The 144,179-nt window shown below is 42.3% G+C and overlaps 3 protein-coding genes and 1 non-coding gene across 6 annotated transcripts; 2 read left to right on the top strand and 2 right to left on the bottom strand.

Moving 5' to 3' along the window:
• Window positions 1-2,540: 2,540 nt before the first annotated feature.
• On the bottom strand, window positions 2,541-29,874 carry ATG3 (autophagy related 3). The gene is made up of 12 exons (XM_060234623.1): window positions 29,412-29,874; window positions 26,531-26,572; window positions 23,488-23,537; window positions 18,175-18,245; window positions 16,901-17,008; window positions 15,889-15,938; window positions 12,473-12,551; window positions 10,795-10,829; window positions 10,418-10,573; window positions 8,486-8,613; window positions 4,164-4,232; window positions 2,541-2,822 (listed from the first exon to the last, which is right to left on the bottom strand). The coding sequence occupies exons 1-12, from the start codon at window positions 29,481-29,483 to the stop codon at window positions 2,741-2,743; spliced, it is 942 nt and encodes a 313-aa protein (XP_060090606.1). The 5' UTR covers window positions 29,484-29,874; the 3' UTR covers window positions 2,541-2,740.
• On the top strand, window positions 28,161-28,227 carry TRNAP-CGG (transfer RNA proline (anticodon CGG)). The gene has a single exon. It is a non-coding gene; the product is annotated as a tRNA-Pro (tRNA).
• Window positions 29,875-29,901: 27 nt separating the features above from the next.
• SLC35A5 (solute carrier family 35 member A5) lies at window positions 29,902-46,459 on the top strand. The gene is made up of 7 exons (XM_060234624.1): window positions 29,902-30,038; window positions 35,408-35,560; window positions 36,005-36,103; window positions 38,377-38,510; window positions 40,968-41,035; window positions 41,971-42,763; window positions 43,659-46,459. Exons 2-7 carry the CDS (start codon window positions 35,431-35,433, stop codon window positions 43,725-43,727), a joined length of 1,293 nt encoding a protein of 430 aa, XP_060090607.1. The 5' UTR covers window positions 29,902-30,038; window positions 35,408-35,430; the 3' UTR covers window positions 43,728-46,459.
• Window positions 46,460-54,365: 7,906 nt separating this feature from the next.
• On the bottom strand, window positions 54,366-81,545 carry CCDC80 (coiled-coil domain containing 80). 3 transcript variants are annotated; one of them, XR_009555199.1, is made up of 9 exons: window positions 80,883-81,545; window positions 78,445-80,311; window positions 68,176-68,332; window positions 64,655-64,791; window positions 63,071-63,219; window positions 57,371-57,474; window positions 55,601-55,681; window positions 54,707-55,334; window positions 54,366-54,674 (listed from the first exon to the last, which is right to left on the bottom strand). XR_009555199.1 is itself a non-coding variant. In XM_060234625.1 (8 exons), the coding sequence occupies exons 2-8, from the start codon at window positions 80,302-80,304 to the stop codon at window positions 54,988-54,990; spliced, it is 2,835 nt and encodes a 944-aa protein (XP_060090608.1). In that variant the 5' UTR covers window positions 80,305-80,311; window positions 80,883-81,545; the 3' UTR covers window positions 54,366-54,987. The 3 variants fall into 3 exon arrangements, 2 of the variants coding, with proteins under 2 accessions (XP_060090608.1, XP_060090609.1); XM_060234625.1 differs by having other exon boundaries at window positions 54,366-55,334; XM_060234626.1 differs by having other exon boundaries at window positions 54,366-55,334; window positions 80,879-81,545.
• Between the last annotated feature and the right edge of the window lie 62,634 nt (window positions 81,546-144,179).

The following is a 144,179-nucleotide window of genomic DNA, read 5'->3' on the forward strand; positions in this document are numbered from 1 at the left end:
GTGCTTCTGCTTACACAAGAGTTTGGCACAAGCAGAAATTTTGCCAGGGATCAAATCTACTATAACTACAATGTTTGACTTAGTGCAAGTGGCTACAATTGTCACCGCCTTGTGCTTCTGCTTACACAAGAGTTTAGTGCAAGCAGAAATTTTGCCAGGGATCAAATCTGCTATAACTACAATGATTTATCAGATATTATTTGCTAACTTTTGTGCAGTAGGACATTTTGATAATTGTAATCTTCAGCTATAGTACAACAGAATTGTTCAGAAGTTATTTTTACAAAGGTACCAGGATTGTACTCTATGCTACTATGTATGGTATGTATCATCCATTTAATATATGTATTAATCCTAGTCTTTCTATTTTCTACACCACAAAGGGCAGGATAGTGCAATTTTACTTATGCTGCCACACCTGGCTCGTCACTACCATTCTGAGAATAAAACACTAGTTTCTAAACCATGACAAATCTGTTAGTTGACAAATGTTAGGGTACAAGTTTGCCAGTTTCCATGGAGCAAAGATTCTAGATGACACCAGCAGCATCTTCAGCTATGGCTGTATCACAAAAACTTCCCTTTTATGACCTTTTCCTCCAATAGTAGAAATGGTGCTGATAAGAAGAAGAAGAAGAAGAAGATATTGGATTTATATCCCGCCCTCCACTCCGAAGAGTCTCAGAGCGGCTCACAATCTCCTTTACCTTCCTCCCCCACAACAAACACCCTGTGAGGTGGGTGGGGCTGGAGAGGGCTCTCACAGCAGCTGCCCTTTCAAGGACAACTTCTGCCAGAGCTATGGCTGACCCAAGGCCATTCCAGCAGGTGCAAGTGGAGGAGTGGGGAATCAAACCCGGTTCTCCCAGATAAGAGTCCGCACACTTAACCACTACACCAAACTGGCTCTCTCACCACAGAAGACAAAGAACTGATTATTTCCACTTATGGGCAAAATGTACTCTACTGACATGCACTGGCTGCTGGATGAAAAAGCAGTTGCTTCCTCTTCATTTCAGCTGTAAGGGTAGGGAGAAGGGGAGTTTCCTGGAATATTCTCAGCACCAAACATTCCTTCAGGTGATTTCATTTCCTAATTTAAAGATGACAATGTGGATTAAGCAGTAGGGGGGAAACACAGATATTTTTTACTGAAAAAGTAAACCACCACCACGTGAGCAATTTTACAGACCAGGTCCTGCTGTCTTTTGAAGGCAAGATTATCTTAGCAAAGATAAATTCAGCATTAGAAGAAAAGTAAGCACAAAGTCACTGTATGCAGTCATACTAGCTTCCCATATCCTGTTCAGTGCAGAACCAAAGCCATTTTCCCATTGTTGGAATGTGTTACATCTTGACACTGATATATTTTACCTATTGTGCAAACTGTTCATAGTGCCATAAGTTTTGAAAGTTTATTCAAGAAACAGGATTTAAAATCGATTGGGATAAAGCTCAACTGTTGCAGAAGGAAGTAAATACTTAGGGGTAAGTCTAAGCTAAGAAGGAAGGATCTCAGATACACAAAAATTGGAAGATCTAGAAAAACTGCAAGCCCCAACCAATGCCCATTCTTTAAGGGCAATACTGGGAATGTGAAACTTCTCCAAGGAGTTTATTGCGACATTTGCTGAGAAAACCTACCCTTTATGGGCTCTTTTGAAAACGGATCACTAGTGGGAATGAGATCCAGAACAGGCAGAGATAACTCATACAGTTGCAGCAGGATTTGGCTCAGGCTCCAACTTTAGCATATCCTCAAATAAGGGAGCCATTTATAGTACAACTGGCATTAACAGATGCAACTACTGAAGCCACCTTAATTCAGGATCAGAATGGGAAACAAGAGTGATAATCTAATGCTCATAGAGCTCCCAATGAAGGAGAGCAAAATTTCACATTTCCCTTTATGTCTTTTCAGGCTTTTGGGTTTCCAAGTCCTTAATGGCTTCCCTCTGGTTAGTTCTTATCTATATTATGCTTGACTTGCTGTGACTTGTGATTCATACTATTTATAAATACGTAATAAATTACTAAGTGCAGTATGTGCTAGACACATTTTCCCAGCTTGTTCCAAAAGGCATGATCAATACTGTCTCAGCAGTAACAAAGGTGCAATGGTGGGGAAAAGACAGGTAACTAGTACAGACATATCAACATGTACGTATGGTAAAGATCATACGTCTATGCAATCCTAAACTATGCAGATACAACCTACAAATTACTAGCATGTACTAAGAGATTGTATGACTTTTCCCCCACTATCGCACAGGTATATGAAATACTCATGTTTGACTGTAGATGCAGATAACTATTAATACTCAGAAGCAAGACTGCAGAGCTTCTGCCTAATAAGCATGCTTCACTTTCACTTTAAATTGCTCAGATGTAATTGGTCAAACCTTTAGTGATAAGGATTTAGTATCTGTTAGAAACTGTTTTACAGGCAGTTTTAAATTACAGTTAAACTAGCTTTCTGGTAGGGTAAATAAAAACACCTAACACCTCCATCTACCCACAGCACAGGAATGAAAAAGTAGTTTATTTTTTTACACATAAAGGTCTTTATTAAAAAGTAAGGCTGATAGTGGAATTTTATTTTGATGCATAAACTTGATAGAAGTGGTACATTACAGAAATTGTATACAATTGTGGATAAACAAGTCAGTCACATATGGGTTGTTCTTTTTTAAAAATTAGGATCAATAATTAGCATAAATGTTCTCTCTTTCGCTCCTAATTACATTGTAAAGTGTCTTGTATAGTCATACTCTATTGTTGGGATGACAGCTTGTACAAATTTCAAAAAAATTAGAAGGTACCTGAATATTAAATTAAGGAAAGCAAACTGGATAGTTTCACTACCGTAAGTACACAAGAAACCTAAGGAAAGCAGTTTTACAAGTGTCCTGAAATGTCATCCTTCATTTAGTGCCAATAATCTCTCAGGAAAAAACAGCTCAGTAAATAAGATCAGTCTAGTACAACATCAACTTCAAAATAATCAGACAAGTCTATGTAGAAAAAAAGTCAAGCGGATTTGGTGAAGACTCTTGATTTTTTTTTCCTGCCAGCCACTTCTATTCTATCAGTGTAGGCACAGAACTGCCCCCAGGAAGTTGCTTTCAGATACTTGCTAACAAGTACAAACTCATTACATTTCTAGAAGACAGTATTTTATACTACTACAGAGCTACACTGAGACCAAAATCAGTCATGCCACCTCTAATTCTACCAGGCCCATCTGACTGCAGAAATATCTACTGAAACTTGAACATGTAGGGGTCTTAGAAACAGTTTATATGTCCCAACTTGGATTCCTTCCAGCACTGCCGTGCTTCCATATACCTCTGGGTTTTCCACAGCAGCAAAGCTGAGGTGATTGCTTAACCGACAGCCTTTTGAAAACAAATAGGTATTGCTACAGCACTATGGTGTTTAACATTATAACAATCATAATGATGTACTAGATTCCTGTAAAAGGTAAAGGTAGTCCCCTGTGCAAGCACCAGTCATTTTCAACTCTGGGGTGATGCTGCTTTCACGTTTTCACCGCAGACTTTTTACAGGGTGGTTTCCCATTTCCTTCCCCAGTCATCTACACTTTCCCCCCAGCAAGCTGGGTACTCATTTTACCGACCTCATAAGGATGGAAGGCTGAGTCAACCTGGAGCCAGCTACCTGACCCCAGCTTCCGCCAGGATCAAACTCAGGTCGTGATCAGGAAGCTCAGACTGCAGTACTGCAGCTTTACCACTCTGCACCATGGGGCTTTCCTAGGAACTAGGTTCCTAGATTTCATTTTTTTAAAAAAGACTAATCCTTTATTACAGTTTGCACCTTTCCCCTTATAATGCCACAATCCAAAGGGCTAGAACTTTTTTTTTAAAGCTGAGAAACAGGAGATCACTGCAATAATGCTACTGTGATCTAGCAATACCTGTTTTTAAATAGGGCTTGGGCAGGGGAGGAAAAGTTTGGAAGTTCACCTTATTGCCATTGTATTGAATTGGCAGCCAAAAGAAATACTCTCTGAGGGTAGAAGAGCAAGGAAAGATGAACAGTGGAACACTTACTTTACACTTCACCAGGACAAGATTTCAAAAATCAGAAATCATTTAACTTTTCTAAAACCTACCCAACCAATTCAACAGAAAGGATACATATGGACTCCAAGTTCTCCCCCGCCTTCCGCCACAGTTTCAATTATTTTCTTCATCACTTCTGCATGCCTGAAAACAATATAAACATTCTTAAGAACATAAGAGAAGCCATGTTGAATCAGGCCAATGGCCCATCCAGTCCAACACTCTGTGTCACACAGTGGCCAAAAATATATATTTTATATATACATATATACACACATACACACACACTGTGGCTAATAGCCACTGATGGACCTCTGCTCCATATTTTTATCTAACCCCCTCTTGAAGGTGGCTATGCTTGTAGCCGCCACCACCTCCTGGGGCAGTGAATTCCACATGTTAATCACCCTTTGGGTGAAGAAGTATTCCTTCTACCCATTTTAACCTGACTGCTCAGCAATTTTATTGAATGCCTACGAGTTCTTGTATTGTGAGAAAAGGAGAAAAGTACTTCTTTCTCTACTTTCTCCATCCCATGCATAATCTTGTAAACCTCTATCATGTCACCCCTCAGTCGACATTTCTCAAAGCTCAAGAGCCCCAAGCATTTTAACCTTTCTTCATAGGAAAAGTGTTCCAAACCTTTAATCATTCTAGTTGCCCTTTTCTGCACTTTTTCCAATGCTATAATATCCTTTTTGAGGTGCGGTGTCCAGAATTGTACACTGTATTCCAAATGAGACCGCACCATCGATTTATACAGAGGCATTATGATACTGGCTGATTTGTTTTCAATTCCCTTCCTAATAATTTCCAGCATGGCGTTGGCCTTTATTGCAATCGCACATTGTCTTGACATTTTCAGTGAGTTATCTACCACGACCCCAAGATCTCTCTCTTGGTCAGTCTCTGCCAGTTCACACCCCATCAACTTGTATTTGTAGCTGGGATTCTTGGCCCCAATGTGCATTACTTTGTACTTGACCACATTGAACCTCATCTGCCACATTGACGCCCACTCACCCAGCCTCAACAGATCCCTTTGGAGTGCCTCACAATCCTCTTTGGTTTTCACCACCCTGAACAATTTAGTGTCATCTGCAAACTTTGCCACTTCACTGCTTACTCCCAGCTCCAAATCAATTATGAACAAGTTAAAGAGCATGGGACCCAGTACTGAGCCCTGCAGCACCCCACTGCTTATCGTCCTCCACTGTGAAGACTGCCCATTTATACTCACTCTCTGCTTCCTATTAATTAGCCAGTTTTTGATGCACAAGAGAACCTGTCCTTTTACTCCATAACTCTCGAGCTTACTAAGGAGCTTTTGATGAGGAACTTTATCAAAAGCTTTCTGGAAGTCAAGGTAAACAACATCTATTGGGTCTCCTTTGTCCACATGTTTGTTCACCCCCTCAAAGAAATGTAACAGGTTAGTGAGGCAAGATCTTCCCTTACAGAACCCATGCTGAGTCTTCCTCAATAACTCGTGTTCATCAATGTGACTACTCATTCTGTCCTTGATAATGGTTTCTACCAACTTTCCCGGTATTGAAGTCAGACTGACTGGCCTGTAATTTCCCGGATCTCTCTTCTTCCATAACTCAGTAAAACTAATTAATTTGCTTATAGCTCATATGCAAGAATTGGGTAAATACTAGATGGCTTTCCAGAAGCAGAAATAAGCAAGGAGTGTTTTTTATTTTATTTTTAAAAAAGGTTTGAACTGCTGCTACAACCAGCATTGGCTAATGTTTGGGTGATAGGAAAGAGATCTGCAATAGTACTTTCTATACTATATTTTATTGTCATTAGAAACAGGATTGCAAAAAAAGGAAAGAAATCAAAGAACATATGGCAGCAGAGGATGATTTCAAACTAGGATGTTGCTGAAGGGCACATGGCTCAACAAGTTTCTGAAGCCAGACAAGTCTGGATGGGAGACCTCTTGAGAATGCTGCATGTGATGCCCAGAGTTCCATGATGGAAAGGAGATGATACACTAATAAAATATATGCCATCTGCTGACTGAAGCCATCAGGTTATCCCCTGGGCCCACTCGTGTCTGCAGCTCAGTGAGAAGCAGAGCCAGAGTGTGCAAACATGACTGTTCTGTGAAGATGCCACTTTAATACTGTACAGCTCCACAGAGGCATCTAAACCAGACATCACTGCCCCGGTATATCAGCAATTAATATCCAGAAGCACTTACTCCCCCCTGCCCCCATTTACATCTAACACAGTGATCATTTTAAGCAATGTTTCAGGTGGATCCGTAACAGGAGAATGATGGCGCTGCATCAACAATATGCAACAAAAATGCTCTCTCCCAACATATTTTACATTAAACATGTGTGTCAGTCAACAAAGGTTCTAAAAATCGGAACTTTTTCAGGCAAGTTACATAAGAACCAAGGGACAGGCTAGGACTCACAGGGAACAGAAAATCTCTGCCACCTCCATTCCCTACAACCTCTGGTTCCCTTCTCTACCTCTGGTTCTTTTCCCTATGTTTCTGTTCAAACCTACCAGCCAGCTCCAGCTTGCCTCCCATCCTGCCTTCTCATGACTTTGGCTCCCCGCCTCCCCCCCGCCCTGTTTAGGCTTCCTCTCACCTCTCCCCTTTTCATGATGAGGAAGGGAAAAGTGATGGGGAGAGGTAGCAAGCCAAAGCAGGCTCCAGTTACCACTTATCACCTGCTCCTAGTGGCCACAGATTGATTAAGGATAGGTAAGGACCAGCTCCAGAAGTATGTCAAAGGTAAAGTTTACTTCCAATTTACATCTGGTTAAAAAATAATAAATGCAGTGTTTTCACAATGGTACTATTATTACACTACTGATCCCAGCTCAAGCTATTTGTCAGAATACAGGTATGTTAGAGACTGGATTTACCAGTGTACCCATCTAATGGCAGAACATTTATCTGGTAGATAAAGCACATTGTTACCAGGAAGGCAGTTTGCACAACAGAGAAGTGCTCTGCCACTACTAGAATAGATCATACGATCTAATCTTATGCTTTCAACAACACCCCTCCCAGCCCCAGACTTTTTAGAACAGACGTACAGGAATATTCCCATACAGCAAGCATCTTTGTATCTACTCTACTGCAAATCAGATAAAGAGAGACTTCAGTAAACCTTTTAACTTTATAGAGCCCCAGGAAGATTGTTACTTTCTTTAGAATACTGTATTGTATTTGTGAGTTGTAATAATTAAAGTCACTGAGAATCTTACAAAGTGCTGATGAGGGGAACTACTGGACATGGATATTTTCATGTATTTCTTCAGAAGTGTTGTTCTTACAGAGAACTGCAGGGATGCAGTGAAGTATGATTGAAAAATGCACACTTTCTCCATGAACAGCTACCAAACACACACAGTATTGTGCAATCTCAAAAACAGAAGAGTGATTTGTGGAGAGTCATTTTGCTGCTGCAGATAAACAGAAATTCTATGGAAACAGGAAGCAGCTATACAGGCCTGCTCCCTGCCTCTTATGCCCTTACGAGAGGCTTTCATTTTTATACCATAAGTAAACACCTTTCCTTCACACCTCTTGTGCACAGATCATAATATATTCAAAATGTTCCTCTTGCACTAGACATCAGCACTGATAGCTGCTGCAGCTCCAGGAGAAGAGGCATGGACAATTTTTGATGTCACACGTTAGGTGGGAGAGTATTATCTCATCCTAGCACTGGGTGCCTGGCTTCACAGCAAAACACAGAAGCTAACCCACAAAGTAGAGGCCAGCATACTCTCAGCCAATACTCTTCCTAAAAGCACGGAATCAGCTTGGAACCATTCAGGCTTGCAGACGGCAGATAAGCTGCTGGTTTCTCCACCATTCAGTTGTCCAGAAATTTGATACTCTAAAGCGATAGCATGTTACTTCACAGAAAAATTCAAAATTACTGACAGGACTTCAGAATGAAGACTGTCAGGATACCAACATGTGACAAACTGTGCAAACGGACAAATACTGTTGAGCAAGTTTTTTTAAAATAAAAAAAGGAATCTGTGTTCAATCTACTGCAGAAAGCAGGCAAACTATTCTTAACTTCCTGGATGCATCTGCCACCTCCTGGAGATCATGTGAAAACCAGAGAAAGAAAGAAAACCAGAGAAATCAGTTTGGGCTGGTTAGAACCCTGGAGTGCTTAATGTCACAGGGGTGTTTTGAACAATTATTCTGAAATTGCAGGAAACCCTGTCAGAAGGCCTAAAAGCAGCTTGAACTGGGGGAGGTTACAACCAGAAAGGTCTACGTAAACTGCAAGACAGAGAGTTCCCAAACACCAATAAAAGAACAACCTTTTCAGCTAGGCAGACCGAGCAAATATTTCTCATGTAGCAGGTAAATAAAGCATTTCCTAAGACTCAAGAAATACCTGCATGGATGAACTGAACACATTGGAGGTGGAGGAAGGTGGGGATGGTTTTCAATAGTCACAGTTTTTTTTACATGATCTTGACTAATATCTTCATACATGTGTTCTATAGTTAATGGCTGGCGTTGCTGAAAAGCAAAGAAGTAAAAAAGACAACATATGTAGCTGCACTCTTCTTCATTTAAAAGGAATCAGCAAAGCATCATTTGATTATATTCAAGTATGTGAATGTGCAATGCAACCCACATACATCATTTATTTTTCAGAGCAGACAGATAATTTTTGTTGTATAGAAAGATGCCACTCTAAGCCCAACTAGAAGGTAGAATTCAGGTCCCTTAAACAAAATGCAATGGCTAGGAGGCCACATTTAGGGCTGCATGGTACCTCCAATGCAAGTGCCACACAAGGCGAACATGGCTTAAGACAAAGAAGTCAGTATCCTAGCTTTTGTTAAAAAAAGAAGTTTCCAGCCCTTATGGTTATCAAGCATGTGGGCGACACCATAAAAATGTTAAGAGATGGGGTGGGTGGAAATGAACCCTGAGGAATACATTGATGCGCATGAACAGGCTCCCTCCCTGTGTTTTAGAAGCAGAATTATGCAATGTCTAATGTCAATGTCTTGGTGCTGTTTTTTCTTGGCTCTTGTTACCTTAGTACAGATTTTTTGAAATATAGCTTCTAGAAGATGCTGTCATGCATTTGTTTAAGTCTTGTGCAAATGAAGTCAGACAGCCCTAGGAGCAAAACCTGAAAGAATTTTGTAGTCTGGGGAATAACAAGAAAAAAAGCACTGGCACAGGGAAATATCTACTATTTAGAATATTTCTAGGCCACCTCTTCAGAGTCCTGCATGAGGTAACTTACAATTTTAAAAAATATTATAAGCAAGATTCAGGCGCAGCTTTGCCTCCAGGAACTTTTTTTCAACTACAAAACTATGAGTGAGAATTAATCTTATAACATTTAAAACAATCTTTATTTGCTGATTTATTGCCTCTTTGCTTACTGGAAGGGCAAGGAAACAGGCCATGTGCTTTAAAGAAATGCAGAAAACAAGTCTTTCTCTATTGTACTGTGTACTGGGCCTCATATATTACTCTAAAGCACACCTTGGGCAGAGAGGTTGAATCTATGCTTCCTAGATTAGAGGAAGTGAGAAAGCAGATACACAAGTACTATGCAGCATAGTTTGCCAGAGCCAGTCTGGTGTAGTAGTTAAGTGCGCGGACTCTTATCTGGGAGAACCGGGTTTGATTCCCCACGCCTCCACTTGCATCTGCTGGAATGGCCTTGGGTCAGCCATAGCTCTGGCAGAGGTTGTCCTTGAAAGGGCAGCTGCTGTGAGAGCCCTCTCAGTTCCACCCACCTCACAGGATGTCTGTTGTGGGGGGAGAAGATAAGGGAGACTGTAAGCTGCTCTGAGTCTCCGATTCAGGGAGAAGGGCGGGGTATAAATCTGCAATTATTATTTTTCATATCTACTTTTTAAGCCCTTCTAACATTTGAGCCACTCCCAAGTGTATGTGCTAACATGGACTAACTACACCCACAGTTCCCTAGCACCATACATGAGTTCACAACTAAAGCCTCATTGAGAAGCAGCAACATTGCATATGCAAAAGAACGCAGCTTACATAAAGAGGCCTGCAGATAAACATCAGAGATATTTTGTTAGTGCAGAATTAAGTTGCAGTTTCTGGAGTTAAATGATTATATTGCAAGGAACATCTGTTACTCATTAAGGGAAAAGGTCATCACAAAAGTGACTCAGGAACAGATTGCAGAAGGCTGGAGTACATTTGTTTCTACACGTTTGCATTACTTTTGCTGCAATCTTGTTTGGCCTCTTGACTGAGACACTTAAATGCAACCTATTGACAGTTCACTTAACTGATGGGATCTGAGCCATTTCAAAAGACAGTGTACCTCATCATAACCAAACAACCAAAGCCTTGGTGTCTGGTAGTATTTGTCATAAGTGATATAAAGGTCATATGTCCTGGTTTGTAGAATAGCTTCTTCCTCTCCGACATCAGCTTTAGTCTTGGTAGCTTCTACTATTTTCCTTGTATCCAATGTTGCCTGCTCAAGATTAAAGAATCAAGTTAGCAGCTGAAAAGAGTCAGATATTGCCTATTTCACCCTTCCAACTTAGTTCAGCATCCATAGGCATTAAGTGTTTCTATAAAATCAGATAACAGTACTTTAACTTAGTCCTTCAGACATTTTCTGCTTCAGAAACAATACTGAAATCAGAAGGAGGATTATTGTTAAGGTGGTGGGAAAGAACATGATATACTCACTTCATCAGCCTCTAACAGCCCACTCTCTTCATATTCTGGAGAGGAAAAAAAATTTTTTTAGCTGGGGTTTTTGTTAATGTTAATTTTCCCTTCCGTCAACAGTACTCTTGAGATTTGCTTTTGCATTTAAGTCATGGGCATAGCCTCCATGTTAAAAACTAGCTGTCTTCTGTTTTCTCTATAGACAGGGCTGTGGAAACATTGAAGCACTGTCTGGAGGCAGTTTTGGGATAAATGACAGCTTAAAAACTGAATATTAATCTTTACAAAATGGAGGTGCTACTAGTAAGCAAAAATCTTGACCCAGGAACTGAGATGTGTTCTGTTTTGGCTAGGATTGCACTACCCCTATATGAGCAAGTTCATAGCCTGGGGGTGTTGCTGCTGCAACTAGGCCTCCTGTTGGTTAAGCAGGTGGCAGTGGTGGCCAGGAGCACACTCCACCACCCGTGGCCTTTTCTGATCAAAGGAGATCTTGCCATTATAGTGCATGCCCTATTAACATCTAGATTACTTTACTCCAATGTGCCCAAAATGAAGCTGCCCTGGAAGAGTGTCTAGAAGCTACAACTGGAGCAGAATTGCTGAATGGATGGACTGTTATGACCATATCATTTCAGTATTGTTCCAACCCGACTGGCTCCCAATTTAATTCCAGGCCCAATGCAAAGAGCTTAGTACTGACCTTTAAAGCCCTATACAGCATGGGACCAGCATACCTTAAAGCACACCTACTCATATGAACATAACTAACCACTATTAGTTCTTTGGGGCCCTGCTTTGGGTGCCCACATCACCTGAGGATGGGTGGCTGCCTGAAAAAGGGCCTTCTTGGTCATAACACCAAAACTATGGAATTCCCTCCCCAAGAAGAGTAATCTGTCTCTCTCATCATTGTCTTTCATGAAGCAGGTGAAGACATTTCTGTTTTGTTTGACACTCTCTCAATGACTCTCATTCATGTTTGTGCTTTTGTTTAATTGCTGCTAGGCATATATATGCATTTTAAAGCTGATATTAACGTTTTTGACTGTTTGCCTCACTGGTGATGGAAGTGGGATGGAAAGGCAGCATAAAGTGTTTTAAATAAAATAAATAAATAATGCGGCAAAGTAGATGTAATTGGAGATAAAGATGCCATTTCCTCAAAGGAACTCAAATATGTTCAATCCTGTGAGACAGGTTAAGCAGAGAGAGTGTTATTAGTCTGTGGCCACCCAAAGAGAATCACACAAGCAGCTATTTGCATCTGATCCTCTACATTTAAGCCCAACACTCCACACACTACATGCATACTAGATATTAAAAGGCATTCCCCATCAGTCCTCCTGCCCTACATCCACCCATCATCTAGCCTTCTTTAAGTCCTTCACAGGTAGAGTTTTCTTCACTACCACTTTACCCAACTGAGCTCTTACAGCTATCAAGTTCTTCCAAAGAATGAGCCTAAATCTTTTCACATGTAGTTTCTTACCATTACTTGTCTTGTCCATAGAAGACAAGAATAACTGACCCTTCTCCTCCTTAATTTCCACATACATGAACAACTTCAGTGAAGTCTGAGACAGGATCCTGATATCCATGATGCACTGTATTCAACAAGAGCATGGTTTTCTAGCTACATATCCAACAGAAGTATATTCTAGTGAATTGTGCCTCATTCAAAACAAGCAATTACCTTCCATATCAGCTGCCTCTCCCTCATCATCATCATCATCTTCACAGGATCCTGAGCGTTCTGGTAATTTTATGCTATCCTTTGAACACAAAGAGGAGGGAAGAATCTTACTGTTAATATTTACAGAACTTCTCTGCCACATGTGAGGAATACTTATGTATGCAAAGTGCTACAGAACCTTAAGATTTCAGCAATGCCCCATAAGCTAGAAAGCCAGCCATTCACTATAATACCAAACCTAAGATACAAAAATGTACCCTGAACCTTCACCTTGCTCTAGGTTTCCATTTCTGAACTAACCATATGTCATTATCACAGCTTTGCACCTGTGAACTTTAAAAAAAGATTACTAAATGTATCAGTATGTTGAGATAAATCTTAACCAATAGGCATGCTGTGAATTTGCTGCTGTGGGTAACAGCAAGTCACTGTTACAAATACACTAGAAATATACTGTTTTTTTAAGGAAAGTGATAATTCCAACAGGCTGTGCATGCTGAGCTTTTTCTAGATTTACAGAGCAATCCTGGGGGAGGGGAGATTGGATAGGAAGCCAACTGACCCTACGCTGGCATAACTCCAATTTATACTGTAAATCAAATAACTCAAATTTATGTAAGGGGCCTTTATGCCAGCACATGACATGTACACATGTACAGAGCTGCGCTGTGCACTTCCACTAACACAGCTGTACATGACAATGCAAACTCCTGTGCCAGTGGAAATGCAGGTACATGGTGCCAGTCAGTCATCTCCCCAAAAGTTTTCAGCAGGGGAACACCTCTCAGGAGTGGCGCAAAACTGTGCCAGCAAAAATCATGCTGCAGCCCACTGGCAGCTATGGTAACTCCTAATTCACTCCAGCCCCAACTCAGCTGTGCCCATGCCCAAAGAAACCCAAACAGCTCGGGAAACTGACCAAGTGTGCACCCAATCAGCACATCCTCCCATGCTGGCTCCACCCCTCCCTGGCACCCAATGATGGCCCAGCCCACCCCACAAATGGTTCCAGGAGATCACCCCACAACTCCTGAGGTAGGGCACTTGGCACAGTGTACTATCTGACAGCTCCCTGCCATGCAGACTTAGAGCAAGCAGAGAGGCGCTTTAGTGATAAGAGCACACAGAAGGCCCTTAGCATTACAGGGTGAGCTCTTAGTGCTAACAACCAAATTCGTACTCTGTGACTGACTTCTATTTCAGAACCGTAACAGGTACCTCTGGAGGCTCAATACAAAAGGACAACCATGCACTGACAGGTAAGCAAAGGCAAGGTACCCAAACCTCCTCCCATTCCCCTCGTTTAAGGCTGGGTGCCACTCTAGCAACAGCACCTCCCAAACTCAAGCACTGGGTTTGTGCAATGGTGGCACAAGCCAAGGACTCCTAGTACCATGGCCCCTGATATCCCATTGGAAAAATGAGAACTGTGGGGAGAGGGGGATGTTTTCAACCCTGTTTTCCACTCTCTAGTAGAGGACAGGGCTTATCGGTGGTTTGGGAGGGGGTGTTGGGCAGCTGTTTTGCTTTGTGTAGTGGAGCAGCCTGCCAGGAGACCCTCTGACTCATTTCCATGCAGGATCAGAGGTTTGAGTAGCTGCAAGTGCTGCTGTGGATGGATCACTACCAGTCCCTGAGCACTTCAGCATGGGACAGGTAAATGTAATTCAAATGACACCATCATGTGCCTCAAGGGGAGGGGGGCTAAATGGCAAAGCCCCCACTCCCGGGGGGCCGCATTTGCAGAGCCTGTTAAGGTGACACATCCATAGCTTAATGTGGCATGTTTTGCTTTCCTACAGGTGCAGATTCAACAGGAAGACCTCTGTGTGTGACTAGACACGCCCCCCCACACACACACTGCTCAGTCTACTGTCCCAGCCCTCCTTTAGGAGTATAGCACTGTACCCAGCCAGCTCTTCCTAGTTCCACCTGCAGCTCCACCCCACTGAGATATATGCTGTGCCAAGGGATTCTCAGTCCTCCTCCCCATGGGCCCAAGGAGGCAGAAAATGGAGTCACCATGATTTGCAGTTCAATAAAGCATGTCTGCACAACTGCGTCTCTGTCTGTTTGGTCCTACCTGGATGATAGGAGCTCCACGCCTCTTCCTGCCTCACTCCTTTCCCACCCCATCCGTGACTCCTCCTGAGGAGGACTCCTTCTGCCCAATGACATGTCTAAGAGGGATGGCTCTTGAGTGCCTTGGGTGGCTGTGAATGAGTGTGCAGGTGCCACTGGCCATAGTCATCTGCCAAACATAGCAGGAGCCCAGCAGCATTTCCATGGCTGACCTAATACCAGGTTCCCCCCCTTACCTCACAGGCTTCCATGTAAAGGGGAGACGGGCAAGAGGATGGTTTAGGTGAACAAACCAGTTTGATGCAGTGGTTAGTGAGAGACTGGGATCCATGAGATCCAGATTCCAGTATCCAGTTGCACTTGTGCCAGTCTTACACCCTCAGCCTAACCTACCTCACAGGTTGTTGTCAGTATACAATGAGGAGAATGATGTAAGCCACTTGGGGTCCTCATGAGGGAGAAAGGTGGGCAATGAATAGAGTGAGTGAAGTTCATAACTGCATGTCTGATCTTGGTAAGGGGGGCTTCTGTCACCAGGGGAAGACATCTGGGAAGGTATCACTGAGGGGGGAAGGAGGTCACAAGATTCCCTAGAGTCAATGGCTGCAGAGGAACCTATACAACAGGCAGACTCGATGTCTTTGGAGGAGGATGGGGAGGGCACTGAATTTCAAATGGCTGTCCCTGGGCACAGATTGCTCTGGGAGAGGAACGCTGGTCATTCCAGTCCCAAACCACTTCTGCTCCATTGAGGAGGCAATTGGGGGATCTGAGGGTAGTGCTGCATACCCCCACATCTGAGCCCACCCTGGTCTCCCCCTCTCCTGTCCTGTCATTGGCAGGAGTGGCCAAGGGTGGTGTGGGGGTGCCCTCTGCAGCATGGCTGAGCTATTGGAAAGCAGCCTGAACCCCTTCCCCACTGTCAGGTGCATGGGATTGCTAATGGCAGTTGGTCCCTTTAAGGATATGGGTTATGTACTGCTAATAACGAGCAGAACTCTCGTGGCCTGACCCCTCCATCCCTGCCTATGAAGTGCACTGGACCCCTGCCACACGATCCCTGATTGGTTCTGGCTGCTCTGTCCATCACAGTGCCACCGCTTCAGCACAATGCCTCCAATGATTACAGCGGCACAGTTGCTACGGGAACTACCTCAGTTATGCTCAGAAAACTATGCAAACTAACCAGTTTTGTCTGCTGGCTGCTGTATAACTTATCCCCATAGGGAAAGACTAGTGGCACCACAGTTACACCATGGCCAGCTGCTGCATGAAGGCACAACAGAATTGCTCTGTCCGCCTGCTAGCATATTAGTTAAAAATTAAGATAATACCTTGCTTTCCAGTGTGATCTCCTTAACAGATTCCATCACTCCTGTAACACCTGTTAAGAAAACAGATACAGTCAGAACTAAGAAAAAAACCTACTTATAGGACTGTACAAACCACTGCTCATACTGCATCATCCCGCCCACTGATGGCAATTCAGAACATTGAACAGCTGCTTACTGAGGTCATTAAAGATTTAGATTCAATACAGAAAGCCCAAACTTGAAGATGATTTCTACACTTCATATACATTTTTGTATTATTTATCTTGTTTGTTACTGATTCAGTGGATGCCAAGATATTGTAGTGTGTGATTTTCTTTCTGTGCTAGATTCCAAGTAGGTCTATTATTTTCCTCTACACCCAATGGGATATTGGTAGAATCATGTGTGTTTTGTTAGTTTTAGAAATGTACCACAAGATGGCACTAGATAAAACAATACTTTAATTTGCTATTCTGAACATGGTAATTAAATTTTTGTATTTTATTCCTTTCTCCTGGCTCAGCTTGTCACAAATGCTGGGTGATGTCAACAGACTGCCATTTTAAAAGCAAAAGGTAATCCATTCTGAGAGATCAAAATTAAGGAAATGCACTTTTTGTGTTTGTTTAAAATTGTTTTAGACCCTTATTTGCTGATTTTTATTTTTATTATTCCCAATTATTGTTCATGACTGACAAGTTTTGGAGCCTCACCACTCACCGCTGAGGAGCTATGAATATCATGGGATCATTAACAGAAAAGAAGAAAGATCCCGCCATATCAAGTGTATAGCACCACAAAATGTTTTTAAAGTATTTTATTGGCTTTAAATTGTTTTATATAATTGATTGTTAGCCGCCCTGAGTCCGCTTGCAGAGAGGGCGGGATATAAATGTAAATAAATAAAAATAAATAAATAAATATATTGCATATACTTACACACTAAAGTGCTTTTACGAGAATGAAGGTGATTTGACAGGAATCACAGTCTGAACTTTTAAGTTTAACAAGCAAGAGAAAGGAACTAGAATACCTGCATTGTGAAATGTGTCTACCCATCCTCCATCACCATCATCTTCTTCTATAATAGCTTCCAGTTCATCAGAGTACTCCATCTGTTTACACCGTTTGTAGCATGGCACTACAAAAATCACAAAATCACAAAATCAACTGGAAAGAATTGCAACATTTTTGGAATCATGACTTTTTCAAAGTACAGTTTACAAGCTTGTATACAAAACTTTTCTTACAAGCTCATATTTAATCAAATAAACATTACTGTCTTGGTGAACTGAGACTTTTAATGCATTTCAATCTGTCACTGAAAAATACACATTTCAAGTAAATTTAGAAAGCTGTATATTGAAGCATCTAGGAACTGGTGGGAGCTGCATTTGCACAGCTCACATAGCATAAAGGACAAATATCTATGTGAATGTAGAAAAAAATTACATTTGATTCAGTGCCACAGAGGACTGGCTTCTCAATGAAGAAAAGAGAGCCAGTTTGGTGTCATGGTTAAGTGTGCGGACTCTTATCTGGGAGAACCAGTTTGATTCCCCACTCCTCTGCTTGCTGCTGCTGGAATGGCCTTGGGTCAGCCATAGCTCTGGCAGAGGTTGTCCTTGAAAGGGCAGCTGCTGTGAGAGCCCTCTCAGCCCTACCCACCTCACAGGGTGTCTGTTGTGGGGGAGGAAGCTAAAGAAGATTGCGAGCCACTCTGAGACTCAGATTTGGAGTGGAGGGCAAGATATAAATCCAATATCATCAGCACCAGCAGATGCACTGTAGAGTAAGTGGACATTGCTGGCATCACCAGGGAGGGAGGTATTGTAAAGACAAAGAACGCAGTGTTGTACAAGATAAGCTGGAGTACTATATAGAAAATTAAATTATGCAGTACAAAATGTAAGCCCATGCAATTTAAGACTAACAAATTTCTGTTTCTGACAAGGGACAGACCAGTGAGAAAAAAGAGTTAATACTCTTTAATAAAAAATGAAGTATGAGCTACCAGTATACTAATGCTGCAGAAGATGACTAGCTCCCAGATACAATTTTAGTGCAATTAGGGCAACACACATCTCGTAAGAGCTAACATTCTTATACTAGGTACAATGAGAACAAATCTAAAATAACGCTGTGAATACTGTGATACAATACTTTGTTATTTATCTATGCCAGGATCCAGGGATTCTCAATGTTCACACCATTACTCCAAAATAAAGTAACTTCTGGGGAGCAGACTTCTGAAAGAACATTGCTAGTACATGTTCAGTCACAACTACAAACCAGTGCCATACTTACCATTTTTAGTGACCAAAAACTGTTTGTCTGTTGGGAGATAAGCCTTAACCTTGGATTCTTCACCTGCAGCCCTTCAAGATACAAAATAAGACTGTAATAAACTACAGACAGCAAAAAAAATTAAATTACACCTCCTACAGTAATACTATGTTTCCAAATAAACAAGACACTAGAATTGCACTATTCTTAAACACGCTGTGCCAAAATAGTTAAAGATGGGCAGAAAATCATGGTGGCAGCAGGAAGGGGAAGAGCAAAGTAATCTTCATCTGGTGTGAAAGGGAAACCCTGGCTAACAAGAATGAAAAACTGGATTACTTTGTGCCATGTGAAATCTCTGATACAAGTGCAAATTGAGTGCCAGGAAAAACCCTGGTACAGAATCAGCCACTGTGAAGAAATGTATTTTTACTTTGGGAGTTTGAAATGAGCAAAACCTTCACTCTGAGTTTTAGAAGTTTTTTCCCCCTTCTGGGCAAAGAACAGGCAGAAAGTGATTTTTAGGTAAAATCATTGAGAGGGCAGTGGCGCTGCAGCTACAGAGGTTCCTAGATGACGCTTCCGTTCTTGACCCGTGCCAGTCTGGGTTCCGACCGGGCCATGGGACGGAGACAGTGCTGGTCACCTTGGTGGATGACCTCCAGCGGCATCTGGATCGGGGCGGCGCTGCGGTACTGATGTTATTAGACCTGTCGGCGGCATTTGACACAGTCGACCACCAGTTGCTAAAGCGCCGCCTCGCCGATATAGGGTTTGGGGGGTTGGCCCTACAATGGCTTTCCTCCTTCCTCTCTGATCGGGGACAAAGGGTGGCCATTGGGGGTGAGCGATCCCAGAGGCGCACACTTGATTGTGGGGTGCCTCAGGGAGCAGTTCTCTCCCCAATGTTGTTCAACATTTATATGCGCCCCCTTGCCCAGATTGTCCGGAGGTTCGGGCTGGGTTGCCATCAATATGCAGATGACACCCAGCTCTATCTACTAATGGATGGCCGGCCTGGCTCCGCCCCAGGGAACCTGGATCGGGCCTTACAGGCTGTGGCGACGTGGCTCAGATTGAGTGGGTTGAAGTTGAATCCAGCGAAGACAGAGGTCCTTTGTGTGGGTCGCGGCGCTCTGGGAGGGGAAATAGCTCTCCCAACTTTCGACGGCGCACCATTGGAACCAGCACGCCAGGTAAAAAGTCTGGGTGTTTTACTGGAGCCTTCATTATCAATGGAGGCCCAGATAGCAGCCACTGCCAAGTCAGCATTCTTCCATCTGAAGTGGGCAAGGCAGTTGGCCCCCTTCCTGGAACGCCGCGACCTCGCAACAGTGATCCATGCAACGGTCACCTCAAGATTGGACTACTGTAATGCCCTCTACTTGGGGCTACCTCTATGCCGGACCCGGAAGTTACAGCTGGTGCAGAACGCGTCGGCCAGGCTACTATTGGGGCTCTCGAAATGGGAGCACATACGGCCGGGGCTGCGCGGACTGCACTGGCTACCAATTATCTACCGAGTCCAGTACAAAGTGTTGGTTATCACCTTTAAAGCCCTATATGGCCGAGGACCAGCCTACCTAAGGGACCGTCTCTCCCCATATGAACCCCAGAGGGCACTGAGGTCAGTGGGTAAAAACAAAATGACCATCCCTGAGCCGAGAGAGGTCAAACTCCAAAACACCAGAGTACGGGCCTTTTCAGTTGCAGCACCTGCACTGTGGAACCAGCTTCCGGAGGAAGTGCGGGCCCTGCGGAACCTCGACCAGTTCCGCAGGGCCTGCAAGACCGTCCTTTTTAGACAAGCCTATAATAACACTGACTGCTGAGTTGCCTGGTACAAAGAACCGCCATCTATAAGATTATTTAAACTGGCAGAACCAGCGCCATAACAGTTTTATTGCTGCCAGATATATTTATATATATATATATAGTGTAACGTAAATTATGTATTTTAACTTAACTGACTGGTTTTTATATGCTTAATTTTAATTGTTAAATTCAAAGTTTTATTATTTATGTTAACGTGTAAGTTGTTGTTAGCCGCCCTGAGCCGCCTAGGCGGGGAGGGCGGGATAGAAATAAAAGTTATTATTATTATTATTATAAAGTGGAGGAAATCAGTTCAATTACTTTTCAAGCTTACCTCAGCCCACCTTCATACAAATGCTAATATGTCTATCTACAGACAACTGGAGGGGTCACCCCCCCAAAAAAGCAGGGAACAGAGATTTGGATGAGTTGAATACCAGAGTGATTTCAGAAAGGAAAATTCTAGAGACTTATAATCATAGAATCAGAGTTGGAAGGGAACTCCAGAGTCATCTAGTCTAACCCCCTGCACAATGCAGGAAACTTACAAATACCTCCCCCTAAATTCACAGGCTCTTCGTTGCTGTCAGATGGCCATCTAGCCTCTGTTTAAAAACCTCCAAGGAAGGAGAGCCCACCACCTCCCAAGGAAGCCTGTTCCACGGAGGAATCGCTCTAACTGTCAGGAAGTTCTTCCTATGTTGAGCAGGAAACTTTTGATTTAATTTCAACCCATTGGTTTGGTTCTACCTTCTGGGGCCACAGAAAACAATTCCACATCATCCTCTATACGACAGTCCTTCAAGTACTTGAAGATGGTGATCATATCACCTCTCAGCCGCCTCCTCTCCAGGCTAAACATCCCCAGCTCCTTCAACTTTTCCTCATAGGACTTGGTCTCCAGACCCCTCACCGTTTTCGTCACCCTCTCCTGGACCTGTTCCAGCTTGTCTATATCCTTCTTAAAATGTGTCCCCAAAACTGAACACAATACTCCAGGTGAGGTCTTACCAGAGCAGAGTAAAGCGATACCATCACATCACGTGATCTGGACACTATACTTCTGTTGATACAGCCCAAAATTGCATTTGCCTTTTTAGCCACCACATCACACTGTTGACTCACGTTCAGTGTATTATTCACTAAGACCCTTAGATCCTTTTTGCATATACTACTGCTAAGACAAGTCTCCCCAATCCTATAAACATGCACTGGATTTTTCCTACCCAAATTCAGAACTTTACATTTATCCCTGTTAAAATTCATTAAATTCATTTTATCCCTGTTAAAATTCACTTCTGGAAAAGCTTCTCTGATAGGGCCTGACCTGACCAATGGGTGGGGAAAAGAGAAGTGATTAAAGTCAGAGGAAAAAGGAGGAAGCCCTCTTTGGTGCTGAGTCCATCAGAGCAGACAGAACTCTTAACTGAGGCCTGGAGAAGGCAGCCATTGACCATGTGCTAGCCTGGAAGAGCTGGAGAAAGCTTGAAGAGATCTGTAACTTTCTAAGCTAGGGAGCTTGTCCTACATTTTAACGTCTGATAGGGCATGTATACAGAGACAGAGGCATTGCATTTTACCGATTTCTTTTGAATCCCTTGCTGTCTGTTGCTGCCCTGAAAGTATGCTTGTGAACATTTTCTTTTTAATAAATATTTTATAACTTCTGAGGCTGGTAGGGGTTCTCTGTACCACATAGACCTCCACCATCTTTTTTTTCAAATAAATAATAATTTTGAATCCAACAGTATTACATTTAAAAATCAAACAGAAAACCAATGGAAACATAAATAGATAGCTTGCTATATCTAATCTAATACAATCCTTCAAAGTCTGACCTTCATTGCATGTTACATAAAACTAACTGAAGTTTAACAATTGGTTGCATAATATGCATAAGCAACAGGTCAAAAATAAATTAACTTTCTATAATATTGATTCTGTGGAATGATGTCATTTTCAGAAAGAAAAGTAAGTAAGGGGTACCAAAGAGACACTACATGTCTTTCATATTGGTTGTAAGATATATCATATGAATTATAATCGATTTTGCATAATATGAACGTTTCTCACAACCTATGATACCAGGCTTCTAATGCGGGTGGGTGTTTATCTACCCAGTGTGAGGCTATGACTAGCTGTGCCGTGGCTATTAAAATATTAATTCTGATGTACTGGAACTTAACCTTTGGTATTGTCAGTTATGAAGTACAAAAATATCAGGTTCCAGTGCTAAGGTTTGTATGGGTAATTTTGCTTATTTGTGTATTTACCTGTTGCCAAAATGCATAAATATATCTGCATCGCCACCATCTTGGAAGACACTATTTTAAAAGGAACGTCGGGGAAGGGAGACAGTTGGCAAGTGGCTATTCCTCCAAGGATGCACAAGACAGTAAACTGTCCCTATGGTGACCAGATGCTGGGCAGTGGGAGACACAAAGGCAAGGCCTCAAAACTTGGAAGGGAAGCTGCGAGTTCTGGCCCTCCCAGTGGGTAATTCCTACAAAGGTCAGGTGGTGGCAGCAGGTTACTGGAGAGAGAGAGTAAAGCCTCTCCAAGTGTTGCAAAAACCTTGGAGAACAGGGTGGAATAGGGCCGGCAGGCTAGAGCAGAACTGTTCCACCACAGCCACTATTATAATTGTTAAAAAAAAATCAATAATTTTAAGCTAGGGAAATTAATGTCCAGTAGTGACATAAATGCCAGTATATCACAGAAGAGACCCTCTGCTGGTATTCTTAGTATTTGCTTTTGAATGTTCTTGCTACACTTACGAGATAAAATTATTAAAACTTCTATTACAAAGAAATATTCATTTTAGCAGTTTATAAGTGATTAATCACCTGGATCATGTCAGGTACCCATGATGATCTGCTGCAGCAAACACAAAAAGGAGTCTTGTGGCATCTTCAAGACTAACATGTATTAATGCATAGACTTTTGTGGACTTCATTAGATACTTGCAAGGATACTAGCAGGTCACTGATTATTTAGTTATGACAAAGACAATACAGCTCTAATGGCAACAGAGCCAATACAACCTCACAAGCACTATGGTAGGTATATCAAGAACACTTTCAGGTGCTCAAGGCACCCAGTTATAAGTCAAATGTCTTGCCTGCAAAACTGAATTGTAATGAATGCAGAACTTCTGACTAATTAGTTCAAAGCCCATTAAATGTAAGTATCTGTCAAGACAGAAAAGTACCAGCAGGTGACACACAACAAAAGGAAGAGGTTATATTACACTTCACACAATACACAAAATAAATACAGCAAGCTTTCTGCCTCAATGTCTACTCAAATGCCAGGAATCCAATGTTTAGTAAGGAAGGTGCTCCCCATCACACACAAGTAGTACAATGGTAAAAGCCAGGCATCCCTCTTACTTCAAAACTGGATGGAAGGGGATATACCCCCTTTATCCGCATTGTGAAATATGCACTTTCCTTAATGAAAGTATAGGATCACCAGCTGGGTGCTCCTCTGATGTGCAACTGGTAGAATCTTACTTACCATTGCCAAGTAGGACAGTGGTGAACTAAATGGTCTCCAGCCGCTACAAACTGTTAAATGCAAAAGAGCAGAATGTTGCCTAATATATGACTTATACGGAGCTGCATCAACCCACACAGATTTACCATCATGTATAATATGCCACCGAAGCTGACCAGTGCCAGCATAATTTACCCACTCTAATTTACAGGAAATATCTCTTGCAATTTTTTTTTTGCTGTGATTCTTTAAACTGCTTGCTCCTAGTTAGATTCAGATAATGGAATAATCTACAAACCAATGGGATCAGTTGTCCATAACTAACAAACATCCGAGGGATAAATCCACACGACTTACTTCAAGAGACAGCTATGAGTGTCAGTGGAACCATGCATTCAATAGTCACCACCCTATGCTGTCATTTCTAACCTTTTTTGTTTTTTAAAGAAGTGCTTTTTTCCTCTTGATTGCAGTGATACATATCTTGGTAATCACTTCCTCATTTCTACTCCAAATCTTTGGCATCAAGGGAAAAAAATAGCTAACAACAGTTAATTATCTGGCTCAAATATAGCCTTTATCATTGATCTTGCCATTTCTGTAGACTTCTCTGTCTTCGTCCTTCCATGCATATTGCATCCAATAGTGCTCACTGTTTCCTAAAGCTGCTAGCAATGGAGGGCAGGCAAAGGGACTCATCACTGTTGCTTAGCCAAGCAAGTAAACACTTCTTCACATCTGGTTGAGCACCCACCGCTTTCTAGTTTGTGTTAAGCAGTCAACACATACTTTAGCTTGTGTGATCTTCCACTGAGAGAGAACATAACCCAATTACCTTGACAATGAGAACATATTCCATCTTCTTCTGACCTAGCCATTTGTCCCAAGGGACAAGAATACTGTGAAATGCTGCCCTCCCATTTAAACACAGTTCTGTTGATTACTTTTACACTGCAATCCTAAAGAGAGCTACACCAGTCTAAGCCTATTCATTTTAATGGGCTTAGACAGGAGTAAGTCTCTTTAGGATTGTACTGTAAGTCACTTAACAGTTTTAATTAAAAAAATCTAGAACATGTCTTGGACTTTCTTTTGATAAGAATACACAAGATTTTTTCTCTGTCCCCCTAATGTAAATGTAACAATACTATTTTAATCGCATTTTTTGTCTTCCGTATGGTTCTATAGAAATCTCATCTTGGGTTTTGCACTGTACACTGAAAAAAATTACATATCCCAAAATTTGTAAAAAATTATTAAATGCCGGTATTTCATTGACAAAAAGCTTTTGCAAATGATATGCAGAAAGTAAATAAACCAGTTTCCCTTTAAAAAGAGAAAGGCAGAGGTTGGAAATTGAGCAACAAAAAGGATACAAGTAATTCCTCGAGTGGCAAAAGGAATACAGGGAATTTCTGCAGACCAGAACCAGCCCACCCAGGGCTTTAATCAGGCCTGTGGGGCTCTTCCCCCCATCTTTCCTCACCCTTTGAAACTCTGAGGCTGCCAAGGCTGCACAGACTATATTTGTCTGAATTTGTAAGAGATCAACTGACATGAAAAAATGAGTTCTGCTTTCCCCATTTTGTGACACGTTTATTTTTGACCAAGTAAATAACGTTTTCTCAAATTTGTTCTTCTATTTATGATTTCCCCATCTTCTCTGTGGATTGTAACTTTTTCACTGAGTCTTATACTAAAAGTTAACTTAATGTTAATTTCCCAAAACCCTTTCAAACAGGTCCTATTCCTGGAAGATCACACAAGATCACACTGCTTAACACAAACTGGAAAGCAATGCACATTCATGAACTATAGTTCCCCAGTTTTTTAAAGAGCAACAGGTACGGTAATTGAGAAACACCATACTGATCATAAGACCAAGAAGAAATGCTTGATATTTACATACTGACTTGGTACTAGATAATTCTAATGTGCGCTATTGGAGAGCATTTAACATGAGCAAACAAACCATTTTGTAGTATCTGCACATTTCCTTTTATAGATTTCTTTGCCCACAGTACAGCATAACTTTGTTTCACAGCCCAATTCTAGGCATATTTATAAAGAGGTTGATTCTACTTTGTTCAATAGGACTTCCTCTCATTTAAGCATTCATAGGATTGCAGGTAAAGCAGTGGTAAAAAAAGTGTTATTCAGTGCTTTCACCATTCTGAGCGGCTTGTCCAAGGAAACATTATTTTAGTCACTTATTTTAGCTAACAAAAGCAGAGGTGTCAAAAGTCCATCTCGTGGACCAGCAATCAAGCCCATGGGGCTCTTCCTCCCCCTCCTGTCCTCACTCTTTGAAGCTCCAAGGTGCCCAGTTCCTTCTTTGTCTTTGCAGACTGAAGCAGGAAGCAATTCTGTGCTTGAAAAGCTGCAAAGAAAATGCAGAATGGACAGAGACTTAATGGAAAGTCCATTCCGTGTTTTCTTCAAGCTTTGTGCTGCAATGTATTTTAATATGGCCAGTTAAAAGCTGTTCCTTGGAGTTTTGTGACCTTGCAAATAAGGGGTTGATGCTTTGATCCAGCATGTCTCTGCTGGATGGACCTTAGAAGTGGTGCCTAGTGAGTGCCATTGCCAATCTGAGTAGACCTGGTGGCCAAGGGAGGTCTTGCAATGCCCAGCCATGTCATGTTTTCCTAAGCCCAGAGCAGTTTATATTGTTGGTTTATATTTATAGTTTCTGTTGCGATTCTTGTGCTTTTTCTTGATGTTTTATTTTTAAAACTGCATTGCCAAATCCCACTATTCCCCCACCTTTCCATTTTAAGCATAAAAATAGTATTTTTAATTTTGTTTCTCTGTATTCTTTATAAAGTTTATATCTCCACTACCTGGCATTACATTTTATGATATGCATGGCCTGGCCCCACCAAGTCCTATTTATATCAGATCCGGCCCTCGTAACAAATGAGTCCAACACCCCTGAACAAAACTATTTTGTTCCAATCATACCTTGCAGTATGAGGAACTAATAAACTCTTCTAAAGGAACTTCATGTTTGTACTACTTTTGAATGATATACAGAAAAACACATGAGCAATTGAATACCTACCTCTTCAGGAGTGATCACTCCAGTTTCTTTAAACTTGGATTCCTACCATAAAGAAAACAAGTACATTAAGGTATCTACAAACATTTTAAAAACAAAAGTTCAATAAATGAAGATGTTATGATACCCCAAATCTATACTTTCTGGACAGATTCTCACTTGAAGCACTATGGGCCTTAACTTAGGCCTTCCCAACTTAAGCACTTGAAAGAACACATTTCCATACAGATCCATAAGAAGTTATCAAAAAGCCATACAACCAAAACATGCCTACCACACAAACAGTTTCACTCATTTTTCTGTGGAGTCAAAACCACAATCCATTTTATGCTTTGTCCATTTTATGCTTTCTATTGATTTTTATATTAGATCAGACCTAGCTGCAGGTTTTCAGAACCTTTAGGAAACTGCTTATCCTATGGTCTCAAGTCCCTTTCAGAATTCTTTCAAACACAGCACTTTGCAAACTTTGCCTCCCCACTGCTACCTAGACTTATGAACATTTAATTCAGTGGAAGGGGGAGAAGTCCTTACAGTGCTGGACAAGATAGTGATCTATTAAATAATAATTTTGAATATGCTACAAAATTATAAGAACATAAGAGAAGCCATGTTGGATCAGGCCAATGGCCCATCCAGTCCAACACTCTGTGTCACACAGTGGCCAAAATTTTTTTTTATACACACACACACACTGTGGCTAATAGCCACTGATGGACCTCTGCTCCATATTTTTATCTAAACCCCTCTTGAAGGTGGCCATGCTTGTGGCCGCCACCACCTCCTGTGGCAGTGAATTCCACATGTTAATCACCCTTTGGGTGAAGAAGTACTTCCCTTTATCCGTTTTAACCTGTCTGCTCAGCAATTTCATCGAACGCCCATGAGTTCTTGTAGTGTGAGAAAGGGAGAAAAGTACCTCTTTCTCTACTTTCTCCATCCCATGCATTATTTTGTAAACCTCTATGAGTTATAAGTTTCCTGCTTAAGCAGTTTTTAACACACTTCATCATTAGATGCTGGTACAGACATTTCACTCTGGTATGAAAAATGTATTTAAGATTAAGGAATGTATAGCATTTAAAACCAACCCCCCCCTCCCAAATGCTATTATCAAAGTGACTAAAGTTGTAACGCTAGATGCAGAAATCCCAGATTCAAATTCCCCTTCTGCAGTCAGCCAGGTACTATTATTTCAGAAGGCTGTTTTTGTAACTTATAGAGCCTTACATACATCATCCTGAATCCTTGGAGAAAGCAAAAGTTATTAATACAATTATTTTTTTCAAGGCTCCTGCATTCTAGCTAAAGCGTCTTGTTCCAATCATAGTGTGCAATAACAGGGAACTAACTGAAAAGTACTTCCAAATACTGCAGAAGTCCCAAATACTCTTTCAGAACTGGGGATTCTCTTTCAGTACCACAGAATGAAATCAATGCCAAATGCTGTTCTTGCTACATCATGACTGCAATGTTTGTCCAGTACAATTCATGACCCCTCTTGGTTTCCACACACATTTCAAATTCTTCAGTCACCTAAATCATACATAAGATTTGGCCCATAATTGAAAATAAAATTAGGAATGAAGCTAGTGGGAAAGTCAAAATTTATTTTCTCTTAACTTGGAGGGACGGTGGCTCAGTGGTAGAGCATCTGCTTCGGAAGCAGAAGGTCCCAGGTTCAATCCCTGGCATCTCCAAAAAAGGGTCCAGGCAAATAGGTGTGAAAAACCTCAGCTTGAGACCCTGGAGAGCCGCTGCCAGTCTGAGAAGACAATACTGACTTTGATGGACCAAGGGTCTGATTCAGTATAAGGCAGCTTCATATGTTTATGTTCACATTTTAATGACTGAACAAATTCTATTGTGTAGTTTTATGATGGAACCCACCCTGAGTCTGCTTGCAGGGAGGGTGAGATATAAATAAAATATATATAATATCACCAGTTTAAAGAACTGTCTAAAGCTACAACAGGAAATTCAGAATCAGATGATGTTTTAGATAAAGTGGAGAAAAGGAAGAAATTAGAAATACATGGGTCAAAGGTCACAGTCAGTGTTACTTTTGTTCTTCCTCATAAAAGCTATAAAGTTGGCTTAGTACCCTATTCCTTGAAGCCATAAACCTCAATCATTTTACTGGGTTTCAGACGTCTGTGTGTGATTTATAACGTTACTACTGAATGAATTTGTAATTTCTACATACCTGAATATATTATGCATTACAAAACATATATCTGAACGCTAACACCCCCCCCCCCCCCAAAATATAACCTATGTAGTTTTGAGCTGTACTGCCCATTAAATGTTTGAAAACATTGTTCATGCAATCTTGTTGAGATGCCTGGAGACAGAAGTAGGTATCAGGAGATGTGTACTGAAATTGTTCAAACCATTTAATCACATATAAATAACAATTAAAGAGCAACATTTTATTACTACATTCAAACATCAGAAAATCCAGTAACGTAATTTGTGCCTCAACATGGAGAGTTTCAGTTGATCATTCGGGGCCCTCGCCTGTGAGAGTAAAATGTTGACTGGGAGAATGCTGCAGGCCACTATGGATCCCCATCTGGGAGAAAACGGGGGCATACATGAAGTAAATAAGGAAGAAATTTATGGCCGCCTGGGGGGTCGTTGGTGCGTCGACGCCATGGAGCCCTTCGAAGCAGCGAGCCGGGAACGGGGGGAGGCTCTTTCGTCCAATGTGGTCCTATGGGGCGCGGGGACGCCTTTTCCTAACGGGTCACTGAGGGAGAAATTCAGGCTTGAAAGATGCCTCTCTTCACAGGCTATTCCAGCGGGGGGCCGACACGCTCCCTTCCTGCCCGGGCCGCCAGCTACTCACTCCATCCCTTGGGGCTTGTGGGCGGTGCCTCACCTTCAATACCGGCGTCAGGTACTCGGCCACTTCCAGCGCCTTCCCTTTCACAGTGTTGATGACGCTCTGCATCCTGCCTCGTCCGCAGGCAGGCAAACCAGCCGGGGAGCGCGCGCACCCCTGTCACCTGCGCGGAGCAACCAAACCCGAGCAAGCACCCAAACTGCTCCCTTCTCTCTTCCGGAAGATCACAACCACCACTTTTCCCTCCTCCTACTGTCGCCAATGGAGAGATCACATGTACGGGCTCCTTGACACGTGACCTTAGTAATCCTCCCTTCCCCCGGCCGCCGTCTTGTTCCCGGAGGTGGACGTTGCGCCTGCGCAGGGAAAAATGTGGGCGGAAGGGAAAACTGTCAGCGGCGGGTGGTCCACCCTTGTCGGTCAACCGTTTTATTCCTGTCAAAAAGGCGCCGGTGTCACGTGACTGAGAGGGAAGTGCGAAGGGAAGCCGTTGCCTGAGACAAACCCCCCCTCCGCGCATGCGCGGAGAGGTAACTGGCGAGACTGAGGCAGGTGGGGGAAAAAGAGATGCCCGGAGAGAGAAACTCAGCAGCTGTCAGGTAACCGTGTCCTTTCGGAAAACAACAAGCACTCCTTCTCAGTCTCTTGTTGTGCAATGATAGCGTAAGTTGCCTATGCCGGAGGAAGAATATTTCCAGTAGAGGGTGATGTGAACGCAATTGGGCGGGCTCTTTATTTTGTACCCTGAAGTCATAGGGATGACCCAGCTCAACTACAGCCTAAAAAATCAATCCTCAAAGAGTGGAGAATCTGGGATCCTTGTTTCACATCTTGACCATGAACAGGTCTTAGCTAAGCCACTCTACTCTCAGCCCAAAGCCGCCCACTAAAGTGACCATTTATTTGTATGTGTTCTTGTTTTGTCTGTGTTTATATTTTCTTTCTCTATACCGGATGTCTGTCAATCAAGGATTCATGCCCTATAATGAGAATGTGATTTCTAGTTATAAAACGTTATGCTGAATTTTTTTTAAAAAAAAAAGTGAGATCGCAAAACTCTAGTTTGTTTTTGCCTGACATAGCTAAATATCTGGAATTTTTCACATTTTAGCATGTCTTTAACAGCAATCTGAACCCCAGAAGTTTAACATGAAAAACGTTTACCATAGAAATAGAAAAAAAAGTGTATCTTGGTGCTGTTGTTAAAGGTCCAAGAGATGGCAGTTCAATGATCCCTGACTGCAACAATCTTAAATGTTAAATGGTTGTTGGCAGAACAGTGTAAATGAGGTACTTTAGATACTTGAAATGCGATTCATAAGTGTAAATTCTTATGGTCGTGGGTTGCACGAGGGAAAGGAAAATGTACTTGGTGCAGTTCTACTTGTGTATGCAGTAGCACAATAGCTGCAGCAACACGTAGCACGTTAATATAATTTTAACAAAATAACTACACACAGATGTGTAAATGATTAGTTTTTGTTTGAAGAACAAAGACAGCCCTGTGAAATTATTGAAAGCTACCCTTCTGCACTCTGAGGATTGATATTTTTAAGGTTGTAGTTGAGCTTCTCTCCCTTCCAGTATGGAAATAGGGCTAGCTGCCCTGTAGCAGGGCTCATGTGAATGGTTAAAGAGTTGTAATACTGTCACAGTAGAATTACAGCTAGCAAACAGATAATGCTAAAAGAGAAATCATGCCCATTGCTCCTTTCATTTTTTTTAAAAAAGTGTGCATAAACCCTAAATGACAGCATTACTGATCATGTGTTGGATATGAGATCAGCAGTCAGTAGCCACAGAGCATATCCCTCACAAGAGCTTCCCCAAATGCTTGTTAACTCTTTTACCATTGTACCAGAAATGTTTCAAGCAGTTCCTGTGAAAGAATTGCTGGCATTGTACCATTTTGTGCAACATTTGTTGGCTGAATCCATCCCATATTGTATTTTCTGTTTCTTCAGCCTGATGTGCAGGCTGTGCTGAATCGGTGCATCCAGATCCCAACAGATATCCCTTAAAGGCACACTCACAAGATCTGTCATTTTTTGAGCTTTGATATATTGCTATGAGTCTATCAGTTCATGAATCAGGTGGCCTGATGTATTTGACAACAGTTTAACGTTTCAGGCAAAATTAAAATGGTATATAAAACCATGAATTTGTTTCTGCATACATGTTTGGAAGTATTGAATGAAGTTTGCTTCCTGGACAAAATATAATTGTGTTCACTGTGAGTTTGTGTCTTATAGTGCAATCGTAGAGTTACACCTTTCTAAGTCCACTGAAGTCAGTGGGCTTAGAAGGGTGTAACTTTGCTTAGTATGGCAAATATCTCAAGAGAATTTGCCTTTTTGTATAAGAAAGTCAATGCTGGTTCCCCTTCCTTTGTTTAATAACTGAATTCATTTACTTACAAATGTTTAATTAGCACTTGGAGAAACAATTAATGGAAAAGCTGACCACTGTCCTTCCGTGCCTTGGTGATCTCTAGATTAGTCTGTTGTAATATTGTGCACACAGATCAAACCATGAGGATTGTTCAAAAACCTCAGCTGGTACTGGATGCTGTTGCCTAATTGGTGCTGGGTGTAACTCAACATAATCATATGGAAAGGAAAGGTCCCCTGTGCAACCACCAATCATTTCCGACTCTGGGGCGACGTTGCTTTCACAGCGTTTTCATGGCAGACTTTTTATGGGGTGGTTTGCCATTGCCTTCCCCAGTCTTTTACACTTTCCCCCCAGCAAGCTGGGTACTTATTTTACTGACCTTGGAAGGATGGAAGGCTGAGTCAACCTTGGGCCGGCTACCTGAATCCAGCTTCTGCTGGAATCGAATTCAGGTTGTGAGCAGAGAGTTCAGACCACAGTACTGCAGTACTGCTGCTTTACCACTCTGCGCCACGGGGCCACCTATAATCATATGACACAAGTGTAAAAACAATTATCTACAGTTGTGTTTCCATGTTTAATATAACATATTGCTTTTGACATAAAGTCCTAAATAAAATAGGTTTAGGCTTTCTCAAGGAAAACATCTTCCCATGTCAGTCTCCCTGAAGTTTTAGATTAGATTGTGAAACCTTGCTTCAGAATTGTATTTATTTAAAAGCCCCTAATGCTCTCATAAAGAGGAGCTTTGGAATTCCATTATAGCATTCCAGAAATAAGTAATGGTATCTCTGTTCTCTTGTACTTTTGAGATTTTATTGTTTGTTTGTGTTCTTTGTCTAACTCTGTTGCTTTTAATTCTTTGATTGGATGTTTTGTATTGATTATTGTGGTTTTGATGTGTTAATTATATTGTTTGCATGTTAAATGCCATCAGGTCGCTTCTGATCCAGCAACGCTATGAATTAATGACCTCCAAAATGTCCTATTGTTAACAGCTTTGCTTAAGTCTTGCAAAGAGAACTGTGACTTCCTTGATTGAGTCAATCCATCTCTTTTCTTGCTGCCTTCAACTTTTGCTAGCATTATTGTCTTTTCCAGTGACTCAGGCCCATAGCCAGAGAATTTTAGGTGGGGGGCCAAGAGATATAATTTTAGGTGGAGGGGCTGAGGGGCCCAAAATGACATCACAAACTTTTAAAGAATCAATTAAAAGATAAAAAGGTCCAGCGGAGGAGGTAGGGGATAGCTTTAGGGCTGTCCTCACCTTCCAAGAGGCCTAAAGGAAAGCTGGTGACCAACAGAAGGGAGCTGGTGACACCACTGCAGGATGAAAGCAGGACTCCCCCTCCTCTGGGAATGTGATTTTCTTCCCTTTTGTCCTCTCCCCCCCTCTGCCCTTGGGAGTTGAATAAACTTTTAAAGCCCCTCCCCCCTTTTAAAAAAGGGCTGGTTAGATGTCTTTGGGTAATGATGCCTTGTGAGGGTGGTTATCGCTGGTTGACATAGTAACTCCTCTCATCCTCTCCATGCAGCTGGGGGCTTGAAGAGCTGTTTGATGTGGCTTGCTGAGCTGCCTGCATGGACTGGCGGGAGGGACCCAAACAAAGAAAGACACTGCTCGGTCTTTGGGGCTCCCAGTGCAGCTACTTTGCCTCCAAATAGGGATGCTGAGCCATTAGGCATAGAGCTGCCCCAACACAAATTAGTTTTGTCCCTCTCCAAAGGAAGCAGAACCCAGCTGTGGAGGAGGAGGGTTGCGGCACCTGGCCTGTTTTGCCTCACGGATAGCCTCTTCCTTTTGCTGCTGCTGCTGCTCTGGAGCTGCTTGAAGGCCGTCCAGTAGAAGAGCCATTCAGATGGAGCGGGAGTTGAATGGAGTGGCCTTACCCCCCGGGCCCCACTGTAGTTACAGGCCTGCAGTGACTCTTATCTAATCATAATATTACCAAAACATTTCAGTTTAGTCATTTTTTCTTCTAGAGGAAGTTCGCTAGATTTGCCTTTTTGGTGGTCTACGGCATCTGTAAAATTCTCCTCCAACACCACATTTCAAATCAGTCAACTTTCCTCCTGTTAGCTTTCTTTGTCCAGCTTTCACACCTATACATTGTAATAGGGAGTACTATGGCATGCCTTACCTAGCTCTCAGTCTCCAGTGACACATCATTGCACTTAAGAATCTTTTCTGCCTCCTTCATGGCTGTCTTTCTCAGTCTCCTGATTTCCTGCTTGCAGTCTCCCTTTCGACTGATGATGAAGCCAGAGAACAGAAACTTTTGAACGATTTCAGTTTCTTCATTGTCAACCTTAAAGTTGTGTAATTCCCCAGTAGTCATTATTTTTGTATTTTTGATGTTCAGCTGTAATCCTGCTTTGGCACTTTTTGCTTTAACCTTCATCTGTAGTCATTTCAAGTATTCACTATTGTTTTAATCATTTTAGCTGATTATTTTTGTATACAGCTTTCATAGCATTGGATGAAAACTAGTACAGAAATTTTATGGGTTGCCATAGCTGATAACTAGAGAATTGCCAACATATACATTTTAGTTATAGAAATGATGGACTAAGTTCTTACTAAACACAAGACAGCATTTTAGTTGTTATTGCTCAGTGTGTATCTTTTGTCCCCCCCAAATCTTCATTGTCTGAGAAGTGGTGCCAGTAGTGGCTGTACTATTAATATTCTTTATATTCTTGTTGGGAGCCAGTGTAATACTTGAAACAGTGTAGTTGGACTTGAATCTGAGTGGTTCAGGTTCAAATCCCCACTCTACGATGGAAGCTTAATGGCATAACCTTGTGCCAGTCACACACAGTCAGCCTAACCCACCTCACAAGGTTGCTGTGAAGGTAAAATGGCAGAGCAGAGCACCATGTAAGCTGCTTTGGGACCCTGCAGGAGAGAAAGTGGGATGTAAATGAAGCAGCTAAATAAAATAATAATACTGCAAGAAAATTATATTTGAAGACTGCCACCACCTTCCTAGGCAGCTGATTCAACTGCTTAACTACTCTTATCCTACCTTTTCGTCTGTAATTGAAACCCGTTATCAAGAGTCCTGCCCTCTGCTGCCAACAGGAACAGCTTCCTGTCCTCCTTTAAGCAACAGTCTTCCAAATACTTAAAGAGAGCAATCATATTCCCCTTCAACCTATTCTTCTCCAGACTGAACATTCCCAAAGCCCCTCAGCCTGATTATCTTCGTCACCATCCTTTGCACCTGCTCCATTCTGTCCACATTGTTTCTGAAGTGAGGCCTCCAGAACTGCACACAGTACTCCAGGTGCGACCTGACCAATGCAGTGTACAGTGAGACTATGACATCTTGAGATGCCTCTGTTGCACCCAAGACCTCACTTGCCTTTTTTGCCACTGCATTGCACTGACTGCTCAGTCCACCCATACTTTTGTTCACACACACTGCTACCCATAAGAGCATCCCCCATCTGGTACACATGCTTCTAATTTTTGTTACTGAGATGTAGAACTTTGCACTTATCCTTATTGAACTCCATCTTATTCATATCCAGTTTCAGCATCCACCAACTTCATACAAACTATGTGGAGAAAGGCATAAAGTAATAAAAATGTACATTGTTGCCTGATAAGTTTTTCACTTTAGGGTTCAAAGGGCACTGACAACAAGACAACAGAATGGAGTCCAAATCCTACAATCAGCCTGCCTGGTGGTCCAAGTCAGCCATCTATACACTCCTGTTAGGAGGTGCCTTTGTTACTCTGGGATCAAGTCGTATTCTCCTGATGAAATACTCTGCCAATGAAGGTACATTTTGGTATTTGACTCTCTGTGGTTACTACTAATGTTTATCAGCTTACTATCTGCTTTTAAATTATCTGCCAGTATGTGGCATTAAGTGTTTTCAGTCTGTGTGTAGTTCTGATTTTTCTTCTGAGCGTAATGAGAGATGTCGAAAGAATAGGTGAATTTATAGGACCGAAAACCCGTACTCTGCTTGAGATCTCATTGGCCAGCTGAGTTTTTTACAGAAGCATAACCTATATTTTCGTGTACTGCTTCACAATCAGAAGCCTGCTTTTTAAATAAAAAGGGGGAGGGGCAGAGAGTTCTCGTGATCCAAATTCCACATCTGTATCTGTGCATGAACAACTTAGGTATATTATCTTTGTATATTGCAGTTTTTTTGCTTAGTCAGTGTGAATATCTACAATGCTTTATGTAAGGCCTCTGCTGATTTTATTTTTTCAGATAACAAGTATGATTATCTTCCTGCAACTGTGAATGTGTGCTCAGAGTTAGTGAAGCTGGTGCTCTGTCTGATAATGGCACTCTGGGTAACCAGGAAAGGTAAGTTGTTATATCTGTCACTCTTAAATAGTGGCAATTTGCTATTTTCAAAAATCTTTTGGACATATCTGTTGATTTGCATTGTGTGCATTCAGTACATCTGAACACTTAAGATAGATCATCTAAGAAAAGAAGGACCAGAAAGACTCTGCTTGGGTATGTGCTGAACTTCCCCTCTGTGCTTTTGCCTTTTTGTTTAAATTTGGCTACAGTAAGGCTTGCATTAGTAGAGCTCTTGAGAAAAATGTTTCCTGTCTCCCTGTTCTAGTCACTAGAATATATCAATAATTCCTTGGACTATAGTCCAGATCTCTTAATTCTTATAAAGAATCTTAAATAGATTCAGAGTGGCATTAAAATAGATTAAATGAGCATTTTTTGTTTTCTGTGAAACAAAAGGCTTACTACTCACTGTTTTATTAATCAAAATCTCAGAAAATTCACTTTTCCAGAGAGTGACCAGAATCTCAAGAGCTTCTAAGGGGGCTTCAGGCAAGTGTTTCTTGAATAACAGTCCCACATGAAACACTGAACAGGAAATTGGAAGGGTCATTTGTGATGTGACACCAGAATCTGATGTTCAAAGAAACCAGCCTATCAAACAGATTAATACTAATTATTGGAGTAGCTTAAAGTAGCTCATGCTATTGGTGAAAAATGTCAAATGTTCATAAATTATCTTTTTTTCAGATGCAGATGAGTTCAAGGGATGACAGGGAATATCTTAATCTCTTTTTTTTTCATTGACATTGTTTACGACTTACATTGTTTACAACATTGTTTATGTTGTAAACGGTACATTGTTTACGACATTGACATTGACATTGTTTACGACTTACCTATAATCAGGGCTGGCTCGCCCATTTAGGCAAACTAGGCAGTTGCCTAGGGTGCTGGGAGGGTGGGGGCATCAAATTGAGCTGCCCACCCCCTCTCAGTGCCCCAGGCAAGCACCTAGTTTGCCTTCCTTCTCTGCCCACCGGCCACTACCACCACCTACCACCATCACTGCTGCTGCCTGCCCCTCCATTCCCTTCCCTTCGCCTCCCCCTGCGCCTCCCCCCCTCCCTTCTCCACCCCATTTCGATTTCAATTTCAATGCCAGAACCAGCTCTAGCGCCACGTTCGGATATCTAAAGCCCTTCCTCGATCACTCACTCGGTGGGTAAAACCACACTGTGGGGCCGAGCTGCACTCACAGTCTGTCAGGACCAGTGTCCTGAAAGGGCAGCCTCACTGCCGCTTACTCCTCTCCCATCCAGGAAGTGGGGAGGGGAGGAGTCAGCGGCAGCGGGGCCACCCTTTCAAGACGCTGGTCTTGACAGACTGTGAGCACGGCCCCGTGGCATGGTTTTACCCACCGATCAAGTGATCAGGCAGTGGGGGGGGCTTTAGATAGTCAGAACACGGCGCTAGAGCTGGTTCTGGCATTGAAATCGACATGTGTTGGGGAAGGGAGGGAGAGGGAGGAGGTGGGGAGGGGAGGATGCGTGGGGGGTGCAGAGCTGCGAGAAGGAGGCACAGAGAGTGCTTTGGGGGGCGCCAGTCAGCGAGTCTGCCTACGGCACCATGGGGTGTTGGGCTGCCCCTGCCTATAATGCCGTGTGTGATGTACTTGTGCTTAGCTGTAATTATGTCCCACTGCAAGTAGCTTGGTGTACTCCATCAAGCAAGCTTCCAGGTCCAAGTCACACTTTTTCTCATGATAAAAGTATTTACATTGTGAGTTCATTGCGTCAGTTTTCATGTGATTAGACTTTTATGTGGAATAGCCTCCATCTGCTTAACTGCAACAGGGAATAATATTTGAAAACTAGCCTTTCTTCTCTAAAGTGAAAGCTTTCCACTTTTTTTGCACTGTGATAATTTCATGCTTCAAAAAAGGTAAAGTCACCATGTAATACTTTTAACATGTCAGAGAGAAAGTTTAAGTTGACCTAACTGTGATCCAAAGATTGCTTCTCTGATATAGCTCATGGAATATGGATTTTTGATGCATTCTCCCCCAACAGCAGTCCTTTGTGATCCCCAGAAACTGGATTTCGGATGTCATGAGATCAGTGCAGCTTTATAATCACATTGGGGGGTGGGTTTGCAATGGAGTTGGGCAAAGGAGTCTACTCACCCTATTCTGGTGAGGGTGGCAGATAGGAGCCAGCCATTTGTGTTTCTTTAAAACTTGTGACAGTGGTGGAAATTAGGGCACAGTACATATATGTTTGCAAGTCGAAGACATTTGATTTATTCCCTTTCCCAATCTTTCTCCTTTTTAGGAGGCTATTCTCATAGTGGATTTGGCTGCAGCTCATGGAGGCAATTCTGTAGCTACATTAAATGGTCAATACCTGCCTTTCTTTATTTTTTGGATAATCTTATTGTCTTTTATGTGCTCTCCTACCTCCAGCCAGTAAGTATCACTTCAGAAATACAGGATCTTTATTCAGAAGTCTTATGGTGATCATATGATCCAAAACTTATGGTGTCTTACAGGGCTTTTTTGGTAGAAGAAGCCCAGCAGGAACTCATTTGCATATTAGGCCACATCCCCTACATTACCATTGTTTCACATAGCGCTTTTTTGTAGAAAAAGCACAGCAGGAAATCACTTGCATATTAGGCTACAACTCCTTGCGCCAAGCCAGCTGAAACTGCGTTCCTGCTAAAAAAAGTCTTATATCTGTGTATCTGGGATAAGTTCAGATCAAATCACAAGACTTAACTGGGAGTACTGTTCTACTTTTTTACTTGATTAAGTGAAGTAGAAATGTTGGGTGGGTTGTGAGACATTTGTCTTGAGTAAAATCAGGATGCTTTTTGGTCATTTCAACAAAAATGTTTGCCTGTGACACATGTAATAATTATCTTGACATCCTGTGCTAATGTAATAGATAGCTAGGAGAATGAACTGCAATCTGGGAAATTCCTGGTTCATATCTTGCTGCTGCCGGAAGGTTATCCTAGGAAAGCCATCCCTTCCCCTATCTGCAGTATGGGAATAATAATACTGGCCTACCTTACTGGGACGTTATAAAGATTACAACAAGATAATGCATGCTTTGAACTCTGAAAACAGTATATAAATTGAGATAATATGTGATTTCTTATGTCTGATTGTGGCATAACACTATTATGGAAGTTGGAAAAGTTCAGTGAGAATAAGCAGCCCAAATATATTTAAATGGGAACAGTGACATACATTTTCAAATACCTGCATGTCCAGAATACAAATAGCAGTGTTCTGTGGCCCCAGGCAGCCTGATGCAGTTTTAATCAAAAAGTGTTAGTGAAAGTAAAGACTTCACCTAGGAAGAAAAGAAGAATGATTTCAGATGATAACAAATAGAGGTATTCTAGAATTTAATGTTGCAAAAGCTTGAGTATGTATTCAGTATATAATATGTAAAATGTTTCCTATGATCTCTCTGTTGATGTGCTCCTTAACTTGGAAGTACTTAGTGCTGCTTCAGGCCATTTTTATCATGGGACCTGTTCCACTCAAAAGAAGTAAACTTGTGTGGCAAAACACTTCCAGTTCCCAGATAACTGAGTACCCTGAATACAGTTGACTCCAGGGAACACAAAAGCTGGCTACCCAAATCTAGAACAATGACAATGAGCAACTTTTCTCCTTCCTTATCACTAACGATAGGACAGGGGTGAATAGACTTAAGATTCAACAAAGCAAGTCTCAGTAAATATTTGGAGCTGTTACCTGGTGAAGATGTGGAATCTCTCTTTGGAGAATTCCAGAAGAGGGAAAGAAGAAGAATAAGGTAAAGAGCAAAAGACCATGTAACAGGGATGGTCCAGAATTCCTGCAAAAGTACAGGTTAAATTAGAATTTAGAATGGTTAATTGTTGGCTGCTAAAGTCACTAGCCAATTCCTGCACAACAGATCATAAGCCATGGGCACTTGTACTACAAAGATGTCTGCAGTTAATGACCCCGTTGTTCTTCTGCTATGGTATGGGCCTCAAATATAAACCTCAATTGCTGCTTGTTTCACTTCTCTGAAGTTTTAGCAGTCAGTAACCAACAACTGTCAAACTTAGGGGTAAGAGAAGAGGCACAGGTTTTATTTTAGTGTTTTATTAAGAATGTCAAATAACAGAATTTATGTACCTCAAGCTGTCACCCTAAAATAATAGTATGAGGCAAAGGAGTGGGGTGTTCTATGTTTTGTACTTGGTTCTGTTGGGGCTAGATGAGGCAGAAGAACTTGTAGAAGGAGATGGCAGACCTGATCTTCCACCAGCTGCTTCTTACAGAAGTGAGCCCTGAACCTTCATGAACAAAATGTGCCACAATAGTAGGAGGCTGTATTGAGGAGATTTAATAAAAGCACCTCCTCCTTTGCTGGTACAAACATCACAGCTGGGAGAACAGAAACAAGCAATTTGTTCTGCTGTTTTCCTCCTTCCCTTAAAATATATGAAATAGGCTTATGTTCTTGCATATGGCTTCTGAACAGTTTTTCGAGCTGAGAGGGTGGGGAGAAAACAAGAGTAAAATCTTTTTAGAACACTGCAGGAAAAGTACAGAAAGAACAACTGCAAGCTCCTTGTATTCCTTCTTTCCTTAGTGCTTTAAAACACACAAATGCCAGTTTTCAAGACCTTTCCAGGAGACTTAACAGTTCTTAGTGCAGTTCTTAATCAGTTTTTCATCAGCTGATTCTCTGATTTCTTCTTGTATTGAGATATGAGGAGTTTTGCTTAGCTGGAACAGTCCTGGCTGTGCTATCAGGCTTAGATGTTGGGACTTCTTGATAACAAAGCACTGTAGGATGATTGATATATATATCTATCCTATTTCTGAGTTGCATTTTACATGTAACTTTATTCCTTGACACCTTTTTCCTAGGCCATGGCTGTGCTGTTCTCAAATTTTGTCATTATAACAACTGCTCTCCTGTTCAGGATAGTCCTAAAGTAAGTAGCTATGGAAACAGTTTCTTTAGTCATTGTTCTATTTCCGCTGTTGGTATTGCCAGGTTTTCTTTAAAAGCCTGAAAATGAAGACTAATGGTATTTGAAATAAAAAGCAAGCCAAAGTAAATTCAGTAATATTTTAGCTTTGGTGCATTATTGTCCAAGTCAGTTTCTGTCCTGGCTGCTATTGATGAGAACTGCAGTCCTGAATACATGCACTTGGATGTTAGTCCCGTTGAACTTAGTGAGAGTTGTATTTAAGTAAGCGTGCCTATGATCTGACTGCAAATAAACCAGTGCAGATGACGTAGATCAATGTAGGTCTGTTTGGATCCCAAATCAATTTAGAAGAATAAGGTTATAAATTCTCCTTTAAGTGATCTGTTTTCTTTAGCATTATAAATGTGGTATGCCTTGTTCGCTCCATTTATGGTAGCTTTCAACTGCAAAATTTAATCCTCAGGACCGAGTACTATTCCTGTAATATTTGTCCACCGTTATATTATGTTTTTGGCTCTCTGAAAATTCTGTTATTCCTATTCTGTTAAATTCCTATTCTGTTAAATGATATTCTAGTCAAGACTCTTATAAATGGGGTTAGATTCTGTCCCATCCTTTTGTACATTTTCAGCTAATGAAACAAATTTATTAAATGCATTATTTTTCCAGGTAAATGAGAGATCTGATCTAAACTTGAATATTGAATATATCTAGTCTAGTGTTCTGCCTTTGGTTTATGTGTTGTAGCATGAGACACTGAGTATATATTATATGATCACTGTAGGGGGCTGCAAGGAGATCATGGCCATGTAAATGTTTTAATGAATAAGATGCATGTTTTATCTCTTCCTCTCACTGGTTCTCTTTAGAATTAGCTTGTCAATTGTTCATTGCCTCTCTCTGCATGCTTAAAGGCCTTTCTTGTTTACCTACAGACGGCAGCTCTCCTGGGTGCAATGGGCCTCTCTGCTGATTTTGTTCCTGTCTATCATAGCCCTTACTGCAGGGACTGGAAGCAACCATCATAGCTTGGCAGTGCATGGATTTCACCATGATGTTTTTTTCAGCCCATCTAACCACTGCCTGAAGTACACTAAGCCAGAGGACAAGTGCTGGGGGACAGAAAATTGCACAGCATTGTGGATCTTACCCAGTTTCACATGGAACATCACCACCACTGCCACAGGAGTCTTGAGACCACTGCAGCTTGGTCTAGGACATCTGCTCATACTATTGCAGTGCTTTATTTCTGCTCTTGCCAACATCTACAATGAAAAGATACTGAAAGAAGGTGGCCAGTTCAGTGAAAACATCTTTGTGCAGAACACTAAGCTGTACCTCTTTGGAGCTATGTTCAATGGCCTGATACTGGGCCTGCGCACTGAACATCGAGGCCAGATAGAGTTCTGTGGGTTCTTCTATGGTCACAACACATTCTCTGTAGCCCTTATTTTTGTCACTGCTTTTCTTGGGCTCTCAGTGGCTTTCATCTTGAAATTCCGAGACAACATGTTTCATGTTCTGACTGCCCAAGTTACAACTGTGATCATAACCACTGTGTCTGTCTTTGTTTTTGACTTCAAGCCTTCTATGGAGTTCTTCTTAGAGGCTCCTGTGGTACTTTTGTCCATATTTATCTACCATTCCAGCAGCCCTCGATGCACAGAATATACTACACAGTGGGAGAGGAGCAAACTTGGAGGAGGTACATGGGAGCGCTCCAGTGGGGTAAGGTTTTGAAATGCTACATTCTGACCTTAGCCCACCCCTAAAGGTGGGATGGAGTCAGACATAAGCAGATAGGCTTTTCTGCAGTGAAAAGTTTTGGGAAACATAACCTAAACCTTTGATCCGTAATTATTATTGCATATGATGATAATTAATATTGTCATGTATATATTATTAGCATATCTGAGGTGATAGAGATTTTGAAGACTCCAGCTTTCCTGGCTGCAGTCATTTGGTGCAACAGGCTGTAAAGCACTCAAATAATTTCCCAGTGATCGGCCTTTCTCTGTTTCTCCTTACAATATTTAAAACCCCATTATCCCAACTACCCAAGAATCCTGGAATTTTGTAATTTCAGTGTAAATTAAAAAGGAAAACATTAGCTAGAAATTTTCCTTCTCAAGGTTCTTTCTGCACCTTTCAAATATTCTTCTTCTTGTTTTACTAACATTTAAAACATATATTTAGAATGTGGTTAAACCCATTGATTTCTGTAGACTTAACTGTGGCTGTGGCTACTGTCTGAGGGTATTGGACACCAGGTGGTGCTGTTTGTAGTGAAGTCATTTATTCAGGATATATTGTTAAAAAGGGATCTGATGAATGCCTCCATTTCTAACACTTTTACATACAAATTAGCCATAAATATCAGAGTGCCTGCTCTTTATTTTCCTTGTCCCTCCATCAAAATTCCAGTCATCAAAAATTCACTATCAGTGCAGTCCTAAGCAGAGTTACACCCTTCTAAGTCCATGGGAGAAGTACTTCGCAGAGTATAACTGTACAGAATTGTAGTGTGCATCACTGATGTAACGTCACAAAAATGAAGTATTTCTTACATACTTATGAAAACCTTTAATGCTACATTTTCACTCTCTGCATTTGTTTGCTGTAGGATGGAGAAGAACTTGAGAGGCTCACCAAACCAGACAGTGATCATGATTCAGAGGAAGAGACCTTATAGTGTTACGATTCTTGAGTTTTAGACACTTCTCAGTAGAAGAAAGGAGTTCTGCAGTTTTGGGGAAGTACAGCCTTTTTCATGCAAAAAGGAAGAAAGCTCTTTTATTTTTTCACTACAGTAGAATTTTAACTTGCCTTTTGACCAAGCTGTTCAAGAAAACATATCTAACTGTGTGATCCTTCTGCAACAGAGATCAATTGCTGTGGTATGGATGCAGATGGGTCAAAACTGGAAGCATCACTTTGAACCCAAATGTATTAAGACTCCTGATTGTTCCATGTCAGTAAAAAGAGGGGTTATTGCCATCCAAGCTGATCTGAGTACCTCAGTTCAAAGTTGTTATGAGGTTCAGACTTGATGGGGCTAAAGAGCACTCCAGGCTATTCCAGGGGCACACATCCATATGGCATCAAACTGTATTTGAGGTTACTGGAATATTGTGTTTACTTGTGTCAGGAGCACTTCTCACAACAAGTACTGTATGGCAAATTTCTCTGTACTGCTGTGCATATATTTTGCAAGGAACCAAGACCACTCATGGCTTCTGGGTATATATACATCCATAATGCATGCTGTGTGTCTGATGCACAATTATGTTTTTAGGTGTACATGTAAAATATAGGAGTACCTTAAAAATGTAATGTGTCAAGTAGCCCTCAATGATGGATGCAATTGCAATATATTAGTAAAAGTCCTGTCCAAGTTTAATCCTATGTGTTAATGGGACTGTAAAAGTGTTTTAAATGTACTGTTTTACATTCTGTAGCCTTGAGAAGAAGAGTTTTCATTTGAATTTCTAGTATTTCCTTTAAAAACTCAAAATCATTTTGTTTTGTTTGATCACAAATCCAACTGTGAGATCCATATTAAAATTATGTCCAAGTATAAATTTGTTATGCTGTGGTAGAATAAATGGAAAAACAGGTTCCAAGATAAAGGTGTGCAGTAAATGGACAGTAAGATAACTACATCAGAATAAACAACAGAATTTGTGCATTTTAGTCCTACCATAGTGATAATTTTGTTGTTTATAAAAAAAGTTGTGCCCTTATTTTTAAAAGTTATGTGGTAGGAAGCATTTAACATTCCACAAATATTTTACAAATCTTCCCACTTGAATGCAGTTGGGTCAGAAGGTAGCTCAAGTAAATGTGCTGAAACAATGGCAAACTCATCCATAAGGAACTGCTACTGTTCCTGGGCATGTGACTAGTGATGTGTTGCCTAGTAATATTCACAAATCAGGTGCTGCATGCACAGAAGGTGGGCACCACGCCCTGTTTTCAGGGTATGTCACAGGTTCTATTGGAAACTTCAATGTAGATACTGTCCATACCTAGATCTCTACTAGGGGCCATACAAGATGTGAAGTTTGAATCTCAACCCAACTCTAATTCCCCTCAGTCAGATTGCTAGAAACTAATTTCCCATGCATCACAGGGGATAAACTGGATGGGGGGGTGTTCAGCCTTCCCTCAGTGCTATTTTCCCAATGTAAGTGGCTGGGGAGTTTGGGGGGCTTTATTTGCCCCCTGTGGATGTCTGCACATACAGCCCACAGTACAGTCTTTCTCTGCTTATGCATATTGCAACTGTACAGTGTATCTCAGGAAGAAAAACTAATAGGCACAGGCAGTGATAAATTAAAGTGAAACAAAATACTACAAAGAATAACCATGATGCAAATACTCCCTAAAATTATAAAACATCTTTAATCTCATTGTGAATGTGAATAGGGACAATGAATGGCTCTTCTGCAGCCGTAAGTGGTGGGAAAGGCCCTATTTTGGGCCCCATAAAGTCTATGCCAGAGACTGTGGAACCTGTGTGGGCAAAAAACCCACATGAGACATGGACTACTTCCCACCCTAGTCCTTGCACCAGTGGGATATCTGGTAGGATCCAAGCCACTGTTTCTAGCTTAACAGGATGTTCAGTTGGTATCCAGACTGAGAAAATGTGTAAAAAAGAAATAGTGTAAATGTGGACAAGAACTTGAAATTATCCTGATATTCTTTTGCATAATATAATCTGGGAATCTTGATAGCACTTGAATGGCTTATGTGGGCTTTCCACAACATTTTTATGTTTCCATCTTGATTTCCCTTCTGTAAAATGGGGACTGAAGGATTGTTACATATCTTTCTTGCAGAAATATTGTGATGTGGACTGTGATAAGTGTGATGTAGGCTGTGGTAAGTGGTGTTATAACAATACAAACTGCTGCAGTTGTACAAGTAACACACGTCTTGTGTGTAGATGGAAAAGCCTAGCTTCGTTGGGCAGCTTCAGTTCTTTATGACACTCCTACAGTTCAAAGTATTTTCAATCCATTTTAATGAAGCATCTTTTAGAACCTGGCTTGTAAAGTCCCTTAACTGTGTTTCCTCGTGAGAAATATCATTAGAAATGAGGCTATAAATTATAGTAAAATGTGACTAAAGCTGGTGTGTTTTATATTAACAGTGGGTTTAATTCTGATTTGGTATTACCTTTTGTAAAAACCTGGTTTCTGACAGAATTGTTCAGATGTCTGCTCATATATCTGAGAAGATAGGCTTTCTGTTACTACCTGCCTTTTATTATTTTACTGTGTTCTTTAAGGGACTCATCTGGACTGCCAACTAGTGCCTGGGTTTAACCAAAACATGGGACCCCCTTTGTGTTGAATTTTAATATTTACAGTGCTATGCCATAAGGCCAAATAAATGGAAATGTGCTAATACAGTGAATGGATGTTAGATTTCTTGTGTGCATTTCTTGAATGTGTAGGACTGGATGGGGAGGGGCAGGGCAATTGGGGAGGGGAGAAGCAGGGGTTTTATAATTAGTACTTGATTGGCCAGCTTGTGCCTACCTTTCCACCTCCTGGTTCCTTGTGGTAGTTTTTTGAAGGGGGGGGGGGTTGGTATAGTGGTTAGGATCAATATTCCCTCAAAGCTGCAGAGTCTTGTGAGCAAACATTCTATTTTGTGAGCAATTGGTATTTAAGTTGTGCGCTGCTGGCATTAAAATTGTGAACTACTGCATAGTGTGCTCTGGAGTCATCCTTCCTGAGCTAAGACAAAAATGTGTGAGCTGGAGGCTAAAAGTCTATGAGCTAGCTCATGCTAACTCAGCTTAGAGGGAACACTGGTTAGGGTGTCAGGCAGATACAGGTATTTTTCTATGCTTTGCCACTCTCAGGCTAGCTTACTACACAGTGTTGTGAAGATTAAAAAAACAGTAAAAGACAATTATATCAGCTGCATTGGATCTCCATTGGCTGCATTGGATATAATTAAGTAAATAAAATTAATAATAAGAAATACTACTTTTTCCTGTTTGAAAAACTGTTAAGAAGCCAGACTGCAGAGAAAAATAGTGGCAGGCATCTTTAGAAGCAGAAGTCCATCAGTGCAGAGCCACAGCGTATTGAAGGAACTCTCTGTCTGGGGCAGTGATGCTCTGTATTCTTGGTGCTTGGGAGGGGGGGCAACAATGGGAGGGCTTCTAGTGTCCTGGCCCCACTGATGGACCTCCTGATGGCTTCTGGTTTTTTGGCCACTGTGTGACACAGAGTGTTGGACTGGATGGGCTATTGGCCTGATCCGACATGGCTTCTCTTATGTTCTTATGTTTAGAACAGAATTAGCAGACAGTTGAAGAATTAATCTCTGCCTTGCCTGCCCATCCTGCTGTACAAAATGCCACCCCCCTCCCCTTTCACATTGTGGCAGATATGTGGAAGGATTTGTCTATTATAAAGTATATTTCTGCCCTGAGAGAGATTTGATATCCTGCTTTTTTTGACTTGGTAGAATGTAATACAAAATTGCTTGTTTTCATTAAGGGGAAGCAGTATGCTCTATGAAGAAAACAATACCCTACAACTCAACCTTCCCAAGTGTTTGAGCTACTGAGACTGTGGGGCATATATTTTCAATGTATTTGGGTGTGTTTAATATGTGTTAGCATCGCTTAAGTCTCATCTCTTAGGATTACAGCTGTCTTCTCCAGCATGATGTTTCCAGGAAGCATCTGTGAAACCTTAGCTTTGGATTAGAGTTCAGTTGAGGAAGGAAAAGGCAGAGAAACTTTTTTACCTAAATGTTTCCAAAGAATTTCCTCTCATAAAAAAGTCTGCACACATAAATCTGCTGAACACATCTTAGAAACTGACATTAAGCTGCTGAGACTTTGAAACCATTCATTTTGCCCCCTCACTTGTGAGCTGTGCATGAAAACCAATGGAAAATGAAGAGTACTGTGAAAAATGTGTTTTGCACTCAAATGCAACAATGGATATTATATGCAAAGTTTCACTGGGCCTTCATTGATGATTTCTTAGGAGAGAGCCCCCACCCTCCCCAATTACAGTTGGGAATTAGAAAACAATGGAGTGGGTGGATTTGGACTAAACTGTTGTCTAGAATGTAAATCACTGACCATAGGACAGTAGATACGCTGTAGATGTCAGAACTAAAGTTAAATACATTACATTGAAGCAGGAAACAATATTTCCTATGGGTCATGTGTGCAGAACACTTGGAGACCTGAGGCTTGGGGATTCTAGGCAGGCAGCCCAGATCACTTCCTTTTTTCCATGTGGGCTGTGAGCACAGGGAACAGTTCTGTGCAAAACATCCTTCATGCCTGGATGACAGCCACTCTTAGGTACCAGATAAGGGCTAGCTACAGTTATGTGTAATGGCAAACTTAGGCTGATAGCCTATTGTGGATACTTTTAACATCTGTTTTAGAATTCTTTTCAGCTAATGTAATAAACTACTAGAAGCATCTACTGTAGGCATTAGAAGGTTAAACTACATGATAAGTAGTTAAAACAACCTTAACAGCTTAAAGAAGCAGAATTAACAGTAACTAGTCCCATAATAATGAGGAGTGATCCAAGGTAAAGCTGGTGAACTATTCATTGAGAGGGTTTTGACTGTATATTTATAATGCAGGCCACAAACTTTGCCAGTTGTAGTGTTATTCTTCTGCCTCTATCTGCAGGTAATATCACCAGTTTATTCCAGTCTGACCTCCTTGAGCATCATGATAAAATATTTCCAAGGTATCTTTTAATGATTTATTTTATTTTATACATTTATAGCCTGCCCTTTCCCATGAAGGGTCCAGGGTGGATTCCTACAAGTTAAAACATTAAAACCAACAATAAAACATCAAAATAGTTAAAACAATTAAACTAATACATTAAGTCAATCATTTAAGATGGCATGGATGGTTATAAGCACTTGAGGTGCAATTACCGTGGGCAGCCTAAGTTGCCCTAAGATGTCAACAGTCAACTGATCTACTGCAAGTCTTGGGTACCAAAGAATCACACAAGGTAGATCTTCAACAGACCTATGATCCCAAGAGCAAATTCACTCATTATATGGGGTCTCTTTATAACAATCTCTTACCATTGCCAATTGTAAAGCATCCCAGTGTGTCTTAGTAAAGGCCTTTCTATGCTCAAAATTTGATAAATCAGTAAAATAGGCTGGGAGTGTTAAAAGGAGGGGGGGCCTGTTTATAAAGGGAGGCCGTTCTCAGAATATCTAGTAATCCGATATTCACGTAGACACACATATTTGACAATCTTTGTTTTATTGAATATTTAACTGCAAAGAAACCAAGCCTCCATAGATATTTCTCTAAGAATCCAAGTTTGGCCACTACATTCAGTATGATTTTGCCATGAGTTAGCTTTCATCTCATTATAAACCAAGGTTTAGAATCCTGGAGGCAGACAAAAGGGCATGTTCAACTAAAAATTAATAGCAACTTTATGGACTAGAGTCAGTATTGGAAGCAAAAATGACTCTCATCTAACTATAACTGATGCTGTTGAATAAGGAACTGCTGATAACAAGGGGAGGGACGGTGGCTCAGTGGCAGAGCATCTGCTTGGTAAGCAGAAGGTCCCAGGTTCAATCCCCGGCATCTCCAACTAAAAGGGTCCAGGCAAATAGGTGTGAAAAACCTCAGCTTGAGACCCTGGAGAGCCGCTGCCAGTCTGAGTAGACAATACTGACTTTGATGGGCCGAGGGTCTGATTCAGTATAAGGCAGCTTCATATGTTCATGCAGGCAAATTTGTTTTGAATAACTTCTATTCTATGGCTGTAAAATTCCAAACCCCAAAATTAGAGCTTCATACAACAACTTTTGTTCTATAACTTTCTAATATTGGGGGCACCAGATATCCTTCTCTTGCTCTACAAAATCTGAGGATGCTGAACACGACCCTTTCAAGATTCCACTTGCCATATGCAATATGCACAATGTTCCCTCTAAGCTGCAGAGTCTTGTGAGCAAAAAATCTACTTTATGAGCTACTGGCATTAAAGCTGTGAGCTATTGCATAAATCAGTGTGCTCTGTGGTCATTTTTCCTGAGCCAAGACAAAAATGTGTGAGCTGGAGACTAAAAATCTGTGAGCTAGCTCACGCTAACTCAGCTTAGAGGGAACACTGGTGCTGACCAAGACCCAGAATTGTGGAACACAACCCCTAGATACTTAAAAGAAGTCACCTGCTCTAGTGGATTCCCATCCATTATCCACTTATGGAGATGGATCATTCTACTGAAAATCATCTTTGTTTTATTGAGGAAATAATTTCTACAGTAGAAACTAAACTGTTTTAGCAATCTTATTTATTTATTTCAGTTCAATTTGTATTCCGTCCTCCCTGCAAGCTGGCTCAGGACAGATCTGAGGACAGCTTGCATATGGGATATAAGTAGAGTGTCATATGTGTAAAGGAGCATTGAAATGGCCTTCTCACCAACCTCGACGGGGAAAAATGGTGCTCCTGACAGTTGTTTAACAATTAATCACATAGATTAAAAAACAAAGGGACCAGGATACAGCCCTGGTGCACTCCTTTTGAAGTTACAACCGGATGTAGATACCCAGTTTGACCTTGACAGTGGTACTACTATAGAGGCCTTTAATACTCTCTGATAGTCTGCTCTCTATATTCAGACTGCTTGATTTACCCCAGAGGTGCTGCCTTGGGATAGAATCAAAAGCAACTTTAAGATAAATGAATGCAACATATAGTTGGTTAGATAGTCCATTCACTTATTTATGAATAAGATGTTGTAGTTAAAAGCAATGATCTAAAGTTGTATGTCCTGACATAAATTCATTTTTTTCTGGAAACAGAAAATCATTTCCAGACACCCAGTCCTCTACCTTTGATAGGAAATGTCTTGCATAGAGTTTTCTTATAGCATCAAATAAGATTGATCCCAGTAAGATTGTTGGCCTATAGTTATATGGATCTTTCTATCCCCACTGCCCTTCTTATAGATGGGTACAAAATGGAAGGTCATTCTTAAGGGAACTTTCCAGTTCCATCCATATGAGTGAAAAGATTAGCTAGAACTGGTGTCTACCAATCCTGAAAGGCTTTAAGTATATTGTGGGAATAAAGTTTTCCCCAGAAATCACTGAATGTTACCCAATATGTTTCTCTTCGATTTTCTTCTGTGCATTCATCGGTCACCTCATGGAATAACTCTGGTGGGTGCACATATATAGAAAATATTTTCAAATGAGAATGAATGCTCCATAGAGTTGGTTCATAGATGTTTCCAAGAATGACCTCTGTTCAGAAATTTAGCCTTAAGTCCAAGGATCGTACCTGTTCAAGTTTTTGGAGTTTATTCAGTTCAATGAGTTTACCAGCCATTGCAGCTGTTTTTAAATAGGTGAGAGGTGTTCCTGTCAACTACCCATTAACAATAACCGGACTTCTGCATTCTGAATCAGCTGTGGTTTCCAGGCTGTCTTCAAAGCCAGTCCATCATAGAATGCATTAGGTTATGTTACAACAGCATGGAAGGCAGGTCGGCTTAGTCTACGAAAGGCAAACCAGATGCAGTGAACCAGATGCAGCTGGTAGAAGGCACTCTTCTGTCTATTTGCTTTCCAAACAGCAAGGCTGAGCCCATAAGTACCCACAAACTCTTAATCTGCTCTGTAAATGCCAACTCCACTCCATCCTCCACAAGTAGATCCAACCCATATCCTTCCTAATAAGCATTGCCTCCATATTCTCTAGATTCACAGTGGCCTCAAAGCACTGATTCACAGTCAAGGTGGATGCCTGGGAAGGCTTAGATAAATGGAATGTAGAGCTGGGTGTCATTTACAAGTTGATGACAACATCCAAACCCAAAGTTTGGGGTGATCTCATTCAGTAGCACCGTATTAAATATTAATATAAATATTAAAGAGCACAGAGGAGCAAATGGAACCCTGGGGGATTCCATCCCAACCTGTTAATTGTACTTATCTGGTAAAAAATTTTTATTATTATTTAATCAATTTACTGAATCATTCTGGGCAATTTACAACAATGAATAAACAGTCATATAAAACCTAGTAAAACCAATTAACTAAAATCATAAATCTGATGGTGTCCTGTTAATATTTATCCTAAACCAGATTCCTGGACACGGCATTGGAGGGGGGGGATTCCACTGAGGTGAAGGAGGGAGGTCACAACACCATTACTGTCTTAATCAAAAGCCTGATGGAACATCTCTGCCTTAAGGCCTTGTGGAACTGAAGATCTCACAGGGCCCTGATGTTCTCGCAGAGAGTTCTACCAGGTGGGGGGCAGGACTGAAAAGGTCATCACTCTTATCAAGGACAGTCAGACTTCTCTAGGGCCAAGGATAACCAGTAGATTATGAGCAGTAGAGCATAATGCTCTTCCAGGGACATAGTGGAGGGAGGCAATCCCATAGATAAGTGGCCAATCAGGAAAAATACACTGAAAACCTACTTCCCAACACCAACTGTGTTCCAATGTATAGAAGAATTATTGCAGATTTATACCCCGCCCTTCTCTCTGAATCAGAGACTCAGAGCGGCTTACAATCTCCTTTATCTTCTCCCTCCACAACAGACACCCTGTGAGGTGGGTGGGGCTGGCTCTCACAGCAGCTGCCCTTTCAAGGACAACCTCTGCAATAGCTATAGCTAACCCAAGGCCATTCCAGCAGGTGCAAGTGGAGGAGGGGGAATCAAACCCAGTTCTCCCAGATGAGAGTCAACACTACACCAAACTGGTATAGATAAGGGTGATCAGCAGAGGCCACAGAGAGACGGAACAATATCAACAGGAGTGCCTCCCCTGAATGCCTATAAACAGAGTTCATCCACCAGTACAGCTAAAGCCATATCAGTTCTGAAGCCAGACCTGAAGCCAGGTTGAAAGTAGATTTGTCATCCAGAAACCACTGTGAGGAGCATACAACTTTGCTATATAAGAATTTCCTTTCTCCTTTAGAGTGTCTGGTTTAAAGATGTTCTAACACCACATCTCCCACAATGTTGGGGTGGTGGTGTCATGTCCACCCTGTGGACAGGAACTCTTAAGGTCTAGTTTCTGCTGAGATAGGAAATCTGTATTTGGTTTTGGCATGTCACTGTGCTCATGTGACTGAATTCTTTCTCCATACAGGAAGGAGCATTCCCTCCAGCCTGAAAACTAGCAGCTCAGGGAGGAGGCTAGAGTAGAACCCTTTGCTCCCCACCAGCTAATCCTATGTTTATAGACTGAAAATCCTTGCCTACTAATAGAACTAAGATACTGGTTTTCCAAGGACTAGGTAGCAATTTCCCAAGGATGGCTCAGTTGATATAAAGTTGGGGTTTTATGAAGGAATTTATTTATTTATTAAAATACTTCTGTACTATCATTATTTGCTCAAGCAAACCCAAGGTGATTTACAAAACAGAATAAAAAGACAGCACAGCTAAAACTCTACGAGTATAAAAGTTGAAAGTCCAAAATCAATAAACCTGTCACCATAAAGCTGCAGCAACCAATTAATTTAAATTAGAAGCTGTCTCATGTGCCTAGTGTTGCCATTTGTCAGCCCAGATAGGGCCTGGAGGTCTCCCAGAACTGATCTCCAGCTACAGGGATTAGTTTCTCTGGATAAAATGACCACTTTGGAGGGCAAACTCTATGGCACCACATCTCACTGAGCTGCCTTCCCTCCCTAAATGCTGCCTTCCTCAAACACCACTCCCAAATTTCCAGGAATTCCCCAAGCTGAAGTTGGCAACCATACACATGACTGTCTCATGGACTTCCATCAGAGGCATGTTTTCTCTGATTTCCAAGGCAATGGGAGTTCTGGTAGAGTGGGCCATTTCTTCTGGGCTAACATATCTATGCTTTAATTCTCTATGAAAGTGTTGTTCTAGGATATCTCACTTCCCAAGGTGTGATGAGTGAAGGGTAGGAAGAGAGCTGTGGACTCCTTCCTGTCATAATTGGTGTAAGGAGAGATGTTGTAGAAGGTGCTGGATTTTTAAGGATTCTGCTCCAAGGCAACTTTAAATAGTGTGTCTGATAATATTAGCTGGGGTCTGGCTGAAGCCCTCCTGCTCTTCCTAATCTAATTTCCATTTTCAAAATGGTTTGTGTGCATTTCTCCACTCCCTTAGTGTCTCTTTTAAGAAATGCACAAACTGAGGCAAGGAGATGCTTGTAGATCTAGGAAGTTCTTATTAGCCACACGTATTTAGTCCCACAGACAGGACCTTCCCTGAGCTGAATGTTCTCCTCCCAAAAAAGAGGAGGGGAAATCTGCAAGAGATGAGCCCACAGCAACATGATGCAGTGTTTGCACTAAGAATCTATTTTGATATTGTTTCAAGCCTTAGAAATTTCAGCTTTCCGTACTGGAAATTGATAGGTTAAACCAGCAGACTACCAATCTGGTTTATTATAAAAGTCCTTTCAGACAAATCCTGTAAGCATTCATTTTTTATAAGGATTTGTTCCATAGTCATGCCTCAAAAATAAAATAAAACTGTAATATAATCTGCTGCTCCTCTTCAGCAAAAATTCATAGTTTCCAATAAATATTCTTCTCCCATGGGAGAGAAAAATGGTATATGTCTGCTGTACAGTTTGTACCCTGTCTACAGTACAATGTCCATGGTTGGAGTGGGACAGAGGTCAATATATACATACATAGCACCAGATAATACCCTCAAATTACAAGGGCTTCAAAATATAGAGGAGTCTGTAAGGCATCTGCAATGCTAGTTTGGCTTATTTCACTTCATGAACATGCGTGTTACAGAGAAGGCCAAAGTTCAATATTCATGCCGTCCTTGGAGAACAAGAAGAAACATGTTTAGGCTGCTGTGAAAGGATCTGCACATATGGCCACTTGTGGTTTAAACAGCTATTAAGATGCAAGCAGGGTGTGGTCAAAGGTGAATTTTTTTTTCAGTAAGGGTATCCATGATGGTAACTTTCATGGTGACGATAGTCATCTTGGTATCCTTCTTGGTACCCTTGGTGATAACCATGGTATCCATACCCTGCATATTCATCTTCTGGGCATCGCATCCCAAGTGACTGCTGAATGGCCATTTCCTGTCGTCGAAGCTGCATTGAGTCGATCAGATCATAAACGATCACCATGGACCACATTGGGGAAGGGTACCAGGATTTGACATTTCCATCTTTTCCAACCAATAGCATGGAGAAATATTCAGGGCTGATCTGGAAATAATTGCGAATGTCTTTCACCAAATGAGCAGGAAGATCTTCTCTGTCCACGCTGGAGCTCCCTGGGGAATGAATCAGAAGTAATGTCAGCATCAGATATATAAAGTGAATACAATATATGTAAAGTGAATGCCATGTTCTACGTTAGTTCTCATAATGTAGCTCCTTACCATGTTCACAGCAGTGGAATTATAATAGTTGCAATAGGATTTTTTTTTCTTTTACAACCTTCTATTGCTCCCTCCTATGCAAAGACTCTTTCCTTTGAAAAACTAAGTGACAGCAGCCTGCCATAGCTAGCAGCTAAAGCCCAGAAGGAATTTCTCACCATTAATGGGGTACAGTTCCAGCACTCCGCCAACATCATCTCCAAGGCCTAGCAACTTGAGGACAGTGATGTGACGCAGACCTGTAGAAGGAAACAAACAGAATGTTGCAGGGCTTTTCAAGTACACAAAAAGTAAAACTGCTGGAATGCAACACAATAAATGCATGCTCAAACACCGCCTCCTCATTCTAAAAGCATTCATACATAGGGTTGATTCTTTAGAAGGGAGATTTAGTCAGATTGCCATCCTAGAATGTAGGTGAAAGATGTACTATTGTGTGGGTTGTATGGCAAGTGTGGAGATACTTATCTCTCAAATGACTTGAAAATTAAGCTTTTAGAAACCCATTTGGGCTGTTCACAAAGAGCTGAGAGGAATACTAAGAATCGTGCCTTAACAGCTTGCTGGTATTCCTTATTGATCATAAGACTCAGAAACTAAGTAGGGTAAGCCCTGGTTAGAATTTAGATGGGAAACCCACCACAGAAGTCCAAGGTTGCTGCACAAAGGCAGGCAATGGCAAACAACCTCTGATCATCTCTTGTCTTGAAAACCCTATGGGGCCATGATAAGTCAGCTGTAACTTGATGGCACTTTCCACCACTATTCCTCAGTGATGTGGATGACCAATGCAATGAAATGCTGAAAGGCCCTGACGGAACTTTACAACCAAAAGGCATTAAAAAAAAACTTTAAAAAAATGTCTGCCCTCTTTTTCCAAGGCTTCGAGTGGCTCACAATGACAGATCAAAATTCTATTCATATTTGCTTCCACCAAAATATATTTGTCACAAACATGTCCCCTCAGCAAGCCTTAAAATGGGGGTCCTCAAAGTCTGCATATGGGTGCTGATGAAAAGCAGTTCTGCCCTGTAGTATGCTATGTAAGGGTTACATTGCAGGGTAGCATGGAGTAGTGTTACTAGGATCTGGAAGACACAGGTTTGAATCCCCATTCTGTCATGGAAGCTCGCTTAATTACCTTGGGCCAGTCATTCTCTTTCAGCCTAACCTATCTCACATTATTGTGAGTATAAAAGGAAGAAGTGGACAATGATGTAAACCACTTTGGGTCTGCTTTGGGAAGAAAGGTGGGGTATAAATGAAGTAAATAAATAAACGTTTGCCAGTTTTTTACAGTGCACACTTAGGTAAGCACTCTCCACACCAGGACTGTGCATTGCTAATGGTTGCTGACAAAAAAACTATAAACCAGGGGTTCCCAACTTCGTGGCCATAGTGTCCACAAAGTGTTTTAGAAAGTGGGAGGGGCTAGGTTGGATGTTTGCCCAGCAGGGCTTCTGATTGGCTGTGCAGATTAAAAGGCATCCTGTTAAACAGAGCTTCTGCCTGGAATGTTGAAGTCTTACTATTACAGTTACTGGTATCTACAACCTCACACGCTGACATTTTGTGGTGGCTCTGCCTCCTGTGGCAACCATTTTGTAACTGGCCCCTCTCCCAAGGCAGTGCCATGTCAGAATTTCAAAGGTGCCTTTGGGCATAATTCATGTGCAAAAAGACTTGAAAAAAATTACAGCCATTCCATAGAGTTAATTTAATGTTCTTCATGTGTAGAATGTGTGACATAGTTCTCAGACCATACCCAAGTATATATTCTCTAAGATGAATGGGATTGCATTGGTCATGCAATCTAAAGGTATGGAATTCTGTATCGTTGGATGATCAGATCTGGCCCTCATGCTGAAGAATGATGCTAATGAGCAGCTTATAGCCAGAAAACAAGGGAATTGTGTTTTATAACCTACCAAAATTGCAAGCTTGTCCCACAAGGGCAGAAACTTGCTGTGAATAGGCCCAGTCTTCATCACTGGGAGCAGATATAACTAGAAGCCTCCTTCTCCATCGGAATCTGCAATGAAAAGAAGATGTGCAAAGTGGAATTAAGACCCATGTGCAAAACATTGGCTGAGGTCATACAGCCCATTTCTGACAACTGAAGAGCCATTAATATACAGGAAGAGCACAATTTCCACCAGTCCCTCCTCCCATTGCAGGTCCTCAGTTTGCCAGCTATACTGTTCACAAGGGTTGGCTGATCCTGAGGAAGCTGTAGTGGGAAAGTGATGTAGGAAAATTCTAGTCTGCAAGTTCTGCTCTGCTTGCAGATTCCATAGGATCAAAGCTTCAGTGAACAGACATGACAATGAGTGTTGGAGCCATGTAGCAGAAGCAGATAAAACACTGGAATGGGCGGAGGCCTTGTGAAATCAGGCACATCAGATTATTATACTGTGGGTGGTCTGGTTTCTGTGTTCAGAAACTGTCCCTACAGTTTTCAGCCCAAAACTTGCCCACTGATTGTGGCATAAACAGTTGTAAATCAGAACCATCACAGTCACATGAAGCCTTGAAGAATGAGAAAGTGGACTCAAAAGTGGATGAGATGGAATATCCTAAACTTTCTCAAGGAAGATGAAGACTCTCTTCCTATTTAATGCAGCTGCCTCTTACTTCCACTGACTTTGGATCATATCCTGTCCTGGCAAGTACCTCCACAGCTAAGCAACTGGTTAGGAAAGAACTGAGCACATCCTGAATACAATTTCTCTCCCCCACCTCCACCCCCGCACATGAGTATCCTGCCAGTAGACTATCAGTAAAGGCAGCATAGGTAGAAAATACGTACATTCAGCAAATTATGAGTAAAAGTCCTGAACTCGCTAAACACATTATAAAGTAGCCTAGTTCTAGATTTTATTTCAAATTACTCTAATTTTTATTTTATTTATTTTAATTAATTTATATCCCGTCCTCCCCGCCTAGGCAGGCTCAGGGCGGCTCACATAGACATGGATGTGCATGAGTAAATACAGTGATACATTAAAAACCATAGAACATAGAATAATATAAAAACATAAAATACATAAAATATTTCGGTGCTATGATCTTAGTTTTCGATTCTCTGTAAGCCAATCTTAAGTTGTCTTCTAAGCTTTAAACTATTGCCAGCTGCATAACAGTACTAAGAACTGTGTTAAAGGTTCAGCCCAATCCACAGTCCTGTATATTTGAAGTAAGAATATGTAAACTTTGCGCATTATTGGTTCTAATGGCATAAACTCAGCTTACATTTACATTCTTCAGTTGTGGATGAGGCCATTTGTGAACATAAGGAAGCAATAGCACTCAAGTACCATTTTGGGTTTCAGGTAATCCCATTTTGTTGTAAGAATTTCAAGTTTCTGTAGACTGGCAGCACAAATCTCAAGATACTTTTTCCACTTGAGTCCTTCCTCCCCTTAAGAGACCACCTTCTGTTGCCTTAAGCAGGAAAGTGGATGGGTGGGTGGGGTGACACATTTGTAGTAATGAACAACTGGGTCATTTTACACTTTCAAAATAATATTCCATTTCTACAGAAGTACCTAAGCTAACTGGGTTTAGAGGAATGTACTGAGCTACACAGGAATTTTCATAGCTGGAAATGGTCTTTTAAATGGCTGCATATGTTTCTGATTTGCAGAGGATGCCTCAGCATTTTTGTTTATTTCTTGCACTTCTTGTACTTATTACTTTCTCTTTTTTAATGAGGGACCAGTTCTTTCATTATTGAGTAACTGAGGGTTGATTCAGACTATGTTGTAGATATGTTTATACCTTGTCTACTGCACGTATCTAAGTGAAAACTACTGTTTGTAAATGGGTCTGTAAAGACATGGAGATGTACATAAGGGCACAAAGAGGCAGGTAGTGCATGTTATGTCCAACATGGGATTGTCACTGAAAAACAGTATTCTGGATCTGGACTGGTTCCCTTCCCTCTTCCTGTATCACGCAGGATTACAGGTACTGTGCCAGGACATAACCAGAATCTTAAAGCCCAGATAAAGGCCTGCTGAAAAGAGGGGTGTGGATATGTTTCTTTCCAAAGAACAAACTATATGAAAATAATGCATAAGTGGCTCAAAGGCATGGACTATATAGGTAGGGGTTTAGCCTACATGGTATTATTTCTCAGCCTCAATAACATAATGGGCGCAAGCCAGCATGGAATGTGAGACAACCTGGCAAACATCTTAGTAGAGAGTGGCCTGGCCTCCACCAAGAGGAACCCTATTGGATGCAATAAATAGACTTTTCTTATATACACACACTCATAATGGCAAGGATCCAACTAACTCATATTGGAAATATAGGGGGTGGAATCAGGGAATTAGTTAGTTGAGGGGCAATTGTGGAGTGATGCTGACTGGGGCTGGGAAAGAACTGGAAGTGTCCATTCCTCTCTTCTTCCACTGTCAAACCTGATAGGTCATTTGCTGGTTTATAACAACACTCAAAGCACAGACATTTAAATCCTGGGAATAGAGTCTGCAGTCCATGGTAAGTTCAGACAACACTATCGCCCTTGTTAAATTTACTGGGGCCATTTAAATGGAGACAAATTAAAGTTCTGCCCCTACTGAGTCTGGAAGATTCTCAGCATTGTTTAGTTGTTCCCTTTGCTAGGGCTTCAACTTACAAATTAAGAACAATCAACATCATTACTCTGAATGCTTTGCCCAGAAGAGCAATGGCTGAGAAATGATGCTGCTTCCTGCTGTTTCATTCAAGGGTGAGAGGTAATTATAGCAAACAAATTAGTGCTGCCAACATTCCGAGATTAGGGAGGGCTTTCTTTTAAACAAAATCCACTGGTGACCATTATGTCTGGTGACATTCCCATTTATAGATATTCTGTTTCTGTAGTCCTCTCAACTTCTGCCTTTGAATTAGAAGAGATATCTAAAGGCAAATGACATTGTGTGGTTTCCCCTCCCTTTGAAAGGATACAGACTTCACTGTTTTGGATACATATGCATTTCCTAATTATAGCTGTTCCAAGTGGTCTAAAGTAAAAATGGCCCAATGCTAGAAGAGTAAAAACTGTCCTGAAAATTTAAACGCTAGTTCAAAAAGGCCACTTAGAATTTACAGGCATCGTTCTCAATCAGACAGATCCATCTCTCTTGGTATTGATATGAAGTTGGCTCAGCTGGATATTCAGAAAAAGCCTAATAATAGAACAGAATATTCTTCACTTTGAGGGTGGTCTAACATTTACCGTTGTTTTACAGGAACAGATTAATGTCTCAGTTAAAACAATAGTAACTGCTTCTGGCATGAGTCATCAGCAAAGTGTACTGTTCCACTAAAGTCGTTTCTTGTTGCTCACTCTAACCATTTCCTTAGTGTTCTCAGCACCCCAGTCATTTTCATGGCAATTCACACTAACAATGGACTGATTAAAAAGGCATGCATATTATTCAATATTTTATCTTTCAAGCCCAGTTCACCTAAACAGCAGATGAGACAGAACATTTCCTTGACTGCTCTACATTGGACTGCAAATCCTAGACTGGCTGGTTGAATATTTACACGTGATAAATGTTCTCTTAACATACAATGCTAGCATGTCAATGTCAGGGTAGGCAAGCCAACAACTCTTCTATATGGCATTTAAGGTACTGTGTACATGGAGTTTTTATACGGAGAAATATTCAGTCATCTGTAGTCTGACATTTATAAGTATGAGCTGACCTTCTGTTCTGCTTTCCTACCCAAACTTAGGGCCAACCCTCAGCTCCACACACAGCATGGAGAAATCCACGTGTACAGTTATGTATACACTGTCTTCTGCTATGTACAATATATGTACTAGGAAATTTATCCAGTAGTAGTATTAAGGAACAGAACAACACAATTGCAGATACTTTCTAAAAACACAACTATGGAAATTTTCCTGATTCAGGTTGCAATAAATCAGAGAAATAAGAAACTGCCAAAACGCAATGTGAGGTTCACCTACCAGAAGGCATCTATTGCTAATGAAGGGAGCTCAAACTGCCTCAGGCTCCTCTGGATCTTACCCCAGTGGACTTTCACATTCACACACACACACCCATTCTGGGTGATCTGCACTCCCCAAGAATTTTGAGTCAGAAGGTCTATGCAGCTGCCTAGTGTAAGCCTGCACTCGACAAGTATGAAATTTACATAATTAAGAAAAATTACTAGGAAGTCTGGCATAGAATCAAAGTTGAAAGGGGCCATATAGGCCTTATAGTCCAACCTTTTGCTCCCTGACAAGTGTTCATCCAGCTCACCACCTCCCTAAACAGCTGAGCTACTCTTACTGTAAAAAAAAATGTTCCTAACATCCAGCTGGTATCCTTCCATCTGTAAACCCATTATTATGAGTCCTATCCTCTGCTGCCAAGAGGAACAGCTCCCCGCTCTCCTCTAAATGACAACCTTTCAAATATTTAAAGAGAGCAATCATGTCCCACTTCAAGCCCTTCTTCTCTAGACTGAACGTCCCCAAGTCCCTCAGCCTTTCCTCCTAGGGCTTGGCCCCTGATCATCTTTGTTGCTCTCAGCTGCACCTGCTCCATTCTGTCCACTTCCTTTCTGAAGTGAGGCCTCCACTACAGCACATAGTACTCCAGTTGTGGCCTGACCAATGCAGTGTACAGCAGGACTGACATATTCTGATCTGAATGCTATACCTGTGTCAATACAACTCAAGATCACATTAGCCTTAAGAACATAAGAGAAGCCATGTTGGATCAGGACAATGGCCCATCCAGTTCAACACTCTGTGTCACATAGTGGCCAAAAAACCCAGGTGCCATCAGTGGGGCCAGGACACTAGAATCCCATTGTTGCCCGCCCCCCCCCCCACAAAGCACCAAGAATACAGAGCATCACTGCCCCAGACAGAGAGTTCCAACAATACGCTGTGGCTAATAGCCACTGACCTCTGTTTCATATGTTTATCCAATCCCCTCTTGAAGCTGGCTATGCTTGCAGCTGCCACCACCTCCTGTGGCAGCGAATTTCATGTGTTAATCACCCTTTGGGTGAAGAAGTACTTCCTTTTATCAGTTCTAACCCAACTGCTCAGCAATTTCATTGAGTGTCTACAAGTTCTTGTATTGTGAGAAAGGAAGAAAAGTACCTCTTTCTCTACCTTCTCTATCCAATGCATAATCCTGTAAATCTCTATCATGTCACCCCTCAGTTGACCTTTCTCCAAGCTAAAGAGCCCCAAGCCTTTTTTGCTGCTGCATCATACTGACTACTCAAATTTAGCTTACAGTCCACGTGTACCTCAAGATCTTGTTCACACACACTGCTGCCTACAAGTCTGTCCCCCATCATGTATGCTGGCTTCTCATTTTTATTACTCAGATGTAGAACTCTGCACTATCCTTGTTGAACTACAATTTATTCACATCTGCCCAGTTTCCCCGGGTGTTCAGATCTTGTTGAATTCTATCTCTGTCTTTTGGTGTGTTCATTACTCCTCCCAATTTTATCCTATAAGCAAATTTCATAAGTACTCCACTCCTATCATCCAGATCATTTATAAAAATATTGAAAAATACCAAGCCCAGCACCACATCCTGTGGCACCCCACTGGATCCTCCCTTCAAGCATAGCTCAAGACTTTCAGAAAATACCTGGACAAAAAGTTTTCCAGGGATTGTTTCTTGTCATCTTTGCAGACAATGCCTTCCCGTTTCTGCTTTTCCATATCTTTGATACGTGACTGGAAAGTATCAATCAAATCAAACACTGACTTCATTGCTATGGGCACTTCATAATATTGCTGTAAAAGGAAAGGACAAGAATGGGTTGCATCACAAAAAATTCCTTGACATCTTCATTTCTGTTTCAACTTAATCATCAATAGCAACTAGTTCTGGTATATTAGTACTGCTGGACTATAGGAGGTTCAACGGCTGAGTGCCCGTACTTCAGGCAGATACAAAAGTGACAAAGAACATAGGGCTGTTGCCAAAAATAGCAGCCATGTGTTGAGGCAGTCCTCCCTTTGCATAATGGCTAGTAGAATTTACATCTACATGATGTTGCACCATCTTCCAGATTTTTGGCTACTCCATGACCATCTAACATTCTTCATTAAGTTTAACACATCACAGAATCAGCCCATTCAAGGATTCATGACTTGTTTTTGTCTGTTTTATAATAACCTATGGCATTTACATCCATTTTTAAAAATATATAATTTTTTTTCAAGTTTTGATCCTTTAAAAGATCATCAAACACAAGACAGAAAAACATAAAACTGTATCAGCCCACTGATTTCCTCTGGGGTTCCAAAAATACAATAATGTGACTGTAATCATTGACCAAAAGCATAACCAAATTCCCAGATTACATGTTGCCAGTGTTACTGTTATTAGCCATCAACAATTATAAAAAGGGAAATTATTGAACAGTTGCAGAATTAAGACAGAGTATGGTTTAGACCCTATTATTACTACTTAGATCTTATTACACAAGTGCAACAGAGCTAATGGAAAACAACTATCCAACCTCCCCTTCTGTTACAGCATGCCATGCTTTCTGAAATCATTCCTTCAGGAGTTGCTTGACCCCTGCCCCTGAACAGCAGGGTAGAGGAGAGAAGTGGCTTGTTTCTGTACTGGTACACTGTTTTAATTGTAAGCCAGGTCAAGCAGAATTCCAAATATGCAGCACCAAAATACCCTAAATAAATAAAATAAAGTGTGTGTGGTAGAGGGGTCTGCAGTGGGACTGAGGAATTGGGGGAAACCACTTTCTCCCCCTTCCATAAATAGAAACATCATTCACAAGAGGAAAATGTATTTAGAATCTAAACTTTACAAATGCCTGAGCCACAGCCACAAAACCCCCCCAAAAGAATGATATAAGAGACTTCGGGAGGAGATTTATCATAACAAAAACAAGATGTCTGAATGCACATATATGTTGCTAAAGATAAAACTGAAAATGCCTTCAGCCCTTTTGTAAAGATATAAGTAAAACCATGACCTAGGGCGTGCCATCTTCAAATGCAGATGTATTTCTTACTATTAGAACAATAGGATGTGTCTCCAAAGGCCAACAGCTTCAACACCACTTTTTTTTTCTACTAGCACAATTGTTCTGTTCTGCCCTGACTTGCCCTTCGATCCAGTCCTGCATCTAGCCTTCCTTTCTGCCAGTCCCCGTAGTGTTCATTATTCCAGTGCTTTTCCCAAGTTAAATCTCCCTACCTTGGCCCTCATGTCTATGTCTGTCAGAACCATGAAGAAGTCATTGTATGTCATTCCATATTCTCTTCTCAGCTCATTGATGAGATGCTGGTCCACTAGGTCTTCATCCTCTATCACTTTCATAGGTTTCTCATTGTCTTCAAGTAAAAAAAAAAAAAGGATAAGTGAAGCAAGATTAAAAACAGAACATCTTCATAAGCAGACATCTGAGAGCTATTCTTCTGAATGTAAATGGAACCCAGATGGAAGTAATAAGAATGCTCTTGAATCAAAATAGATTGTGCAGAATTTAAATCAGCATAACATTAATCAGAGGTATGTAACCCTGGGATTCTCTCTCTTTCTGACCGATTTAGCTTCAGTGATAATACTTTAAAACTCACATCTCACTAAGAACCAGACCATAAGGCACCTGCTAAGAAGAAGAAGATATTGAAGAAGAAGATATTGGATTTATATCCCGCCCTCCACTCCGAAGAGTCTCAGAGCGGCTCACAATCTCCTTTACCTTCCAATTCCCACTCTGCTGTGGAAGCTCCTTGGGTGACTGGGCTAATCAAACACTCTTAGCCTAACCTATCTTACAGGGTTGTTGTGAGAATAAAATGGAGTAGAAGAGAATTATGTAAGCTGCTTGGGTTCTCATTGTGGAGAAACACAGGGTATAAAGGAAGTAAATAAAAATCAGTATAGTTGAAGATGGAATTTGATAACGGAAGGTTGGTTGGCTGGTGGGAAGAAGAAAAAGAAGCAACAGGGAAAGAAGAAGAAGACCACAGATTTATACCCTGCCCTTCTCTCTGAATCAGGGTCTCAGAGCAGTTTACAATCTCCTTCCCCCGCAACAGACACCCTGTGAAGTGGATGGGGCTGAGAGAGCTCTCCCAGAAGCTGCCCTTTCAAGGACAACTTCTACAAGACCTATGTCTGATCCAAGGCTATTCCAGTAGCTGCAAGTGGAGGAATGGGGAATCAAATCTGGTTCTCCCAGATAAGAGTCCATGTAATCAACCACTTCACCAAACTGGCTCTCTAGAAAAACATATGGGACTGTTGTCAGGAGGAGGGAAAGATGGAATAGTGCAGGGAGGGGATACAGGGGGGAGTGAGGTTACCCCCGATAAGTCCTGTGGGTTCCCTACTGCACAATGGGGCTCAGTGGCCACCACTGCACAACTGGGCCAGAGTTTTCCAGAGGGAAGGACGGAGAGAAAGCTGAAGACAGGAGGGGAGATAGAGGTAGGCTGGCTGGTGGGAGGGAAGGAAGGAAGGAAAGAAGAAAGCAGGAAAGGACTGAGGCTTTGGGGGCTGCCAGGGAAGGAAAAAAGGAAATAGTGGGGAAAGGTTGAGATATGCCCCCCCCCCCGTCTGCAAGTCCTTGTGGGTCCCCTGCTTGGTGGTACTGTTTGCAGAAGCAGTTATTTGTAGTCTAATTCTAGTCTTTGGTATTTAGATATATAAGATTTCACCATACTATATAATCCTTTAAAATAGCACCACTTCAGACCAAGTAGGCTATTCAGGTAAATTTAGTCATAATGGCTTGGATCCAACAGAAGAATTCTTGGAAGGTCTTGGTGGAACAGATTTTTCCCCACCTTCACTTTTCCGAAGCAGCCTGCTGTTTGTCCCAAGACTCATCTCTGAGGATCAGGGTAGCTTTGCAAGCAAAATCAAGTAAAATTGCCACATTCTCACTCTTCTTTTGACTTCTGCCAGTGGAGGAGGGAGCAGATGGCTATTATACACATATAATTGATAGGCTGGGTTGGGGGGAAATAGCTTTACTGAGGGGAACAGTTAAGATGCTGTTTCCAGGTGTTTTTTTTTAATGAGTCTAGGTAAGCACACCAGAGACACAAAGACAAAAAAAAATGAAAAAATGAAAAATTGACAAAACGTCAAGTAGCTGCTTCTTTGACAATACATACTGTGGACTAACAACAAAAATGGTTTAGATTTCTGTTTTAAAATCTGCCTTCCTATCCATTAAAAGCTAGCCCCAGTCAGAGGGTAAAGTTCTAGGTAGATTAATAGCCTTATCCAGTTAGTCTTTTTAGAAGCAACAGTGGTATATCAGCTGTATTCTGAATTCGGGTAAGGATAGCAAAGTGGGGTGCGGGACAGAGGGATGACAGTCAAAGAGGATTCTGGAGAGTCAGTGTGGTGTAATGGTTAGAGGAGACTGAGGTTCAAATCCCCACCCTGTCATGGAAGCCTACTGGGTAACTTTGAAATAAAGTTTGAGTCCAGTGGCACCTTAAAACCAACAAAGTTGAATCGTGGGTATTAACTTTCATGGCCTTGAGTCAGTCACACATTCTCTACCTAACCAGGGCCAGCTCTAGACTGTCTGGCACCCTAGGCAAGACTAACTTCTGGTGACACCCCCCCCCCCGGACTGATAATGTCACCAAGTCACATGGGGGGTACTCAATTTGTCACTCCCAGAAGGCTGGTGCCCTAGACCAGAGATCCCCAACCCCCGGGCCAGGGACCGGCACTGGGCCGTGGCCTGTTAGCAACTGGGCCATGAGTTACATAATTATTTCATTATATATTGCAATGTAATAATAGAAATAAGATGCACCATTGTATCATCCTGAAACATTCTCTGCCCCCCAGTCTGTGGAAAAATTGTCTTGCACGAAACTGGTCCCTGGTGCCAAAAAGGTTGGGGACCACTGCCCTAGACAATCGCCTAGTAGCAGGGCCAGCCCTGCACCAAACCTAACGCACAGGGTTGTTGTTGTGATGATTAAATGGAGGAGGGGGGCCTGCTGTAAGCCCACTGGGTCCCCATTAGGGACAGAAGTGGGGTATAAATGAAGTTAATAAATAAGAAAGCCAGGCAAATAAGAGTGGAAGTGTGGAAAAATAGCTGGTAGAGGAAGCAGCTTTCTTTCATTTTATGCAATTGCTTAGATTTTACCTCACAGGCAAAAAAGCTCACAGTTTAAGGCTGGCCACAGCCCCATACTTAGTCCAAATTCAAAATTCTAAGCACTTCATTTAAATACTGGGAAGCATGATCCTCTCTTCAACAGAAACAATAACAACTGGATTTGAGAGTGAGGAGAGGCTAAATGACTTAGTTAACATAAACTAGTCCATTTTTTGAGTGTTCACAATTAACTGCCTGCTTCCAAATGTCTGCAAAATAAGCCCAACATTCATTACAGAAATATAATCACTCAGTTACACAAAGATTAGGAGATATGAGGAGTTTCTAGCTCTGAACCCAATGACCTTTAGCCCCCAATGTGACCCAGTCACACTTCTCTGCTTTCTGCTGTTCCACCAGCTTGATAAACAAGCACAGGCATACTCCATAAATTTGACCATGTTGCCTTGGAAAAGCAGACTGAAGAAATACCAGAGCCAGCTATGCAAATACAAAAGGGGAAAAAATGAACCATGTTACCACAACAAAGAAACTCTCATGTTTTAACCTTAGTTACATAGCTCCCTTTCCCAAAAAGGAAAAAAAAGGAAGGGCTTTCCTTAAAAAACAAATTAACCTAGCTGGAAGTGGTCAATCTTCATGCGGCTATTGTTCATGGTGCCAAAGATGGTGACGACTGAGATTTTTCTTGTTGCCATTTTGCAAAAGCTTTCCAGGTATTCATCTCTCTGTTGAACGTACATGGTGTTGTCAGCCTTGGGAGTTGTGATCAGCTAGCAAATGACAAGATAACAAGACTTCAGTCATTTGAATAAAGTATTAGTATCAGAAGTAATTCTCAAATCTGACTCCACTCACAAAACTGAAACTTTGTGGGCTATGTGATACATTGGGAGGGATGGTGGCTCAGTGGTAGAGCATCTGCTTGGTAAGCAGAAGGTCCCAGGTTCAATCCCTGGCATCTCCAACTAAAAAGGGTCCAGGCAAATAGGCATGAAAAACCTCAGCTTGAGACCCTGGAGAGCCACTGCCAGTCTAAGTAGACAATATTTAATTTGATGGACCAAGGGTCTGATTCAGCATAAGGCAGCTTCATATCAGTCATTGGAACTGGCATCCCCCAATGCATTTTCCAGCCCTGCCCCATAGTAGACATACAGCTCTGAGCTAACCACTTGGATTCAAATGAACAAAGTTTGAGCTCAGCGACACCTTTAAGGCCAAAAATGTTTAATTCTGGGTATAAACTTTCATGTGCGTGCACACTTCATCAGATGGCATCGGTTGAGACACACAAAACTTATACCCGGAATTAACTGCTGTTGGCCTTAAAGATGCTTCAGACCAACATGGCTACCCACCTGAATCCAGTTGGATTCCTGTCTGAGCAGAAGGCATTCTACCTGTCTGGAGTGGGGAAAATCCCATCTGCAGCCCCCACATGTTCCCAAAAGCTACTCTGAATTGTTCCCAACCATCCAAAGACAATTGTGGGGGAACAGGATCAATGGCTAGTCTCACCCAGCCAGCAGTGCCTTCTGCTTTGCTCATACCATGGGATGGGAGCTTTGCATCCAAGCCAGAGTGAATTAACATCCCTGTTTTGTGTCTCCAGGAACTACCACTGGGATAAGGAAACGGAACTATGTTGATCCCCATGGCAAACACAACATGTAACTCAGTTTAGAGATTTTCTGTGCAAGGGTTAACAAACAAGTGAGCCTTCCTCAGCATGCTACAAGCAGAACTAGGGTGTCTTGCTGTGAGTAGAACAGGAGAAGCAGTAGAGCCCTGATGCTTTCATTAACCAAAGAGTAAGGCTCATGATCCGCATTCTACCAGTCAAATTCACCACCCCCTCCACAGTCCTATTTTGCCATTGGGTGGCAACATATCTCAGGCAGCAGTTCCAGAGGAAAACAGCCACTGGTCAGCCTTTTCTTTTTGAAACTATAATAGGCTTTAATTTCTCACGTAGCAGCAAACCTAGTATTTGTATACTATTTCTATTGAACTGAATCTGACCATGGCACTTGACAGTAATCTGTCTTTTGGTTGCAATGCACAGAGCCATGAGGCCAGGCCAGGGTTGGAATAAGATCTGTGAGATCCATGATTCAGTTACCATTTGTAAAAGTTCTAACGAAGTGCAATGATCAAGTAGCTAAGCAGAGGTCCAAAAAGGTGGTCAGTTGCACTGAGTCCAAGAATTATGCAAAGGAAGACAAGAACAGAACATACAGAGAGAAGAAACAGGCAGCTGGAATCTTATCTGAGACTAGGTAATCCTGAGAAGTATATAAAAGGCCAGTTAGAGGAATGAAAGGAAACAACTGCATACTATTTTGTGACACCATAATACTCCCTTTAAAAACATGAGCTTTCATGCTGTCCTTCAGTTCATAGCGTTGTGAGACAGAAGCGTCTATTCACAAGTCTGTAGTACAGAGTTCCAGTCATAAGACTGTGAGTGCTTCATAAATACAGCTTTAGTAAGAATATAATATAACATTCACTGCTCACCCAGATAGCAGCCCAAGAAAGTATTTGGACAATACAAGTGTGATAGCTATCTGCATAGCATTCTAACAGTTTCGCTGGTACTGTGAAATTTAGAGAATATGTTATAAGCAGATTTTGATTATCCAAAATGATCCTCTCTCTCCCTAGGTATTTGTATGGCCAGTCATTTGATAGTCAGCAATAAAAAAATGATTTTTGATTATTTGTGGCATTACAGTCCCTAGAATCTATATGATCTCACTGCCTGCCTGGGCCAGAAAGTAAAAGTTTTGTAGTTAGACTATAGGACAAAGAATGAAGACAGGTGAAACTTGTATGTTGCTAGAAAAGGCTGGCTAAACTTCTCTGGCTCTTAGAAGCAATTTCTAAGATAATGGGTATCTTAGTGCCTGATAATGGGTCAGGCACTGCCTGCATGTGTCTGTGCTTCCTACCTGCTCAACCTGCACACTTGTAAATAAATGGTACATTACAAAAGGAACATAAATCTCTAGTGAAATCTTGCATTAAGGGTCAGCACAGCACGGTATCTACTGTGGCTGGCTCAGCAGCAGGGCAACCACTCACCAAGACACATTTGGCTCATCTGCTCTCACCAGTATTGGCAGATGGTTCTACTCTTGTTTCATATAGGCTACCAGGGTGTTTTCCCATGCCTTGCTGGGAGCAGTCATGAGAAAGCCACACTCCACTGCCTTCCCCTCTCTTTCTAACACCTTTGACAGGAACAATCTCTAAGGCCTGGCACAATCTTCAGACTGTTCTGAACAGTAATTGGAGGAGGGAGGGGAACATGACTCTCTGGGAGCACCTTTTAACCTCCATGGATGCTGGCAAGACTAAAAGCAGCATTCAAGAGTCCTACTCCACTCCCTTCACCACGAGGGGTGGCAGGCTGAGCACAAGGAAACCAGATGGCATCTTGCACAGCGAGCACCCCAGAATCTGGAGGTAGGCCACTTTCTAATGCTGCCACCGCATGGAAACTGACAATGTAAAAGGTTAATTCAGAACTTCCTAGCACTGGAATGTGGAGAATAAAAAATCCAATGCTTTCACCAGTGCCTGTTTATATCAATGACATTTCTATCCTGCCCAATTTCCAAAGAGCTCAGGGCAGAATTTGTAATGGCTTTTTTAATCTTCACAACTCTCTGTAAAGTAAATTAAGCTGAGATCGAGGTAGGCTGCTCTTGAGCTTCATGTCTACAATTGTGATTTGTAAGCCACCCTGAAACACTTTTTGATGGTGGAAAAGGCAGGGTATAAATTGTAATTTTTAAATTAGTAACTAATACTTTAGCTATTTTAGTATTCCCTATATATAGATTCAGCTCCAATTTATATTGTTTATGCAAAGATCATTTCAGGCTACTTGAGATCTGAGCATAGATTTACGTATCATAATATACAAATGCTTTTAATCCAAAAAAGAATGATTTTCATCACTGCTCCAGAATCATGCAATAATTATGTGAAATGCTTAAAATGTACACCCAAATCCTGAAAATGTCAATCAGAAAGAAATTACATGTCCAGTTAATGTTCCCTCTAAGCTGTGGAGTCTTGTGAGCAAAAATTCTGCTTCGTGAGCTATTGGCATTAAAGCTGTGAGCTACTACACAAATTAGTTTGCTCTGGGGTCATTTTTCCTAAGATAAAACTGTGTGAGCCCAAGGCTAAAAAACTGTGAGCTAGCTCACATTAACTCAATTTAGAGGGAATACCAGTCCAGTTTTCTGTCAAGGGGTTGGGGCAAATCTGACCAATTCTTGTAAACCATTTAAAAAATCCACTCTGAAACCATAGCTCTAAAATGAAATGCTGCCTTTTTAAAAAAAATAAGCAAATATTAAAAAAAATTAATAAAAGGGTTTAATTTTAGTATACAGCCTGGGCAAGTCCTGGGTGTGAACAGAGGGCTACGTATGTGATCCACAGTCTGTATTTCACCACCACAGTCACAAAGAAAAACAAGGTACCGGTAATATTCTAAAATAGACTGTCCTGAAGCAAAACCACAGGCACAAGCAGCAGGTGGCAGGTTCAAGTCAGCAGTGAATCCAAATTTAGAGCAGGCTTCTGTATTAAATTTGCTTCCTGTTGTTTTAGCCCCTTCTTTTGAGGCATTAACAAATTGATCTGCAAATACTCCCCAATGAAAAGGCTTTAAAAAGTAGCTAATTTCTAAAAAACAATTTGCCATTAAAGACACATGAGAAATTTTGTTCCCGTTGAGCTAGCAAGTCTTTCTTTCCTTTTGTACCCTTAGAAACTCATTGATTCATGAATCTTGAGCAGGAGAGGCAAGTCTTTCTCTGGATTGATCAAAGCATCACCAATCACCAGAATGAGAATCCCCTTACTGACTATTGAGGTTTTGAATTTAAATTAAAACCAGAACCTTAAAATTTTTCTCCAGTTGCTGACAATTCTGTGCCTCTACCTCAAAAAAAAGACCTCCTAGAGCCCTAGATATCCACGGATCAATTCTCCATTATACCCTATGGGCAGCAGTCTCCGTAGGGTATAATGGAGTGCCCAACAGACATTTCCTTCCCCCTCTGCTTTCTGATAACCCTAAGGAGGGGGGAGAGCCTCAAAACCAGGGGATCCCCTGCCCCCAACTGGGGATTGGCAACCCTGATATCCCCTAGATTCCCAAAACAGAGATTATTCACCTTTATATGAAATGTAGCATAGAGTTGAAAGGCACATGAGACAAACTAAGCTGGTTTGGGTTTGGTTTGTGCTTGGCTGAGAAATCTCCTTAGAACATTAGTTATGTTTGAATTAAACATCTAACAAATGTAGAATTAAACATCTAAGTGTACCTGCCTCCCTCCACAGCACTGATATTCAGAAGATTTAGGCTTACCAATCCCCAGGTCCCAGCAGGGGTTCTACCACTTTCCCAGGCTCCTTCCCGCCCCTAGTCAGCTGGCCGGCAGGGGGAAGCCCCGCCCCCACAGCCACCATGTGACTTTCCACCTCTGGAGGCTTCAGTCTCCGATTGGAAAGGCTTCCTCTTGGGATGGTATGTCTGTTTTACTTTGAAGAAGCTGGCAGCAACTCGTGAGTAGAGATGCCAATCCCTCGCTTCAGAATCACCAGAAAGGGGAGGGGAGAGAGAGGGGAGGGAAATGTCTGCTGGGCACTTCATTATTCCCTATGTGGAGATCGATTCTCATAGGAACATAAGAACATAAGAGAAGCCATGTTGGATCAGGCCAATGGCCCATCCAGTCCAACACTCTGTGTCACACAGTGGCCAATATATATATATACACACACACACATACACACACATTCTATGACTAACAGAACAAAAAAAACCCAGGTGCCACCAGAAGGTCCATCAGTGGGGCCAGGACACTAGAAGCCCTCCCACTGTTGCCTCCCTAATCACCAAGAATACAGAGCATTACTGCCCCAGACAGAGAGTTACATCAATACCCTGTGGCTAATAGCCACTGATGGACCTCTGCTCCATATGTTTATCCAATCCCTTCTTGAAGTTGTCTATGCTTGTAGCCGCCACCACCTGCTGTGGCAGTGAATTCCATGCGTTAATCACCCTTTGGGTGAAGAAGTACTTTTATCTGTTCTAATGCAACTGCTCAGCAACTTCATTGAGTGCCCATGAGTTCTAGTATTGTGAGAAAGGGAGAAAAGTACTTCTTTCTCTGCCTCCTCTGTCCCATGCATAATCTTGTAAACCTCTATCATGTCATCCCGCAGTCGACGTTTTTCCAAGCTAAAGAGCCCCAAGCGTTTTAACCTTTCTTCATAGGGAAAGTGTTCCAACCCTTTAATCATTCTAGTTGCCCTTTTCTGGACTTTTTCCAATGCTTTAATTTTTTTTGAAGTGTGGTGACCAGAACTAACACTTCTGCCCCAACACCTGATACCTATCAGAAACTAGGGGGGAAGTCACTGTTCTCAATAAGAATTCCTCACAGTTCCCATCTTCTTTTTGGGGAGTCTTTCCCTCTTCAGCTGCTACCACCTCTAGGTTTTATCTGCCACTCTCTCTGTTTGATAATAGGAGGAACATCAAATAGGGCTATCTGGTTAGCTTGACCACAACAGTCAAGACACATAGTCAGTTTTTATATCTTAAACAATTGCAAACTTTATTCTTCTGAAACATCTCCAGAGGGCAGATAGGGTATAATGGGAAATTGATCTGGAGATATCGGGGGCTCTGGGGGGCTGTATTTTGAGATAGAGGTATCAAATTTTCAGTTTAGCATCTACTACCTCTCTCCAAAATACCCCCCAAGTTTCAAAACAATTGGACCAGGGGGTCTAATTCTATGAGCCCCAAAAGAAGGTGCCACTATCATTCATTATTTCCTATGGAAGGAAGGCATTTAAAAAGGTGTGCTGTCCCTTTAAATATGATAGCCAGCATTCCCTTGGGAGTTCAATTATGCTTGTCACACCCTTGCTCCTGGCTCCACCTCCAATGTCTCCTGGCTCCACCTCCAAAGTCCCGAGATATTTCTTGAATTGGACTTGGCAACCCTAAGAAGATTGCTGCCTCTAAAGTTCCATTTAGTTATCATGGCTAATAGTTCTGCCTTCCATGAATGTTTCTAATCCATGAATTTGTCTAATCTGATAGGGTTTTAAAAAAGATCTATATGACAGCATCTATCTCATAAACTCAAAGGTCTCCAAATAGAGTTGCCAGGTCTGTATTGGAAAATACCTGGAAACTTCAGGGGTAGATCCGGGAGACAGCAGGGTTTGGGGAGGGGAGGGGTCTCAGCATGGTACAATGCCACAGAGTCTGCCCTTTAAGCATCTATTTTCTCCAGGAGAGCTGATCTCTGCCAGCTGGAGATCGGTTCTAAAAGCAGGAGATCCGTAGGCCCACCTGAAGGCTGGCACCCCTATCTCCAAAGCATGTTTTAGAGGATCAGAATCAAGCTGTAGGCTCATGAAATCCCTCACCCATACCTCCCACATAATACCATTGCTTTCTTTTCAATTTCCTGTTTTGAGATAATGATAGTTTGCTGTGGCATCTCAGTCAGCATGCTTTGTTCAATGCTGTCCCTTCAAAACCAGAATCTGAAAACATATTCAAGCCAGGATTTCCACTTCTGGTTTGGAGAGAAAGCCCTAACCACAGTTTGCTGATTCAGACAGCATATTATGGAATTATGGAAACAGAAAATTGAAAAGAAAGTCACATTAAGTAGCAAGACAGTGAGGAGGAGGGAGACTGTCAGACCACAGTTAGGGTTGCCAATTGCCAGGTGGGGCATGGGGATCTCCTGGAATTATAACTGATCAACAGAGGTCAGTTATCCTAGGGAAAATGTCTGCTTTGGAGGGTGGACTCCATGGCATTTATCATCACCTGGCAATGCCTAGTAACCAGTGGAAAGTGATAGGAGGTACAGCAGTGAAAGGAAGTACGGCACATCACTTCTGGTAAAAACCCTGGAAGTAACATATGTAAGCTCTAGGAATTGCTGAAAAGTCTATGGTCCCCACCAGCGATTTCTAGCACTACCCTATGCCACTTACAGTTTCTTACCAAAAATGATGTGATGTTGCAGCCAGCAGCCAGTTTGGTCTTTCTTTCCCCCACTGCCGAGTGGGGGGCAATGGGAATGGGGGGCAGGGGATCTCCCACCCAGACCAGGGACTTGGCAATCCTGATGGCATTATATCCCACTGATGTCTCTCCATTCCCCAAATCCCACCTTCTGTGGGCTGCACCTTCAAATCTCTAGCAATTTCCCAGATGAAGTTGGTAACCCTTGTTCATTTCCAGTCCCTCAGACTTCAGAATGTTTCTTTATCATGGCCCCATCATGATAGTAATCAGGGCGTTTTTTGTAGCAGGAACTCTTTTGCATATTAGGCCACACACCCCTGATGTAGCCTGTTCTCCTGGAGCTTACAGTAGGCCCTGAACTAAGAGCCCTATAAGCTCTTGGAGGATTCCGCCTTTCCTTCATTCAGTTATAGCATTCAAGAAGAAGAAGACTGAAGATTTATACCTCACCCTTCTCTCTGAATCAGAGTCTCAGAGCAGTTTACAATCTCCTTTATCTTCTTCCCCCACAACAGACACCTCGTGAGGTGGGTGAAGCTAAGAGAGCTCACAGCAGCTGCCTTTTCAAGGACAACCACTATGAGAGCTATGGCTGACCCAAGGCCATTCGAGCAGCTGCAAGCGGAGGAGTGGGGAATCAAACCCGGTTCTCCCAGATAAGGGTCCGCACACTTAACCACTACACCAAACTGGCTCTCCAAGATACAAACAAGTCCCCTGGTCAGACAGGTAAGCAGAGCAGGGCTGTCTTAACGCATGGGCCTGATGGGCACTTGCCCATGGGCCCCATGAGCATAGGGGCCCCATACTAATTTGTGTATGATTCAGTACTAATAACCATTTACATTTTTATTTCTGTGAGTAGTTGTCATAGGGGCCCAGTACCCTGCTTTGCCTGGGGCCCATAATGCTGTTAAGATGGCCCTGAAGCAGAGGGCAGAATGCAGAAAGACAGAAGGAAAATCATGCTGAAAAATTAAAAAGGAATTATTTCCCAAAGAATATGGGTCATGCACTATTTTATGACTTCCTGGTCTGTGTACATTGTGAAAAAGTAAACATTAATCCTGCACTTTAGAAAAATAATGTCTATGGGTTTTCCCTACGTGGGGACAACACTGTGAGAAAAAACAACCTGTAAAATGGGACTGAATTGTCACAACATGCCTTCAAGATGAATTCCATCTGCCAACAAAAACATCTGAGCATATTGCTTCATGTTCTCTGAAAAATAATTTTCAAGAAGAACTTGCTAATACATGCAGTTAATCTTCAAAGATGAAACACCAGATTGTGCTGCTTTTGAGCATCACAAGCTCACCACAACTTGATGATATTCTGTTTAACAGAAAAGTAATTCTATACACTTTATCAACAATATTATAAGGCATATGTTTGCAAATACATATGTTCATGCCAAGGAACAATGCCAAAAACAATTGGACTGATTCCAAAATGTAGAAGTCATCAACATTGCTGTGAAACAGATGTTGACTGGAAGAGCATGCTGGGAGTTAGAATATACATGAAAACAGTGACAAGACAACCATGAACTCGCTGAACATGCAAAATCCTCATTTGAACTTTTTAAATTCATTGCCCTGAATTAATGAGTTACAGATTCTGCCATCTATGGATTCCTAGTGGTTAAGAAAAAAAGTTTTCTGGCAACTTATATAAATTATTGAGAATGGTTTCTTCATAAAAGGCAGCACATTATTACATCACATGCTATTTGGACTATGCCGGAGTCAGCCTAAAAGTCATAAAGGTATTTATGCTGAACTATAGGTTCTGCACATTACTTACCCATCCTACACAACCAAGCACACATAGTCAGAGACAGTATTCCTTCCTACTGTTCATGTTGAGAGAATGGCTTACCTGAACTTCAAATAAATTGTGTACTGTTAATTTAATATACCTGACACCTGGGAACATGACCTGTTTGGGGTTACAACCTGGAGTTCTCTCAGAATAACAACTGATCTCCATGCCACAGAGATCAATCCATCAGGAGGGAATGGCAGGCACAGAGGGTGAACTCTATGGCATCACATTCCCACTGAGCTCCCTCCCCTCTCCAAACAGCACCTCCATATCTCCAGGTATTTTTCAAGCTGGGGGTAGCAACTCTACCCCTATTGCCAGGGGTCATGGGAACTCTGTGGGTCACCAGGCAGAAGGAGATGCAGTGAGGAAGGAACTAAGGCAAAATCACCCTCACCTTGCTCTTGCATCAAGGGAGCTCTTGCTTGACTTTGTCTACCAAGCCTAACTCCCATGATATCTTTACAGAGTTTGTAGAGGGTTACTAAGAAAGGGAATGCAATCAAAATCCATCAGTTTATGTACCATCTATTTCTAACCCTCACCATCCAACTGCTTGTGCAGAGACCAGGAATGGTACATTCACATGATATCAAGAGTCCATAGTTTTGCCAGGATCCTATGTTGCAAAACACTTAGCATAATGACCAATTCAGCTCTCAGACAGGATGGACAGCCTAACCAGGTATAGGGCATAAGACAGAATAGCAACAGAACTTGTTCACTCTGGTGGCATCTATTTTCCCGCAAGGGAGAAATTGATGAAGTTAGAGCAAGTGAGAGCCTTTTTTGCAAAACAAAGTAAAGTAAAAGAAGCCTGCAAGAAGCTGAGATGGTATTTTGCCTGGTATCATTAGAGATGAGTTATGTAAAAGTGGGATGGGGGTGGGGTTACTAAGAAGCTAACTTTTGAACTGACCTTATGCAATTAATGTTCATGAACACAGTACTTACCAGAAGTCGCCTTTTGCCTTCAAAGAAATCCAAAAGGTTTGTTACAGTTTTCCTTGAGGCTTGTGTGAAAGTCTTGGCATTGGATTTCAGGATCCCCCCATTCTCAGCTTTGCTTCCCTTCTTATTCTTCTTGTTGCGCTCTTTCTCTTGTTTATTCTTCTTTTCAGCTTTGTCCTTCTTGGCCTGTTTCTCACTTTTCTTGTCAGCTCTCTCTTTCTTCTTCTTTTCAGATTTATCTAAGCGCTCATGTTTCTTTAGATCTTTCCCTTTCTTTGGTGGTATATTTCCCGCTGGAACTTCTTCCTCTAAATGGGGAACTGAAGGCTGCCCTGGGTCATATTTATCCTCATATTCATTGCTCAGAATTTTGTCTTGGGCTTTCTTTTTAGGTGGCTTGCTTTTAGCAGGCTTGTGTTGCCCACCTGTGACACTGAGATCCCTACTGCTATAGTCCTTCCTGTCTGTACGGTTGTCTCTGTATCTGCCAGCACTGGACCGTGTGTAGTGTTCAGAGGGGTTTGTTGGAATCTCTGTGTAGGTGTCATAAAGAGTGGCTTTACTGGGTTTCCTAGTAGTTGTCATCTGTCTCTGTGTGTGGCCATGATGTTTTTCTCTGCGGTTCTCTTTCCATGAAGGGGAGTAGAAATCCTCTGTATCTCTTATGCGAGGGGCGGTTGCCTCAGGTGCTGTGGGAAGCAATGTGTGTGGTTTTGTGGTCCAGGTGCGCTGTGTAGTAGGAAGAGTTGTGGTAGTGGTTGTAAGCCTACTAGCTGTTGTCACTATTCTGCTGACTGGTCTTGAGGTTATGGTTGTGGGAGCAGGGATGGTCGCTCTAGTAGTAGGGGGAGGATGGGGAGGCACTGTTGTTAAAACTTTCTTCACAGTTTTCACTTTTGTTGGCTGAAAACTGCTTTTTCTTAGATCTTCTTTCCGTGCTGAAGACTGGACATGCCCACTACTTGGCGTTGTTCTTGCGTTGTTACTGCCATTGTTACCTTCTTCAACCACTTGGCCTTCCACTCCAGCTGCTTTGCATTTCTGGATGAAGCCCTTTTGCCTCATCTTCTCAATTTTCCTAATAGGGCTCTGGTCAATGATTTCATATATGGCCTCCAGCCTTACTGGATAAGGGTATCTTTCCTCCACTTGCAATGTCTTCTTCAGAAGAGCCATGCCAAATTTTCCTTTCTCTAGCTTCACAAAGTTCATGAGCTTAGGAATCAGGCTTGGATCTAGTGGCTGCTCCAGGATTTTCCCTTCAGTGGTTATCTTCCTGACTTTCCCTCTCTCTTTGCCTTCCTCATGAAACAAGATAATCTGCTGGACATGCCTCTCGGCCAGTTCACAATAGACATCATTCTTCAAGAGACTCATCATGAGACGGTAATAACCATCAGAGGCATGGGGAGCAGAGATGATCCAGACTCGGTTCTTTCCAGCAAAGCTGGCCAGAATATTGGGAGAACTCGACCCAGATGGGAAGCGCACTGTGCGTGAATGGTACACGGTTGATGCTCCTTCATCCTTAATCATTTCCGGCTGAGGCCTCTGTATCTGCCGTACTCTAGCCCCACCATTCTTCGCCTGGACATGAGCATCATCTTCCAGGGGAATGGCTTGTGTGACTTTGGACTCCAAAGAATCTCTTTTGACAAGGGGACGCTGCTGAAACCTCAAAAACCTGTGAGACACCTTTGTTCTCTTGAGCTGTGAGGCAGGTCTGCTGTCACTCCTGTAGGCCAGAGGCACTTTCCTGACTCCATAGCTCCTTCTCTCTGCTTGCCTCAAGGGCTTTTGAGAACCACACACTAGCCACGCAGCCGACAATACAATTAAGCTCACAACTGGCGTCCAGTTCATTGTGGGACTGATTTTGAAAACAAAAAGGGAGGGGGAAGTGTTAATGACCACATGGAATGTTCATACAGACTTCAGATGTGCAACCTGCTCATTTTTTCTCCCACACCCTAAGAAAGCTTGCTAATCTTATTGAAATACTTTTAAACTGTTTTTTTGATTTTCTTTAGTTGTTTCACCTGATCAGAGCCCTCCAAATTTGCCTAAACTTGTTCTTCTTCCATGGGCATACAGGGTGAAACCAACCTGTCAGTGATAACAATGAACAAAAAGTCTGAGTCCAAGGCACCTTTAAAACCAACAAAGTTTTATTCAAGGCATGAGCTTTCAGATGCTCCCACACTTCCTCAGATAAGGAAGAAGAGCTTTGGTTTGGCATTTGGAATAATTTAGATTAGAATGAAGAAAGATGCCCTTAAATGGGGGGGGGGGGGGCCGGTGGGAATGATTGAGGGAGGCAATCACCAATGGAAAATGTGGATCTTTTGCTACAGGAAAACCCAAAGGGGCTATGTAACCCACAGATGTAACACACACAGATACACGAGTTGGCCTCAGGGCAAAGGAGCGTTAACACTTACCCTTTCGTAAAGTTCCACTTCCAGAATTGGGTCTTTCCCCCCTTGCAAAAGTCTTTCTTTAGACCGAGTGGCTGGCCATGTAGGTCTGCGGCAGGCAGCTCAGCATTTTTTCGTTCTACAAAACAAGACTCCGGGGAATGTCCGGTTATGGCTCCCCTCTTCACACACACACCCCTTTCTTTTACCAAGCCGGGTGCAGTGAACGGGAATTCTCTAAGGGATCTTTGCTTCTCCCCATCTAGCCGCTGCTCTGCCTTTTCTCAAGAGCAGCCACGCTGAGACACATTTCGCTTTAAGCTGAGCCGCCGCTTGCTTGATTCTGTTTCTCTTTTAAAGTTCCATGATCCTCCCCAGCGGTCCCGTCCTCCTCAGCGGAGCGGAGCGCCTTTGTCTCCAGAGAGCCAAAGCGTCAATATTTCCCAGGCAGGACTCAAGCGCACCAAATGTAAGGCTGAGGAGAGGGCTTCTCCTCACCTTGCTTTCCCTTTCTGATCTTCTCTCCCTCCCCTTCCTGAGTCCCTTCTCTTCTCCCTCGCTCCCTTCTTCCCCCACCCCTCCGTTTTTGTTTTTGGATCTCCTCCCAGAAATGTCAGGATAACTTCACAACAGCAGCCACTGGAAATCGGTGAAGCCTCGGTTTAACAGATCAGCAGAACGCCGCCTCCCTCCTGCCACAAGTTTGGGGGGGGGGGGGGGGGGATGTCATACAGGATGAAATGCTACACATGATCATTATAAATCACTTTTTGGGTAAGAGGATGTTTGAGATTTAACCATTTCAGCACCTCAGGCTTCCTGGCCAAATCCTCTTTCTCTCACATTTCATTTTTTTAAAAAGTATGACCACAGTGTTTAAAAAATGAGGTAAAATATTGGCCTCATCTATATTCAAAATGTAACTTCAGTACTGTAAAAACAAAAGTTTAAGATCTTCTGTTTCTTGTTTGATTTTTCACCTTTTCTCACTGAGAAATAGCCATTTTATTTCCAGCAGATGTTCCTTTTAAGATTTGGATATAAAATACAGGGGTTAGATTCAACTGGCAAACTGCAAAATAAGACCATATACATAGGCTTTTGTACATGGTCTATGGCAGCAAAGTCTAATCCCACACTGATCATATTATAACAACCTCTTTGATGTGCATAATGATCACATGAAATAGCTTGAGTGGATTTACACAATCAAAAACAATATAAGAACCCCTCAAAAATGTACACTTAACAGAGTTGCAGCCAATCCAATCTCCCTAATGAGTGTCTATTTGAATGATAGTAACTGTTTGCAAACATGTGCTCCAATTTCATTCACACATTGCATTTTAGGTGTATTCATAGTGCACTCCTAAGACCCACAATGTGTAGATTGTTGATATGTCTAACAAACTGGGATGGAGATGTTTTACAATGAGAAGTGGAGTCTGAGGTTGTGTGTATGCACGTGCAGAAAACAGTATGTGTGATGAAAAAGATAACTACCCCAAACATGGTACTCCAGGGGTGGCCAACGGTAGCGCTTCAGATGTTAATTTGCCTACAACTCCCATCAGCCCCAGCCATTGGCCATGCTGGCTGGGGCTGATGGGAGTTGTAGGCAAAAAACATCTGGAGAGCTACCGTTGGCCACCCCTGTGCTCTATACAAGTGGGTACTGTTAGCTGATTTGAGTCTTGTCCCTTTTTTAACACAATCTGTTGTTGCTAGATTTAGCCTGTAGTGTCTATATTGCACCACCATTCCATTCCTTTCTCAACTTGATTTTTATACCTGGTTCTTCTTTGCCATCTGTTGTTCCTTCTGAAATGTATATCAAGAGAAAGATTACATTTTCTTGCTAAACGCATGCCTCTTCCTCATAACATTAAAAATCATAACAGCTAATATCCTACCATATTGCTAAGCAAAGTTTGAACCTTACCTCCAGTTAAAGTAGCTCTTCTCTAATGAAAAAGCCACTTAAATTGGAAGAGCGCTGCTTAGGCTGGAAGGAGCCTATGCTTTTGGGTGGTCCAAGGGCTAACTTTTCCTCCTTCACTCTTTCTCTGCTCCTCCCTCTTTTCCTTTTCTTTCCCCCACTGCTTCATTGTTCTCTGTTGGATGGTGGTATTTTACAGCTTAGAAGGAGATGCCTGTGCTCAAGAACACCCAAGGGAAACATCAGTGGTGTTTTGTTTTATTTAAAAAAAAAAACTATTTTAAAAAATGAGAAAAGGAGGCATACAGCCAGATATAGAAAAAAAAAACATTTATCTTTTTTCAGCAGGACAGGTAATCAAAATTCAAGGGCTGAAGTTCCTTCTCTATTAGGACTGGCTAAAGCACTTGGGGACTTTTAATTTAGAAAAAAGATTTAAAACTACAGTTGCTTCAAAAAGACACACACCCCGGTTTCCCCCTTTTTCCTGCTGCTGGTCTCTGTGTGTCTTTTAAACTGCCTATTGCCTAGGGAAAATAATTCCAGGTGTTCTCACTGAATGGTAGCTACATGGCAGCACTTATGGGGTGGTTTCTGATATTCTGGTTTCTGTCATGTGAAGCATTTTTATATGAATAGTATAATGCAGAATTATGCAAACAAATAAGTTTTCTAGGAAGGACAAGAGTAGTCTGCGGATCAAAATATTTATTGAATGATGAACCTGCAGTGCTGATCATGGTTGCTGTTTACCTCTGTGTGCCCACATTCATTCTTGATTCTTGGCTTCCAAGTATGTTAAGCTTAGAATTTGCCACTTTTCCTTAGTATAAAATGTGCTGGGTTGCTAATTATACAAATAGTTATGAGATGAGGGTGGGGGGCTGCTGTGGTGATTCCTGGTGTTGCAAACACACCAATGTTTCCACAAAGCAGGTGAAAACAGTATTTGCATACAGTTCTTGGAAAGAGGAACCTCCCTCCTAAGTAAAAGTTTGCAAGTTTCCCATGCACAGTTTACCTTTTCTTCTGCTCAGTTTTCTGATGGTACTATTCTGCTTGCATCAGCAAAACAGTTGAGGATGACAGAGTTGCTAGGTCAACCCAGCAACCAGCAGGGGATGGGGGGAACTTATGAGGAGGAAGAAAAAGGTGTAGGCCAGGAGCGTCAAATGTGCAATCTGAAAGCTGGATCAAGCCCCTGGAGGACTCCTATCAGGCCCACAAGCAACTCGCTATCATCTGCTTCCTTCTCTCTCTCGCTTCTTTATGCATCACTGCTTGCTTTGCCAGGCTTGCTCAGTTGCACAGAGCTACAGAGCAAAGTCTCTGTTTTCTCCATTGACTGATCAGCACATGAAGCAATCTGTGTACAAAAGTTTGCAATGCCCAGCCATTTCACGTTTTCCCCTGGATCCTGGGCTCAAGGCATTGACCATGAGATCTCTGTAATGAATGTCAATAAATCAAAAGTAGGTTTCCATCTTACAGATATACACCTGAACAGCATAAGATTGCTACAGCAAATACATTGTCTCTATATTTTGATGCTGTAATTCAGAGTAAGATGTGTCAGTTATCAGAAACTATTAAACAAAATATTGCAAGAGTGTTAATCTTTTAAGCATGTTTTATTTTAAGTTTAAAAAAAAATCTTTGTGTTTGTCTATGTCCTTTATGAAGTTTATATCTCAGCTACCTGGCATTATATTTTATGACACACATAGCCCGCTCCGACAAAGTCTCGTTTATGTCAGATCCAGCTATCCTAACAAATGAGTTCGATACCCCTCACCTAGGCGTTGCTGGCATTGCACAGGAAGTGACATCATCATGCCAGCAACATCCTGGTGATGCTCTGATATTTGGGCAAAAACTCTATGCTAACAGATCAGATGGATTCAGGGGTAGAATGTATGAGGTGAATAGATGATAAGTAACTTTGCAATCACACAAACTCAAGATGTTTTGTTGCCAACAAGTAAGGATTTTTTTTTTCTGCTTTTCAACAAGATCTTTGAAACTTTGCAGAGAGAGGTTTCCTTTTCAGAGTTTGCTTAAACTCTCATGTGTATTTTCCTGAGTTTCACTGACTCTTATGGTTTAGAAGACACAACCAAGTTCCCCAAATCCTTCTATAGACACAGACCAAGGGATCACTCCTCTCTTTAAAGTTATCTCCCTTTCCATGGGGCATGGATTAGTTCTCTAGACTAGAAGCTCTATTCTTTTTTCAGTTTGAATGGGGATCTTTCGCAATCCTCTCATTCCTCTTGCCCAGGGTTGGCTCTATACTGTCTGGCATCTTAGGAAAGGCTAACTTCTAGCGCCCTTCCCTGCACTGATAACATCACCAAGTCATGTGATGGGTGCCCAATTTGGTGCCCCTAAAAGGCCAGCACCCTAGGCAATCACCTAGTTTGCCTAGAGGCAGGGCCGGCCCTGCTCATGCCACTTCTCAGTCCACAAGTCAGGGCTAAACTGCCTCTTCTTCAACTGTCAGTTTCCAACTGTCATTTCTTAACTGATGCCCTTCTTTGAATTCCCTTTGAACTGCCTGTCACTCAAAGGTTCTCAGACTCTGTGAAATATTAACCCATGACAGTCCATCATACCACCATACGTTCAAGATCGCACCACAAGATCACTTTGCTTTCCAGTCTCCTGAAGCTACATCCTGTTCAGAGAAATGTTGTGTTTATATACCATGCCCAAATGTTTTAATCTATTCTGTTGGTCTTCAGCAGTGGAACTTGGCCAAAAGTTAAGCCACAGCTTTAGCACTAATGGTTGCACCAGCCCACAGCAGTGCTTTTAAAGTTTGTTTATTTTTTAAAGAGAGGAGAAAGGGGGAGAGGAAGAGCATAAAAGAAAAAATGGGCATATGTAGCAATAATTAAAAGTTTGTTCCATTGTTGTGGGTTCTGAAAAGGTTGATCACTACTGGTTTGCTCTGTAAGGGGCCAAGCAGATGAAGTTCTAATCTCCATATTGCATCATAAAGAGCATAAAATTTAACACTAGAAAACAGTGGAAGCCCTTACAAATAATTCTATGGAAATGGAAAGAAATTAATCATCTCAATTTTGTTGGAAGTGAAGGACTGTGCAGACAGGGTCAGCCCTACCACTAGGTAAACTAGGCAATTGCCTAGGGTGCCAAACTTATGGAAGTACCAAATTGGGCATCCTCCATGTGACTTGGTGATGTTATCAGCATGGGGTGGGGTGCCAGAAATTAGCCTTGCTAGAGTGCAAGACAGTGCAAGACAGGCCCTGTGTGCAGCACCTCTTTGCATCCAGTGAACATATGAAGCTGCCTTATACTGAATCAGACCTTTGGTCCATCAAAGTCAGTATTGTCATCTCAGACTAGCAACAGCTCTCCAGGGTCTCAAGCTGAGGTTTTTCACACCTATTTGCCTGGACCCTTTTTTGGAGATGCCAGGGATTGAACCTGGAACCTTCTGCTTCCCAAGCAGATGCTCTACCACTGAGCCATTGTCCTTCCCCATAAGTGCACCAGTACTCCAGAGAGAGCAGTAGAGCTAATGAAACAGACAAGTCAGTATCCTTCTTGTTGTGTCTTGGTTCATCTACAATACTAATCTCAGAGACTTCCTTCCAGCTACTTTTTTCTCTTCCTGCCTTTGTCCACTCTCTTTCTCACTAAACTCCAAGAGATCAAGCAACAAGCACTCACAGAATCTCTCACCATCTTTGTTTGGGTAGCTAGCTAGAATGCTTATCTTTTCTTATATCATTATAGATTTATCTAACAATAATCCAATTTATTTTCTACAGCAACTGGCCTTGTGTAGACTTTATTCTAAAAACAGCCTCCCCCTTCTGCCGGCACACAGCCAGTTCCTGCTAATGCATGTAACCTCCTTAGTTAACAGCCCTCAACCCAAAGCAACATTGTAGTGCTGAACCACAAATCCAGATGTCGTTTTCACTTGTTGTCTTCCATTGGTTTTGCGATTGTTGCTAATGCTGGTACAAACTATCCAAGTAGGTGGCCTTCTTTAAGCCCAATGAAGCTTCTGGCTCTAATAGACGCTCCACCAGCCAGAGAGGCCCCAGATGACTTCATTCTGTTCCCTGCTTTGTACCTCAGCCACTCATGTTGTGTGGCTTGATAAACTTTCCCTTAGAATCCAAAGATTTAATCTCAGGATGAAAAGTAATCTCAAAATGAAAAGAAAACTCCAGAACTGAAGTTGCTATTTATGTGAATTTCATTGTAGAACAGAGTCCCATATCAATTTCTTTATAGACAATGTTTTTACAGAAACGATGTAGGGTGATCCTTCGTGCGTGAATATTATTCTTTAAAAACTGTGTAGAATGAAACCTCAGGAACTCTGAACTGGCTACTTGAACAAGGAATGTTCAAACTTCATTTGGTCATGAATTTGCTTGTGTTCCCAAAGAGATCACATTCCAGAATGAACACATGCATTAAGGATGGGAAATACCTATCAAGCTACAAGGGCACCTCCAGGGCTGAGCCAGAGCTTGCCAGAATGTTTCCTTGCTCTGTGTATGATATACGGACTTGGACACCTGGATGCCCATAGTGGACTCAACACTAATCAGTTTCAGTAAGGTCCTGAGTCAAAACAGGGTTACCAGAGCACCCTTGTCAAATATTGCCGGTGGATTTATTCTCTGGGAAGTATCTGATTTATTTATTTAAAATTTATTTATTATTTATTTTAAAAAGATACAGAAAAGAAAAGAAAAGAAAAAAAGGCTTGCACAACATGATTGTATTTGTCTGAAAAAACTGATAATAATATAACACAAACTATATAAAACAGATGATATTTTCCCTTACATCAACTTCATTGTAATTTTGGGGGTATTACCTATAATATCAATAGTTGTTAAAATATGATTATGTTCAACATTTTATGACTGAGTTTCAAACTTTATAGTTGATCTATTTTGACTACATCATTGGTTTCATCATTATTGTGCAACTCCCTACCAGATGACATTAGGGCCCTTTGGGATCTTTTGCAATTTTGCAGGGCCTGTAAGCCAGAGATGTTCCACCAGGCTTTTGGTTGAGGATGGCAACGGTTTGTCATCAGCTGTCACCACCCTTTCCCACCCACTCCAGTTGCTTTGTAAATTTTGCTCCCACGCCCAGTATGACACCCTGACAGTCCAGAATGTTGACAAAAACTCATAGGTTGCCGTTAGGGGTTTTTTAAATTTTTTTTTAATTGCATTGATTTTTAACCTGTATATTGTTTCACACATGTTGTACATTGCCCAGAATCTGGCAGAAGCTGGGATGGGGTGATTAATCAAGATTAATAAATTAATAATACCTTTAACAAATAAAATATCAATATGGAAAGGAAGATCTATTAAATTTCTCATATCATGAACCCATTTATATTCAGAATATTACATTTAAAACAGGTTTTAATTATATTTCATTACTACATATTTATATATAATATTTCAAACCACTTTCTTGCTAGGATAGTGGACATTAATACACATTCCCTGTCTCCTCAAATTTCATAATAGATCTGTTCCTCAGGTCAGTTTCCACTTTTTTGAACTTTGTTAGGCAGAACACCTAATAGCATGCTCAGAATTCTCAGTTTCTCTTGTGTTTTAGTCCTGCTACTTGGAGATAATAGTTACACATAGTAGTTACTGGAGAAGCAGAAATTAACATATTAATTACAGACTGGTAGCCCACAAAGAATTGCAGGAGGTGGGGAGACAATTTGGAAATCCCACCACATCCCTTGAAATTCCCCCCTTCAAGGGTTTGAACTCTCCCATCCCTTTTCCTCCTAAACTAACTCTCAGTATTCCATCATTACAGGGTGTCATCTTAAAAACACTTTTCTGGGAGTAACCCCATTGAACAAATCTGAGTATGATTCTGAATGGGCCTGCTCACTGTTCTGCCTCTGTGTGTCCTCCAGACTACTCTAACGGCTCTCTACTCTAACCCTTTCTTCTGCTTAATTTGCAACTTTGGGGGGGGCATTGCAGAGGACTCAGTCAAATAGGTAGAGAATGTCGTTGTTTGAGTGAGCAGATTTGTGACTGCCTAGTCTTACCACCACCAGTCCATGTAAGTCACCAACAGTCCACGTAGGTGAGTTGCTATAGTAAGACACAGTCCAACAACACTCTGTGTACTTAACTATATACAGGTTTATTTACATATATACAGACTCTCCAAAGTGCTCCGCCAGACAACCATATAAAGTAGTAGGGGTAGTTATGTACAGCATAGTATTACTTATATAGAAATGCAATTAGTCACTGTACCAATGAGCTTCCAGTGCTGAGTCATTCTGCACTCATCACCTTATTGCCTCATCCACCTGGTTAGAACCAGTTCTTACTTGGCAGAGCCTTACTAGAATACTGATGTCATCTATTATGACATTAGCTGTCAGATCAGCATGCTTCACTTGCCTCGTGCCTTACTGAGCATTTTCATATGCTAACACTCCCCCTAAGGCATAAGCAATGAAACCTAGATTGGATCTCACCTTGTATACTGTTTTACATATTTACATTGCATTTTCAAGTCAAGCAATAGTTGAAACATTCATTCACCTTGTATCACACAGTCAGCATGTTTTGCTTCACAGATTTCTTAATATTAATTACACAACATATCCTGTTGTGGATCTACCATCCTTTTATACTTTTTGCAGTTTTCCATTTGGTGGTGTTTTGACCTTGCACAGTCACCTGCATCTTATAGCCTTTTCCTCTGTTGGCCTACATGTTACAGAAAACACATTCTTATCAGTTACTGAGTCGTACTTCCATTGCATGGCCTGCTGCCAAGCAGCTCTCTGTGTTTCAGCCACAGCTAATACTTCCTGATAGCTTTGCGGCTCCTTAATAAATACATGGTTTACAGAGTTGTTTACATAACCATATCTTTCAGGCGGTATACCTTTTGTATTTCGTGTCGACCTCCGAGGTCCATCAGTACTCTGTACACTCTCAGATACACTAGGTGAACTTATTTCTTGTTTTATGGTAGGGCTTTCTCCCTCCACTGTTATGGGTAGTGCCACCTGCTCAGGCAAATCATTAGCATGTATCTTGTTCCACCCATGATTTTCACAGAAACTTGCTGATCTACTAAAACTTATGTTTTGGTTCTTATTTGCAAACCGGTAGGTTTTCATGCCCGTTTGATACCCCAAAAACAAAAGCTTTTTAGATCTATTGCCCCCCTTTCTTCTCTGGTTTAATGGAATGTTTACCCATGCCTTGGTGCCAAACTTTCTAAGATGATCCAGAGTAGGGTTTTGATTATACAACATCTTGTAGGGGATGTTGGTAATGGGTTTTGTCTAAAGCCTATTTTTTATATAACAAGCAGCCTTTAAGGTTTCTGCCCAGAAAATTATAGGTAAACCTGCATCCTTTAGCATAGCATGCATCATAGTCTGTAACACTCTACCTCTGCGTTCTGCAATTCCATTCTCTTGAGGTGTTGCTACGTTTGCCACTCTATGCTCAATGCCTTGGCTAAGCAGCCAGTGTTTAAATGCTGAGGACATAAATTCTCCTCCCATGTCTGTCTGGATGGCACACAGACTTCCTAATTGCTTTTGTACCCTTTTGTACCAATATTTAACAGTATTGCATACCTCAGACTTTTGTTTCAAGACATACACCCAGGAAAATCTTGAGTAATCATCAGTCAGTATTAATGCGTATCTGTTACTGGAGTGGCTCTTTGAAAATGGATCTATCAGGTCTGCATGAATTAAGGCTAGTGGCCTCTCAGTCACTCTATCACTCCTTTGAGCTACGGGGAATGCCTGTGATTTTGCATATTTACACACTTCACAATCCAAGTATTTACTGCAATTCTTTACACCTTGTTTCCCCACAATAGAGAATGTCTTATTAATTGTACAGAAGCTAGCATGCCCCAATCTCCGGTGCATTAAATGAACACAGTTATAATGTGGGTTTACATTTAGCAGTTTTAGCTGTCTCAGCAGTGTTTTCAAACACATAAACATTGTCTTGCAGTCTTGCCATTTCCAGCACCTTCTCCCCTCTAATTATTTTACAACCCTTCTCAGTAAACGTAACCGTAAATCCGGCCTTGTCAAGAATAGACACACTTAACAGATTGTTCTCTAATGACAGTACACCCAGCACATCAGAGAAAGTGTGCTGTAGTGCTGGATAAATCACACACCCCTGACAAAGTACCTCAGAGTTGTGGCCGTCAACTAAACTGACATGTTGATGGTTAGATGGCTGTTTATCATGTAGCAAATGTTCGTCTTTGCAAAAAATCTGCAACGCCCCAGAGTCTAGAATCCACACTTCCGGAACGGCAGCCTTTTTAGTCACCACAAGCGATGCCTTGGAACAGTCCTTGGAATCTGCAGACTGTCCTCCTTGCCTCCACCTGGTTTTCCACTCTGGACAAGCACATTTAAGATGTGTTGTTGAGCCACAGCAAAAACATTTTCTCACCCTCAGGGCAACCTCCAACACCTCTCCAAGTTGATTCCTGGTTGACGATGCCCTGCTGTCATCTCCTTTCGCTGTCTCCCCCAGTCTGGAACTCTGCCAAGCTGGTAGATAACCGGATTCTCGCTGATGATGTTCCTCTTCAATTAGACGACCCGTAACGTACTCCAAGGTTAGTTTGTTGGTCTCAGCCATCTCAAGTGATGTTACAAGCATGTTAAATTCAGCCAACAGCAAGCTTAAAATTAAGTAGACTTTATCTTCGTCTGGCACTGTCTTCCCCCTCTGCTCTAATTCATGGCAACATTGTGCCAGGGCATTTAAGTGTGCCCTTATGGACTCCCCCGGCTTCATTAGTGTTCTGTAAAGCCGCCGAGTAATTGCGATAAGGGAGCCGGCTGTACTTTGCACGTAAACTGCTTTTAAACAGTCCCAAGCAGCTTTAGCCATGTTCTTACGCGCCAGATGGATCAACTGGTCGTTTCCCACACTCAGGACGATATTCACCAGTGCCTTTTCGTCCTTGACTGTGTCATCCTCACCAAGCTGGGCTAGAGGTGCCTAAACCACTGACCACAAACCCTCTTGTTTGAGGTAATGATTCATGTGGAGAGCCCACACACTGTAATTAGTGGAGGTGAGCTTCCCCACAATCTGAGCTGTTGCGATAGGAGCCATGTTGAAAACCTCCCAGCACTGCTGTTTAAAGCCTCTTCGAACTAGTCTTCACTCCTGCACTCCAACAATGGCAACAGATGTCACTCCGGCTCGACACACCACAGCAGGCTGACCTCACCAAGAGCCTTACAGACCAGGCAGACTGGAACCACCTCACCAGGTACTGCAGACTGGGCCCATAACCCTGTCGTTGTTTGAGTGAGCGGATTTGTGACTGCCTTACCACCACCAGTTCACATAAGTCACCAACAGTCTACGTAGGTGAGTTGCTATAGTAAGACACAGTCCAACAACACTCTGTGTACTTAACTATATACAGGTTTATTTACATACATACAGACTCTCCAAAGTGCTTCGCCAGACAATCATATAGAGTAGTAGGGGTAGTTATGTATAGCATAGCATTACTTATATAGAAATGCAATTAGTCACTGTACCAATGAGCTTCCAGTGCTGAGTCATTCTGCACTCATCACCTTATTGCCTCATCCACCTGGTTAGAACCAGTTCTTACTTGGCAGAGCCTTACTAGAATACTGATGTCATCTGTTATCACATTAGCTGTCAGATCAGTATGCTTCACTTGTCTCATGCCTTACTGAACATTTTCATATGCTAACAGAGAAGCCTAGTCTGTTGGTGGCCCTGTTCTGCTGTGTTCATTATCCACACAGGGATAATCCAGTTTGCTATTGGATATAGTAGTATTTGCTAGTGCTACAATGGATTTTCATGAAGTTAGATTGCAGTACAAAAAGTGCCAATTTGGACAAAATAGTAGCAAAACATAGTAGCTTTGTGTGTGCAGTGCCTGAGCATTATTCCTGGGATGTGTTCAGGTTGATCTTCTGGTCTCATCACCAATACTCTCTCTAAGCTGTGGAGTCTTGTTAGCAAAAATTCTACTTTGTGAACTACTGGTATTAAAGTTGTGAGCTACTGCATAAATTAGTTTGCTCTGGGGCCATTTTTCCTGAGCTAAGACAAAAATGTGTGAGCTGGAGGCTAAAAACCTGTGAGCTAGCTCACACTAACTCAGCTTAGAGGGAACACTGCTCATCACCTATCTTTGTTAGTGTTGTTATGCTTGCCGGCATAAGCAAAGTTTGTACATGAAAATAGTTCTTTCTTGGCATGTGTTAGACATCTGGAAGAAGGATGACTTCTTCCTAGGAGAACAAAATGTCTCTTGGCCTGGGCTGATACAAAATTCTACCACATTTTGGATATTGTATCTGTGAAGCAGATAGAACTATGTAAATATTTATCTGTGCAACAGATGAAAAAAGTTCCCTTATTTCAGATTATACCCAAAAATATTATAAAAGTATCTAAGCATGGTTACCCAATTTTGATTAAGAAAACAGAACTGCAGTTCTCAGATCAATAAACTAAATCATCTGGATCCAAAACAGTCCAGTCCTTTTGTGGTCAGGCCAGAATGCTAGACATATGCAGTGAAGAGAGCTTTCCACTGGACTCCAAATGAACATGCATAGGATGGGGCTGCATGAAGACTCGTTCAAGGTATTTTGCTGCCCAAGTTCTGACCCGATGAAGTCAGATTAAGTGCTCTGGACATCTTCAAAATGCCACAATGTCCATAAATCTTCACAATATCAAATAAAGGAAGTTGACAAGAAGCTTCTCAATAATGTCCAAATCTTTGTACAAATCTTCAAATTGATAAGCTTCCCAAAGGAGCAATGACTTCTCAAAAGCTTCCTATAGGCTGATAAGCAATAACCTTTTAAAATTCCAGTGAGAAATAGGAAGTCTTTCAAGAATTCAAAAAAGCCCCAGCTGATAGCTTTGTGAAGTTCCAACAGAAGATAAGAAGTCTGAAAATTGGCAACACTGCTTGTGAGCAATAGCCCTTTTTTGCCAATGCACAAGCACTAAGACAGCTAGCTATCTGGAATTCATTTTCCAGTGCTAATAAATTAGATTGTTAGGTCATTTGGTTAGTGTAGGAAACACTAAATCTAATCTTTGCCTCTTCCCCAAAAAACTGGCAAAAGAACTAAGGAAGTTATTCTAGAATATTTCACAGATTCTGCTGTTACGGCTTCTCCAAGGAGACAAAAAATGAATACATGGATCTTCTTGATAGCCCTGTTCATATGTTACAGTGAACACATGTACAGCCTGCATGTACATGTGTGTATCTGTATGCAAGAAAGAGACAACACATGTCCATTTTACAAATGAAAAGAGAGACCAGTCCCTGGGTGAATGTGGGGTTTAATCCACACATTCAAAAGTACATTCCTTGAATGCAACATGAGTATTTAACACACATGCAAAGAAAAATCGACTGCCTACACATGTATTCTGAGCCTGTGCAGATTACCCATCAACATGTTGGCTCACTGAGCAGCCACAAACTCACCCTATCCCTTCACCTTCACACAATCACCAAGTTATCTGCACGAGATGACCCTTGAGGTCCCTTCTACCTCTATGTTTCTTCCACTGAGCCATAGTCCCTGCCTCAAATATAATACTAGCTCCACGCCTCCACCCATCTCCTCTTTATTCAAATCTTCCAGGAGTTTTACAGGGGATTCAGAGAAGATTTATGATCAGACCTACAGCATCTTTTTGATCCTCCCCTATGTTATGTTTCATTTTTTAACAAGGAATGTACATACATAGACATTGGACTAATTTGGTACACTTTTTTGCTTCCCAGAGTGGAATCCATTTCTTCTAAATGATAGCAGGTCAGATATCACTAATCACAACTAAGACACACACATACCTATTGCCTTTCAGAACTAGAGAGTCCATGCATATGAATTCTTTGGCCTCATCTTTGGACCAATGGGAAGTATTTATCATAGTAATGTAAAAAGGACATGCTGTTAGCCACAAAAATCTGGATTTCATTCTCGTTCATGGCCTACAGATTGTGAGTGCTATCTGCCAAAGAAAATGCAGTCAAAGAAGAATTTATTAATAACTTGTTCTCTTCTTGGATTGCATGACTGTAGAAGAGATCTTACATTTTCAGCCAGAGATCTGTGAATGTATGTGCCATGTCTCCCTGCTGCAATAGCTAATCTCAGAGTTTCTTCTCATGAGGGAAAGTGCTATATTTTTTAAAAAGCTTAATTGCCTCTGCTTTGGTTTTCAGAAAAAAATAATTATGGTGGCATTGCAAAATTCCATTTGTGAAGCATTGTGCTTGAGGATAGCTAAAATGATGGGAGCCATAAGCCTTTGGGGCAACATCAACACAAGGAGGAAAGAAGGTGCATAGCCCTGTTTAAAGAGAAGACAGTATACACATAAATACACATGAAGCTGCTTTATACTGAATCAGACCATTGGTCTACCAGTATTGTCTGCTCAGCCTGGCAGTGGCTTTCCAGGGTCTCAGGTCTTTTACAACACCTACTGCCTGGTCTTCTTAATTGGAGATGCCACCCACCCACTAATCTATCCCCAGAAGCAACTGATGGTGTTGTGTAGTGGTTAGAGTACTGGACTAGGACAGAGAAGAACCAGGATGGCATCATCACACATCCATTGATTGGGTGATACTCTCTAAACCTAACCTACCTCACAAGGTAGTTGTGAGAATAAAATGGAGGAAGGCAGAATCATAGATGCTTAATTGCCTGCCACCCGGCTTCCTTCCTGCTTGCAAGTGGGATCATGGGACCCCAACATTCAACCTTTGCATTCCAACAACTTCATCATTTCTGATCATGAAAAATGTTGCAACATGTCCCTTCCGCCAATGTGTTTGCCACTACCAAGTTCAATTTAAAGGCAACTTAAAAAGAGGTTAAAAAACATTCTGAGTTGATTTTTTGGGGTGAAATTCTATGCCTTATGATAGCACTGGTCAGTGTCTTTCTATGGTTGCTGAGATGTTTCTCAAGTTTGTAGAAAGATCAGTCTTGTCAGTTCATGACTCCAGTATCTGGATTAAAGTATCCACAAACTGAGAGACATAATGACAATGATGGCATTAACCTCATTTTTTGCCAAGTCCACATCTTATTTATTTATTTAAACTTCTATCTTGCCCTCTCCGCAAGTGGATTCAGGGCAGCTAACAATTCTGCCCATGGGACCCATTATATAGTTTCTTCCACATGGTTTTTCTCCCCACATGGACATCAGGAAGGGGAGCACCAAGGAGACATCATGTCCAATCAGCACAACTCATCTGTTTCCCATTTTTTTCCCTTGGTCAAACATAAAGCTTATTTTTTTCTAAAGCGAAGAGGAGTGTACAGCGGAGCATCCATCTGGACACTTCCTTGTTGTAGCTATCTTGGGAAGGCCACTTTTACAACTAATCTCCAGTGGGCAGAAAACAACTCCCCTGGAAAAAATGACTGCTTTGAAGGGTGGACTATTTCACATTGTACCATGCTGAGGCCCCTCCCCTCCCTAAACCCCACCCTCTCCCAGATCTACCCCCAGAATCCCCAGGTATTTTTCAACATAGACTTGGCAACCTTTTAAGTGCTGCATTCCCTCCCCCCTTTCCAATTCTTTACAAGCCTTTTTGATTTTTTACCCAAACCATGGTGGAGCTCTACCATGTAGAACTACAGTGTGGCTAGGAGGAAGAAGAAAATGAGATTGGATTTATACCCCACCCTTCACTACCCTAAGGAGTCTCAGAGCAGCTTACACTTTCATTTTCCCTTCCACTACCCACAACAGACACCTGAGGTAGGTGGGACTGAGAGCTCTTACAGAAACTGTTCCTTCCAGAACATCCTCCAGCAGAGTTATGACTGACCCAAGGTCACTCCAGCAGTTGCATGGGGAGGAGTAGAAAATCAAACCCAGTTCTCCCAGATAAGAGTCTGCACACTTAACCACTACACCAAACTGGTAAATTAAGGAGGAGATAAGGGGGGTTGTAGGCTGTGGGGGGGGGGCGGGCTGCACAATGCATAGATATGACAGCAAGGAGTAGGGGCAGCAGTAGAGAAGGCAACATGGGAATGACGTGTGTTGATGTTGTTGCATCTATTCCACTTAACACTGCTACTGTTGTGTGGGTATGTCCCTCTCTGGAAGTAGCCTACGTCTTTTGAGAAAGCTGCATTACAGCTTCCAATGGCAGGAAAGTTCTGTTTCTTCACAGTCTGTGCTTGCTTTTGTTGAGTTCCATCTTGCTAACCTTTGGCTCAACCTATTTTTAAAAATCCCTCTACCTTCTTAGAATTGAAACCACATCTCTCACTTACTTGTCAGACAGCCAAACTAAGCATATTTAATTCTTTTCATCTCTCCTCATAAGTCAATCCTCAAGTCGTTTAACTATTTGCGTAACTCTTTACAAAATAAGCCAAATCCACCTCTTTAAATAGCTCTGGCTGTTGCTGTCTTTTCCATCCCTCCCCCCCCCAAAGTCCCTGTCATGTTTATCATGTAATTCATTCTCCAATATGTAATACTTGAGAGATTCGAAAATATTAAGTGCTTTTGGCCACCACTACCACCGAAAATATGTCTCAATGTCAAGCATTCATAGGCATAGTTTTAAAGATAATGGATTTATCCACATAATCTTGAAAAGTGCTCCCAAGCTGAATTTTTTGTTTATGAAGTCTTCCTTCATACCCAGAGGTGATGATGGGAATGTAGTGCTCAGCTTTGCATTTGCCAGGACTGCTGTCTCCCTCTTTCAATAGGAGGCTCTGTCCTTCCCCCTTCCAAGTTTTATCCTGAAATAAGGAAAAACATTAGTCAACTGGAATTTCCTGCCCTGTCCTTATAATGATAACTATCCCTCTTATGCAGAAGATTAATTTAATTCTTTGACCATGAACATGATGTCATTATGGAACTCATTTGCATATTAGGCTACACCCCTGATGTCACAATTGTTTCACACAAGGCTTTATTTGTAGCAGGAACTCCTTTACATATTAGGCCACACACCCCTGATGTGGCCAATCCTCCAAGAGCTTACAAGGCTCTTAGTACAGGGCCTACTGTAAGCTCTTGGAGGATTGGTTACATTAGGGGTGTATGGTCCAATATGCAAAGGAGTTTCTGCTACAAAAAAGTCCTGGTTTCACACAGGGCTTTTTTGTTAAAAAAAAAAGACCAACAGGAGCTCATTTGCATATTAGGCCATGCCTCCTGAAGCCATGCCAGCCAGAACTGTGTTCCTATTCGTTCCTGCTTATAAAAAGCCCTGATAGATGAGAGGCGTTATGCCATTAAAGGTATGGTATGGTACGGTATGGATGAGAGGCAGTATGTCAATTTAACACCCATGCTTGTATCCAAAACTGGCCTTCAAAAAATGGCACCTATAGCTTGTGTTTTTCCATCAGAGGGCAGTTTTGTAAGAGATGACATGGTCTGCTAAAAGCCAAGTCAGTTCCTTGGTTTTCCAGAGAGACTGTGGTGATGACCAGATGGGATAATGACCGCAATGTCTGATCAAACACACAACTAATTTGAAGGCTTACTATGTGACAGAGAAGGCAGCAAAAAGAAGCTGCTTCATCACTATTGTCAGGTGGAATTTTTCTAAATGCCAAAGGAGTTTCATGATGCAGACTCCCAGAATGACCATCTCAAATCCTCTTGGGTTCCATTGGTGACTTCATTGTAGATTTGGAGTGCAATCCTAAATAGGATTATACCCATCTAAGTCTATAGACTTCAGTGGACTTTGAAGCACATGACTCTACTTAGCATTCCACCGTCAGTTGCTTATCATTCTTACTTACAGGATGCTCCCAGTGCACTCTATTCAAGATTTCTTCTGCCTGAAAATGCTGATAGGGTGCTCGGAAAAGTGCAGCCTTCTCCCTTTATGCTTGCCCCTCATGGTTTACTATGTCTAAAGAGATGTAAGTCATTGGTTCAATACAGGTGAGGATAAATGCACCCCACCTTGTGATAGGAAGGAGGCAACTGTGAGACTACTCCCAAAGAAGTCACCCTTGTATCTTAATGATTAGTTCAATAACAAACTGTGGGCCAGTTACCCTTATTTGGTAAGATACTCAATGGAAGGAAATGCTCTTAGGTAACAGTGATTCTCAAGAACATTTCAATATAATTTCTGAGCTAGGTTTTGGATCCAAACTGAATGGCTTTCCTGGTGGATGATTTATACTAAGAGAGGAAGTGTGATTGTATTAGTTCTACTGGATCTCTCTCTGTGGCTTTTTGGTGCTGACCACAATGTCCTTCTGATCCTTGCCCATGCTGTGGCTTGGCATCATCATGCATTGGTGCCAGTTCTACCCATCAGGTAGGGGAACTGTTCCTCAGTCATAAGCTATACAGTTTCTTAGAATTCCATGTTGCCCCATGCATTAAATACCTATGTGGAATCACTGATCCTGACCTGGATAGCCCAGATTAGCTCGGTCTTGCTGGATCTTGGAAGCTAAATAGGGTTGGCCCTGGTCAGTATTTGGATGGAGACCCCCAAGGAATACCAGGGTTGTTACAGGGCTGGCAATGGCAAACACTACTGAATATCTCTTGCCTTGAAAACCTTTTGGGGTCGTTATAAGTTGGCTGTGACTTGATGGCAAAAAAAGAAAAGCTAATAAACTGAAATTAAATCCAGGCACAATGGAGGTTCTATCCCCAGTTAAGCAATCCCAGAAGGAATTATGTTAAAATGTTATAAAAGATGATTCCTTGGTCAATGCTCATCAATGCCAAGAGAGGCTGAGCACATTTCAGAGAGTTCTGAGAGAGGGCAGAGAAGCTCTGAGATAAGCTGAGACAGCTAGGGAAGTGGCTAAGAATTTCTGAGTTCGTGTGACTGCTGAAAATTCTGAGTTTGTGGTTGGGAACTGCTGTTTGTTTGAGTGGGCTGAAGGTGAAGGTGATTGTTGCTGATTGATTAGGAGTGGCTGTGTTCCCCAACCTCTTTGCATTTTAAGCTGTGCCTTGCCAGAGGCGTGAGCCTTTGGTGAGAGCCAAAGGGCTCTTGGCCAGTGGCTTTTAGCCTGGGGGCTCTGTAAGGACCAGGAACCCAGATTCCTTCTGCTCCCAATAAGGTAAGCTGACCCTCCAGAAGGAGAGCCACACAAACAAACAGGATTTAAAAGCGGACTGTATATTTTAAAAAAGCTGTCATGAAGGTAGAATGCCAGCAGGGGGTGGGGGCTTTCCAGTGTTTTGCACTGAATGTATGACTATCTGCCCACAGGACAGAAGTCTTGGGTGTGTGCTCGATGCAAGGAGCTCCTGGTCCTTAGGGAACGCGTTCGTACCCTTGAGGCCGAGGTGACTGACCTGGAGAAGCAGAGACAGTCAGTTAGGCACTCGGAAAAGACTCTCGGGGATGTATTGGATGAGCCCCACTCTGAACATGGCAGCCCCGTTGCTGCCAGGGAGCATAAGGGTTGAGAGGGAACAGGGCACCGTGCTGAGGGGAAGGGGAATACACCCTCAGAAGGGACTCTTCTTCAGTTGGTGAGCGGGTATCCTTTCGCACCAAGGAACCATCCCTGGGCAGGGAGAGAGGGGGGGTCTTGGTAGTTGGTGATTCGATCCTTAGGCAAGAAGACAGTTGGGTGGCAAAACCGTGTACTGACCGTATGGTGACTTGCCTGCTTGGTGCTAAGGTAGCGGACATTACGCCTGTAGTAGATAGGCTGATAGACAGTGCTGGGGAGGAGCCAGTGGTTGTGGTGTACGTTGGCACCAACGATTTGGGGAAATGCAGTCGTGAGGTCCTGGAGGAAAAATTTAGGCTGCTAGGTGGGAGACTTAAGACCAGGACCTCCAAGGTAGCCTTCTCAGAATTGCTACCTGTTCCACGTGCAGGGCAGGAGAGACAGGCACAAATTAGAAGTCTCAATGCGTGGATGAGACGAGGGTGTAGGGAGGAAGGGTTTAAGTTTGTTAGGCACTGGGATGCTTTCTGGAACAAGCGGGAGCTGTACAAACGAGACGGTCTCCACTTGTCCCCAGATGGAACCAAGCTGCTGGTGCTTAAAATCAAAAAGGTGGCAGAGCAGTTTTTAAACTAAATCTTGGGGGAAAACCAACAGGAGATGAAATGTCTATGGTTCGGGAGGACTCATCTCAAAGAGATGAAGGGTTAGCTGTTACATTTCTACCGGGTAATGGATCAGAGTTATCCACTGAGATGGTGACAAACAGTATGGACTGTCTGCCAAAGTCTCGAGGCGGCAGGAGGAAAGTGGCAAGCCTAGCTTGCCTGGGAAATTATAAAAGTTTGTATGCACATGCTAGAAGTGTTCGAAGTAAAATTGGTGAGTTGGAATGTTTAGTGTTGGGAGAAAACACAGACATTGTGGGAATTTCAGAAACTTGGTGGAATGAGGAGAATCAGTGGGACACGGTGATTCCTGGATATAAGTTATATCAGAAGGATAGGGAGGGAAGGGTTGGAGGTGGGGTGGCTCTGTATGTCAGAAAGGGTATACGGTCCAGTAAGACTGAGGTCAGAGAATTAGATACCCTTCTAGAAATGCTTTGGGTTGAAATAGAGGGCCCAAAAGGAAATTTAACAATGGGAGTTTGTTATCGCCCACCAAATCAAAAGATAGAGGACGATTATAATATGGTGTAAGGATTAAAAATAACGGCTAAACGTAAAAACTGTGTCGTAACAGGTGATTTTAACTACCCGCAGATTAATTGGGTCAATATGTGTTCTGGTCAAGAGAAAGAGATTGAGTTTCTTGATGCTCTCAATTACTGTGCTATGGAGCAGATGGTCTCAGAACCTACCAGGGGTGGGGCGATCCTGGATTTGGTCCTAAGTAATGCCCAAGACTTGGTGAGAGATGTAAAAGTGATCGCACCACTTGGGAGCGGTGACCATAACATTATTGATTTCACCATTTGTATAAATAGAGAGTTGCCCCAAAAGACCGGCACAACCACGTTTAACTTTAAAAGGGGTAAATTCTCTGGGATGAGGAGGCATGTGAAGAGGAAACTGAAAGGAAAGGTAAATACAGTCAAAACCCTTGGGGAAGCTTGGAGGCTATTTAAAACTACAATCCTAGAAGCTCAGATAAAATATATACCTTCTTGGCTTGACTTCACGAACGAAGATTTAAGAAAGGTGCAGTAGTCCATGTCTGCTGCAGGCTCGCTGGTGGCTGACAAGACCAATGCGGGACAGGCAGGTCCGGCCACAGTGGCTGCAGGGAAAAGTCTGATTTGGGGTTGGTGCTGTAGCAGTGCGATTCTTCCTCAATCTCCTTTTGTCCTCAAGACCAGCTATGCGTGCGTTCTCAAAGGAAGAGACAGCCTGGTGGATGGTGTGCCTCCATGCTTTGCGATCTGAGGCCTGAGGCTAGGTCAGACCACTGGTGATGGTTGATGCAACAGGTACCAAGGGATTTCTTCAAGGAGTCCTTGTACCTCTTCTTTGGTGCCCCTCTATTTCGATGGCCAGTGGAAAGTTCACCATACAGGGCAATGTTGGGAAGGCGGTGGTTTTCCATCCTGGAAATATAAAGAGAATTGGCACGAGAACACAGCCTTGCTTTACACCTGTGCCTATTGGGAAGGGCTCCAAGAGATCGTTGCAGTGTCTGACTTGGCCTCACTGGTCTTCATGTAGCTGGATGATCATGCTGAGGAACCTTGGGGGACATCCTAAACGTTCCAAGATTTGCCACAGGCCTTTCCTGCTAACAGTATCAAAAGCTTTGGTAAGGTCGACAAAAGTCACATATAGACCCTTGTTCTGTTCCCTGCATTTCTCTTGGAGCTGCCTGAGAACAAATACCATGTCAGTGGTGCTCCTGTTAGCTTTGAAGCCACACTGGCTCTCTGGGAGGAGTTCTTCTGCAATGGTGGGCACCAGTCTGTTCAGGAGTATTCTAGCAAGGATTTTGCCTGCGATGGAGAGCAGGGTTATCCCCCGGTAGTTGGAGCAGTCTGACTTTTCCCCTTTGTTCTTGTGTAGAGTAATGATGATTACTCCACGAGTTAGGAAAGGCACAAACAGGTATAAGAAAAGACCTGCATGGTTAACAAACAAAGTAATGGAAGCTGTAAAAGGAAAGAAGGACTCCTTTAAGAGGTGGAAAGCTAGTCCAAGTGAAATTAATAAAAGGGAACACAGGCTGTGGCAAATCAAATGCAAGACTGTGATCAGGCAGGCAAAAAGAGACTATGAGGAGCATATTGCAAAAAACATAAAGACCAACAATAAAAAATTTCTTCAAATATATTAGAAGCAGGAAATCAGACAGGGAGGCAGTGGGGCCCTTGGATGACCAAGGGGTCAAAGGATTACTGAGGAAGGATAGGGAAATGGCTGAGAAGTTGAATGCATTTTTTGCCTACGTCTTCACTGTGGAAGAAGAGAAGCCTTTGCCCGCTCCAGAATCACTAATTTTGGAAGGGGTGTTGAAAGATCTGAGTCAGATTGAGGTGACAAGAGAGGAGGTCCTACAACCGATAGACAAATTAAAAACTAATAAGTCACCAGGTCTGGATGGCATACATCCAAGAGTTCTGAAAGAACTAAAAGTTGAACTTGTGGATCTTCTGACAAAAATATGTAATCTTTCATTGAAATCTGCCTATGTTCCTGAGGACTGGAAGGCAGCAAATGTCACCCCCATCTTTAAAAAGGGTTCCAGAGGAGATCCGGGAAATTACAGGCCAGTCAGTCTGATTTCAATACCGGGAAAGTTGGTAGAAACCATTAGCAAGGACAGAATGACTAGGCACATTGATGAACATGGGTTATTGAGGAAGGCTCAGCATGAGTTCTGTAAGGGAAGATCTTGCCTCACCAACCTGTTACATTTCTTTGAAGGGGTGAACAAACATGTGGACAAAGGGGACCCAATAGATGTTGTTTACCTTGACTTCCAGAAAGCTTTTGATAAAGTTCCTCATCAAAGGCTCCTTAGAAAGCTTGAGAGTCATGGAGTAAAAGGACAGGTCCTCTTGTGGATCAAAAACTGGCTAATAAATAGGAAGCAAAGAGTGAGTATAAATGGGCAGTCTTCACAGTGGATGACGGTAAACAGTGGGGTGCCACAGGGCTCAGTACTGGGTCCCATGCTCTTTAACTTGTTCATAAATGATTTGGAGTTGGGAGTGAGCAGTGAAGTGGCCAAGTTTGCGGATGACACTAAATTGTTCAGGGTGGAGAGAACTAGATAGGATTGTGAGGCACTCCAAAGGGGTCTGTTGAGGCTGGTGAGTGGGTGTCAACGTGGCAGATGAGGTTCAGTGTGGCCAAGTGCGAAGTAATGCATATTGGGGGCAAAAATCCCAGCTACAAATACAAGTTGATGGGGTGTGAACTGGCAGAGACTGACCAAGAGAGAGATCTTGGGGTCTTGGTAGATAACTCACTGAAAATGTCAAGACAGTGTGCGATTGCAATAAAAAGGCCAACGCCATGCTGGGAATTATTAGGAAGGGAATTGAAAACAAATCAGTCAGTATCATAATGCCCCTGTATAAATCGATGGTGCGGTCTCATTTGGAGTACTGTGTGCAATTCTGGTTACCGCACCTCAAAAAGGATATTATAGCATTGGAAAAAGTCCAGAAAAGGGCAACTAGAATGATTTACTTTACTTTACTTTATTCGATTTATATCCCGCCCTACCCCACCGAGGTGGGCTCAGGGCGGCTTACAACAATAAAAGCTAACAAAGGTCGATTTAAATACAATTAAAGGGTTGGAACACTTTCCTTATGAAGAAAGGTTAGAACACTTGGGGCTCTTTAGCTTGGAGAAACGTCGACTACGGGGTGACATGATAGAGGCATGGCATGGAGACAGTAGAGAAAGAAGTACTTTTCTCCCTTTCTCACAATACAAGAACTTGTGGGCATTCAATGAAATTGCTGAGCAGTCAGGTTAAAACAGATAAAAGGAAGTACTTCTCCACCCAAAGGGTGATTAACATGTGGAATTCACTGCTACAGGAGGTGATGGCAGCTACAAGCATAGCCACTTTTTTGCCACTGTGTGGACTGGATGGGCCATTGGTCTGATCCAACACGGCTTTTCTTATGTTCTTATATATCAAAGCACCATATATCCCAAAGTATAATGCAAACTCCTAGGCATCACAGATTCTTCAACTATATATACTCCTGTATCTGCATGATTGGAAGAAATCTACTAACCTTGTTTAACCAAATGATTGAAAGCTTAGGCCTTGCACAATGTACCTTATTGTTTCCTTTAGGTTAGTGTGAACTTTGTTGTAAATTGTGGAGTTTGTGGGCAATACATGCAGTGCTGAATTTATCCTCCTCTGGGGACCATAACCACTTCTGCAAATCAGTCCTCTCAGCCCAATGAATCTGGCATCTGTACTGCAGGGTGTCAGCTTCAGTTTTTGCCAGTTCCTTGGAAATAATTTTATATTCTCACTAAATTATTTTTCTTCTGCAAACAGACTAACATTTTAGGCATCTTAATATGATTTTAATACGACACCATCAATATAAATAAAGGGCTTTCTTCCACACACCCTCAGAAAAGGAAAGTGTGCTTTTGGTAGACTTGATATATGATATGATCTAACAGCAGAGTTACACAAGAATGTGGTAGGATAGGAAAATAACGGGAGAAGAGTATTTAGGAAGCTTGCATTAACAGTGCAGTTCTAAACCGCTATACCCTTCTAAACTATTGACTTCAAGGGATTTAGAAAGATATAGCTCTTCATAGGATTGCACTTAAGTCTTTCTTTTCACTTAAACATGTAGTTGTTCTGCAAGATTCAAATGAAGCATGCATGGATCTTTGATTTGTTTTCATTTAGTAAAACATAGCGTTATTATTCATCACCCATTTCATTTTTGACACCGTCACTTTTTTGTGGTTGAATTTTTTTTTAATGGGATAATGAAAACCTTCTGCTTGAAAGAAATGTAGTAATTTCTGGGCAGTAGCTGAAAAGCTCCCAATATCCGGTTGGCGAGACTGTAACTTAATTCTCCTCTTTTCTGAAAGTGTTTCCATTTCCATTCTCTACTAAAACCTTTACACTGGCAAGAAAGTGCTTTACCTGTGCAAAATGATTCTTTTTTCCTGACCCACCTCCAAAGAAACAAGAGCATTAGATGAATGCATGTTTTGCACTCTCTGTGTGTGAGAGAAAACTGAAGGGTATGAGTGTTTGTTTTGAAGGAGAAAGAAAGAAAGAAAGAAAGAAAGAAAGAAAGAAAGAAAGAAAGAAAGAAAGAAAGAAAGAAAGAAAGAAAGAAAGAAAGAAAGAAAGAAAGAAAGAAAGGCAATAAATAATTATGAGTTATCATTCCAATAACAATAATTGTAACAAGTAATCAGTTCAATAACAAATGATGTGAATATTCAACACAGTTTGACAGTTATTGTTTATAGTGCTTGGTAAAATGAAAATAAGTAGTTAAAAATAGATGGCATCAGGCATTAATCTCCAAATTAGTCTCTTAATCTGAAACAGGCCTAGGATTGCCAGCTCCAAGTTAGGAAATACCTGGAGATTTTTGGAGTAGAGCCTGGGGAGATCAGGGTTTTGGATGGGGAGGGACTTCAGTGGGGCATAATGCCACAGAGTCTACCTTTCAAGCTGGCCATTTTCTTCAGTTAAACTGATTTTTGTTGCCTAGAGATCAGTTGTAATAGTAAGAGATCACAGAGGCTACCCTTCAAAGCAGCCATTTTCTCCAGGGGAGCTGATCTCTGCCAGCAGGAGATCAGTTGTAAAAGCAGGAGATCTCCAAGCCCCACCCACAGACTGGCAACCCTAAGCCACCACCTGGCAGTTCACAACTCTAAGCAAGCCCCACCTTCTAAATTTAAATTGTGAATTGATTCTGCAACTGTGGAGCATGAAGATGAAGGGATTTGTTGTTTTCTATTTACTGAACAGACTCATTTTGTCAAGAGCTTTCATTGGCTTTCATCTCTAAATCTATTTCAAAGCCTTCTTCAGCCTTTTAAAAACATTGAAGTTGGATTGCCAAGTCCAATTGAAGAAATATCTGGGGACTTTGGGGGTGGAGCCATAAGCAAAGTTGTGACAAGCACTACAAAGGGAGTTCTGGCCATCACATTTAAAGGAACCACACACTTATTAAATGCCTTCCCAACATTAGAAATAATGAAGGATAGGGGCACCTTCTTTCAGGGCTCATAGAATTGGACCCCCTGATCCAATCTTTTTGAAACTTAGAGAGTATTTTGAGGAGAGTCATCAGATGCTAGGCTGAAAATTTGGTGTCTCTACCGCAAAAACCAGCCCCTCCAGAGTCCCAGATACCCCAGATCAATTCTCCATTATACCCTATGAGAATCGATTTCCATAGGGAATAATGAAGTGCCCAGCAGACATTTCCCCCCCCCCCTGTTTCTGACGACTCTGAAGCAGGGGATTGGCATCTCTACTCACAAGTTGCTGAATTTCCAACTTCTTCAAAGTAACACATAGCAACCAAAGGTTCAAGTTTACTTTTCCAATGCAAAGGACCCCTGAAAAGATTGTGCAACCGAGGGTCTGCGCTGCTTTCACAGCCACTGGTAGCAGCCATGTTCTTCTGCCTACTCCCCCCCTCTGCCCCCATTCAGCCTTAAAGTCACAGACACACCATCCCAAGAGGAAGCCTTTACAAGCAGAGTCTGAAGCCTCAGGAGGTGGAAAGGTACATGGTGGTTGTGGGGGCGGGGCCTCGGAAAGCAGGAGAACCCCTACTGGGACCTGGGGATTGGCAAGCCTACATCAAAAAGAACTAAGAGGTGTAAAACTCAAATGGACAATGTTAACTATTATAAAATATTAGGGTTTACAAGTCTCGGATGAGGTGCAGGTCATACAATGTCTTCCTGCCAAAGCAGTTAAAAGTGAGTATGTACTGATCTCACTAGTCCAATGGATCAGAAAATGCCTGGGACAGATTTAACCTGCCCATGTATGATCAGAAGCAGAACTTTTTTCCTGAAAAAAGAGGAGCTGAAACTCTCAAGAGGGAAATGAAGGAGAAACACACAGGATAGTTCGAAACAATATTATTTTCAGGCACTACTGATTTACCTCTGCTTTAAAGCAGTTTCCAAAATTTAGACATGTCACCAATTTCCTCAGTTCTTTTTCAGGTTTTGCTTTTGGTGCCTAACACTGAATGATGACCTTGAAGCAACTGTGACTTAACATAATTTGTTGGATCAAAGACTGTCATACTCCTTGGTGCCCCTCATGAACCTTAAGACATTTTTAAAGGATTTTGTTTCCACAAAGAGGTTCCGGAACTCCATTCCAGCATGTTCCCCTGGGGGAAAAGCCCTGATAGAAGTGTTGAAAATTTTTGAGGCATAGATAGGAATAAGCACCAGCCTTCAGAAACAACCATCTTTAGTGTAACATCTATTCAGTTTCGCTTTCTAAAGACAAATTGAAGGCTCAGGCCAAATTTAGGAAATGAGAATAATGTTGCAACCTGTGTTGTGTCCCTGCTGAGAGAAAACTGGAGTATTAAGATCTAAATCAACCAATCCCTTAGAAAGCAAGTTGTTTGTTGGTACTGTAACTCGCTCTACGCTGGCTTGCCCTTGAAGCTGATTTGGAAACTACAGTGAGTGCAGAATGCAGCTGTTCGCCTGCTGGCTGCATCACCTGTATGGGTGAGCATGCGACTGGTGCTCCACGGCCTGCACTGGCTGCCTATAGAGTACCGGATTCTCTTCAAGGTGTTAGTCCTGACTTTTAAAGCCTTACGCGACCTGGGACCAACATACCTGTGGGACCATCTCTTCCCATATATGCCCCGGAGGTCACTTCGTTCGGCCTCCCAAGATCTTCTGACTGTTCCCGGGCCGAGAGATGCCTGTCTTGCCTCTACCCGGGCCAGGTCTTTCTCAGTCCTGGCCCCAACCTGGTGGAATCAGCTCCCTATGGAGATCCAGGCCCTACCTGGCTTGCTAGCCTTTCGTAGGGCCTGTAAAACGGAGCTGTTCCACCAGGTTTTTGGGTGAGGTGGCGGGCATCTATTCACTAGATTGGTTGGCCTCCCCTACTGTACTATGCTACTGCACTGTTTTGCTGCATCGTATTGATATGCCATCTGGTCCTGCTGAACTATTCTGTTGGACTGAATATTGAAACTGGTTTTTACTGTTATGCTGTTTTATTGTTATGTTGATTTTATTGTGATTTTATTATTCATGTTGTGCTCTGCTCTGAGCCCCTATAGGAAACGGACGGAATATAAATAAACAGATAATAATGATAATAATAAAAAAGTATTACAGCGTTGGACTTGGAGTATTTTTGAATAAGTCTCGCATTAGCTGTTGAGCACATTAGTCTAAGAGAATTTTTAGACTGCAAGTCTGTAGGAAAGGCATGTTTTCATATTTGTATATTTCACAATGTTAGATGCTTTAAATAATAATAGTGGGATCTACATGTTCAGAGATATCAAGTCAGCTTTGCTTGTGAAGCCAGAATTCAAATCACAAACAATATAACAAATCCTGGTCTGTGCAGACAAACTAGGATACCCAGGGTCTCTGCCATGAAAACTGCGTGAGTGACCTTAGGTCAGTCATTCTGTCTCAGTCAGACCTGCCTCACAAGATTGTTGTTATGAGGACAAAACAGAGGCAAAGAGAGTATGAGTCATTTTATTTATTTGTTTGATTGTCTGATTTTTAGCCCTCCCTCCCCTGCTACCTCAGGCTCAGGGCAGGTTACAACATAGTTAAGGTTTACAACATAATTAAATTATAAAACAACCTTAAAATCTATAAAATTAATTAATAATCAAAACATTACTTAAACATTGTTAAAGCAGTTGATGGTGTCTGCTACACAATGAGAAGTCCCAAGGATTTTGGGCTGCCATTGGACAAAAAGCAGAAACAAAGAAAACAAACAGAATATTTATTTTCTTTTTACTATGCTTTCCCTTTATTCTCCTTTAATACCCTCCTGCCCACCCTGAGCTATGCATCATCTAGAATTTGGAAACAGACTTACACTCTGTTCCTTGTTGGAACCATTTGAACCATTTGGCATGCTGGGATAGGGTTTCTCAATTTGGTCTCTTGAACTGTGGAGCTTCTTCAGGATGCTTGCAGAAAGGAAAATGGACAAAATAAATCATTGCCAGTAATCCCAGTATGAACCATGCACAAATTTAAGCCAGAGCTCTAAAAGAACTGTGCAGGGTGCGTACTACGTATTGTGAGACCTCAAGTGTGCCACTTTCCAACAGAGGGCTCACAACAACTAGTGCTGAAGTTTACTGTCTGCCTATTACCTAGCAAAGGTAGTTAAGAGCAATTCATGCTGCCCTTGTCCTCAACCCAGACTCTACAACTAGGGTTGCCAACTCCATTTTAGGAAATCCTTGGAGATTGGGGATAAGGTTGCCAGGTTCTCCCTGGCCACTGGTGGGGGATGTGGGGTAGGGTTGCCAGATCCGAGTTGGGAAAGGCCTAGCAATTTGGGGATGGAACCTGGGATAGACAGGTACCTTCGTGGAGTACAATGCCACAGAATCCACCCTCCAAAGCATCCATTTTCTCTAGGGGAACTAATCTCTGTAGTCTGGAGATAAGGTTATTTCCAGGGGATTCCCAGGCCCCACCTGGAGACTGGCAACCTATAGGGGGGAGCCTGGGGAAGGAGAGGTTTGGGGAGGGAAGGGACCTTAGCAGGGTGTAATGCCATAGAGTCCACTATCCACAGCAGCTGTTTTACCCAGAGGAACTGATCTCTGTTGTCTGGACATCAGTTGTAATTTCAGCGGATCTCTAGGTCCTACTTGGAGGTTGGCAGCCCTACCTATAACCCAAGCTGTCCAGTGGGATCAAGCAATTATAAAATCCTTTCTTCACTTCAAGAGCCTGTTGCAGTGAAGAAAAGATATGATGTTTTGTTCATTCAACTGATGCTTACACTGGGGCTCCGTGGAAATATTGCTCAATTATAAGAGAGAGAGCAGAGGAAGGCTTTGAAACCACCAGCAACTTCTAGATGTGGTGAGTTTTCTCCTTCTCTTTTGGATTTATCTTGCCATGAGTGTTCTGTCTTTTTTCAATGTTATTGAAGTCTTTATGACTCAAAACAAGACCAACTTTCTTATCTACAGAAGCTGCGACTTGGAATTTAAAGTAGGACTGTTGGCCCTTTAAGAGACAGAAACCTGCAGAACAATGGAAGCTATCATTTGTGGACAGACTCTTTGTAGCTGCGTATATATTATTTATTTAACTTTGACTTCTTGTAATATAGATATTTCATTAATCTTTCTAAAGTGTTGCCTTACTCTGGTGATTATTTTGCATTTACAGTACTATCTATAACCCAAGCTGCCCAGTGGGAACAAGCAATTATAAAATGGTCAACAGAGATCTGTAGCCAAAGAAGCCAGCCCTATTTAAAAAGTAGGATATATGAAGGTGCAATGGTTATAAAACAAACAATAAGAAAAATAAAGTTTGAGTCCAGTGACTCTTTTAAGATCAACAAAGTTTTATTCGAGGTATAGGCTTTTGTGTGCAAGCACACTTCCTCAGATACAGCGAAACAGAATTTCCTCAGCCATTACATATAGGGGGACATTACTGTTGAAGAGATTCTGTTTCATTGTATCTGAGGAAGTACCTTGAATTAACCAACATGGCTACTCACCTGAATCTATTAATAAGAAAAACAGTTTGCAGAGTTCAAGAGAGCTGACAGAAAGCCCCATAATAGCGAGAGAAAAAGTTATGCTCCAAAAACACCTGCTCCAGAGGCTGCAGAAGTAGTAGAGGGAGCATAGGGCAAGCTTCAAAGCTAGCCAAAGTGACTTCTACGGGGCAGAGGCTGACAAACTTTCAGGGATCTCTAAGCCCTCCCTCTTCCAACAGCAAGCTCAACTACTTGAGGTAATTTTCTTCTGGCTCACTCACTGCCATGTGGTCTGAATTACAACCAGTTTTATTCACTGGACAGCTTTGTGAAGAATGATAACAGACCTTCTGATAGTCAGCGCAGGGCATATTTCTTCTTTCTCATGGCTCTAAGAATGGGACTTTTGCTCTCTGTGGAAAATAAATCATTATTTACTGCCATTTTTATTAGCCATGCACCACTCTCCATAAATTCTTGCCTTAGATATCCTGAAATATCATCCACTCCAGGCCTGAAAGACAAGAAAAAAGGTTTATGAAATGGTTGACAAAAGAGCTGTAATGCCCACCCACCCCAGTTCAGACATTACTATTACATATACTAGGAGTCTACCAATATGCATTGCCACCATATTATATGAAGCAGTTTGCACATTTAAAACCACATGCATACAGTTCTGGTATGTATAAACTGGCTACTGGAATGCTCAGAGTTTGCGTTCATGCATGCCATGCTCCTATTCACACAACATGGCAACATGCACATATTGGAAAGCTTGCAGGTTGTGTGCTCTCAATACATGTTGTTGGTAGGCTTTAGCATGTATGATAGTAACATCTGAAAACGATTTTGAGACATTATTGTCTTTTCCTTGTCTTGCAATTATGGAATTTGGGGGTCTTCTTTGGCTATTTTACTTCCTTTTCTCTCCATCCCCATATCCTAGTCTTTGTCCCATGAAAAAAGGAATTAAAAACTTGTTGGAAATCCCAGATAAATCTAGTCACTTTGTAAAATGACACTTTCAAATCTGGTTATCCTTTCTAGGTTGAGATGTGAATCTTCCATCTTGCTGTAGCAAGATTCTGATATTCTTTTCTTAAGAAGAAGAATACTTAGTACACACTGAACAGTAAAGTAGCCAGCTCCCCTTATGATGGTGAAAGCATCAAAACCAGGTTTTTCTACAGGCAAACTTGGGGTTACAGCCACCCCACCCCACAGTTGCTAATAGCCTTGGTGAGGGACCAGGCAACTAGTTATTTCTTTCAGATGCCCCACTTAGCTATGAGATTGGAAGGCTTGGCCGTCTTCAAATTTTCTCAGTCTACTTTTCAAACACCTGGAGTAGGTAGTGTTATGTGGATGTCTCTATGTAATACTATGGATGGAGGCAGGCAGTACTGCCCTGGTCCAGTCTGTGATGTCTTGTGTGTGTGTGTGTGTGTAAGAGAGAGAGAGAGAGACTCATTTCATTTTCATCTTGTTGCTATTGGCAGGAGGTGAAGTGCAAGGCGAAAGAAGAATTTGTTCCCGATTGACTTCAAAACCAAAGAGTTCTTGTTTGTTTTTCTACAGTTCTTTAGAAGGGGGGATGTGGGACTGCTGTTGTTTTGAGGATTTGCACTGGGAGATGTGAAGTTTGTTTTCTGTCTAGCCACAATTTAAAGGCCTGAGTTACAAAGCTGTCTTCAGCACGTGGCTCAGGGCAAAGTCTGTGACCTTGGACCCTTGGCTTGTTTGGGGAAAGGAGCTCTTTCAACAGGCCGATAAGATGCTGCAAGAAGCACCTTGGCTATTTGCCTCAATTATGTACAGCTTAGAAAGACAGAAATAGAAGAATGTTTACTGTCCAAGATGCACTTTGATTTTCTATGCGCTGTACTCAGAAGCCATCTCCATTTTGCAAGTTATTCTTTCCTAGCAAGAGCCAGAACTGAAGTGCTGGATCACAAGGTCTGCTTGTCTCTGGAGTGATCAGAATGTGAACTGCAGGCCAGTTTTGCTGCTGCAGCTTCTTAACTGTATTTGTTTAAAACTGAACAATTTTGTGATTAGATATTGTGCCTTACTGTTATTGATTACATTTTAATCTCATCCTTCTCTTCAAGGCACTCCAACTGGCTAGTAGATCTACCTCTCAGGAACTGTTAAAGGCAGAGGAGCAGAGACTGCAGGTCTCTTTCCTTACTTTCTATGTTTTCAACTCCAAATGCTTCGCAACTCTCAAATGGAAGGTCAGCGCCTGTCAAACTCTATCCTCATCTTTACTTGACAGGAACAAGTCTAGAAACTGGATTATATAAAACATTTACCCTATTCAGGCATTCTAAAACTGGTTATAGTCACATACCTGCACAGGTCTGTGCACAAACATTCATCACCATGTTGAAGTTGTATCAGGGCCTGCTGCCGAAATCTCAATCTGTCCATGCATTGATTCTATCTGGTTTCAGAACACCTGCCTGCAGTTCCTGAGTAATCTTATATTATTAGAGTTGGTGATTCTTGTCTTCTGATTATTGGGATAATGAACAACCCCCCCTAAGATCCTGAGAGCATTTAGGGACACTTCTGTTGATCACAGGGACTGTGAATTTTTTTTTTAAAGATCTGTATGAATTTTCTGATCCAAATGAATTGTCAGCCAGAAAAATCTGCAGCTGGCTATAGAGAAGAAACATTACAGACTCAAACTTTAACAAATTACTTTAAAGACTACCAACATCATTTGAAGCCCCAGTGTGATGAAAGGGATACTGGCACAAAACACTGTTTAGACAACCAGTATTAAGTTTTCTGTGTATTTAAAAAGCTATATTCAATAACTCAGCCTTCTTTCCTACCATGGCATTTTGTGCCATCTGAGCATAATCAAAGCTATGTTTCAAACTTGAAACAAGATACAGTTTTTCCGCTGTTTATTTTTTCAAGGAGTGCTTGCTTTTGGAGTGACTGAAGCACAACCCATTCCTCTCCTTCGGTCTTTTTGGAAACATCTAAGAGAGAAGTAAAGATTCAGATTCATAGTAGTCGACAACTGAGTGTGCCAAGCTGTTATACAAGAACTGCCAAGCCAAGAAACAAAATTCACCTCAGTATGACCAGTCAGTAGGCTGCCTTGCCAACAATGAACCAGTGGAAAAAGAGACTGAAAATATGGATTGTAGATAACTGGCAATATTCTGTAGTTTTGAGCATGGCAAAATTGTCACATCACTCCATATCTTCTCAGTTTTTGAGAACTCTGATCCAATAGTGCTAAGTAGGAAAGGTAAGGCATAGAAGACCAAGGAGAGATCTAAAGCATGACAGAGCCTATGTTACTCAAGTTTCCTGGGAGGTGAAACCACCTTGAAATAGCATTACCTTTATTTGGCAACCCTTTCCTAGAGAAACTGGCAGCTGAGCAGAAAACAGCAAATATTTGGGAAATAGCAGAGATATCTGTTTGTTTGATTTCTATTTGTTTGTTTGATTTCCTTGAAAGAAATATTTGTTTGTTTGATTTCTATTCTTCCCTCCCCATGAGTGAGGTCAGGGTGGGTTACATAAGAACATAAGAGAAGCCATGTTGGATCAGGCCAATGACCCATCCAGTCCAACACTCTGTGTCACACAGTGGCCAAAAAAATTATATATATATATATATATACACACACACACACACACACACACATATATATACACACTGTGGCTAATAGCCACTGATGGACCTCTGCTCCATATTTTATCTAACCCCCTCTTGAAGCTGGCTATGCTTGTAGCTGCTACCACCTCCTGTGGCAGTGAATTCCACATGTTAATCACCCTTTGGGTGTAGAAGTACTTCCTTTTATCTGTTTTTACCTGACTGCTCAGCAATTTCATTGAATGCCCATAAGTTCTTGTATTGTGAGAAAGAAAAGAACTTCTTTCTCTAGTTTTTCCATGGAGAGCCAGTTTGGTGTAGTGGTTAAGTGTGTGGATTCTTATCTGGGAGAACCAGGTTTGATTCCCCACCCCTCCACTTGCACCTGCTGGCATGGCCTTGGGTCAGCCATAGCTCTGGCAGAGGTTGTCCTTGAAAGGGCAGCTGCTGTAAGAGCCATCTCAGCCCCACCCACCTCACAGGGTGTTTGTTGTGGGGGAGGAAGGTAAAGAAGATTGTGAGCCGCTCTGAAACTCTTCGGAGTGGAGGGCGGGATATAAATCCAATATCTTCTTCTTCATCATCATCCCATGCATAATCTTGTAAATTTCTATCATGTCACCCCGCAGTCGACATTTCTCCAAGCTAAAGAGCCCCAAGTGTTTTAACCTTTCTTCATAGGGAAAGTGTTCCAACCCTTTAATCATTCTAGTTGCCCTTTTCTGGACTTTTCCCAAATTTTTAAAAACATCAATTCAAAGACAACAACAACAATAAGATGGCATTCTAAAAATATACTATCTTGGTGCTTCAGATGGCCTGATCCATGGGTTTTTAAGTTTGATGGTTCCTGCCAATGACAATTAGGCTAGCAGTTTGGTAGGCATTTCAAACATCAGCTAGAGCAGCTGGAGTAGAAGGGGCCGATAATGTTGGATGTCCACTGTCTCTATTAAAAGCCTGGTGGGAAAGCTCTATTTTGTAGGCCTTGTGGAATTGTAGAAGATCTTGTAGGGCCCTGATCTCTTTTGGGAGCTCATTCCACCAGCTTGGGGCCAGGGTTGAAAATGCCCTGGCCCTACTTGAGGCTAGCCAGATGTCTTCCAGACTGGGGATTACCAGTAAGTGTTGTTGGCCACCTTCTATTTCTGTTGCTATCTACTAAGCCCTCAGAAATTGTGCTTCTGGGCCATCATGGGAAGGACAGTGGAGATGCAAAAGATAATCAGGAAAAAATGCCTTTCTTCTCTGCCACGGAAAACGCATTACATTGCCATATGTACTGTTATGCTGGCAGTAGAGAACCTTTGGATCCAACCCATAGCACTTTGAACAAGAAAAGACAATAAGGATAAGTTTCAGAGGAAGGACATTCTTGAGCATACTAGATTAATGGAAGTGGTTCAGGATTTGCAGTTCGGGGCGTGATAAACAGCACATGTTGCTAAATGCACATGAAGTAATAGGTTACCAATATGGCAGAAATAATTTCATTCACCTCAAAATTCAGGTTTAGCCATCAGGCTTTATTTGTGACTATTTCTACCCTGTAATCATGGGACAACTTTGTGAAAATAAGATTCCTGAGGGCTTAGTATTAGGAGGAAATAAAAACTTTTTATTGCCTTTGGGTTTTTCCCCTCACAATTTTTCCACTGTGTTTTGAAAATATTTCCTAAATAATCAGCATTTATAGAGAAGTTTATTCAGTTTTGTTGACAGGGGGAAATTACATCACAAATGTCAGAAGTCTTTTCCTTTGCAAATTCATGAAGATTCAGTGTGGTGTAGTGGCTAGAGTGTCAGACAAGGAGCTGGGAGACTCAGGTTCAAATCCCTACTCTGCCATGGATGCTTGCTGGACAACCTTAGACCAGTCACATGCTCTCAGCATGACCTTCCTCACAGGGTTGTTGTCAAGATAAAATGTAAGGGAAGAGAATAATGTAAGCCAGTCTGACTCTCCAATGGGGGGAAAGGTGAAGTATAAATGAAGTAAGCATTTGGAGTACTGTGTGCAGTTCTGGTCGCCGCACCTCAAAAAGGATATTATAGCATTGGAGAAAGTTCAGAAAAGGGCAACTAGAATGATTAAAGGGCTGGAACACCTTCCCTATGAAGAAAGGTTGAAACGCTTAGGGCTCTTTAGCTTGGAGAAACGTCGACTGAGGGGTGACATGATAAAGGTTTACAAGATAATGCATGGGATGGAGAAAGTAGAGAAAGAAGTACTTTTCTCCCTTTCTCACAATACGAGAACTCGTGGGCATTCGATGAAATTGCTGAGCAGACAGGTTAAAACGGATAAAAGGAAGTACTTCTTCACCCAAAGGGTGATTAACATGTGGAATTCACTGCCACAGGAGGTGGTGGCGGCCACAAGCATGGCCACCTTCAAGAGGGGGTTAGATAAAAATATGGAGCAGAGGTCCATCAGTGGCTATTAGCCACAGTGTGTATGTGTGTGTGTGTGTGTGTATATATATATATATATATATATATATATATATATATTTGGCCGCTGTGTGACACAGAATGTTGGACTGGATGGGCCATTGGCCTGATCTAACATGGCTTCTCTTATGTTCTTATGTTCTTATTGGGTTCTTCAAGCACTATTCATTGAATGGAATGACTTTCAGATAAAATGTTCCTCCCTTCAAAGTAGGACCATCCAATTCCAAGCACAATATTTTGATACCTGTTTCTTTTTACTCTTCAGTACAGTACTGGAATCTAAGCAGGGCTGGCTACAGTTAGTACTTGGATGGAAGATGCTAAGGAAGATGGGTTCATATGCAGAGACAGTCAATGGCAAAGAACCTCTGAACACTTTTTGCCTTGAAAACCTTTCATGGTCCTGGAGTCGTTTGCCACTTGATAGCACGTTGTTGTTGTTGGGTTGATAAGTCCAATAGATTTATCAATGCTACGGTGAAGAGTGAAAAGAAACCAGTGTCAAAACAGTGTGCTTGGAACTGAAGAATAGAAAGGAATTGTTGAACCACAATCATAGGATACTGCCATCTTGAAATTTGGTGGCATTAAATTAAAAATATGGACTAGCAGCCCTTTTTGAGTTAAGCAGAAATGAAAAACTTTCACTGTAATTGTAAGGAAAGGGTTGACTACTGTAGGAGTTAGGGTTGTTAGGGTTGCCAGGTCTAATGCAAGAAATATCTGGGGAATATGTTGTTGAAGTCTTTCATGGCTGGAGTCCATTGGTTGTTGTAGATTTTCTGGGCTGTGTGGCCATGGTCTTGGCATTGTGAGACCTTATGTTTCGCCAGCAACTGTGACTGGCATACTCAGAGGGGTGTAACTCAGAAAACTAGAGTTCTCTCTGGGTCAAATAGAGAGAGAACTCCAGTTTTCTGGGTTACACCCCTCTGAGAATGCCAGTCACAGTTGCTGGTGAAATGTCAGGTCTCACAATGCCAAGACTATGGCCATGCAGCCCAGAAAATCTACAAACAATATCTGGGGACTCTGGGGATGGAGCCAGGAGACATTGGAAATGGGGCCAGGAGCAAGGTTGCGACAAGCATAATTGAACTTTAAAGGGAGTTGTGGCCATCACATTTAAAGGGACCACTCACCTTTTAAATGCCTTCTCTCAATTGGAAATAATGAAGGAAATAATGTCTTTGGGGGCTCATAGAATCAGACCCCCCTGGCCCCATCCTTTTGAAACTTGTAGGGTGTTTTGAGGAGAGGCATTGGATGCTATGCTGCAACTTTGGTGCCTCTACCTCAAAAAACACCCCCCCCCACAAGTCCTAGATACCTGTGGATCAATTTGCCATTATACCCTATGGAGATTGGATTGCATGACATTCACTAAGGTTGCAGCAGTTTTAAAAGTTAGCTTTGAATAAATACCAAACTATTCTTCTGTTGTTTCTTTCAGGAGAATCTCTGCTCAGGCATAATATGAGCTTTTGAAGATATGCTATAAATATGATACAGAAGAAGAACCCACTCAATATGACACTAGAGAGATTAATGAAAACATAGAAGAAAGAATAAGGATAAGAGATTGAACTATAGTATATCCTCTCAAAACTTTCACTGTTAATTCTTCAGATGTTCCAACAAAAATGTGAAACGTCAGGACTGCACAAAACGTTGCCGTTGTCAGAGCACTTAGGCCTCTGTTCCTCCAGATAAATCTTGATGGCAAAGTAGCTAGACATGCTGCACGCCAGAGCCATTCCACACAGTTCAGAACTCTGCAGCTGAGTCAGCCTGTACAGGCATACCAACACTGAGCTGGAGCACGGTTTATTCTTGAAATTTTTACCGGGAAGCCCTGTTCGGCAGATGCAAGAAAGTTGCTATGGGTCACTTATGTTTATGCAAACAAATCCCATCCCTCTCTAACCTTTATGCCACGGATGAGTTCACTTGGCCTTAACCTATCATCCAGTTAAGTGTTTTTCCTCAAAAGCTCTGCCAGTTTTCCATTTTTAACCTGAAAGCAGGCATGATTCAACCACCTTTGTTTATCACGTCCTTTACAGGAATACCAAAACTCCCCTTTCCGGGCAAATTCTAGAGGGTTAGTAACTGTGTTGCTGCCCAAGCCTGTGCATATTTACTTACAAGTAAGCCCCACTTTATTCAGTGAGGCTTACTCCCGGGTTAAGTGTGCACAGGACTGCGGCCAGTCTTTTGCAGCAGAAATTGTAAGCTTTACAACACTTTATACAAGGCCATATTTGCAGTGTTAATGCAGTCTAATCCTTTGAGGTCAATGGGTACAGACTGGAGTAATTTTGCAAAGACACTATTATTCTGACCAGACTAGAGTCAACATTGTCTCCTTGAGTATATACACACATGCACACACACACACACACTAACATAGGTCCTCCCTGGCCAGTCTGGAGGGATAGGGAGGTCAGGTTTCCAGATCCAGGTTGGGAAACTTTTGCAAATTTGGGGGGTGGAACCTGGGGAAGGCAGGGACCTCAGTGGGGTACAGTGCCATACAATCCACCCTCCAAAGCATCCATTGTCTCCTGGGAAACTGATCTCTGTTGTCTCTATCTAAGAAACTGGCTAACTGAAGAATCCAGATCTAGGTGTTGGCTCTTACATTCAATATTTATAACTTGCCTTTGCCTGCTCACATAGTTATTGCTCCAACTGAACAAAAAGTTTTTCTAAAAAAAGATTGCATGACGGTGGAGAAATGGAAAGACCACAAAATAGCCAACAGGTATCACACAGGAAAATGCAGACACATTTTCCACATTGTTGTGGAGAGTTCTGATTCATGTGTCGATTCTTTCTTTTTGTTGTTGTTGGGGAACTGTCCCAGTCTTTTCCAGAAGGGTTTAATTTAAACACTTATGGGGTGTGTGTGTGTGTGGAATTAGATCTACATTATAGAAGGCTGTTTCAAATGTGAAAACATTTTGGCAATTTCTTAATCCCAAATGCACGGCAGTTCCAGACTACAGTGCATTCCAGTGGCATGAAATATGTTGTGGGTGGGAGGAGAACAAAGTCAATTCAGAGGCACACCAGAAAGCACTGACGCACCCAACAGCACTCGATTTTACTTATTTATTTGTATTAGTATAGCTGAAAGAATTTTAAACAGTCCTGTGATGAAAACCCATAAGAAATCCAGCATCTAAAAAACCCCCTTTAAAACGTTGATCTGCGAGCTGAACGAAGGCTCTGAAGCCGTGCTCTAAGACCCACCAGCAATAGTCATACCTCCTTTAAAACGGTTTCCCATTAAAAAGCTGTTTCATTACCATATTCTTCACCCTGGGTGTAATTCTTTTAAAATGGGATGGAGCGGAGGTTGAGTGATGGCCCCATGATCCAGCCATAAGTAAATACGGCCAGTCTGGAAGTGATGTGGTGGCACCTGTACAGGTGAGACAGCTACTTCCCAACCACTTCAGAGATCTACCCCTGTGCGACACAGTTTTTACGTTTAGCCACTATCTTTAATCCTTCCATCATATTATAATCGTCCTCTATCTTTTGATTTGATGGGCGATAACAAACTCCCATTGTTAAATTTCCTTTTGGGCCCTCTATTTCGACCCAAAGCATTTCTAGAAGGGTATCTAATTCTCTGACCTCAGTCTTACTGGACCGTATACCCTTTCTGACATACAGAGCCACCCCACCTCCAACCCTTCCCTCCCTATCCTTCCGATATAACTTATATCCAGGAATCACCGTGTCCCACTGATTCTCCTCATTCCACCAAGTTTCTGAAATTCCCACAATGTCTGTGTTTTCTCCCAACACTAAACATTCCAACTCACCAATTTTACTTCGAACACTTCTAGCATGTGCATACAAACTTTTATAATTTCCCAGGCAAGCTAGGCTTGCCACTTTCCTCCTGCCGCCTCGAGACTTTGGCAGACAGTCCATACTGTTTGTCACCATCTCAGTGGATAACTCTGATCCATTACCCGGTAGAAATGTAACAGCTAACCCTTCATCTCTTTGAGATGAGTCCTCCCGAACCAGAGACATTTCATCTCCTATCGGCTTTCCCCCAAGATTTAGTTTAAAAACCACTCTGCCACCTTTTTGATTTTAAACGCCAGCAGCTTGGTTCCATCTGGGGACAAGTGGAGACCGTCTCTTTTGTACAGCTCCTGCTTGTTCCAGAAAGCATCCCAGTGCCTAACAAACTTAAACCCTTCCTCCCTACACCACCGTCTCATCCACACAATGAGACTTCTAATTTGTGCCTGTCTCTCCAGCCCTGCACGTGGAACAGGTAGCCCTTCTGAGAAGGCCACCTTGGAGGTCCTGGCCTTAAGTTTCCTGCCTAGCAGCCTAAATTTTTTCTCCAGAACCTCACGACTGCACTTCCCCACATCATTGGTGCCAACATGCACCATGACCACTGGCTCCTCCCCAGCACTGTCTATCAGCCTATCTACAACACATGTAATGTCCACTACCTTCACACCAGGCAGGTAAGTCACCATACGGTCAGTATGCTGTTTTGCCACCCAGCTGTCTATTTGCCTAAGGATCGAATCACCAACTATTAAGACCCCCCCCTCTCCCTGCCAAGGGATGGTTCCTTGGTGTGAAAGGATACCCGCTCACCAACTGAAGAAGAGGTGCCTACTGAGGGCGCATTCCCCTTATCCTCAGTCCGGTTCCCTGTTCCCTCTCGACCCTCATGCTCCCTGGCAGCAACGGGGCTGCCACGTTCAGAGTGGGGCTCATCTAATACGTTCCTGAGAGTCTTCCCCGAGTGTCTAACTGACTGCCTCTGCTTCTCCAGGTCAGTCACCTCGGCCTCAAGGGTATGAACTCGTTCCCTGAGGACCAGGAGCTCCTTGCATCGAGCACACACCCAAGACTTCTGTCCTGTGGACAGGTAGTCATACATGTGACACTCAGTGCAAAACAGTGGAAAGCCTCCACCCCCCTGCTGGCATTCTACCTTCATGATAGCTTTTTTCAAAAATATACAGTCCCCTTTTAAATCCTGTTTGTTTATGTGGCTCTCCTTCTGGAGGGTCTACTTACCTTATTGGGAACACAAGGAATCTGGGTTCCTGGTCCTTACTGAGCCCCTAGGCTTAGAGCCACAGGCCAAGAGCACTTTAGCTCTCACCAAAGTCTCTCGCCTCTGGCAAGGTGCAGCTTAATAATGCAAAGAGGGTGGGGAACACAGCCACTCCTAATCAATCAGCAACAATCACCTTCAGCCCACTCAAACCAAACAAACAGCAGTTCCCCAGCAACCACAAACTCAGAATTTTCAGCAATCACACAGTCACATAAACTCAGAAATTCTCAGCAACTTCCCCAGCTGCTTAGAAAGCCAAACCTCACCCTTGTGGCACTTCTTCTCTGCTCTCTCTCAGAGCTCTCTGAAATGGTGCAGTGGTTAAGTGCATGTAGTGAAGTGTAGTTTGGTGTAGTGGTTAGGTGTGTGGACTCTTATCTGGGAGAACTGGGTTTGATTCCCCACTCCTCCACTTGCAGCTGTTGGAATGGCCTTGGGTTAGCCATAGCTCTTGTAGGAGTTGTCCTTGAAAGGGCAGCTTCTGTGAAAGCTCTCTCAGCCCCACCCACCTTACAAGGTGTATGTTGTGGGGGAAGGAGATAGATTGTAAGTCGCTCTGAGACTCTGATTCAGAGAGAAGGGCGGGGTATAAATCTGCAATTCTTCTTCTTTCTGTAGCTACCGTAGACATCCTTGGAGGTGCCTTGTCCAAGTGTTAACCAGGGCTAACCCTGCTTAGTGTCATGGTTACTGGGGACCCTGCAGAAGAAGCCGAGCCTGCGGAAGAAACTGTGCCCCTGCCACCTGCACCAGTGCCCCTGCCTCCTGCTGGAGAAGATCCAAGCCCCCCTGCCTCGCTCTCTCGGGTGGCTCGTGTGCGTGACCACCTTCGTCAGGACCTCAGGGATCGGAGGAGGGCGGCACGCTCACGAGCAAGACGCTCCCTGAGCCCTGAGTTTTGAAAGGATTCTGGCCCTTCTAGGAGTGAGGATGCTTGAGTCTCAGCAGGATCCTGGCTGCCTCTCTGAGCCAGCAATTAGCCCAAATGGGCAACAGACAGCAGAGGGCTATATAGCTGTGGGCTTTGGGAGGAGGCTTTGTGGAAGCAAGTAGTCACTTACCTGATGTTCTAGCATCCACTTCGGCTTTTGACTTTGGCGTCTGGACCCCCTGACTTCAGCTTCTGAACCTCTGACCTGCGATACCTGGATTGTGATTTGGTTTTGGCGCCTTGGACCCTCTTTGCTCACCGGCTACAGACCTTGGACTGCCCCTGGACTTTGCCTGACCCGGCCCCAGCTCGTGACACTTAGCTTCTGAACTCTGATGAAATCAGGCTAGTTTGAGGTACAAGACCTTAACTGGTGCTGCAGGACTGAACACTGCAGCTCTTCCAGGAGGAAGCATTGATATGGAAGCCAACACAGGACCCTAAGGGAAGCAGTCAGCTGGTGGCTCTGCTTGCTGTCTTATGTGTCAGTCATATTGAATAAAATGGTCATACTCTGAACACATCCTCATAAGAAACAGGGCTATCAATACCTTGTACAGAGTTTGTTCACTCAGAACTCTGCTTTCAGGACACAGTAACAGTTTCAGAGGAGATATTACTGTATTATTGCCACAAAAAAATGGACAAGGGGCATTTGATCAGATCAGAGACTCAGATCAGCTTACAATCCCCTATATCTTCTCCCCCCACAACAGACACCCTGTGAGGTGGGTGGGGCTGAGAGGGCTCTCACAGCAGCTGCACTTTCAAGGACATCCTCTGCCAGAGCTATGGCTAACCCAAGGCCATTGCAGCAGGTACAAGTGGAGGAGTGGGGAATCAAACCCGGTTCTCCCAGATGAGAGTCCACTTACTTAACCACTATACCAAACTGGCTCTAATGACAGAGATCAGTCCCCCCACAGGGTGCACTTAGGGCTGCCAACCTCCAGATGGGGCCTGGAGATCTCCCACTTTTACAACTGATCTCCAGCTGACAGAGATCAGCTCCCCTGTAGAAAATGGCTGCTTTGAACTTTGAGCTCTATGGCATTGTACCATGCTGAGGCCCCTCCCCTCCCCAAATCCCACCCTCCTCTTGATCCACCCCCAAAGTCTCCAGGTATTTTCCAACCCAGATCTGGCAGCCCTGGGTGGACTCTATGACACTATTGATACTCAACTGCTGTCAGTGCCCCTTCTTGAGCACATTTAATCCTCACAAGACTGGTTTTTAAGAGTTTTTTCTTTGTTAAGCAAAGTCATTTTCCACATACCTATGGAGTCCCCTGGGTATGTCTGCAGATCTGCCCCTGCCCCCCAAAATATGACTTTTGTCATTCACATATGTTACAATGGATTGCAGCTGAGACCCATTAAATACAACTTCTGTCCAGAAACTGCTGTAAAAATTTTATGCTTTAGTTTTTTGATAGGCAATCTAGCCATTTGCCTGTCTCCTAATTTCACATAATTAGAAAAGTCCTCCAGTCGCCTCTCCTCTCCTTTGCAGATTAAGTGTGATTAATGATGCCACATTTACAGTGTATAGTTTGTTCCCCTGCCACTTGTTATTCAGAGCCTGTAATCAGACCTTTCATAGGTGACATATTAAACCATGTTATAATGTCTTCAGGCCAAAAGAGATTATAACTGCTGTCTGAAGTACTCTGTCCAGAAGAGTTACATCATGCCTTAGAAATTCCTCAAAGGTTGAGTTCTATCGGAGCTCAGTGAAGTGAGTTTTCCTCTCCTCCTCCCAAAGGGAGAGTATAACTGACAAAGCAGACACTAGTGATACGTTCTAGCCCTGTGCCTCTGGTATCAGAAAACAATTCATCCCTGAATAAACTGGCCTGTTATACTTTAAAACCAAAACCAAAAAACTGAATGATGTTATTGAGATTATTCAAAGGGATAATATTTGTAGTAAACAAGCCCCCAGCCACAGAGCCTTTCTGCCCTGCATTGCTCTCCACACAGACCCAAACCAAACACAGTGTGAAACACAACTTCACGAGCATCAAGGGTGATCAAGGCCCCCTTCACATCCTCCCCCTTCACATCCTCCCCTCTTGGCTCTGACAGCAGCCCAGTTTCTCACAACCCAGTGATCAGGAATAATCAATGATCTTGGTTTGACATTGTATTTAATAATACTGGAAGTGATCCCAGCAAAATTAAGGGATTTTTAAATCCTGTACATATCGACAGGAAGACTTATGTATGTTCTTAACTCTCTTATACTGAAGTAAGTGGGACCTAGAGGCTGTTATATGTGGCATTGTTAAAGTCTGAAAATTTGCTATTTTTGTCAGCTGGATTTGAATCTATTTCTGTAGCCCTGTTTGTATGTTCTGTCCACACATACTGGGCAGCTGGCAACCATGCCATGCATTGACCACTGGATTTCCCAGGGTTTTGGTGCACATCTGAAAAATGCTTCTGTCAAATACACATGCACATACATACCAAGCTGAAGGTGGAGTTGCACAGTATGTAATAACAGATGTTTGTTTTTCCAACACAGTTAGCTTTGCATGTCTGTCTGGAAAGTGAGTTTATTGGGAGCGGGCATATATTTTAATGGTGGAAATGGATGCTTCCTCAGTTTAACAGTCTGTTGCTTCCATCACAGATGTAAAACTACTTCATTTTCTGTGTTGGCTTTCCCTGCTTTTTAAAGTCTAAGTGCTTCCAATTTAATTAAAGAATCATTCCATCTTTCTGATGCATTGCATGGCAAGTAAGTCCCTCACTGAGTATAGTCATAATAGCTGATCCATTTATTCATTTGGATGACTCCTCTCAAATTGCTTTGCCACATGGACTGAAAAACTGGATCTTAAACAATTCCACTACCTGATTATTTACAAATCTGCAAGAAATGCTGCCATCCGTTTTTAATCAGAATTTTCTTCGTGAGTTCTTTCTGTTCATAATAGAAATCTAAAGAACCTCATATCTCAAATCCCTTGAAAAGTGGGTGAAGGTAAAAATTCAGCCATTCACCCACATTTGCAGCAAGAGTTGGGAGTTCCTAACTACAGACTTGTAAAATCTCTCAGACATTCTGTTGTTGTGGGAGCAACTGAGTCAAGAATGAATGAGAAATCTCCTCAGAGTATATTATAGATGAAGAGTATATAAGAGGAAAACTGCAAAATGACTATCTGAGCTGCTGATCACAGTTTGTAAATTAAATAGGAGATGGGCAAGAGAAATCCCTTTGGGGGAAAAGTGAATCCATTCCAGACTTTAGTTTTATGTATAGTGAAGGGAGCCATGGACCACCAAACCTTTGAGAAAGGGGGTCTGGCCAAGTACAGCCACAGGTCCTGAATTATTCGGGAGAAACCATTACTTGTTCCATTAAACACCTGCAACCCAATCCTATGCATGTCTACTTGAAGGCAAGTGCCATTGTTTTCAGAAGGCTTATTTCTGAGTAAATATACATAACACTACAGCCTCAATGTTCCAAAGCATTTCTAGAGTATAATGAAATTTATAGTCCCAAATATTTCACAAGCTAGAACTAAATTCAGATAAGACAGGAATGTAGTTGGTCAGAAGTAGAGTTAATAGGGGAATAGGTGGATAGGGTTGCACTCCCCCTGAAAGATCAGGATCCTATCCAGTGGATTCCTGGGAAGAGTGGAGCTGGCCACTGTCTTGCAACGTATCTTGGTACATCCAGATTTAGTGATCTGAATGCACTGTATATGGTTCTTGTTCAGGACCTTCAACTCGGCTCAAAATGCAGCAGACAGAATGCTAATGCAGAGCTGTCACAATAACTCTACCCTGGCCTACTTCAAGGCCCAAGATAGGTGCTAGCTGATCATTAAGGCCTAGAACAGCCCCCCAGCCAAGCCCCAGATACCCACAGATTAGGGTTGCCAATCCCCAGGTGGGGGCAGGTATCCCCTGGTTTGGAGGCCCTCCCCCCCGCTTCAGGGCCATTAGAAAGCAGGGGGGGGGGGAAATGTCTGCTGGGAACTCTGTTATTCCCTATGGAGATTTATTCCCATAGAAAATCATGGAGAATTGTTCCGTGGGTATCTGGGGCTCTGGGGGGGCTGTATTTTGGGGTAGAGGCACCAAATTTTCAGTATAGCATCTAGTGCATCTCCCCAAAATACCCCCCCAAGTTTCAAAGATTGGACAAGGGAGTCCAATTCTATGAGCCCCAAAAGAAGGTGCCCCATCCTTCATTATTTCCTATGGAAGGAAGGAACTGAAAAGGTGTGCCGTCCCTTTAAATGTGATGGCCAGAACTCCCGTTGGAGTTCAATTATGCTTGTCACAGCCTTGATCTTGGCTCCACCCCTAATGTCACCTGGTTCCACCCCCAAAGTCTCCTGGCTCCACCCCCAAAGTCCCCAGATATTTCTTGAATTGGACTTGGCAACCCTACCACAGATCAATTCTTCATTATACCCCATGGAGACTAGTGGACATTCAACCTGCCCCCCCCCACACACACTTTCTCATAACCCTGAAGTGCAGGGAAGGCCTCCAGGGGATCCCCTGCCCCCAACTGGGGATTGGGAAGCACACTCCTTCTGGAGGAATTTCTGCATTCTAGGGGCAGTCATTCCTGTGAATATGAATCTTTGAAAGAGTGCATTTCTACAGCAATCTTAGGACTTAAGTCAGTTAGCTCATATAGATAGAGACAGTCCTTCATGTACTTTGAACCCAGGCTGTTCTAGGCCTTAATGGTCAATGAGCACCTAAACAGGTGAGAAGTAGGGCTGCCAACCCTCCGATCCAGGTGGGGAATCTTCCACCCGGGAGGTTCTCAACCCGCAGGCTCACATTGGGCTGGTGGGGGGAACCTCCCTCCGTGTTGCTGATGTAATGACATCACGCAGAAGTGACATCATCAAAATGGCAGTACCCCGTGCGGGGTCACTCTAGGCGTTTCCAGGAAAACTCTGGTTTTCCCAGACATTTGGGAGGTAAAACTCTATGGTGCAATAGGTGCCATTGAGTTTTAACCTCCCAAATGACTACAGCATCTGGGAAAACCATAGAGTTTTCCCAGAAACGCCTAGAGCAGCCCTGCACAGGTGCCGCCATTTTGATGACATCACTTCCAGGCGACGTCATTTCGGCGTGCAGCGTGCGCAGCACGACTGTCCCCCGCTGGGGGATGAAGAGGACTTGGCAACCCTAGTGAGAAGAATTAGATCTTTTGGTTTCCTGGGTGAGGATGTGGCAGACAAGGGGGGTAGCTTCAGGCTGCAAAACGCGCTGCACTTCCACAGCATGTACCTGCTGTACATACATGTTGGTGCTGTAGAAGAGAGCCAATTAAAAGGAGGATTTTCAAAAGACACTGAACTTCAATGCCAAATTCTGGTATCAACTAAATAAACTGATTAACTTGACAGAATGACCAGTTCAATTCTTGGTTGAACAGTTGGTTAACCTCCTGGGAGTCAAGTTCTGGCCTCATCCTACTGATCTGTTTAAAAATTGGACTTGAGGTAGAACTAATCCACTGCTGAGCCTTTGGGCACTTAACCGACATTTCTAAAGTTTGCCCTCAGAATCAAAGGACAAGAAAATCCTTCAATCTATCATCAGAATTCTCAGTAGAGTAATTGAGAGTACTAAGCATATGCTTATGAAAGCAAAAGGTCAAGATCCTTCTAATTGCCTTTGCCAGCGTGATCTGCCAAGCATTGCTCAGCAGATGCCACATTTCTTAGGGCTGTGAGAGCACAACATGAAAGCCCCTATTGTAATACTGTGAAGGGTGGTGTTTTGGAAGCCTTTGCTCACTCTGCCTTTCTCCATCCAGGGCTGGGCTCTGCTACCACTATGGCCTGAAATAGCCTAAAACATTTTGGTTCTTGAGGTGGAAAATTAATCCCACCGCTGATGATACCTGGATAATACTGTACTAAGTAAACAAATGACAATTTGCTACCTTTCAATAGCATCCCTGTCGACATTTGAGGCAAGCTGCTTAATCCAGTTTACAATGTTTTTGGGTCCAAAGAAAAACAGAACGAGGACTGGATTAAACCAACATTAATAATAACAAATATTAATATTCATATAAAGGAATAGAAACTAAAACATCTTGTACAGGCAGCAGTATTTAAGCACAAAGTGTAGGCCACCTGTTTGAATGCTCAAGGGGGAGATGCTGTGGGGCAGGGACAACAAAACTGGTGTTGTCTCAATACTGCAATTTCTGATAGGAATCTAGAGGTGATGTCACCATGTTAGAGCTCCATTCTAGCATTCGTCCAAAACTCTATTGCAACCAATGTAATGTCACTGCTGGGTTTGAGCTGAAAGTGACACTGACATTAGCATCACTTGTTGTTTCCCCATCCCCCAACCTATTTTGCTGTCTGTGACACATTCCAGCTGGTTGTCTAATCCATATGAGAATGTCCAAAGAAAATTCCTACCCCAGCTCAATATTAAACTGAATTATTTTTTTCCAAGGATAAAGTTGAGGAGGGGAGAACAATTCTGAGCTGCTTGGAGGAAGGCAGGATAAAAATAAACCAAATAAATAGATAAATTAGTTGCTCTAACAATACCTAGTCAAATGGAGGGTGAAAATTTAAAAATTGCTATTGCTAATAATGTGATGTCACTTTTTTGAGGGGGGGACTAGAAGTGATGTCACCCCCTCTAGGGATCAGTGGAAGATTCTTAGAGATTCACTGATGATTCTTAGAGCAGTCTGATGTCATTTCCAGGGGGAATCTGGAAGTGACATCACACCTCTCTAGAAATCACCGAAATCTCTATAGTTTTGCCACAGAGTTGCTAGCAATATCTAGAGAACCATGATAGTGCTGATGGCCACTCCCCCATTGTCCTGTGTACTCTTTAGCCTTTTGCTGATTGCCAGGGTGGACCAACCCTAGTTCATCTAGCTTAGCTTTGAACTTTTCTGAACTTCAAATATCAAGTGTAAGTTCTCTTTCAATAGACCTTTGTTTTTGGGGAGGATTCTGCTTGTTTGTATTTGATGTGATCTGGTTCAGTTCAAAGTCTGGTATCTAAAAAGTCACAAGGTCATAATGTTGCCCTGGGAAAACTGCTTTCTTCCAGCCTCGGCTTCATACCTGTTATCTGTGAAATGAGAATAATAATACCAATACCCTTACAGTGTTTTTTCAAGGATTACTGAGGTAATGTAAGCATTTAAACACTAAAAGAATAATGCTATATAACCAATAAGTGTTATTATTATCATTCCACCAGAAAATGGTATTTGGGATTGCAGAAAAATAAGCAATTAAATACCTACTTGAATTTCTTTGCCTCCCCTTTTATTACAGCCCAAGATATGTATAAAATGCTCTTCTAGGATAATAGAGACATTTTAAAATGACATGTGGGTGGAGTGAGAGGAAGAAATCAGCTAAAATTGCTCCCTCATTTTCAGAAAACTTTCAGTGGACTCAAACCATGACTAAACTGCAAAAGCCATAGTATCAATTTTATTTTCTTTCCATCCATATCTTAAGAACTGAATAGAAAAATTATGCAGAATGACACAATTAAAATACAGCTTTTGGCATATATGGGGTAGGAAACTTACATTCTATTACAGGAGGAAACAAAGTGGACAAACACATTATTTGTTGGTTAGTGGTCTAGAACTAAGGAAAATGAACATAATTTATTTCTGACTTGGCTCAATACAATCTGATGGGCTTAAACCAGAGGCAGCATAGCTGGAAAGGAGTCAGATTTTCAACGCATCTGGCAACTGTTCTGTCAGTAACCACCCGGAGACTGGGTGATGGATTTGTAAGGCTTGCTGCCTGTTTTATGCACTGTGAAAAACTAGGCCATATATTGGTTTGATTTGAGACATGCAGATGTCTTTGCTCCACTGCAGATGTCTTTGCTCCACTGAACTAAATGAAGCACCAGTCTAATGGTTTAAGAACCACAGCCAATGGAAAGGAAAGGAAATAGAAACATATTGTTTCTGGGAGTAGCAAGCATCTTGCAGGTCTGTAATGGCACAGGAACTGTCATTCATTTATTTTGCTTTGCAACCTGTTTTATCCTGTAAGTTTAGGAAGTTTAGGGGTTTAGAGAGGCTTATAACTGTGGCAAGTCCTTAAAGAGATGGGAGTACAAGACCACCTCACATGCCTCCTGAGAAACCTGTATAAGGGTCAAGAAGCAACTGTCAGAACGAGACTGTAGCCATAAAATCAAAAGACGTTTGCTCCTTGGGAGGACAGCTATGGCGAACCTGGGCAGTATAATAAAAAGTACAGACATCAGTCCATATAGTCAAAGTGATGGTATTCCCAGTAGTAATATATGGCTGTGAGAGTTGGACCATAAGGAAGACAGCACGCAGAAGAATAGATACTTTTGAGCTGTGGTGCTTGAGAAGACTCTTGAGAGTCCCTTGGACTGCAAGAAGATCAAATCAGTCAGTCCTAAGGAAAATCAACCCTGACTGTTCTCTGGAAGGTCAGATGCTGAAGCTGAAGCTCTAATACTTTGGTCACCAAATGAGAAGGGAGCAGTCCCTGGAGAAGATCCTGATGCTAGGAAAGACAGAAGGCAAAAGAAGAAGGGGACAGCAAAAGATGAGATGGCTGGACAGTGTTACTGATGTAACAAACACGAATTTGAGCAGACTTCAAAGGATGGTGGAAGACAGGAGGGCCTGGCATGACTTTGTCCATGGGGTCGCAGAGTCGGAATTGACTGTGCGACTGAACAACAACAACATAATTTATTAACATTTCCACTGATCTCATGAACCTCTTTCAGACATTTGGTTTGATTTTGACATTCCAACTGCATATAATAGAAGAACATACAATTCTTCCAGTGTGCATGGTGTCCATGTTGTGTGAATGGAACAAGGATTGTAGTTTTTATGCACATATAGCTTTGGTATGCATGAATGCATTGCCTCAAAACCCTCAGATTTATGCATGCCAAAGTAGTATGCACATGTAGAATATGCATGTATGTGGCAACTGCAAGTCTGAAACTGCATGTCTGAAAATGTTCTACTACTTCAGACCAACACAGCTGACTACTTGGATCTGTCTGAAAAGAGTTACACTCTGTATACCCAACACTTCTGCTGTAACTGAAAAATAAACAGAACCCTACTTCCTTTTTCCTCAGTCAATATATAATTTCACACACACATTACTTAGGGTTGCCAGCCTGCAGATCTCCCAGAATTACAACTGATTTACAGACTACAAAGATCAGTTCCACAGGAGAAGATGACTGCTTTGGAAGATGGACTCTATGGCATTATACACCACTTAGGCCCCTCCCCTCCCCTCCCCACCCTCGACAAGTTCCACCCCCAAAATCTCTAGGAACAGTAACACCGGTTCATATGCACCTCAAACAATATAACTTCCTAGCCTTCTGAAACGCTGTCCTTCCCCATACTGACATTAAAAGTAGTTCCCTGCAGGTGGGAATAATTTAAATATTTTTCACTTTAGATTTAGGGAGAGATGGTTTGTCCCAGTTCCTTTCCTTTTGCATGTTTTTTTTAAAAAAGAATTAAATGAAACATTCAGAGGGAAGGGGAGGAAAGACTTCAGTTTTGGAGGATGGCCAAGAAATCTTTCAGCTAGCAGTATAATTGTGAAAGCTCAGTATTTAACCAATGAAATCAACTACAGTGGATTTTGGCACAAAGACATCAGGCACAACTTAATAAAGATGAGTGACCTTCCAAAATCCTTGGAATTCATGAATTATCTGAACCCTGAAGGGGATCGGTAGATTTTGAAAGTTGGAACAGTCTCAGTATGATAAGAGACCAAATACCACTCTGGGGAGGCAGAAACGGCATGTAAGGAATGAATAAACCACCATATAATCTCCCTACAATTTTATATAATGCTAGGACATTCCAGTGGTTTCATTCGTCAGCACAGCAAGTGGTTTCATTCATCAGCACAGAGCCACATGCAAATATTCAAATTATTAATTTCAACAAACCCCTGTCTTTCCACCAGCCTATGAGCGTATGAATAAAAATTTATTTGGATCAGACAGCTAATGAAGAAATAGCTCAGCTGTGATTCATCCTTATTTCATAACCACCACTGTCACACTTTCCATGCTGCAGCATTTCTCTTTCTGCTTATGAATCCCATTTCAGAGTTCCAGCCAGATATATTTTAGCTGAGGTACCAGGACTTATAATTGTCTTGGCCATTGGTGATTATGTGGTAGAAAGTCTAATCAGTTATCTCTTCAGTTTGTTAATATTAAAATGTTATACATCAAGAACAGAGAAACCCAGCCAAATAGTATTTGACTGTCTGAAATAGCAAGTACCTAACAGAAATGTTGGAAAACATTAGAAAGGAAGTGTACATACAAGTGTAGCTATGGCAGAAAGCCCTGTGGTAAGAGGATTCAGCACAAGCAATGCTGTTTAATATCTTTAAAGTCGTACCTTCTGAGGACCAGTGACTGATATTGTTTAGTACTGAAGAGAACCACAGGAACACTACCTTGCTTCTCCATATTTTACTACTCTATTTGATTTATAGCACTATTGTGTTTAAATGTTTAATGTTTCAATGTCTGAATGTTTTACAATTTGTTGTGCTTTTAGACACCATTTCGGCTTGTTAGCCACCATGAGGCCGCTTGTGCAGAGGGCAGGATATAAAATTTAATAAATTAATTAATTAATGAAATTCTGCACTGTCAACACTGTCTCTGCAAATGCCACAAGATTTTGAGGGCAGTTCCTGGGACAATGGAGTTTAGGGAGAAAGTGATGTCATTTCCATCTTACAGTAGGAATTTCTCCTAATCTGTGATAAAGATCATAGAGACACAGGAAAATTTCTAAAGGATCACTATGGTAATTCCTAAAGCATCACTATGGAGGCCATTTTTTCTTCTGATCCTCACTTCTCAATGAGGGAGACTGGGGCTGAGGGCAGGGGGTTGCCCACTACACACAGGCAAATGGCAAGTCTATCTTGTAGTTTACTGAAATGAAAGTAATTCAGTGTAATGTCAAGGTTATAGCATTGGGCTATGCTTCAAGTTTGTTAGGCTAGGTATATGGGTTTAGGATCTCACCCTGAGTCCCTTCCCTCTGCAATTAAGGCTTCTCAGCATTCCAGGCTAACAAAGTCCAGTCTATTTTGACTGCAAGGGGTTGCTTCTACAGAAAACTCACCTCTTTCGATCTAGGGTTCGATTCCAGGGACAAAAGGCACTTGCAATTAATTCTGTTCCACACTTCAGTCTTCAATTAAAGTCCAACAATTTATTACAAAAGAGGAAAGAGATTAAAACAAAACACAACTCTCATCGCAATGGACAGTGAGTCCTATGAGCAAACAGTCAAGTCATTAAAACTCCATATCAGCTTGGTGATTAGGGAGGAACGCTCATTAAGCCTTGGAGTCTTTTCTCAAGTCAGGCTGCGGCACAACGTCCCTGGAACAAACAGAAGCAACAAAAGGAGTGTGTACAACTAAATTTAAACAGTCAAATGCCCGAGGAGTGAAAATGGCTATTTCTTCTTACTCCCCCACCAACAGCCTTCACCAACAAGAAGAAAATAACTTCCTTCTTCCTTCGATTTTTTTTTTTTTGCTACCTTGCTGCTAGTTAAGACCAAGAGTTTATTACTCACAGCTGTGGCTATTTAAAGAGTACATACTGTAAGAAAAAGCCCCCTACTTTTCATACACATGGACATCATGATCACCAGTATGGTTGCCAGGGTGCCTGGAGTCTTGACTCGCACACATGGACTTTACCCACGGTTTCTAAGGCTTATGTGGATACTATAAGCCTCAGCTTTGCAGCAGCATTCTACATCTCTGGATGGGTGTTAGCCAGAACTACAGATGAGCTTCCAGCTGCTCCTTGTGTGCCCAGTCTTGGACACTGCAGTGGAAGAAGCCACGCCACCATGAACTGTACAGGCAAACAGTTTCCAGCCTGTTTCCATGAACCAAAGACTAACACCACCAGAATCCATCTTGTTTTCCTGACTCCATATCCAACAGCTACTTCAACTTCTGCATAAGGCAATCAAGCTTATCTTAGGTGTGGATCCTGCCAGACTGCCTAAGCCTTTGTCTAACTGAACTCAAGACAAAGACTGGTGCCAAGAAGAAGACTGAACAAGAGGAAGACCATCTTCAGCCAGAGCCAAGTTCTTTTGTGTAAACCGGGTGTTACCTTAGGTAGAAATTTGGCCATCTATTGTCACCTTTTTAGATAAGTTTGGTAAACTCAAGCACACCTCCACCCAGTAATTTCCCCCATTCTTTCCCCCATTTTGGAGCCTTACCCTGGTCCATTGCAACCTGAAAGTCCAACCAGGTACCCCTGGACCAAGCTTGTTCATTGGTCAGTCATGGGCACCCAATTAGGTGCCACCAATTAACTTGCTATTGGCTACTGCAGAAGTCCAGCCCTTATGGTCACTGCAGAGCCTCCCTTTTCTGAGGTCATGTACCAGCTGACCACCTGTCATCCACCCCTGTGCCTCCCATCCCCTAAGGGCTCAAGGTAGTCTATATAACCTGTAACACAGCTCCCCACATGTGTGCATCTAGCAGTACCCCAGTTCCGCTGTCTAGATCCATCCCCGATTCTGGCCACAGTTGAGGGTCCCATTTCCCCAGTCCTCTATCATCGCCATTGGAGCCTTCTTGAAGACTATGATCAGTAATTATCACCCTGTTTGTCTACCCATGTGTTGTCTCTCTCCCTCTCTCTCTCTCTCTATTTTTCTTAGGACTGTATGTATGATTTTATGAGTATTTTATCTTGTATGGAAGCCTATATTTTTCTGGAATAAATTTTAATTGTTTTACTTAATTAGAGTCCCTAATATTTTTAAGCATTAATTTCTGGACATGGAATCCTGTATACACAGGTAAAAGATCCTGATTAAGCCAGGTGCCCACCTGACAATTCCCCAACCTCGTTTTGAGGGCATTTTGGCTTACAATACCAGATTTCCAGCTTGCTTTAAAGATTTGGGCTAAGAACCTTTCCATACATTAGGTGTTCAAATTTCCACTTGCCATAAAGCTTACTTGGGGGCCAGTCATTCTTTCTCACAGCCTAGGCTACTTCCACATAGTCATGACTCTTCACAAAGCTTTCATGAATAGTGTGAATGCAAAGCCATTTTCAGTTGACAGTTGCCTCAGTCAAAAGGTTAAAGAAGTCAGAATGTGAGGGCCCAAAAGTTCTATATCTAAAACATAAATATTATCAAATATACAAAATACATGCATTTATTATAAATTAGATAAAAACAAACATAGGCCAAAATAGTAGCCTCAAATCAGAATAAAATCATACAACTATCTCAGACAAAGACTATTTGTGACCCTGACCAAACACGTTTTGTCCATTTGGCCTTCAGTGGTCAAACAATGTTGTTACACAATGGATCCAGACAGTACAATAATAATACAGTTATTTCTTAAAACTGGACCAAGCTGAAATTGTTTTATAATCAATATCTGTGACCTAAGGCAGAGATATAATTCAGAGGCCTCATTTTAAATAACTCACTGCCCTAGTCAGGTACACGTGTCTCAAATGGTAATTCATTTGTGTCCCTAAAAAAATTATTCAATGATATCTTTCCTCTTCTGGTCAAAACATAAATGTGTGTGTGTATGTACACATAGTGTAGAGGCCATGACTACCTGAGGGCTATAGCTTCTCTTCCCAAATGGAAGCTGATACTCACTTCTGTTCTGCTGCATGAAGCAGCAGCAGCCCACAGGATCTAGTTATAGTGATATCCTGTCCTTAAGGTCCTGCATAGAAGCTGCTGTAAAAGCCAAGAGTAGAACCCAGAAACGCCTATCAAAGCATTCCAGCTGGCAGCTGCAAGTCAACATTTCAAAGGCAGCTTGGACACTTCATAAAGTTGCCAGCTGTTGGTTGGGAAATACCTGGAGATTTTGGGGGTGGATCCTGAGGAGGGCAGGGTTTGGGGAGGAGAGGGACTTCAATAGGGTTGCCAATCCCAAGGTGGGAGCAGGGGATCCCCTGGTTTGGAGGCCCTCCCCCAGCTTCAGGGTCATCAGAAAGTGCGGGGAGGGAGAGAAATGCCTGCTGGGCACTGAGTTATTCCCTATGGAGATGTTTCCCATAGCGTATAATGGAAAATTGATCTGTGGGTATCTGGGGCTCGGGAAGCTATTTTTTTAGATAGAGTCACCAAATTTTCAGCATAGCACCTGATGCCTTCCCCCCAGATACCCTCCAGGTTTCAAAAAGACTGGACCAGGGAGTCCAATTCTATGAGCCTCAAAAGAAGATGCCCCTATCCTTCATAATTTCCAAAGGAGGGGAGGCATTTAAAAGGTATGTGGTCTCTTTAAATGTGATTGCCAAACTCCCTTTCGAGTTCAATTATGCTTGTCACAACCTTGTTCTTGGGTCCACCTCAAAGTCTCCTGGCTCCACCCCCTAAGTCCCCAGATATTTCTTGAATTGGACTTGGCAACCCTAGACTTCAGTGGGGTACAATTAGGGTTGCCAAGTCCAATTCAAGAAATATCTGGGAACTTTGGGGTGGAGCCAGGAGACATTGCGGAGGAGCCAGACGCAAGGGTGTGACAAGCATAATTGAACTCCAAGGGAGTTCTGGCCATTACATTTAAAGAAACAGCACATCTTTTTAAATGCCTTCCTTCCATAGGAAATAATGAAGGATAGGGGCACCTTCTTTTGGGTCTCATAGAATTGGACCCCCTGGTCCAATCATTTTGAAACATGGGGAGTATTTTGAGGAGAGGCACTAGATGCTATACTGAAAATTTGGTGCCTCTACCTCAAAAAACAGCCCTCCCAGAGCCCCCGATACCTCCAGATCAATTCCCCATTGTACCCTATGAGAATCGATCTCCGCATAGAGAATAATGAAGTGCCCAGCAGACATTTCTGAAGTGAGGGATTGGCATCTCTACTCACGAGTTGCTGCCAGCTTCTTCAAAGTAACACAGACACACCATCCCAAGAGGAAGCCTTTCCAATTGGAGACTGAAGCCTCCGGAGGTGAAAAGTCACATGGGGGCTGTGGGGGCTGTGGGGGCAGGGCTTCCCCCCGCCGGCCAGCTGACTAGGGACAGGAAGGAGCCTGGGAAAGGGACTTGGGGATTAGCAAGCCTAGGTACAATGCCACAGAGTCCGCCCTCCAAAGCAGCTATTTTCTCCAGGTGAACTGATCTCTGTCACCTGGAGATAAGTTGTAATAGCAGATCTCCAGCCACTGCCTGCAGTTGGCAACCATAACACTTCAGCCAGCCCCAAAAAACAGCAACTAGGCTGTCTTTGCTTAATGACTATCATCAGTTACCCATGCTTCTAGGATGAAATTTCTTCCTGTAAAGAAATGGAGACCATGGGAAAGCAGATTTCTCTTTGTATTTAATAGGAACCAGAGAATGTACAGATCAAGCAGCAAATCCTGGGAAACATATGAGGTATATTAAAGAGCTTAGAGCCTTAGACTATAGTTAACAGGGAATGCAAAGTGGCTATAGGTGATCAGGGAAATTGTTTTCCATGCATAGTACTTGCACAGTATTTATATATATGCTGGAAAGTGCCATCAAGTCAAATCTGGTGTATGGTGGCCCCATGGGGTTTTCAAGACAAGAGACTTTCAGAGGTGGTGTGCCATTGCCTGCTTCCATGTATTACATGGAGGTCTCCCACCCGAATACTATATATAAATGCACACATATATATAGGCTCACAACAATAGTATAAAAAAAAACACAATGGTGAGGTATTCCTTACAACATTTCTTGTTCCTACATTAAATATATTTGGGAATGGATTGACCAATGACTGAGCTTCTGAAGATGATGTGAGCGCCCCATAAGGCGTCAGTGGTTTCCAAGAGTTCTTCCTTCAAACCTATCCAGCATTCTTATTATCAATGGTGTCAGTGCACATGTGGTTCACATGAAGTCAAATAGTTCCACATTAGAGAGCAGAGCTGCTTGGCGCTGAATGGATCTCAGTCAATTTATTAGGGTTGAACAGTTGCAAAGGTGCCCATGAGGTTGTCACTAGGAAACAGGGCAGCTTCTACCACAAATTCAGATCTCATTATATATAGGGGGCTTCCCATGGTTAGGGATGCCAACCTCCAGGTGATTATTGGAGATCTTCTGGGATTACAACTGATCTCCAGGCAACAGAGATCAGTTCACCTGGCAAAAATGGCTGCTTTGGAAAGTGGACTCTATGGCAATATAGTCCTTTTATGTCCTTCCCCAAACCCTGCCCTCCCCAGGCTCTGCTCCCCAAATCTCCAGGTATTTCCCAACCCAGAGCTGACAATCCTAACTGTGGTGGGCTAGTCTATCCTTTCCTTTCCTTAGCATGCATGAAACTCAGCCTTCAATTGTGTTTTATGAACCCAAGCACTTAGGCTTCCCAATCCCCAGGTCCCAGCGGGGGATTCCCTGGTTTTACAAGTCCCCCCCCCCCCGCCCCCAGCCAGCTGGCCGGCAGGGGAAGCCCCTCCCCCATACCCACCATGTACCTCTAGATCTGGGGCAGGACCTGCAAACAGGCCCGGTTTTAAAATGTGTGTGTGCCTTTAAATTGAAGCAGGAAGTACTTCATGGGGAAGGGTTAGCAACAGCGGACCTCCAAGTGCAGCCCCTCTGTTTGTTTTGCTTTCGTTTTGGACAAGTGAGTGTGTGTGTAAAAGAGCAGCTAGCCCCTGTACTTTCCAGACCTGTTTGTGGAGGCACCAGAGACTCCTGCTTTGTTCTACTGCTTCAGACCAACATGGCTGCCCACTTGCACCAGAGACAGTTAAGCATGTGTGTGAGTGAGAGAGAGAAAGCGGGGAGAGGGGAGGGAACTCTCTTATTCCCTGTGGAGACTTATTCTCATAGGAAATAATGGAGAATTGATCCGCGGGTATCTGGGGCTCTTGGGGGGGGGCTGTTTTTTGAGGTAGAGGCACCAGATTTGCAGCATAGCATGCAGTATCTCTCCCCAAAATACCCCCCAAGTTTCAAAAAGATTGAACCAGGGGGTCCAATTCTATGAGCCCCAAAAGAAGGTGCCGCTATCCTTCATTATTTCCTATGGAGGGAAGGGATTTAAAAGATGTGCGCTCCCTTTAAATATGATGGCCAGAACTCCCTTGAAGTTCAATTATGCTTGTCACACCCTTGCTCCTGGCTCCGCCCCAATGTCTCCTGGCTCCATCCCCAAAGTCCCCAGATATTTCTTGAATTGGAATTGGCAACCCTACAAGCACTTCATGTATTTTGTAGAAAGATCAGGCTGCCTATTTGGTGTAGTGGTGTAGAGCCAGTTTGATGTAGTGGTTAAGTGTGTGGACTCTTATCTGGGGGAACTGGGTTTGATTCCCCCACTCTCCACATGCAACTGTTGGAATGACCTTGTGTCAGTCACAGTTCTCACAGAGCTGTTCCTCTCAAAAGCAATTTCTGTCAGCGCTCTCTCCGCCCCACCTACCTCACAGGATGTCTGTTGTGGGGAGGAGAAGGGAAGGGAGATTGTAAGCCACCCTGAGATTCCTGCAGGTAGTGAAGGGTAGGGTATAAATCCAATCTCCTCCTCCTCCTCCTCTTCTTCTATTTCAGGTGACTGTGTGCTGCTGTTCCTTTGTTATTGTCAATAACTCCAGTTCCAGGCTCCTGAAGTTTCTTTGCCTGCGTGTTTCTGTTATAACCACATTGCATTGTATGTTTTTAAACAGTTACTCTCACGTGTGCATGTTTCACCCACAAGAAGGTTTGGGCAAAAAAGGTTGAAATATCATGAGAATACAGGTGGTCTGGCTGTCACTCGTGCATGTTATGCTCACAAAAATGTAAGATTCATCAGTGTGAGTGCTTCGCTTCACTTCACTAAAGCCTTAAAGGGGATCTTAAGGAGAAATGTTGGGGTTATATACACCTTTCCTTCAAGATCCATAGAGAGAGTGCTAGACTTACTGTTGCCTCCCATATGATTGTCTTCATAGCCAGGTGCCCAGGTTGGCTTACAACCACCAGAGACACTTGTCCCATCTGTGCTTATCAGAAATGGGAGATCACCCCTGCAGCCCTTGTGACATCACAGGTATTTCTGGGGCAGTCTCCTGATTTTTTGCTGGTAGAGGAGCCTGAAGGAAGCAGAGGAAGTCTCTTCACACTTCTTTAATCCCCACCATCATCAACAGGCTTAAAGAATTGTGAAAGAGTTGTACTTCATTTTTGTCACTGCCTGTAAGTGTGAGCATTTTCACTGGGTGAGGTGCTCTACAAGGCATTTTATTCAGGGCTCCCCAAACCTGAAGTAGGCTCTGTAAGGTTTGACATCAGCCATTTGGTACCTTCAACAGATCCATGACTGTTGGTGCAGATATGTATAGTTTTTCAAATCTATGGAGATTTTCCTCAGGCAGAAAAGCTGATCTAATAAAACATTCTGCTTTTCTAGGGTTTTTTTTTCTCTCTCTGTGGAAACAGAGGCCTTCAGTTTCCAGGGCTGTTAGAGTAGTGTTGACTTCAGGAAAACACACACATACACACATACCCACCCTCTGTTCCCTTTCTAGAAATATTCATCTTGTTCATATCAGTGGAGGAAAAAGTTTATGGGAACTCACAGTTTCTCAGCATGTAGCACTTGCAATAACATAATAAATATTTCATTCTACATCACACTTATGGTTACCACCACTTAATATAGAAGTGTCATTAAATCTCCCGCCACCGGAGCAAAAGGACTCGTCTGGCAACTGACTGATCCCATTACTGGAAGCCCTTCTGAAATTCATCATGTAGCATGCTAGTCATAAAACAGGGGTCCTCTGGTTTCTCTTTAAAGTGCAAGAAAATTATTAGTACCAACTCTTTCTTGGCTAGAGCTATGGAGCCTCCCTCACATCTGTTTTCCTGCCACCTCTCTTAATTCTGTAGTTGAATATGAATAGTCCTCTAGTTTATGAGGCTACAAACTGATGGGCTGGGCCTCATTGTGAAATCTTCATTTCCTTAAGGAGTCAGAAGCTTCTGGGTGAAGTCTGGTTGAGTTTCCCCCATCTAGTTTAATAATATTATCAGAGCAATGGTATAAACTAGAGAAAAAGGGAATGGTTTTCTCTTGCAAAAGCATGAGATTCTGCCAGACCTGTGGACTTTTAAATACCTCCATCTGTAAGTAAATGTGCAGTTAGATATATTTCCATGTGAATGTGCATGTAGGAAGAGAAAAAGAAGAAGACTACAGATTTATACCCCGCCCTTCTCTCTGAATCAGAGACTTACAATCTCCTATATCTTCTCCCCCCACAACAGACACCTTGTGAGGTAGGTGGGGCTGAGAGAGCTCTCAGAGTAGCTGCCCTTTCAAGGACAACTCCTGCAGTAGCTATGGCTGAACCAAGGCCGTTCCAGCAGCTGTAAATGGAGGAGTGGGGAATCAAATCCGGTACTCCCAGATAAGAGTCTGCACACTTAACCACTACACCAAACTGGTTCTCGATACTAATTCACATGCTTAAAACAGTAGAAGCCATATTATAGCACATAAAAGAGGATGGTCGTAAAGATGGAATCAGCTATTAGTACTGAAAGGAAGTAAGATGAGAAGAACTCTTCACCCAAGCTCCTCAGATTTCTTTCTCTCCTTTACGTTATCTAGTAGCTTTGCAGTCAAGGGACTTAGAAAGAGAAGGAATCACTTTAGTTAAATCTCTGCCTAAATCCCAGTTTGAAATCTTGGTTGCGGGGGGGGGGGGGGGGACTACAATTTGCCATGGCACGTGCATTCATAGGTCCAGGGCTCCCCCCCCCCTTTTTAGCAGGAATGTTCAGAAATGAAGTTCCAAATGGCTTGGCATCAGGGGTGTGGCCTAATGTGCAAATGAGTTCCTGCTGGGTTTTTCTCCTACAAAAATGCCCTGCCTAGATCAGCATTAATTCAAGCTTGAGAAAATCAGAAAATGTTGACTCAAGCTCCACAAGAGAGAAAGGGGGAGCAAGAGAGGATTAGGGGAGTCCCAAAAATTGCCTCGTAGGGCAGATGGTCCAAAACCTGTGATAATTCTGGATGCTCCTTTCTGCTCTTTTTAAAGCTCTTTAGTAAGAACTTTTGGACATGCAATGACCAGACCTGACCACAGTAATAATCCTACAGATTTCTCAGTTAACTTCATTCGCATGCAGACCTGCTTTGTGTGACACTGATGATTAATCTGTGAGCTGATCAGGTATATTTTTAGATGGCACTGTTGGTCAGAAGACCACTTACAATTGATCATGAGATCAGCTGGGAGTCATAGCTATACAGTGAAGTTGCTAAAGGGAGAAGAGAAAGTTTTCTCTTCTTCCCCTCCAAACTTGCCAGGGACAGATACAACACTATTGATTTCCATTGCAAAAAAGAGGGGAGAAAGAGCTCATTTATTTCTCTCCCACCAAGCTGG

The sequence above is a fragment of the Heteronotia binoei genome, chromosome 3, assembly GCF_032191835.1.
Source record: "Heteronotia binoei isolate CCM8104 ecotype False Entrance Well chromosome 3, APGP_CSIRO_Hbin_v1, whole genome shotgun sequence".
NCBI lineage: Eukaryota > Metazoa > Chordata > Lepidosauria > Squamata > Gekkonidae > Heteronotia > Heteronotia binoei.

What these genes read in the sequence shown, in the direction of transcription:
- ATG3 (XM_060234623.1), bottom strand. Translation starts at nt 29,483, where the DNA reads ATGCAGAGCGTCATCAACACTGTGAAAGGGAAGGCGCTGGAAGTGGCC. An exon ending in CACTGTCCTACTTGGCAATG is followed by an intron (nt 18,246 to 23,487) that starts GTAAGTAAGATT and finishes TGTATCTTGAAG; the next exon opens with GGCTGCAGGTGAAGAATCCA. An exon ending in GGCTGTTAGAGGCTGATGAA is followed by an intron (nt 10,574 to 10,794) that starts GTGAGTATATCA and finishes AATCTTGAGCAG; the next exon opens with GCAACATTGGATACAAGGAA.
- SLC35A5 (XM_060234624.1), top strand. Translation starts at nt 35,431, where the DNA reads ATGGAGTCCAAATCCTACAATCAGCCTGCCTGGTGGTCCAAGTCAGCC. An exon ending in TGCTCTCCTACCTCCAGCCA is followed by an intron (nt 38,511 to 40,967) that starts GTAAGTATCACT and finishes CCTTTTTCCTAG; the next exon opens with GCCATGGCTGTGCTGTTCTC. An exon ending in CTGTTCAGGATAGTCCTAAA is followed by an intron (nt 41,036 to 41,970) that starts GTAAGTAGCTAT and finishes GTTTACCTACAG; the next exon opens with ACGGCAGCTCTCCTGGGTGC.
- CCDC80 (XM_060234625.1), bottom strand. Translation starts at nt 80,304, where the DNA reads ATGAACTGGACGCCAGTTGTGAGCTTAATTGTATTGTCGGCTGCGTGG. An exon ending in AAGGCAAAAGGCGACTTCTG is followed by an intron (nt 68,333 to 78,444) that starts GTAAGTACTGTG and finishes GTCATTTGCTAG; the next exon opens with CTGATCACAACTCCCAAGGC. An exon ending in GATTGACCACTTCCAGCTAG is followed by an intron (nt 64,792 to 68,175) that starts GTTAATTTGTTT and finishes TTTTACTTGAAG; the next exon opens with ACAATGAGAAACCTATGAAA.